Source organism: Quercus robur, chromosome 12 (genome assembly GCF_932294415.1).
Source record: "Quercus robur chromosome 12, dhQueRobu3.1, whole genome shotgun sequence".
NCBI lineage: Eukaryota > Viridiplantae > Streptophyta > Magnoliopsida > Fagales > Fagaceae > Quercus > Quercus robur.
In genome coordinates, this window is record NC_065545.1 from 38,257,439 (window position 1) to 38,401,617 (window position 144,179).

The 144,179-nt window shown below is 35.9% G+C and overlaps 4 protein-coding genes across 5 annotated transcripts; 3 read left to right on the plus strand and 1 right to left on the minus strand.

Annotated features, from left to right (window-relative positions):
* The first annotated feature begins 18,599 nt into the window (after window positions 1–18,599).
* On the plus strand, window positions 18,600–98,934 carry LOC126710620 (AP-2 complex subunit mu). Of its 2 annotated transcripts, none has more exons than XM_050411182.1 (13): window positions 18,600–18,922; window positions 20,923–21,100; window positions 22,831–22,921; window positions 23,748–23,842; window positions 24,083–24,172; window positions 24,253–24,301; window positions 24,378–24,516; window positions 25,559–25,675; window positions 26,817–26,907; window positions 26,996–27,138; window positions 28,900–29,014; window positions 32,056–32,100; window positions 98,681–98,934. In XM_050411182.1, the coding sequence occupies exons 1-13, from the start codon at window positions 18,840–18,842 to the stop codon at window positions 98,759–98,761; spliced, it is 1,317 nt and encodes a 438-aa protein (XP_050267139.1). In that variant the 5' UTR covers window positions 18,600–18,839; the 3' UTR covers window positions 98,762–98,934. The 2 variants fall into 2 exon arrangements, with proteins under 2 accessions (XP_050267139.1, XP_050267138.1); XM_050411181.1 differs by lacking the exon at window positions 98,681–98,934 and adding an exon at window positions 32,183–32,535 and having other exon boundaries at window positions 18,602–18,922.
* LOC126710110 (F-box protein At5g49610-like) lies at window positions 62,441–63,106 on the minus strand. The gene has a single exon (XM_050410487.1). It carries the CDS (start codon window positions 63,104–63,106, stop codon window positions 62,441–62,443), a length of 666 nt encoding a protein of 221 aa, XP_050266444.1.
* Window positions 98,935–106,258: 7,324 nt separating the features above from the next.
* On the plus strand, window positions 106,259–109,236 carry LOC126708481 (uncharacterized). Its single transcript, XM_050408274.1, has 4 exons — window positions 106,259–107,010; window positions 107,124–107,658; window positions 109,017–109,082; window positions 109,222–109,236. The coding sequence occupies exons 1-4, from the start codon at window positions 106,259–106,261 to the stop codon at window positions 109,234–109,236; spliced, it is 1,368 nt and encodes a 455-aa protein (XP_050264231.1).
* Window positions 109,237–131,025: 21,789 nt separating this feature from the next.
* On the plus strand, window positions 131,026–141,235 carry LOC126708010 (AT-hook motif nuclear-localized protein 13). The gene is made up of 5 exons (XM_050407807.1): window positions 131,026–131,933; window positions 132,008–132,060; window positions 136,685–136,816; window positions 140,218–140,379; window positions 140,588–141,235. Exons 1-5 carry the CDS (start codon window positions 131,321–131,323, stop codon window positions 140,858–140,860), a joined length of 1,233 nt encoding a protein of 410 aa, XP_050263764.1. The 5' UTR covers window positions 131,026–131,320; the 3' UTR covers window positions 140,861–141,235.
* Window positions 141,236–144,179: the final 2,944 nt, after the last annotated feature.

Here is a 144,179-nt window from a genome sequence, read left to right on the forward strand (position 1 = left end):
TAGAGTTTATTTTTTCGCCATGTGTCCTAAATTATTTATTTTTAAAGAGAGTTTTATTTTAGAATCAAATGTGAGACTACATCATAAATATTCATTAAAGTGAGTTATTGATTATAAAAACCAAGGAGTTTAAAATAAATGAATCATAAAATAAAAAAAATTGCTTGACAATAACAAAAATTAAGAAGTAATAGAAAAATTGAAAAACTAAACATGGATAGTTTGCATTTTATAACTAATAATATTCTTACAAGACTTTTTAAAGAGTTAACAAAATATAAGAATGACTATCAATAGTATTTGTAAGGACACGACTTGGAACGACCCGTAACAGTGTTGGGTTCGCACGTAAAAAGGCCCAAACAATATCATTTGTAGAGCGTGGGTTTGAAAGGCTAGGCCTTGGTCACAAGACAGTGGGTTTTCCATGGTGTTCATACATAGTTAAATCGTGTCCGCCCTAGGAGTCTTTCTCCTGGAGGCGGGCTAGGAGGCTCTGGTTTTTTGCCATTTTTCTCAGCCAGCCCCTTGGTGCACTAACTTTTACATTATATAGTCCTTCTTGGTTGATCTTAGCCCTCCACTTGTTGGTCAGGCAGGTGCTTACTTCTGTACCCGTCCCATCAGCTGTCCCCTCTTACTTTCTATTAGTTGTGATGATCGAAGTTACACCGTCCAAGCGTCTTTTCTCATTAACACGATCAGGATGCTGGCGAGTGCATTTAATGCGAAGGGGACGTATTTTCCTTGATCCAATTTTGCACCGTACCTCCACGTGGGCCCCACTCCACTCACATCCCCTTTAGGGGGGCTGTTCGGGGATAGCCTTCATCGAGACGTTGCTCTTCCCATTAAAGTCCTGGGGTGCCGAGGATAGGGTCGTCCTCAACTGTTCCCCCTGACACCTCGGCCTTTGATCTTTCGTCCTCGGCACACGACCTCCTCGGCATGGGCCCTGAGCCCGGATAGAGCGTGGGCCGGATCATAAGCTCCCTGGCCCCACAATAACCCCTCAAAATCCTGCTATCCGACTTCTCGGACGAATAGGAGGGTTTTGATGACATCAGATATCTGCCAATGCCGGTCAATCCTTGTCACCTATCGGTTCCCGAGACTTTTCATCTGCCCGAGACACGTTCCTAGAGCCCTTGGAAGGCGAAACATGGCCTCATTAAATACGGGCGGCTTTGTGTTTCCCACGTTCTACGGCATGATGAAGATCGAACGGTGGTGATCCCTTGGTCTTTATGGGCGGGAAAATTGGTGCAGTTACCCTAGAAAGTATAAAAGATTTTTTGGAACGGATCTGTCTCTTCAGTTTTGCACTTAAGAGTTCTAGCACGTATATTCTGAGTTCATCTGAACTTTCACCCAAACTCAAGTCTATCTCCAGCACAAAAAGCCTATTCGAAGCGTCTTTCTTCTTTTATGTAAGTTCCCTACCTCCATTAACTCGTGCTTTTTCTTTTCTAGGTTTATTTTTCTTTGGTTCCCTTTCTTCTCCCGTCGCGGGTTGGGTTTGTTTAGTAAATCATAGAGATGGCTAAATTGAGATTGAGGAAATTAGTCGATACTGAAGAGGCGATGAATAAGTTCATCGTTGATTACAGGATTCCTACCAACGTAAGTCTGAGGCATTGTAAGATGGGGGAGTGGCACTATAAGAGGGAAACGGGCGCGGTAGTAATTCCCGTCCTCGCCTTTGTAGAGGGGGGTATGAGAATCCCGATGGGGCCGGTAACGAGGGGTTACCTCAGGCACTTCCGATTAGCCCCCACCCAGTGTGCCGGCAACGTGTTTAGGATTTTGGGTTGCGTGGACGCTTTAAACGAAAAGATGGGGTTAAGACTAACCCACCATGACGTGAACTGGTGCTATAATCTCCAAAATTTGAAGGGGAAATCCTACTACATGAAGACGAGGGACGAGAGGTTCAATTAATCCAATGCCTCCCTGATTCCAACAAGGGATTAAATAAGGATTTCCTTATCGTCTCCGGCGAATGGCATGATGGCAATCTGTGCCCCATAGTAGAAGGAAAACCAGGTGGGGTATAGGGAATGGAAAGGTGCTGACCCTTTGCGCCATTTCTAATCTGATGTGGTTCGGTAACTAATCATGCATATGTGTTTTTCTTTTGCAGATCCACACGCTTATCAACGGCATTTTTACTTAGTTAACCGGGTGGACCTGGAGACTATTCTACAAGCGGCAGTTTTCGTAAATGACGGAGATGGTCAAGTCCGAGCCGCTCACAAAATATTAGGGTACCCTCCCGTTCAAAAGTCATTTGCCGACGTTAGGCACGTGATCAGCAAGAGCCACCCTCGGCTTCCAAAAATTACCGTGGTCGAGACAGGATTTCTAATCTCCGAAGTACCATCTGTCTCGAAGAGCATCCCACTGGTGGGCCCCTCCTCGTCTCATCAAATAGCGGAGGACGAAGGCGAGTTAGATCAGCCCGAGGAAGGGTTTGGGGTTTTTGACCTAGCCGACCAATCCGAGGATCCCCCTGGTGATATAGGTGACCCAGCCTTGTCCGAGGCGGAATTGTTATCAGTAGGCACATCTTCTCAAGCCGAGATGGGACTCAAGAGAAAGCCCCCGACCACCCTGCTCGAACTCCTCGAGGGTCAACCAGGGAAGGATACGCAGGTAATGCCACCACCCAATGCTCCTTCTCCACCGCCTCCGTCCTAGGTTATCTAGACTAGATCATCCTCCTCTAAGTCACAGTCACAATCCCCTCGCCCCAAACTCCCTTCTTCTCCCCCACCAGCTCTGCCTCCTCGGCCGGAGAGCACTGATTCAAAGAGGAAGAGGAGTCCTAAGGGTAAGGAAACCGTAGATGGGGGAAAGTCCCAACCTTCTAAGGAGAGGGATGAAGCCCCGCGCGTGAAGCAATTAAAGATTGGGCACCAGAGCAAAGGTAAGGAGACCGAGGTCCAACCTTCCCAAGGCAAGGGAAAGGGGATTGAGGCCCAATCCTCGCCAAGCGCCTGGCTTCCCGCCCCAATGCTCCACGGGGGCCTACTGTTGGAAACTGCGTCCATGAGGGACCTTGGAGATGGCGAGGGTGGTTACGTGGCAGACGCACTAAGGAGAACCCTGCTACTTCCCACCGATATGGATGGGTTGAAGAAAATGAGGATGCAGGAGGTCTTCCTTAGTACGAAGAGGTACCTGAGCATGGTAAGGCTCTTGAAACCTAAAACTTTATTAACTCTCACTCCTGGTTTGTTATTCACGATGTATTTATCTCCCTTGACAGGCTCTCCAGGCCACCTATAGGATGGAGGAAGAGGTGAACAATAAGAGTACGGCGGCCGAGAATGAACGCTTCAAGCACTTACTGGCCGCACGGACTCTCCAAACTTCTGAGGAGGACCTTGCCAAGACTAAGACTGCCCTAACAGACGCTATCCGAGAAAGGGATAATACCTTGGCGGGTTTAGCTAGCGCTCAAAAACAGGCCGAGGACCAAACAAAACGCCTACTAGAAGCCGAGAATCAGTTGCGTATAGCCAAGGAGCTGATCGATGACTTAAATAGAAGAGTGGCCAAGGCAGAGCATGACAAAGGTGTGGCAGAATATACCCGTGACGAAGCCATAAGGGCCAAGCAGGAGGCCAAGTTTGCCCGAAACGAGGCTGAGGCTGCCAAGGAAACGGCCGAGGATGATGGTTATAATGCAGGGGTAGCTGAAACCCAAGCCATCCTTAAAGCCCAGATTCCTGGAGTATGCAGGCTTTACTGCTCCCAGGTTTGGGAAGAGGCCTTGAAGCGAGCTGGGGTGAATGCTTCATTCGATTTGTGGAAAGCGGAGAACATATTCTACCCTACAGCCATTCGGGAGGCCACCTCCACCAGCTCCGCGGCTATGAGCGACCAACCCGAGGAAGAGGTCACTCAGTCGGAAACCGTACAGGTCGGCGCCTCTCCTGGCGAGCCTCTTAAATAGGGAAAGCTTTAGGATGTGATTGAAGCATCTCAGCGTACGGATCCCGAGGTACCCAAAGAGGTTGCTGAGTCCGTGGTTGGCACTCAGATGCCTAATGTCGAAGAGCCAGCCATACCGGCCCAGCCCCTACAGGCAATTCCCTTTGTTGTGGTCCCACAGAGCACCGACGCTGATCCTGCTCAGCCCTCCCCAGAAGGAACTGCCCTCCAAGGCACTGAAGCCGATCCCGTTCCTCCTTCCCAGGACGTGGCCGATGCAAAATTAAAGAAGTAGAAACCCCGGCCAAGCTTCGTACTTGTTTTTAGTTTAACGATTAACTTGTTTCTTTGTTGTTTTGAAAACTTTGTAATTTGCTAGTAGATTGAACTTGTTGAACACGTATATGAAATTCTTTTCTTCCTTTTTCATTTTGGTTACTTATTAGTTGCCCTTGCCGATGCTTACTATTGTTTATGAGTTTTGAACTAATTATCTTAACACGTATGGATAATTGGGCATGCGATATACTTAGAATCATGTTTCAGAACGTTTAGCTTACCTGTACCTGTAGAGCCTTGAACTCATGTCTGACCCTCATTCAATGAAGATATAGGCATCATCTGAGATGTCACGTGTAGTGTAAGGTCCTGCTTAGTACCCAGGTTTCTTTAAAGTAGTTGGATTCCCATAGGTTTGAGTCCGAGGACCATGCAATACCTTGGTTCTGTCCAAAACTTGATAGATATTTAAGTAGTTGGTTTCCCCATAGGTTTGAGTCCGAGAACCATGCAATACCTTGATTTTGTCCAAAACTTGATATATATTTCTAAGTAGTTGGTTTCCCCATAGGTTTGAGTCCGAGGACCATGCAATACCTTGGTTCTGTCCAAAACTTGATATATATTTCTAAGTAGTTGGTTTCCCCATAGGTTTGAGTCCGAGGACCATGCAATACCTTGGTTCTGTCTAAAACTTGATAGATACTTAAGTAGTTGGTTTCCCCATAGGTTTGAGTCCGAGGACCATGCAATACCTTGGTTCTGTCCAAAACTTGATAGATACTTAAGTAGTTGGTTTCCCCATAGGTTTGAGTCCGAGGACCATGCAATACCTTGGTTCTGTCCAAAACTTGATAGATACTTAAGTAGTTGGTTTCTCCATAGGTTTGAGTCCGAGGACCATGCAATACCTTGGTTCTGTCCAAAACTTGATAGATATTTAAGTAGTTGGTTTCCCCATAGGTTTGAGTCCGAGAACCATGCAATACCTTGGTTCTATCCAAAACTTGATAGATATTTAAGTAGTTGGTTTCCCCATAGATTTGAGTCCGAGGACCATGCAATACCTTGGTTTTGTCCAAAACTTGATAGATATTTAAGTAGTTGGTTTCCCCATAGGTTTGAGTCCGAGGACCATGCAATACCTTGGTTCTGTCCAAAACTTGATAGATACTTAAGTAGTTGGTTTCCCCATAGGTTTGAGTCCGAGGACCATGCAATACCTTGGTTCTGTCCAAAACTTGATAGATACTTAAGTAGTTGGTTTCCCCATAGGTTTGAGTCCGAGGACCATGCAATACCTTGGTTCTGTCCAAAACTTGATAGATATTTAAGTAGTTGGGGGAATTAACCCCTCGGCTATGGCATGAGACCTTGGTTTTTAGGGGAATTAGCTCCTCGGCCAAGCCCCTAGAACCATCTGTGCGGCTGACGTTACGAAGCGCAGCCCCTAGTAAAGAAGCATAGCCCCTAGTGGAACTTTACACTAGAATACTACAACCGGCTGTTAGAAATGACAAGGGAACTGTCTCGTCCTACCGCCTATGCCAAGACACAAGCCTTTCCCATAGACGGCGCCAATTGTAAGGACACGATTTGGAACGACCCGTAACAATGTTGGGTTCGCACGTAAAAAGGCCCAAACAATATCATTTGTAGAGCGTGGGTTTGAAAGGCTAGGCCTTGGTCACAAGACAGTGGGTTTTCCATGGTGTTCATACATAGTTAAATCATGTTCGCCCTAGGAGTCTTTCTCTTGGAAGCGGGCTGGGAGGCTCTGGTTTTTGGCCATTTTTCCCAGCCAGCCCCTTGGTGCACTAACTTTTACATTATATAGTCCTTGGTTGATCTTAGTCCTCCACTTGTTGGTCAGGCAGGTGCTTACTTCTGTACCCGTCCCATCAGCTGTCCCCTCTTACTTTCTGTTAGTTGTGATGATCGAAGTTACACCGTCCAAGTGTCTTTTCTCATTAACACGATCAGGATGCTAGCGAGTGCATTTAATGCGAAGGGGACGTATTTTCCTTGATCCAATTTTGCACCGTACCTCTACGTGGGCCCCACTCCACTCACATCCCCTTTAGGGGGGCTGTTCGGGGATAGCCTTCATCGAGACGTTGCTCTTCCCATTGAAGTCCTGGGGTGCCGAGGATAGGGTTGTCCTCAGCTGTTCCCCTTGACACCTCGGCCTTTGATCTTTCGTCCTCGGCACACAACCTCCTCGGCACGGGCCCTGAGCCCGGATAGAGCGTGGGCCGGATCATAAGCTCCCTGGCCCCACAGTATTTAAATTATATACAGGAATTATACTATACATCTTATTGTATATCTTTAAGTGTATTCATGCATATAGTAGTAGCTCCAGAAATTCTTTTCAAGGTGGTCAATAAAAAATATTATAATAAAACTTGAATATATTAACATTACAAAATACGCAAATGCATAAAATTTTAAAATTTCATTTCACAAGTTTTCATTAGTTTCACTATCAATGTTATGAGCTACATCTTTTTCAATATATACAACCAAGCAATTATTAAGCTACTGATCTCTCATTCCATTACTAACATATTGCTTAAATAAGTATTAATATAAACAAAATGCATTATCTTTTTAAAATATATATCACATAAATCCAACAAATTCGACTAAAGATTAAAGTAAGCACTAACAGACTAGCTATTTAAATAGTGTGCATTTTTTATATAAAAAAATGATTATGCTAACGGGTGCCTTTAGGGCAATGATTAATAATCCATTTTAAGAAAATTTTGACACCACTTTTATGAGAAATTGAAAAAGTTGTCAAAATATTAATTGTTTTTTTTTTTCTCATAAAATTTTTCTTTAAATGGATTGTTAATCATTGCCCTAAGGGTATCTATTAGCATTTCCCATAAAAAAAAAATAACAATTTTAAAATATGTCATTTGAAAACACAATTTTAAAAATCACAATTAAACGTTTGATTTGAATTTTTAGGCTGATTTGTTTGTTTGGGCAATTTTTGAGAAATGTTATGTTCACAACATTTTTACAACACTTTCACAACAAATTCTAGATGGTAAGATTTTATTGGTTCTAATTTAAACTTATCACTGAAATTATTTTATTGTTTACCAGTAACAACTTGCTATTTAGAATTTGTTACAAAAATATTACGAAAATATTGTGAATATTGCATTTCTTGCAATATTTTTGTTCAACATTCAACGAACCAAAATTTTAGAGAGGTTGAATTTTATTTTTAATGGGCTCAATTTTTATTAAGGGTGTTTAAGTGTTTTTTTTAGGGTGGTCAAAATTTTTTTTTCTAAGGTGGTCAAAAGACCCATATTAATTTAAAACTCAAAATTTTTTAAGGTGTATTAAAAAATCAAAAAAATTTCAAGGTGGTCCCGTGACCACCCTCAGTAGTACTCGACGCCACCCTTGCATGCATATGTATAGGGTTACAAGCTAGTTATACATAATATTAGCTTACATTTTTTTTAAACCATACATTTCTAAAATATGTAATGGTTTCTCATATTATATATATATATAATTTAGAATTTAATTGATTTTAGACTCTTCAATTTTTGTACCCAATAATTCACTTGCCACAAAAATTAAAAAATTAGAAGGACACATAACAAAAAATTGAACTTCAATTGAAATCCAATTTTGAATTTAATTGAATTTGGACTTTTCGATTTTTATATTCAATAATTCACTTAGCACAAAATTAAAAATTAAATGAGACACATGACGCAAAATTGAGAATCCAATTAAAATCTAATTGGATTTTCTCTAAACTTTTACTATTAATATATATATATGTAGGGGCACAATTTTAATGGCCCAATCCTTGTTGGTCAAGTCTTGGTCCAAAAAGTCCCACACAATGAATTTTGTAGAGTATGGGCTAAAGAACTTGGTTTCAGTTAGCTTAAACGGTTTGTTGCATGGGTTAAGAAAATACAGAAAGAAGAACGAAAAAGATGGACGTGAAGAAAGATCCCTCTTAAGTGATCAGGCTCGAAACTTCATTCATAGGCATATATTAATACAGTAAAATTTCTCCTGTGTTCCTCCTCTCCACTTTCTTCCGTTTTCCTCTCTTGGGGGACTTTTACATATTATATAGGCCCTCTCCTATCATCTGGGTTTTACACTTGTTGATCATCCAAACCCCTACTTGAATACCTATCCCATCAGACACTCTTATTAATTTTTGTGAGTTGCAGTGGCCAAGGTAGCACTGTTCAGGGGTCTCCTCTTCATTAATGCGGCCAGGAGAGTAGTTATGATGCATTTAATGTGGTGGTGGCAGCTTTTGCTGAGATATTTCAGGTTTCCTCCCTTTTTACGTATTTGGGGAATGGACTATAGTGGCTGTGACGCACCTTTGATCCGGATTTTGCAATGTCCGAGGAGGAATTACTCCTCGGACATGTTCTCTTTACCCCAGTGGGCCTAAATAAGGATTGCCTGGGCCATGATGTCTCCTCGGATAGACTGGTCCTCGGACGGGCCCAGGACCCAGCCAACCTATTATTCTGGGCCGGTCCCCACAATATATATATATATATATATATATATATATATATATATATTTATATAAGTTTTTACTTAATAAGAAACAAAATAGTAATGGTATTATTATGTTATTAGTTAATAAATTTGAATTATTTTTACCTAGACAAACAAATGGCATTGGAAAGCAAAATCTTTCAAATTCTCTTTTCTTCTAATTTTAGATATAGAATTAGATATATGATTGATTTTTTTATGGTTCATTTATATTGGATTCCACATATTTTGCATTAGATTAACTCATTTGGCATGAAAATTAAAAACTTAGATGGAACATGTGGCGTAAAATTAAACTTCAATTGAAATCTAATCTGAGAAGAGATTAAATTATATATGGTATTAATTTACACCTTTTTTAAACCATACATTTCTAAAACTAGTTCATAGCCTCGTGCATATACATCAATATAATTAAAAATAATTACAATTATACAATTCAAATTATACATTTTTGTGAGAAGATGTTCAAATTATCCATAGTATTAGACTATTAGCTTACAATTTTTTTAAACCATACATTTCTAAAATATGTAATGATTTCTCATTATATATATATTAATAGTCAAAGTTTAAAGAAAACCTAATTATTGAGTGTAAAAACTGAAGAGTTTAAATCCAATTAAACCATATATATATATGATTTAGAATTTAATTAGATCTAGACTTCTCGATTTTTGCACCCAAAAATTCACTTGCCACAAAAATTAAAAAATTAGATGGACACATGATGCAAAATTAGACTCCAATTGAAATCCAATTTAGAATATAATTGGATTTAGACTCTTTAATTTTTACACTCAATAATTCACTTGGTACAAAATTGAAAAATTAAAGGGGAAATGTGGCACAAAATTGAGAATCTAATTAGATTTTCTTTGAGTTATATATATATATATATATATACGTGAGAGAGAGAGAGAGAGAGAGAGAGAGAGAGAGATTAAGTACAAAATTGTGTAATAAGTCTTCTAGGATAATCAAGATTTAAATTTTGTTATCGCACTTGAGCAAAGTCTCCTTAATGATCTATTGAACAAGGCCAATAGTCACTTAAGCGAATCTCGTGCACTTGCTCCCTTCAAACATCAACTTGACTCATGACTTGACATAACTAATTTATAGTGAATGCAACCTTCATTAACACTTGTTTCGGTATAGTAAGCAAAAAATAAAAAAAGTATAGTAATTTGCTGGCCAAAATGGTCAAATATCACTGTTTTCAAAATATATAGAGATCTACCACTAATTGTAAACTCGAGTTTGGAGAATTTGAGTTTTTCATAGTACTCGAGTTCCATGGAAAAATTAAAAATTTTTTTTTTATGGTACTCGAGTTTCATGGAAAAATTTTAAATTTTTTTTTATGGAACTCAAGTTCCATAAAAAATAGCACGGCAAATTTGAAGGATATTTTTTCAAAGACCTCCAATTTCTGGAATTCGAGTTTAAAAAATGTGGTAAATTGCTAAATATTTCGCAAATATTGATAAATTCATACATATTTTTCCAAACAATGGTATAAGGCTATTGTAGCCGTAATTTGCCAGTTTGAACCTAAATCCTACTAAGGTGAGTACGTCCAAACACCCAAAGAATCTACAATACACCAAATTTTATCACTTTGTCTCCTACAAAGGGTGGATAGGTGAAAATTATAGTATTCCAATTGCTTAACAAGGTTAATTCAGTTCTAAATTTGAGAGTACAAATTCCTCCCCAAGCCTTAAAAGTTTTTTTTTTTTTAATTTTTTTAGAAAGAGCCTTAAAAGATGTTGAAATTGATTAGATAGCTTATTTTACAGTCTAATAAGAAACTCGTACAACCAAGTATAAAAGGTTTTTTTGGATACCAAACAGGTAGGCAAATTTTTTTTTTTTTTTAATAAAGATATTACCAAAAAATATAGCAATTTCAAGTTTTAACACTTTGGGTGAAGTCATTGTATACGCCCTAGGTCATTGTAATCCTCAAATGCTGCTAGGCTTGCCATGTAACTAATATGCTTGGGATATGCCCAATGTAAATCTATCATACACATGGATGTACACCACTAACTTAGGAGTTGTGCAGAGAAGGATATCGCAACCTATTATATGTCCAAGAATTAATTTTGACCCTTATGCAGATGTCTAATGAACCAAACTTGAAGTTTCGAACAAATTTAGGAATGTGTTAGGAACCAAGTTAGGTTGAGTTTAAGGAGTTCACGTGCACAAAAGCTTGGATAGCTTGCTTTAATCACTAAAAGGATGTCAAGATTAGTCTCAAGAGAGTTTCAAAGCACCTAAACATCTCATCTAAAATTGTTAACCTTAAGAGTGAAGCATGCTTTTAAAACCTAATGAGGAGATAATGTGCTCGGCATGTTGACCTTTGCCCTAATTTTGTTTAATACTACAATTGATAGATGAGGGGTCCTAATCAAATATACAAAACTCATGTAGAAATTAGCATTCTTTGCACTTCTATAGTTCCACATGAGAATCTTCTTTTTGTGTGTGGGGGGGGGGGGGGGTTCATGTAGAATGGTCAATAGGCATGATCTAGCCCTGAACATGTGAATCCCAAATTGATTGGATATTGATTAAGTGGGTATTATATAGGTGTATGCTGAGTCCGACATCAAGCATATACTAGGTTGATTTGAGCTTTATTAAACTACAAGGAGTCTTTTTTTTTTTTTTTTTGAATGGAAGATATAGATAAACTACAAGGAGTCTTAATTGTGACTAGACTAGTCCTTTTGAGGTATAATGTAAATATGGCTAGTGATTTTCCATAGATTGTTATAAATCATATCAGAGTAAACCTGGTAATGGAATGTGGCTCGGGGGCACTACAACACAATTTGGGTAGATAAATATTGGATTTATGAGTGATTGTGGGGATTTATATTGTAATTTGACTAGTCTTTTTGGGGTATAAGCAGTAAACACAAATGTGGCTAGCGCTTTACTCAAGTCATTACAAATGGTGCCAACACCAAAAATAGACAAATTGAATATTGATTGTATGTTGTATGAGTGTATGTTGAGCCCTACATCAGGCATATATTGGGATGATCAAAGCTTTATTAACAACTACATGTAGACAGCACATCATGTAACCTACATTTAACCTAATCATGAGGGCAAAATGGTAACTTCACACTTGAATGTAGCATCTTAATTCTAGCCATTGGATCCTTAATTTCTCCTTATTAAAATGATTTCGACTTCATAATAATCAATATGATAAGTCATAAGTCTTAACTAAACCATTAGGTTGAAAGTAATCATCAAATCATGTTAATGGTTAAAATGCATTTGCATGAGTTGAATCAAATCACATGTGATTATGAACAATTAATTTTGATTGGTCTAATTTGAGTCCAATTTAAAATAAATGAAGTGTCATGATCCTATTGGTTAAGACCAAAAATGACCATGTGATTGCATGCACACAATTCAATTAAGTTAATCAACATTTTTAATAAATTCCTAAATCTTAGTTGATATTTAATTGTAATTGGAAGATTTAAATGTTGTCCAAGCCAAGGTCCAAAGGCGGAAATTAAATAAAAAATTAGAACATTAATTGCAAATTATAATTGAAAAAGAAAGGAAATCAAGCTAACTTAGACCAAAGTACTAGTTGGCCAAGCATTCATTTGCCTATCAACAGACTAAATAACACATGCCAAGTGCCGATTAGATTGGCACTTGGCCCTAGTTGACTTTAATTTTTAAATTTAGACTCTTGGTTTTGCCTCAGATTGCATTAATTTTGAGATTAATTGCCTTCCTTCTAAGATCCTCCATCCTCTACTATATAAGGGGCTGTTTGGATTTGTTGTTTCCATCGCTCATAACTCTGTTTCCATCACCCATAACTCAGTTTCCATCACCCATAACTCAAAAATGGTGGGACCCACGGCTGAGAAGTTTGTTTGGTTTTTGTTTCCAATTTTTGTTTCTATCACTCAATTCTATGATTTTTAAGTGATGAGTTATGGAAACTGAAAACACATTTTAGGTGTTTTCAGTTTTCAAAACTCAGTTTCTAATGGCAATTTCGTAATTCTTCAACATAAACGGGTCTCACTGCCAGTGTCCTGTCCCATCCCTGCGTAGCTCCAACAGGTCTTTTTGCCTTTACTCTCTGTTTCTCTCTTCTCCGTTTCCTTACTATTCTCTTTATTCTCATTGTTTTTCTCTAATCTATCTCTTGTTGTTTGTAGTGGCGTTTCAATGGTGGAGTTGGGTATTGATGTGTGGCGTTTCGGTGGTGGAGTTGAATCAATGGCCGATGTTTTGGTGGTGGGTCTCATCTATAGGTCTATTTCAACGGGGGTAGGTCTCATCTATGGGTTTGGGTCGTGGCTGTGGGTTTCAGATCAGGTTTCAAGTTGTGGGTTTCCGGTGGGTGTGGGCCGTGGGTTTGATTGTGGTGGTATCTGGTTTGAGATTTAAGAAATAGGTATGATTGTGGTGGTCACTGGTGTGGGTTTGGTATTTGGTTTGAGATTTTAGAAGTGGGTGTGATTATGGTGGTGTCTGTAAGTTTTGGTCTGGCCGTGGGTTTGGGGTTTGGTGTGTTGTGTTGATTCGGTGGTTGTTTAGGGGTTTGTACTGGTTGTAGGCTTCCGATGGGTTTGTGGTGGGTAGGTTAACAGCTTTGCTCTGACCAAGTTACAGCTATGGGGCCCACAAAAAGTTGAAAATTTTGAGTGATGACAAGTTCAGTGATGTGTGCTAAACGGGTGGGTATAAGAAATTGGGGTTTTTTGAGTGATGAGTGATAAGTGACGAAAATTGAGTAAGGAGTGATGAGTGATGAAAAAAAAAAAAAAAAACCAAACAGCCCCTAAGCCTCCCTACTCCCTCATTCCAAAGCATACCAAAGTAACCAAACCTCCTCCTCTCTTCCTAGAGTTCAAGTGAAGTAGACAAGAGTTTGTCATATTATGGTCCTCAAGAGACTCAGGTATTGAGTGAGTACTCTTCTACCCTTCCCTTAGAAACTGCCAAAAAGCCTCTACCACCACCATGTTGGATCTTGCATGTATGTATAATTTTTTCCCCTAACTTGTTTATATATTATTGTAATTTTATGGGATCAAAGCATGCTAGTTGTTGAGTGTTCTTCACATGTTCGTCCATACACTAGGATTTTAACCTTTTTTTTTTTCTTTTTTCTGCTGAGAAAGTGAAAGAACATGTTTGTTCTTAAATGCTCACATGTTTGGGATATCACAATTCACACATATTCACTATGATTTATCTTTCAATTCATATGCAATCTTGAATAAAGTAAAATTAAGGTGTTTCACATTTACACACATTTAATTTTAAACAAACAACATGACATGTTTACAATTTACTTTAAAGCAATAACATGCAACTAATTGATAGCATTGTAATTGTATGAATAATGTGATATGTCAATGTCATTGACCATCATAGTCTAAAGGACTATTTTCACTGGGTAAGGTGGGTATTTAACACATTCTCACCTTGTAACTTAGCCTCCTAACTTAGATAAAGGTTTTGTAGATCAATAATTCTTCATGTAATTTTATCTTTGTAAAGTGTAACTAGGACCAAAGCAATGTTCTTTTCTCTTAAATTGTATCTAAGACCAAACCTATGTAATATTTTAGTTACTTCAACAAAGATGTAAAATTGTCAATAATTCAATAAAGATATAAAAAAATTCAATTATTCAATAAGACGTTTATTTTCGATTATGGTATTTTAATTTTTTTATGTTTAATAAAATAAGTAAAGGTCCATGTAAAACCCTCGATCTAGAATAAAAATTTAATAAGTTGAACGACCATTATGAGAGGCACTAACATGACTCCATCCGTTCGTATGGGTTTGACCCAACCAAGGAATGTTGTGGGTTGGAGATAAGGTCTTTCACAATATAAGAACTCTTAACTGTGACTAAACTAGTCCTGTTAAGGCATAGTACAGATATGACTAGCACTTTTCCTTAGGTCATTACACGTCACTTCTTAAGGCTTCTCTGCAGCAATTTTGCTCTAAGCTATGTTCCATCATTTCTCATGCTTGAGGTTTAGAGTAGCCAATAGGAGAAATAGTCGTTCATCAAGTTTGAGAGTGTCTAATAGCATTTTGAAGATCAAAATGCACACAGGTGTACCCAAATGAAGATTGTGGTCTCCTTTCTATCAAGAACATGATAGGGAGATGCACTAGGTTCTTTTAAGGGACAAAGTTGTCGATGGCAATTGGGCTTCAACAATGCTTTTCCCTATAATCATCCTTGGCCAAACCTAGTTCCTCACATTTTTTTTTTTTTTTGATGAACTCTCGGACTAATTTTGGGCACATAGAGACAATATAAGTTTCAGGTGCACATGACTTATTATAATCGCAAAAGTAAAGCGAGATAGAAGAGTAGTGTTATCATTTTTTTTTTTTTTTGGTGTGTCTATGTGTGTGCGTGGATAAACAGCAATAAAAGTAGTGTTATCATTTTACTTTTGAAGGTCACTAGCAAAGTATTTAAGCATTGAAGTCCATTCGAATTGTGAAAGTATAAGGGCCCGTTTGGTAAGAGATTTCTAATAATGTTTTTTAAGTGTTATGGAAATAGGTGTGGGTTAAAAAATATTATAGAAATACGTATTGTGATGTTTAAACACTAAAAACTGTTGTTTAAACAACAATACCAAAAAATACTTAAACAATGTGTGTGTGTGTATGTTAGACCCTTTTGAATATACACCACTGTCAATTTCTTTAAGACCTTCTTTCCTTCTCCCCGTCTGTTTGTTAAAATACTTAATATTTAAAAAAAAAAAAAAAAAAGTACCAAACGGGCCCTAAATCACTAAATTTGTTATTAGTGGAGTTTTGGTTACAATTTTCTTATATTTGCCTATGTTATTGAAAAATGCTCTGGAATTTTATTTTATTTTATTTTTTTTTTTTTCGGGTGATGGCTCGTACAAATTTTTTGACATAGTTAATATCACAAAATCTAACACAATAAAGAGATAATCCACTATGATAGCTTCTAACCAAGTCTAACCTTCCAAAGTCTAACAAAATGTACACAAAATTCTAAACACCAACGTCTAAATTCACAACAATCCAACCAATAAAATATTTAATGGAACAAAATAGAAAAAAAAAATCAAATAATCTTAATCCCACAAATTCTAAGCCAATCTAAAATTTTGATAACCAATATTAATGGAAAGAGGGGGTAGAAGCAAATCTCATAAGATAGAGAAAACATACTTGATTAGAGGTGATTGTCTTGGAATTAAGTGGGTGTGGGTGTGGGTGGGGGTGGGGTGGGTCAATGGGGAAGGGTAGGACTGTCCAACCTAACCCGGAACCCGACTAACCTAAGCAACCCACCCAAACCCGAACCGAAAACCGCCCGAATCGACCACTCCGAAGGTCGGTGGTGGGTCGCCGCCCATAGAACCCGACGTTTGCGGGTCGGTTGGCGGGTTTCCTCTCCCAAAACTCGAGCAACCCGACCTGAGCATATAACCAAAAACTTCCAGTGATATTTGGAGTTCTCCGACGAAAACATACAAAAACCGATGTTCTTCGGCGAAAATTTACTTGAAACCCATTAGATCGGACGAGATACGGCGAGATCTTGTCGAGATCTAGTCTAGATTCGACGAGATCTGGCGAGATCTCGTTGAGATCCGACGAGTTCTCGTCGTGATCTGGCCAGATCTCGATGGATCCGGCCAAAATGACTGCACCGGCGATGAAACCCGAAACCGACCGGTATAACCCGAAGCCTAACGCGACCCGAATCGACCGATCCGACTAGCATTCCGAGTCGGTTGCAGGTTTCGTTTTCGCCTACACGACAGATTCGGGTCGAGTCTGGATCGGGCACAAACCCGACCCGTGGACACCCCTAGGGAAGGGGATGATTTGGGTTGGGGGCGGGTGGCAATGGTGAGTATCTTTTATTTAGAGCATTTAACATTCAAGATTGTAAAAAATTTTCTATTTTATTATCTAAAAAGACATTTTATCTATTATATCATACTATTTTACAATACACCAGCATCCCATATTTTATTTTTCGAATACAACCCATTAAAATAACATAAAATAAATTCAACCAAAAAAACAAAAAAAGTCCCAAAACCAATCTCTGTCGTAACAACCAGAAAAACACCGCCATCACCACCCTTGCAAACCCAAAAAAATTTAGCCCATCTTAGCCATATCAAACCCAAAAAACCCATGAGAAATCAAGCCAATCACCACTAATATCAATGCCGAAAACACCACCCACAACTGCTGATCTCAGCCATAGAAAAAAAAAACCAACTGATCTCAATGTCGATAACCACCATACCATCGTTCACCAACCATATTAGAACCTACCAACCACCATACCATCGTTCACCAACCACCACCAAAAAACCTAAAAACCACCCACATCGAAACTCAGTCATCACCACTTGAACTTATATCAAACCAAATCGCAACCCACCAACCCAAAGCCCACTGCCACACAAATCACAACCTAACTGCCGAAACTCAGCCCTACGGTCGATCCATAGTCACCCAAATAGCCACCCAAAATCAATCCATAGCAACAACAACCCAAACCGATCTATGGTATATAAATGTAAACAGTGAGAGGCAGTTGCATCACCGAGAGGACCTAAACAAAAACCCCAACATCGATGGAGCTTCGGTTTGAGATGACCCAAACGAAACCTTAACCCAAACCCAAAAACCCTTGAATCTTTGGTCTGAAGAGAGAGCGATAGAGTGAAGAGAAAATGGGTAGAGAGACAGTGTGCTAGAGTGATGGGTTGAGCGGCATAAGGAGAGAGAGTGATCAACAGCAACATAGGAGAGAAAGAGTGAGCGACTTGGCTTGTGGGAGTACTATCGAGGGAGAGAAAGGAGATGAGAGATTGAAGAGAGAGAATGATGGAAAATATTTTAGGAAAATAAAGAATAAAAAATATTATTTTATTTATCCAGCCTTGCTACAGTAGATTCTATATTTAGGACATTACTATAGTTGAGTTGTAAATTTTTTTACAACTAGCACGTATTTTGGTGTTTGATACTTTTAGCTTTTTATTGAAAGTGTGATATAGTATACTTGTATCTTGAAAAAATAAAGTTTTAAAAAGTTATACATAAAAGTTAAAGAAGCAAAAAATTAGTTTATAAAGCTAATTCCAAACACATTTTGAGTTAATGGCTCTATGGGTACACAATTGACATCCCACGAGCCTTTTTTTTTTTTTTTTCTTGCTCAAATTGAAAACATTTTTAATTTAACAAGCATTTTCAATTAGATTAGGCATCAAAATATTTATAAATTTTTATAAAATACGAAACAAATATATCCTACAATAAATTGGTTTCTATTTTCTACCATTAATTAACTCAATAGAAACTAGTTTTTATGCATTTGATAGGAACCCAATGGAGTTTTTGTTTTGTTTTGTTTTTTTTTTTTCATCAAATGGAACCCAATGGAGTTGATCTCTGTCTCAACAATTGCCTTGAGCTTTCCCTTTGGGGTTAGGTATTCAGAGTGTTTGGTACACTATTTTAAATAGCAACTTTTAATTTTTAAACAATATTATATATATTTTTATATATTTTTTTACTTACACGTATTCCTTTATATACTTTCAAATAACAAAACTCATATTGTTAAGTGTATATATATCAAAGGCCCCTAATTTTTTTTTTTGATATTAAGGGTCAGGTATAATAAAGTTCAATTCAAACTATAATAAGACCCATCGCAAATTTTGACCTGAGTCGCTGACTAGTAACCCTGCGACTTCATTTAAAAAACAACCAAAAAAAAAATAAAAAAACCATTTTTCATTTTCCTTGTCTTCCTCACTTACCAAAATTGAAAATTCAACAATTCTCTCTCTCTCACCAAAAGCACAAGCATTTCTCGATGCTGTAGGCTCAAATCGGCGTGGGTCTTCCAGATCTGACATCTCATCACCGTTCATCTGATCGAGTCTTCATCGTATCTTGATTGATCCACCGGATCAGAGATGCCGGTGGCCGCTTCGGCTATCTACTTTCTCAACCTCCGTGGCGATGTTCTCATCAATCGCCTCTATCGCGACGATGTCGGGTATTTACTCTCTCTTACGCATGATGTTGAATTTGATGGGAATTATTATGTACAAAAATATTCCTCAATTTTGAGAATGTGACACATCGATGTGACAAGCTTTTGTTGCTAATTAATGGTTTTATGTGTAAAAAGTGGGATTTTCAATAATGGGTCAGCTGTATTATTGGGTAAACGTATCTGGGTATGGCCTGATAGTTGTGACACATCGATTTGACAAGATTTTGTTGCTGATTAACGGTTTTATGTATACAAAGTAGGTTTTTGAATAATGGGTTAGCTGTATTTTTGAATAAATGTATTTGGGTATGGCCTAATATTTAGATTTGTTTGTGCTTTCTATGTATGTTGTGATATTAAGGTCATAAATGAGCAATCAAAGTGTACCGAATTTTGGATCAAACATTGACATGGTACATATAATTTGTTCTGTAAATTAGTGTCTTTGTAGGTACATGTGATCTTACCGGACATGAAGCTAGAATTGGTATATAGGTTCATAGTTTGTTCCTCAATCTACTCCATGTTGGGGGATTAAACATTTGTAGGATTATGAAGAGGATAGTATTTTGGAATTTGGATAAGGTCTTATTGGTGTTGGCACTAAAAATGTTGTTAGCACATGATTTGCTGCCTTGGATTAGGTGGCCTGATTACAAATGCTTTTTAGAAAACGTTACAGATGTTAATTTCGGTAATTTCGGTTAGAAGTTTATTTGTTTTAGATGCCAGTTACTTTTATTTTTTTGATAAATAAGATGCCAGTTACATATTGTTGCTGTGTGCTCAAACTATCTTACAGAGAGTTTATGTGGAGTTGGAATGTGAGATTACTGAGGTTTTAATGATTGGGAATTGAAGTTAGTGAACTCTTTCCTAAATCTCTTATGCTTAAATATCTCCAGGGGAGAGGGGTGTTATAAGCTGTCCAGCTGAGCTGGAGATTGAGTGGTTGTAGTAGTTTTGATGTTTTTTTTTAAAAAAAAATTTTATTTTATTATGAGGCCGTTCAAGGTACCAATGCGACTTCTTTCCCATAGAAGATGATTTGGTTTGTTAAGGCCCTAAACAGGGTTTCATTATTTGTTTGGTTAACAGCTGGGGCAAGATTCTTACCTGTGAGAATCTTATCAGGAGAGGCTTCTCTTTAGTTGGTTGGTGCTGTATGTGTTGGTGCTGTATGTGTTGGTGCAGTGGGAAGACAGTGGATCATCTGTTAATACAATCTGATTTTGCATATGTTTTTGGAACTTTTCCTTTAGAGCTTTTGGGATTCAATGGGTGTTAGCAAAGACGGTAGCTGATCTCTTTTTTAGGCGGAGGAATTAGTTTGGGAAGCACTCATTAGATATATAGATTATAGAACCTTGTCCGTTATTTTTGATGTAGGCATTGTGGAAGGAACAAAATAGCCACACTTTTGAAGTTATTAAAAAATCAATGGCTCAGTTGGAATCATTATTGATTCGAACTTTGTTTAATTGGTCTCGTGCATGGGGTCTTACAAATAGCAATTCGCATTTAGACTTCAATGAATTACTTTACTTTTGTGCATTTAAAAAAAAAAAAATATTTTAGGTTGCTTTGTGTTCATGAAGTAATCATTCTCTTAATAAAATACCTTTACTTATGAAAAAAATGCATGCCCTGCTGATCAAAGTGCCAAGAAATTAAGTATTTTTACCGGTAATCTGTGCCATAACTAGCTTCATTTTCTTTATTTGTGACAAGAATGCATCCCTTGTGTATTGATGTCAAATTCATTGCTCTCTTGCTGCATGGTCATGCTGTTGAAGGTTCATGTGGCAACTTTATGTAGTTTCTGCTAGGATTTTTTATTGGTTTATTGATGTGAAATTACTATTTTTCTTGTCATTTTCTTTTTAATTCTACGCTTTATTGATTGGTTTCTTGCCCCCAATGCAATAAAGATGTTTTACATGGCTTTTTTTTGTTGTTGTTGTGGTTTTCTACGTACCAACGTCTATACTTCATTTCAGGGGAAACATGGTTGATGCTTTCCGAGTCCATATAATGCAAACCAAAGAACTTGGTACATGTCCTGTGCGACAGATTGGTGGTTGCTCTTTCTTTTATATGAGAATCAGCAATGTCTACATTGTGATCGTTGTCAGCAGCAATGCAAATGTAGCTTGTGCTTTCAAGTTTGTTGTTGAGGTAGTTAGCTTTTTCTTGTTGTTTACATTCTTCCGTGGTTGTGCCTTTCTCCTTTTTAATATTTTTTTGAGAAGTAGGTTTTCGTCTGTATTTATTTTCAGTTAGGTTATAGTTAGAAGCAGCTTCTAAAATACCTTAACTTTTTGATAAGTAAATAATTGCATTAAAAACCAAAAAAAGTGCTACCCAAGTACCCTAGGTGTATACAGAAGGAACTAGGACAAGAAAAAAAGAAGGAAAACAACAAAAAAGGAACAGCATCTAGGAAAAGCTCAAGAATGCCAAATAATCTAAGAACCCGCCAACTGAAAATTGTGTAGGCAATGATGTCCATTCATGCAAGGAATTTAAGAAAATATATTTCAGCTTAACCATGCTAATCTCTTTATCCTCAAAGCACTGAGCATTGCGTTCATACCAAATGCACCACATAAGACACAAGGGAACTACCCGCTGCCACACAGTCCCATTACCTCACATACCAAAACACCCTTTCCAACCCTCGATCCTCTCTCTTACTGAAAGGGGCATTACCCAAAAAACACCAAAAAGGGTGTAAACCATAGCCCACAAATCTGATGCCATTGCACAGTGACAAAATAAATGATTCACATCATCCCTATAATTTTTACACATGAAACACCATTCTGTCACCATGATACCCCTCTTTCTTAAGTTATCTTTTGTAAGAACTCTCCCCAATGTGACACACCAAGAGAAAAATGCCACCCCTGGTGGGTCTGTAACTTTTCAATACTTTTCTAAGGCAATGCCACCCCCGATCAAGGTTCTGTAGTAACTCTTCACCTGGAAGACCCCTTTTTATTATTATTATTATTTTTTATATTATTGACGGAATTTACACTCAAGAAACCAAATCTTGGTTTTGTAAAGTTCATACTGCAATTGTGTCACAACTTTTTCCCAAACTTGCACTGTCCGGATGAACACAGGATGCCAATACATCTGCTCATGTCTGACCTCTACATAATCTGCCACTGTAGCGTCACTATCTCAGGCTAAAAGATACAAATCTGGGAATCTCTCCTTCAGATTAGACCGGCCACAAGTCATGCCAAAACTGGACTTTTGAGCCATCCTCAACATCACATCTAACAAATCTCACAAAACTATCCCATCCTCTTCTAATGAACTTCCATAAACCCACCCTGAACCTCCCCGGAATACCAAAACTTACTAGAGGAATCATGCTTTAACTCTAAACCTGCATCCATATTGCCTCTTCACGCTCATAACGGCACAACCAGTTCCTTAACAAAGCCTGATTAAAGAGTACTACCTTCTTGATTCCCAAACCCCCAAGGTGAGCAGGAGTACAGCAAGTATTTCATTTTACTAAATGAAATTTGAATTCATCACCCATATTACCCCAAAAAAAGTCTCTTTGAAGTGTTTCCAATATATTTTCTACACCCACTGGAATTGGAAAAAGAGAGAAAATGAGTAGGAAGGCTCAAGAACGTACTCTTGATGAGTGTGAGGTGAACCCCTTTTGATAGATAGATTCTTTTCCATCTAGCCAGTCTCCTTTGCATCCTCTCAATAATTGGATCCCAAATAAATTTTGCCTTAAAGGGTGCTCCTAAAGGTAATCCTAAATACTTTATAGGAAGAGATGTAATTCAACACCCAAGATCATTTGCCAACTCCAATTTATTGAAAGGATTTTGATAGCTGATACTAATGTTTCTGTCTGTTATGTTTTGCAGGCAGTGGCACTTTTCAAATCTTATTTTGGCGGGGCTTTTGATGAAGATGCAATCCGTAATAATTTTGTTCTCATTTATGAGTTATTGGATGGTACGTAACTCGAGAAGCAAATACGTCCCCACTATTTCTATATGCATAAATTTACTCATGGTTATTAGACTTGGATTTACTTGGCTGGGTTTTAGCAACCAGTCCATTTCTTCTACTGCATCAAATGAAGCCAAAACTTGGTTAAACCCATTTTAACTGGCTAGGGTTTAGTGACCCATGTGACCTACCTGGTTTGTAGCAAACCTGGTTTGTTCTATTTGCACTATACAACCCTTTTTCGTTTGAAAAACATAGTTGTCAGGAATTGAATGCAAGGCCACTTAGAAGAAGATTGTTAAGCTAAACAACCAATTTGGCTGCATTGATGCTTGTGCTTATAACTTTTCTTTTGCATACAATCTCAGTAGTGTATACACACTTTTTTTGAAAATGTAAATGCATAAAACAGCTCAATGATTAATTGACGAATATTGTATAAAATCCAGTGGTAAAAACCAATGATGTTAAATATGAATGATACTCAGTAGTATATCATTGTGCTGCTTGTTAGTTGGTGTATGCATGTGTTTCCCTTGCATGCTTGTGTGTGTGTGTGTGTGTGTATGCGTGTACAAGTGCATTTCTCTGCAGTGTAGCTTTTCCCTATGATTTTTGCCTTTATTTATCATGCTTACATGCACATATTTGTATTTTTGCTTGCAAATTATGGTTTGTGTGCGTGCCAAGGGCACTACAGCGCACCTATCCTGTTGCTTTTTAATTTACCTTTTTTGCCAATATTGAAAAGTCATGTAGTTTGATTTTACTCAAAATTAATGACCATTATGTAAGTGCGTTGAGGATTGATTTTCAACTCTAATTGCAGAAATTATGGATTTTGGTTACCCACAAAATCTTTCTCCTGAGATTTTGAAGCTTTACATCACTCAGGAAGGAGTGCGCTCACCATTCTCATCCAAGGTTAGTAAGTGTGTAGTTAGGATTTGGTAATTTGATCAATCAATGACTGTTGACAGTCTTCTAGGACCTTTTATTTATTTATTTTTTTTATATATACATATATTTAATTTTTTTCAGAAGTATACTACATTGTTATGCCAGATATGCTTGTGAAAGATGATGTTTGATTTATTCTTCTATTTACATATAATTGTAAATAGGCTTTAATAATTTGTTTCTGCCATATGAAAAAAAAAATAGCCTACAGATAAACCTGTTCCTAATGCAACCTTACAAGTTACTGGAGCTGTTGGTTGGCGGAGAGAAGGCCTTGTTTATAAAAAGAATGAGGTGATTTTAATTTTTTCCATTTCTTTTCTGTATTGGATGTAGCCATTCTGCTGGATTTTTAAAATTTTTACCCTGTACAGGTCTTTCTGGATATTGTGGAAAGTGTAAATCTTCTTATGTCTTCCAAAGGTGGGCAGTTGTTTTGGAGGTATGTTGCATGATTTTTCTTAGTTCTGTCGCTTATAAAACATTTTTGTAAATATAGGTAGTGTTCTGCGTTGTGATGTAACCGGGAAGATTCTTATGAAGTGCTTCCTGTCTGGAATGCCTGATTTGAAGTTGGGTTTAAATGATAAAATTGGCCTTGAGAAAGAGTCACAACTTAAATCCCGTCCTACTAAAAGGTAATTTTTAATGACACATTTTTCTACTTCTTTATTTATCTGCCTTTTATTTCTTTTATTTTTCTGTCACCCACTTTATTTGCTTAATGTAGTATTCCCTTGATGAAATTTGAATTTTATTTATTTATTTATTTTTTACAATATTTCCACTTGTTTCTCTCTTAGTTTCCTCTTTGAATTTATTTTTTAATAAAACTAAATTTGCGCTTGCGATGTCTGTGTAGCACATAAACAATAGGCCATAACAAGCCAGAGGAATACTTGATTCCACCTCTGCTTGTTGCTTTATTCTTTTACTTTGTTGAAAGTTACAATGAGTAATTACTTATCAAAAAAAAGTTACAATGAGTAATAGTCAATTAGAAATCAGATTAATTATCGCAATATACATTACATTCTTAATTTTGCATCTCTTTCCGTTTTTCCAGGTAGATCCTAAGTTTTTTATCCTGAACTGCATCAGTAATTTAACATGTTTAAAATTCAATGGTTAGTAACAAATAATATATGTATGTATATGGGCTGGGTTCAAATTATATATGGTGTAATTTTAAACAATGTTAAACCACTCAATAATTTTTAGTTGGATGCAATTTTTGACAAATCCACGGTTGGATTACATTTTCTTCTTATACATTCTATGCTTGCAAAATTTCAAGACAATCAAAGATCAATAATTATGTCATCTATCAAATATTTAAATTTCAAGTTTTTGTTTTAAAATTATGTTTAAAAGATGAGTTTATGGATTGAATAGTAAATAACATTCGACTGGCATGACGTAAGCCAAAAGTGGATTTTCAAAATATGCATGCAATAAAATGTTATTAGGGGGTGTAACATTACTTAAAGTTACACTAGGTGTAATTTAATCATTTATCTATTTATCTATCTATAAATTACTCAATAACTTATGCAATGCTGTATTGTGTAAGGCTGTTTTTTATTTTTATTTTTTATTATTTTATAAATTTTATTATTATTATTTTTATTATAGATTTTTGTCTAATTACATTATCTTTGACAATGCTATGTTTTGTAGTGGTAAAACAATTGAGCTCGATGATGTTACTTTCCATCAATGTGTGAATTTGACGAGGTTTAACTCAGAGAAGACTGTGAGTTTTGTGCCACCAGACGGTGAATTTGAATTGATGAAGTAAGCTCACTCGTTTTCTCTCATAATGTTGTATTATATAATCTGTTTGTGGTCTATGTTGTTCATTCGCAGTAACGTATGTAATGACATCCCCCCAACCCTCTCCCTGAAATTTTTAATTTTATAAACTTAATTCTGTCTGCTTGTCTCATTTTTGAAGTTATCTGCTTTACACACACACACATGCACATTTAAAAAATTTGGATCAGGAAAAAAATTACAATTTTGAACTTGTTATTGTTGTGTTTTTTCAACAAGTAATGTTGTGATTTTAAATTTTATTCAAGAGTGTTGGTTAATACACCATTTTCTCCACTTCACATATTGGATTTTCTGGACGTTATGAATCGTAGGCACTAATTTTTACTTTTATTATTTCTTATATTTTCTTTTTCTAGGAATTTCCTTTGTATACTCCCTGTGTATTATAGTGGTGCCCCTTTTTGCGCCTTGTTAATAAAGTATAGTTACTTATCAAAAGGAAAAAAGAAAAAAGAAAAAGAAAAAAGAAAGAGAGAGATGCAAACATGTTGCTGTAAATCTGATGCATCCTTGAAGGGATATAATATTTGATGTATGTATCTGATACATGATATCTGCCGTTGTGGGTGTATACCCTCCTTGGATCTTCTGTTTAAAAGTTCCACTTTTGCTTTATTTTATGATTTCATCATGTTCTGTTCGAAGCAATGCTGGTTTTGCTGCTTTTACATTGCAATGTCCTTTTCTATAAATCATAGATACAAGATACTTATCAACAGGAGTTAGGCTGGAGGCTCATATATATAAAATTTTTAACTTTTATTTTACACCACTTCTATCACTTGGTGTTTCACAATTTTTGTGTTCAGCTTCCTAGAAGCTAACCTTTTGTTATTATCTTCTTACATATATGTAATTTTTCAATAACATCTGACAGAAAGTCCCATGTTTTTGCCAATTAGCTCTAGCTCAAATGACACTTCCTTCTTTTGTAAGAGCAAGGCAAAGTGTGAGTTTGTGGGTTCCAAGATCCACTAGATGTGCACGTGTACCAATCAAACAAATAAACTTCCATGCTTAGTGTTTTTTGGAAATTCTGTGTTTTTTTTTTTTGGGGGGGGTTTTAATTGGTGACAATTTGTCATTATATTTACCATAGGTATCGTATCACTGAGGGTGTTAATCTTCCGTTCCGTGTATTGCCAACAATTAAGGAACTTGGTCGAACACGCATGGAAGTAAATGTTAAGGTTTGTAATTTTAAATGTTAAAAGTTTCCAATCTTTGAAATGTTGGACTGTTGCATTAGCTTATTTACATATTCATATTCATATTCAGGTAAAGAGTGTCTTTGGTGCAAAAATGTTTGCTCTTGGTGTGGTCATCAAGATTCCTGTACCTAAACAAACAGCAAAAACAAGTTTCCAAGTGACATCAGGTCGAGCAAAGTACAATGCCTCTATTGATTGCTTGGTTTGGAAGTGAGTGTCTTAGTTTTCTAACTTCTGAAAGTTTAATTTTGGTTCCTTTTTAAATATATGTTAGTGTTGCAATGTTGTGTGGTTTTATTTTTAAATGTTGTTTGTAGAAAGTCTGATGCAGGCAGGGATTTTTAAAAAATGGATTTAGGGTAAAATACAGACGCTTTTTAGCTGCTTCTGTTTGTTCCTATTCCACTTCATTTCTTGATTTATTATTATTATTTTTTTTTGGATAAGTAATAAGTTTTATTGATATAAAAAATGGAACACCCTAGTACACAGGGAGTGTACAAGGGGTCAACAATTCAAGTACAAAAATTACAAGAATTAAGGAAATCAAGAAAAGAATAGAATGATTGGTTTTGCATAGCAACCGACCAATCCAATAAAGTTCTAAAGAAAAAAACTTAACTTTAGATCTGGTATGAATCTCTCATTATCTTCAAAACACCTATTTCTCTCCCTCCAAAGACACCACATTAGGCAATGGGGAGCAATTAACCATATATGACCATTTTGATGACGACCAAACCTGCCTTGCCAACAAGCTAGAAGCCCCACAACGGATTGCAGCATAACCCAGCTGACTCCAAATAAAACCAAAACCGTAGACCATAGATCCATAGCAACTGGACAATGAAGAAAGAAAAATGGTCAACCGATTCACCTTTACAATTGCACATGTAACATCAATCCAATATCCAAACTTTCCTTTTTTGTAAATTGTCAATCGTCAAGAATTTCCTGAATTGAAAGACTTTTAGCTTTCTAGGGTGTTGTCATTGGCATATACATTTAGAAAATGTGGGTGGCACTCGGTGCATTTTAATGCACTTCTATAAGGTGAAAAGTGGAACAGAAAAGGGGATGGCGAGAGGAAGATGTAGGTTTGTGGACGGTAGCTTTCGCTGACTCTTACTGCACCCAAAAGGAAAAATGGAAAATGGAAAAAAAGGGGAAAAAAAAAAATCCAAAAATCTGTCTGAAACTGGATCTGGGGCAGAGCTTGGTGAGACAGATGAATATCAACTTGCTTCCAAAAAAATTATCGATATCCGTAATTTTTTCTTTTGATAAGTGATATCTGTTAATATATTTAGGACATAATGTATTAATTCCAATTATTATTATATAATGCTCTTGTGAAAACCTCACTAAATGTAGACAGAATATAATATCATAAGAAAAGATAATTGTTGGTTTGAAATCTGTATAAACAACATCAGACATCTCTGTGAAATGCTTGAAAAAAAAAAATCATGTTTCATTATTGTAATTAAAGAAGTCAGCAGGTTTTAACTGTTGGTAAAAGCAAGCTTAAATGCAAAGTGCCAGAAGCTTGGTGCTTTTTGCCTCTAAAGCGAGGTGTATTATATTTTATTTAAAAAAAGAACCAAATGTAAAATGTCATTACAATCTTAATGTTGTTGATTTACACCATGGATTTGTCATGCCAAATTCAATTTTATGGTATGTTTTTATTATTATTATTTAATAATAATAACAAACACTGTCATGTTTGTTAATGTATTCCATGGATGATGCAGCTGTGATCATGAGATAGCGCTCCCCCCACTCCCCATCAAAACACACACACACAGGAAGAAAATTGCAAATAAAAGATATAGATTTTTTTCTAATACATTGCACTATTTTTTATTTTTATAAGTTGAGTTTATTATTTTCATTTATTACTTATGCTCTATATTATGTTTAGTTTGATTTGATGTTGCTCAATTCAATGTTTTTGAAACTTTGTAGGATAAGAAAATTTCCTGGGCAAACTGAGCCAACTATGAGTGCAGAAGTTGAGCTGATATCCACAATGGCAGAAAAGAAGTCTTGGACAAGGCCACCAATTCAGATGGAGTTCCAGGTGCTTAATTAATTACTGTGCCACTTCCACATTCCCATTAAAAATGGACAGGATGCATTTTTTATTGTTTTGTATGCCATAATCTTAACCACTTGCTAAATAAGCATAAGAATGGAGAGAATAGACCTTCTAATTTTTTAACAAGTAAAAATCATTACATCCCAAGGGGTAGTGCAATCTGCTATGAACCACCTCTCATAAACTGGAGGTAAGTAGTTCGAATCTACCTTTCCCCCTCCCCTTGGGGCCAAAAACTTGTTGAAAATAGAAGTAAATGTCATTTTATTTAATAGAGGAGAATGCTTCAATACACAGGGTACAGGGAGTACTCCTAAGAATTACATTCTAAAATTTAAAAGATAAACAAATTCTACAAAAGAAGTGGAATGAACACTGCCTAAGGCAGGCATCCAATCATATGAAGTTGTTAGGAATCAAGATTTGATCAAGATCAATGTAAGTTAACCCTTCAGAAGCTTGAACATTCCTCTCTCTCCTAATTATCGTCGTAAGACAATGTAAGACTCTTGAGATTTGACTAGCAACAGCATACTCTTTATAGTTGTAAAAGAATAGAATGTTTCTTAAGCCTGTACGAATGAGGTATGAGTCATTAATCAATTGGTTTGTAACTGCCAAAATAACTTTAAATTGTTTTGAGTTCCTTTAGCTACCTTGTTTAAATCCAGCAGTGATACATTGAACTTATGTGAGTCCTTTTCCCACTACATATTCTCCTGAAAATTTTAATAAGGATAATCATAAAAAAATACAATAATGAGGATACATAAAAAATATTAAAAAAAAATGAGGATACATTTATTTATTTATTTTTAAATAAATAAATAAAAACTGAGAAGTTATAATGCGTTAAAAAAACACAGCTGCACCAAGGGGGCACCACTCAAGTAGATAAGGAGTATACCAGAAACCTTGACGGAAGAAAATAAAAAAGTTAAATGAATCTAATCCATCTATTTGAAAAAGGGGGGGGGGGGGGGGGTGTCATTGACTGTTTTTTTGGATGAATAAGATAATATTATTGAGCCAAAACGAACTATACATGCAAGCTCAAGACATATCATCAGCAGCATGTCTGCATACCAGACCAGCCTACAGAATAAGCAGCCTAGCCTACAGAATAAGCAGCCTAGGATCCAATACATACAACCAAGCCTGAGTTTCAATCAGGAACCAAGCCAACCACCTAAACACCTAATTAACTACTCACAAGGTTTGGTCAAAACAAGCTAAGCTGCCCCAGAACTCAGCTAAACATGGAATCTTAGCAATTCACATAGCCCATCACTAGTAGAGCGCTTGGTTGGGACATGAGCACACACTCTTCACCTAACATAATTCAAAATTGGCTTTAACCACTTTGCCACAAACTGACCAATATGCACACTGCTGTTTCTCTGTCTCCAAATGTGATACACAGTGGCAGCAAGGGCTATCCTTTCCACTTTAACAAACAAGCTTTTTTCCAGTCAGAAGCACTCTCCCCCATTTGACAACCTCATCAGTCATCCCCACTCACATGCTATATGCTGCCTCAGCCACAGCCACCAGTCCTGCTTCCATACCCTCTGAGAGAATGAGTTTATGAGCAATCAAAAAACAAGTGATCCCTAGCCACCAAAAAAAAAGTGATCCTTGCATTCCATTTTTTGCTTCTGCAGAAACCATAAAGCACATCATCTGGCCAACCCCAAACAGCCAATATATCGCAAGTAGTAAGCCTATCCTTTATGGCTAACCATAATATGAAAGCAATGAAAGCATGCTTTGGCACAATAGCATTATCCCACGCTATATTCCACCACCCAACTTCAGCTTTCCTAATTCGAACTGCCTCCCAAGCAGATTTCCTAGAGAAAATCCCAGTTTTTGTGAGGAACCATTTGCAGATTGTAAATTAATTTTGTAATTTTAATTCTCCGTATATCATTTATTGTCCTTGAGCTGCTTGAACTTACCTCTGTTTTCCTTGCTTTCTGTGAACAAGATTTGGTTGCTTTTGAATTGCGACATGCCTTTTCCTTCTTTTAGTTGAAGTAAAAATGGGAAGGAAAATGGTGAGGTGGAAGATTTTCCATGCAAACCTCCATTTTTCTGCCATCAAAATTTGGTGGAAAAGGGTAAAGAAAATGAGGATGTTATATATATATATATATATATATATTGTACTTTATGCAGATTAGAATTTCTTTCCTTACAACCAACAAAAGAAAATTTTATTCATTTTCCATCCTTCCACTTCTCTATCCTTTTTGCCAAACACAAATGAGAGAAAAAAACAAAACAAAACCTTTTCTGTCCTCTGTATATTTTTCATCTCCACTTTTTCATCTTCTCAATCAAACATAACGAAGTTGGATAAAAGAAGAAATGTAAAATTTTTTTGGGTAATTTTGGAATTAATGTTCTATGCCATTCTCAAAATCCTGTCCGCGTACTATGAGATAATGAATTTACGTGTTTGTAGACCTTTGCAGATTGAGATTAATGATACAGTATTGGATTTCTAGTGAAGTGGAATCTTCTTAATTTTCTACAATATTAATTATTGGTCCCATGATGTGGCCAAAAAATAATGGCACAAGGAGAGAATGACTGAATGAGGGAGCTCACAAGAAATGTAACAAACTTAAAGACCTTCAGCTTTATAGCATTCTGTATGGCCATTGGATTATAGGATTTTGGAAAGTGGTTCCTCATTGCCTAATGTGGTGCATATAGAGAAACAGAATGCTTGAAATTTTGAGGGATGTGAATGGATCATTCCCAATCTGAAACGGTTATCTTTAGGTTTATTTTCTTTAGTTCTCTTTTAGAGAGCTAATTGATCATTGTAATTTGAGGTTGATTGTGATGGTCTTAGATACTTCCTGTGTACTTGGACTTTTTTTTTTTTTTTTTTTTTTTCTTTACCCTATTTCTTTTTTATTAAAAAAAATCATCATCTCCATATACATGTAGACATGTCATTGCACTCTAAACAATGTTGGATAACTGACCTTTTGAAACATCTTTTGCAGGTTCCCATGTTCACAGCTTCTGGTTTGCGTGTCCGTTTTCTCAAGGTAATTTTTCTAGATTATTAGTATGCCATACACTAGTAATAAAATGCATCATTTTCCTCATTGGGTTACAAATTTTCTGCAGGTCTGGGAGAAGAGTGGCTACAATACTGTTGAGTGGGTCCGTTATATTACCAAAGCTGGCTCTTATGAGATTAGGTGCTAGAGACTGGAAATGTTTCTGAGACTTTAGATGCCTTAAAATGGGTGGCGATTGAAATATTTGAACGTCTATTTTTTTTAAGGATTTGAATGGTGGCTCTTACCTATAATTTTTCCTTTCATTCATCCTATCATTTTTTCCTGTAACATATACTATATAGTAAAAAAAGGGGGGCTTTTCTAGTTGTGTGTATTAAATGGTACTGACACAATATGATTTTGTATTAGATAAATTTGTTTTGATTAATGGATTATGGTAATTAGTTGTGGATGCAATATTTATATTGTCAACAGTTTGGAGAGCTGAAATTCTGATACTTGTGCAGTTAAAGATTTAAAAGGGATACTGGAAGAGAACTTATGATATAATAGTCTCGATATTCTTGATGAAGGCCTTCGCTTGCAAGTTGTGGAGAATGTTGAATAAGTTGAGTTTATTTGATCAATGGACCTAAAGCCGTTGGGCGTCCTTTTTGAGTTGCAATTTTCTTGGGACTTAATAACATGGTTATTTGTATCGCGAGATCTTAAGAGCCCATATTCCAAAATCGATCTGGATTGCCTCAAGATCTTTCATATAGTGGGATTGAAGCATAGTAACATCTTGAATCCTAGAATTGTATATGATTGTGATTATGTGTCGTCTGTGGATGATTCTACCACGTGATTCATATTTGGTCAGTTTCTATTCCTTGGGTTTATGAAATAAACAGGAAAAGCCCTTTGATACTTCTTATAGCAAAGGATGTTCAAATAATCCAATGCTATGTATAGTTTGGATTTGCTCCCTTCTGTCAATGAATGGTTAGCTTTCGGCAATGCATTGTGCAATGACACCCATGTTTGTATTTGTTTGGATTTTACACCTTTTATCTTGATTTTGCACCCTTCTATATTTTCACTCATAGAAACACCTTTTGGATCCTTCTATATTTTCACTCACATAGAAAAACCGTTAGGGTCCATTTGGTTGGAGAAGGGGAAAAGTGGAAGGATAAAAAATTGGGAGGGGATAGAAAAATGGGAGGATATAAGAGATTTAGTTTTTTCTTATTTTTGTTTGGTTGGGAGGATGGAAAAGTGGAGAGAATGAAAATTTATTTATTTGGTTGAGAAGAAAAATGAGAGGATAGAAAAGTGAAGTTGGTATAAATTTACAATTATGTCCTTATTAAATAAAACAAAAAAGCAACACATTTTTTTAGCAAAAATATTGTTTATGTGCAAACAAAAATATAACACAAATTTTTAGTAAAAATAATTGTGTGTGCAAGTGGACAAAAAAGAAAAAAGAAAAAGAAAAAGAAGAGAGCAACTAGACGAAACAAAACAAAAATAAAAAAGCAAGAACAATGTGATGTGCAGTGTGTACATGGGCATTTTGGTCAACTCATAAGTATAGTTTTCTCTCTATTTTAGGGAGAAATTTTTTTAATGAGCTTAGGGAGAAAACACCCTGAACCCCACCACACATTTTTTGTCTCCTCTTCTCGACCAAACACCCTCTAAAAAGTTTTTCCTCCTCATTCTTTTTTTGTTTTTTGTTTTTTTTTTTTCATCCTCCCTAAAATTCACTTTACCAGACACATCCTTAGAGAATCTACTAGTGCATTCTTATAGTAAGAAGTTTATTGTTCATGCAAAAGGTATAGATGTTGTTGCTAGGGTTAGTGAAGATTGATTAATTAAAGGATTAGTGACAAGGTTTTATAAGGTTCAGGGCATGCGTAATGTCCATCCTTGAATAAGGATTGAAACCTTTGGTTTCTGGATATTTAGAAGAATGGTAACCTTGAGTTTTGTTATTGTTGGGGAATTGAACAATCTAATTTTGTGTTTCTCAAAAAAAAAAAAAAAAAAAAAAATCTAGTTTTGTAACAATTTTGGGTTATATGCTGACTAAACCAGCTTTGCTCTGTCCTATTAGGGCAAAATAACCTATAAAGAACTTGCTAAATTTAAGGAATTTGGTTAGTCAACCTAAGATGAGCCAAATTGCTTTTTCAAGTTGGAGGCAATTAGGCCAAAAATTTGAGCAAATTAACAAATTAGCCCGGTGTTGTTTTTTTTTGTGTTTGTGGTCAACATATGGGCTTGCTCATGGGCTCATAAAAATCTAGGCCAAATTTACCATATAACACTCATTTTCAAATATATTCGTTAGTTAGCATCGTTTTCAAACTTATTAGCAAACTAATATTTCGAGTTTCTTAGACTCGAGTTCACTGTCGCAACTCGAGTCTTGAAAACTTGAGTTCCATGTGCTAGCAAGTGAAACTCGAGTATTAAAGACTCGAGTTTCTCAAAACAAAACCAAAAGAACAAAATTCACAAACACCTTCAGCTCCTCATGCTCATAGCTTTAAGTCTATCTCTCACCTTCAATTTCTCACAGGTTTGTATAGCATCCTTCTAGGTCTCACCTTCAAATCCTTCACAGATCTTCACCAGCAAGACCAAACCCAAACCCAACAAACGCGTCGATTAGAACCTGCAAAACCAAACACAACAAACACACCAATTGGAACTTGGAAAACCAAACCCAATAAACGCACCACCACCTCATCCTAAACCGGATCGCAGCCCGGGTTTAGTTCAAGCTGCTTCCTAAAGCCTAGGTTTGTTGCTTCGTGTTACTATTTTGATCTCATTAGGTTTGTTGCTTCTTGATTCTATTTTGCACCCTTTATGCTTGAGCTTATTTTGATTGTACATGCTCTATCTTTGGGGCTACCACTCACATAGGAAACCTTTAGAGAATTTATTGAATTCTTATAGTCAGAAGTTTTAGCTCATGCAAAAGGTATGGATGTGGTTGGTGAGGTAAGTGAAGCTTGATTAATGTATGCATTAGTGACAAGGTTTTATAATGGGTTTAGTTATTACAACAATCTAGTTTTGTATTGGTTTTGGGTTATATGTGGACTAAAAACCTGCTAAATTTAACTGATTTGACCAATCAACATTAGATGATGTCAAATTGTTTTTTCTATGGTGGAGGCAATTAGGCCAAAATTTTGGCCAAATACAACAAATAGACCCACTCTTTACTCTTTATACCACCATCCTCCAAATTTTCCATTAATTTTACATGGGCTTGGGCAGTTCCAAAAATTGAAATAAAGTACAATAAAAGTAGTAGGCCCAAGAGAATTGGGCTTGCTTTGTGTGGGACTCTAGAAAATATAGGTATCAACAAGTGATAGGTGTTTTCAAGCCTTCGATCTTCTAAACAAGTGTCTTCAATGTGATGGACAAGTGTCTTCAAATCTTCTATGTAATGGACATTAAATATGGTATATTCTGCTAAGACACATACGACGTTTTTTTTGGTAAACCACATACGACGTTATTAGTTTACCATACTAACATATGGCATATAATTTCCAACTTTGTGTCATCATTTTTAAAATGACAAGCGGCTTTATGTCAAATATATGTTTTAATTAATATAATTATATTTATAGTACAAATACTTGGTATAATGATAAAAAATAATCATTATAAAGTGGATAACAGAGGTTAAAAATTCAAATCTACCATGCGCACACACAAACACACACACACACACACACACACACACACATATATATATATGCGGCCAAAATGGGCATTTGCCCCTTTCGCCAAAACTTTCTAGCAAAATGACTCTATTTTAAACTCGATTTTTAGAAAATTGAGTTATGTGAAATCAAACTTAGAAAAAAAGAAAAAAAGAAAAAAACATGGAACTCAAGTTCCATGTAAAATTTCTCACATTACTTGATTTTCATCAAATAGAGTTTTTCATTGAAACTTGATTTTCTAAAAATTGAGTTTTAAAATAGGGGCATTTTACTAGATAATTTCAGAATAGGGACATTTTGCTACATCTTTTGGGCAAAAGGGGCAAATGGCCATTTTAGCCTATCTATAAATGTGTGTATATATATATATATATATATATATATATATATATATATATATATATATATATATATGCTATTATTCATTCCACAATTACGCACCAACCTAATGATCATATCAATCAGCCCAAATGGGGAGTGGCTTAAATTACCTTTGATAGGGAGTGGTTTAAATTACATACTTTTATATGTTAATTGTAATATTCAAGAAGGACATTATTTGCTTTTTTTAGCAATTATAATAGAAACAAAATCTTAAAAAATTTCGTAGTTACCATACTTAATGTTTTTTGGGTAAGTGTACCATGTGCATCCTTTTATGTCATTACTTTGAGGTTAGATGGTGAGCTTCGAATAAAAAGTAGGGGTTTAGGTGAAAGTAAAAAAATAGTAGGTCATAATTTGTCATATAAAATAGTTATGGTGAAAGGTCTAGTTTTAGAATTACTCGAAAAGAAAATCAATAATTTAATTGTTGAAAGCTCTTTTGACCCATTTAATTCGTGAGTTTGAAAGTTATGTGTTCAAGTAATGACAAGTATCGAGCTGCATTACATAACCTTTTTCACAAATTTTTATATTTCTCTTGTGATATTAAAAATTTTTAAAAATAATTTATTAACAAACACTATGAGAGCATTAATTAAATTGACTATTTTCTAACTTAAAAAGTGTGTCCTTAAGGAAAATATTTTTTTTCCTGAGATATAATTTTATTATAGTCTAATTTAAGTAAATGCGTGTGAAACTCTCTTTTAGAGACTTGAACTCGGCATTTACTCCCACGTTCTATAAGTACTTGTATTTACTGAGTGATTATCATGTCAAGGGTGCGGGTGAGCAGATAATTATTAATAAACCATTTAAAAATAATTTTAATACCATTTTTATAAAAATATAAAAAAATCATCATTTTTTTTCCTTATAAAAAGTTTCTACAAATGTATCTTAAGCTAATCCCAAAAAATATAGAATAATACTTTTGTATTCCTGGATCACAGAGAATGGTACTCTCTCTTTTCATATTTATATTAAGGATTATTCGCTAAATTCATGGTAAAATCTATCATAAATATGAGAAGAAGGAGTAGCATTTATCCATACTCTGATTGTAAATAAGAGTTTCCCAAAAATATAACTTATTTGAAAGGAACCCCACCAACAACAAAGAACCGAGCCCATCCCAAATTCTTTCTTTAAATATCCTTATATCTCGTCTGCGCTCTACAATCACCGTACCATATAAAAATCCCCCTCTGACAAAGATAACATCCCCCACACTCCTCACGCGGCCACACCACACCGCGTGTGAAAAGAATACCACGTGCTCACCCACCCAAGATGGAAAAAAAAAAAAAAACACCATCGTCAAACCCTATCTCTTTGTGTTTCACGTTTCTCTGTCTCATGCTAGCTCCAAATCACTCTCTCTCTAAAAATTCTCAGACCCTAACCCTAGAATTTCTCTCATGACTATCGAACCCTTCGAGAGTCTCACTCTCCGTTCTTCCATGGTTTCTTCGGTCTCATCCAAACCCTAGAAATCCACGCTTGCTTTCTCTTTCTCTCTCTTCCAAAATTTTTTTTTTGAATTTTTTTTCCGAAAAAAAAAAAATTTAGAAGGTGGTGCTATGGAGGGCTCTGTGGAGGACATCGGAGCGCCGGAGTCATGGGAGATCGTCGATTTGGACGAGTCCATGAGCCGCCTCTTGCTCAAGAAAGACTCCTCCAAACTGCCGCCTCAAGAGCTTTGCGATGGCTCAGCTTCAGCTTCAGCTTCTTGCAATTCCTCTTTGTTGTCGTCGTCCAATTCGTCGGCTTCAAATTCGGTCGGCGGTGGGTTTCCTTTTATCGTATTGGACCCTCTCCATTTCAAAGGGAAATGGAGAGGATCCGGATCCACAGATCTGGGTTCATTTCAAGATCCGGATCAATGTATGTATAATAATAATAAGAGAATGCATTCGGTCCGAAATGAATCAATTTATTTTAAACTCATCATCATCTTTAATTTGTTTAATGTGTTTCATATTTTTCAACATTTTATCCAAAAAAATGAATATAATGGTATTAGATATAATATCACATCTAAAAATTAAAAGTCGTTGCAATAGTAACTTAAAAATAGTAAATTATTACATTAATAATAATTAGTTGTAATAATTTATAATTTTCAGTTGCAATAGTGATTTTAATACTAAATTGAATTTAGAAATTTTTTTTTGCAATAACTTAAATTGAAGAAATCAATTTTTTTTTTTTAATAACTTAAATTGAAGAAACCATTGTAATAACTTGATACCAATTATATATTTTGCGATATATTATAATAAAAATTTCAAAGAGATGGATTATTGCAACAAATTTAACATTGCAATAACTAAAATATCAATTATTTTACAATTGATTGTGTGGGGCCAGAGAACTCGTGGCCCAGGCCCACTCTAAATTAGGGCCTAGGGCCCAAGCCGAGGAGAGCCATTACCGAGGACGACCTCTTGCTTGGCACCTCACGAAATGCCTGAAGAAAGGGGCAAACTGAGTGTAGGGGCAGGGCAGGGGAAAAGCTGCCAACATCATAATACAAAACCCTGTATCTGACAAGTCCATACTCTAAACCATACCCCTTAACTTTCCCAACGACCCCAAACCATTCTAGGCATGGGTTGACAGGACAGGTCTGCACCCCAGAAAAGTGAAACTTACACGTGGACTCTAAAGGGGGAAACAAACACTAGTATAAAAGGAAAAACCCCCCAGAAGAATGGAGGACTCCCTCCCCTGGAAAAAGGGAGAACGGGAAGGATATAAGACTCCTTGGACAGTGTCCAAGGACTTAAGTCATACAACCTGTACTAATGGAGGGCTTAGCTAGTCAAGCCAAGCCCGCCCATATAAGAACTTCCATAGACGCCACGATTAAACCGTCGACCTGTGCCCAAGGTCATGCCTTTCAAGCCCACTCTCTACAAATCATATTGCTGGGGCCCTTTGCATACGAGCCTAGCGTCATTCTTGGGCCGTTAAATAAGTCGTGTCCCTACAATTGGCGCTGTCTGTGGGAAGGCTTGCGCGTTGGCTCAGGCGGCGGCGGAGTTGAGCCTTTGTCAAGTAAGGGTCTGCGAGGGTGCCTTCATTTTCAGCGACACGTTGTTGTTATTCTAACATAAGTTCCCACTAGAAGCTAAGCCTGGCGATGCCAAGGGCACAGGCAATTCTAGGGGCTTCCAACATCAAGTTGACCCCTCCCCACCTGGGTCAAGGGGCTAACCTTTGGAAATTAAATCAATAAATAAGTAAAAACTACAAGTTTTGGACAGAACCAAGGCCTTGTATGGTCCTCGGACTCAAGCCTCTGGGGAAACCAACTACTTAGAAGAAAAACTACAAGTTTTGGACAGAACCAAGGCCTTGTATGGTCCTCGGACCCAAGCTTCTGGGGAAACCAACTACTTAGAAGAAAAACTACAAGTTTTGGACAGAACCAAGACCTTGTATGGTCCTCGGACTCAAGCCTCTGGGGAAACCAACTACTTAGAAGAGAACTACAAGTTTTGGACAGAACCAAGGCCTTGTATGGTTCTCGGACTCAAGCATCTGGGGAAACCAACTACTTAGAAGACAAACTACAAGTTTTGGACAGAACCAAGGCCTTGTATGGTCCTCGGACTCAAGCCTCTAGGGAAACCAACTACTTAGAAGAAAAACTACAAGTTTTGGACAGAACCAAGACCTTGTATGGTCCTCGGACTCAAGCCTCTGGGGAAACCAACTACTTAGAAGAGAACTACAAGTTTTGGACAGAACCAAGGCCTTGTATGGTTCTCGGACTCAAGCCTCTGGGGAAACCAACTACTTAGAAGACAAACTACAAGTTTTGGACAGAACCAAGGCCTTGTATGGTCCTCGGACTCAAGCCTCTGGGGAAACCAACTACTTAGAAGAGAACTACAAGTTTTGGACAGAACCAAGGCCTTGTATGGTCTTCGGACTCAAGCTTCTGGGGAAACCAACTACTTAGAATAAAAACTACAAGTTTTGAACAGAACCAAGGCCTTGTATGGTCCTCGGACTTAAGCCTCTGGGGAAACCAACTACTTAGAAGAAAAACTACAAGTTTTGGACAGAATTAAGGCCTTGTATGGTCCTCGGACTCAAGCCTCTGGGGAAACCAACTACTTAGAAGAGAACTACAAGTTTTGGACAGAACCAAGGCCTTGTATGGTCCTCGGACTCAAGCCTCTGGGGAAACCAACTACTTAGAGGAAAAACTACAAGTTTTGGACAGAACCAAGGCCTTGTATGGTCCTCGGACTCAAGCCTCTGGGGAAACCAACTACTTAGAAGAAAACTACAAGTTTTGGACAGAACCAACTCTGGGGAAACCAACTATTTAGAAGAGAAAATACGGGGTTTGGACACAACCTGGACGTTAGATGGCCTTTAGAATCTATCCCGAGAAAGAATTCCCCATTTGATAGTTGGGCTAATCCCAGGAATGCATGGATTCCCCAGCCTACCCTCGGATTCTCAGTACCAATGGAATTGGTGCAACTGCAATATAGGGCCATACGTTGTCAAAACACAGTTAAAGTCCCTCGCTGCTCGGCTACCCTCTCGGATAAAATATTTAGTATTTATCTTTCTCGGACGGTCGCCGCGCATGCGTTACAGGGCACTAAGCCGTTATCTCAATTGGTAAGGTTCTGTTTCAAGGTTTCCTGCTTTAAGCATCACTAAAGGAAGGTACATACATAGCGCACCCGTTTACAAAGTAGTTGCTGCCGAAAGGAAAAGTATTTACAAAGAAATAAATTCATTTTTTATTAAGACAAAGAAATAGTACAGCGTACAATGAAAAGCTGGAATAAGCTTATACTAAAGCTAACTACATAAGCGAAAAGAAAGATACAAGAGAATAAAGAGAAAGCTGAGGAAGAAGTACAGAGGAGAGGTTGGTTGCTGTTTCGAGACGTTGTTCAAGGAAAACCATTCCTCAACACTTTTACATGCCTATAACTCAGGCAGCCAAAGAGCCTAACTCGGGGCTTGCACCGTTGAAGAAAAGGCACAGAGAGCCCGACTTCGGGCTAGCGCAGCTGAAAAAAAGGTGCAGGGAACCCAACTTGAGACCAGCATCGTTGAAGAAAAGGTGCAGGCAGCCGGAAGTTGATGGGCCTCCACGTAACCACGCCTGCGATATAGCAGACGGCGCTGATGGCGGAAAACTTTACTGCTGATGCACCAAGAATTTGGTGCGACCAGTACCTACTTCGGATTTTGACTAAAAGAAGGAGAAATACCATTTCCCCCTTTGTCAAGACGGAAGATTTTCTTGAATCTGTGCCTCCTTTGCCCAGACCATGCTACCTTGAGTCTCGGAAGGACCCGGCGCCTCTGTGGCGGATGGGGTTCCTTTACCCCTATCCGTGTCTCAAACATATTGCACAAAGGACGGATAGCACTGAATACGAAACTGTGATTATGGCTGAAGGATTGTGATTTAGAAGAGAATCGGAAGGTTTGTATGTAAGGAAAACAACCTCCTATCCTACTTATATAAAAGATAAGGTGGTGGCATTCAATTCGTGTAACTTTCCAAGGAATGTTACGGACAAGGCAGAGTTGGCTCAATTTCCAACGCCATTCACGACCGTAGGATCTGAAGATCCTCGTGAAGACGCGCCTCAAGTATCGAAGTGTCAAAGGACTTCACGTGATTGGGTAAAGGAACGCCTCTCAATTTGGCACGTCCTCCATGTAAATGGAAAAACACAAATATTATTAGGGTACGGAATCTGAACAAGTTATGATATAAGCCCAACATTACCAAAACCCTCCTCCCCAACTAAAAGTCGGGCAGCAGGATTTTGAGGGGCTATTGTGGGGCCAGAGAACTCGTGACCCAGACCCACTCTACATTAGGGCCTAGGGCCCAAGCCGAGGAGAGCCATTACCGAGGACGACCTCTTGCTCGGCACCTCACGAAATGCCTGAAGAAAGGGGCAAACTGAGTGTAGGGGCAGGGCAGGGGAAAAGCTGCCAACATCATAATACAAAACCCTGTATCTGACAAGTCCATACTCTAAACCATACCCCTTAACTTTCCCAACGACTCCAAACCACTCTAGGCATGGGTTGACAGGATAGGTCTGCACCCCAGAAAAGTGAAACTTACACGTGGACTCTAAAGGGGGAAACAAACACTAGTATAAAAGGAAAAACCCCCCAGAAGAATGGAGGACTCCCTCCCCTGGAAAAAGGGAGAACGGGAAGGATATAAGGCTCCTCAGACAGCGTCCAAGGACTTAAGTCATACAACCCGTACTAATGGAGGGCTTAGCTAGTCAAGCCAAGCCCGCCCATATAAGAACTTCCATAGACTCCACGATTAAACCGTCCACCTGTGCCCAAGGTCATGCCTTTCAAGCCCACTCTCTACAAATCATATTGCTGGGGCCCTTTGCATACGAGCCCAACGTCATTCTTGGGCCGTTAAATAAGTCGTGTCCCTACAGATTGCAATGACAAACATGAAGCTACAATGAATATATTATTACAATGATCTAATTCCAATTATTTTACAATATATTGTAAAAAAAAGAAGAAAAAAATTAACTATTACAATAAATATACCGTTGCAATAATTTGAACCCAAATTATTTTTTTCAATTCTTTACAATCTATTGTAATAAAATTCATGAAATAATAGCCTATTACTAATAAATTTTTTATTGCAATAGCAAATATATTATTACATTAAAATTTTCATTAAAATATTTAAGGTTTATTGCAATAAAATTTTTTTGTAGCACAAACTTATTACCTCAAATTTTATTACAACACTTCGCATAAACTATTGTAATGACTTCGATGTTATTGCAACGATTTTTTTTTTTGTTGTAATAAACTTTTTTTGTTGTAGTGTTGTTTGAATTAATGTGGAGAGTGGTAGAGCCATGGAGATTAGATTGGTGGTGGGTTTTCTTCCTGGGCTCTCGAATTTCGGACACCCATTTGCCCCATGTTCTCATTCGGACTCCAATTCGCACCATTGACATCGGCAACCTCAACTCCTCTAGCGATGACGCAATGAACTAGAACATCATTGAAGAAACCAACTGCATCCTTGTCGAGATCCAGTTTGACTCCGACCCATCAAACCTAGTCAACGAACAAGATCTCTGTCTCTGTCTCTAAAAGAAGAAGAAGAAGAAGAAGAAGAAGAAGAAGAAGAAGTAATGGTTCTATCAAGGAGGCGATTGAAACTGTACTCTTCTTCTTCTACAACTTCATAACCCAAGCTCTTTTAAAACCCCATAACTTCTCTTTGAAAAAATTCAAACCCTAACTTTTTGATTCGTGTTATGTTATGTTTTGGTGGTAGAAGTTGTTTTTTAACGGAAAAGCCAATAGGTGGGTAACAGAGCCCTAACAGAAGTAACCTCAGGTGGGCAGAGTGTAAAGTTTTAAACCATGGGTAGGCAAAGTGAAAACGGGTCATACTCCAGATGAGTTTACTGTAATTATCCCTAAATTTAATTGTGTTGTATATTCTGTTTTGGGTACATCCACTTTTAAATTCTTCTTTCAATCTCTTTTTATCTTTTATCTTGTGGTTGGCTGAGAAAATTCCTTTGATTTAATTCATATCAACAGGCAGATGGCTACCAGAAAACTGGTTGTTTCAATGTAGATTGTTCGGCTTTTGTACAAGTGGATGAACACAATTTCCTTGGTATGGCTATTAATCCAATTTCGGTCTATAAGGTAACCAATATGTTTCAGAGTTTACGATTGTTCAGGTAATACATCATTATTTTTTTTTATTTTTTTATTTTTAAATTAGTAACAAATTTAATTGCTCCTGTTGCTACCAATATCTAGAAAAGTTACCAATATCTAAAAAAGAAAAGTATATAATATCAAGAGCTTATAAACATATGATTAAATTTATACCTAATCCATGTAGGACACTAAGATTATAATAGATCTATTATTATTATTTATTAAGAGCTAAGAGTATGATAGTATGGTACTTCTGAAATATTATAAAATATTTCATATCAATTACTCAATGTTAATTAAGTCTACAATAATGAAGTTCTATATATATATATAATTCAATAATGCATTCAAAATAGAGATATTGCGAAAGGTGGTAATCAAATATGCATTTGTGTGGGGGATCTAGCTGGGCCGGTATTTGCAAGTGAAAATTATTTTAAATTTGAATATTAGGGATAGAAAAATGGTATTGAGCTATAGTTTGATTGTTATTGAGAAAATTCAATGATTTTGGTCAGCAATGCACAATACCAAGAAAATTTTCAATTATTTTATTAGTTAGATAGTCCATAGTTTTCCAATTTTTGATTTTCTGTACCAAGTGGAAACCTCAAAAATTATGTTTATTTAACAAAAATGATATCTTTGTTTCGGCAGGAGCAATCAATTGGTAATTGGTTCTCATCAAAAAAAAAAAAAAAAAAAAAAAAATGGTAATTGGTGGTTATTGCTTCTTAATCATACGAAAGTGGGATATTGGCCAAAGGAGATATTCACTCATTTAGCTACTGGTGCATCTTTAGTTCGATATGGTACGTGGAGCCGTATATTCTCCTCCTATCATTAGGAGTCCGGTACCAATGGGGTATGGTGTTATGCCTGATGGTTCCTTCAACCAAGCATGTGTTTTTGAACATATTCAAATTGTGAATGCAGATTACCAAATGGTTGATATTGATCCCTCAAAAGTGCATGACTTTTATCATGATGAAAAGCAATGTTACAAATTGAGGTATTTTGGTGATCTAGGCCCAGAGACGCTGGGCAAGCCTTCGTCATAGGAGGACCTGGTGGACATGCATGTCATGATTCAATTTAGATTGAGTTCAATAGTTAAATAAAGATTTTATTCCCTCAAATTTCAATTTAATTTGATGATATCAATCATTTGCTTTTCACCATTTTGTCTTTTAAAAAAAAAAAAAAAATCTTATTTTTAGAATTAATTTCTTTTGTTCATTATGCATTATCCAAACTAGTGTATAACCCGTGCATATGTACAATACAAATAAAAAAAATTACAATTACGCACATATGTGAATTCAAGTTATAATCTCTCTCTCTCTCTCCCTCTTTTATTTTTTTATTTTAATTTCTTTTGGACGTAAACATGAGTTTACTCTTTCTTTTTTTCTTTATTGAGTTTTTGATAATTTATTTATATTAGACAATTCGTCTTTTTCCCCTTATTAACTCACCTAGAACAAAAATTAAAAAAACTTAAATAGGACATATGGCGCAAAATTAGAAAACAATTGGAATCCAATTTCTTTTGGATATACACGAGTTTAGTCTTTCTTTTTTTCTTTTTTTTGTTTATTGAGTTTTTGATGATTAATTTGTATTAGACCCTTCGACTTTTACACCTCATTAACTCACCTAGAACAAAAATTAAAAAACCTTAAATAGGACATGTGGCTCAAAATTAGAAAACAATTGGAATCCAATTTAAAACCTAATTGGATTTTCTCTCAACTTTACCTATTAATATATATATATATATATATATATATATATGAATGATTAGATTTAAAATAGCAACTAGTAAATTAAATCTCCATCCATACAAAATTAGTAAATTGCCCTAAATTTTGCAATAATTTTGATATAAGCCTTTAAGTTTCAAAATTTTGATCCACTCCTTGAACGTCAAGTATTGTTTGGATTTACTCCCTTCCATCAATGCGTCGTGCCTTGCTTTCTATTAATAGCTAAATTGGCACCCTAATGATGTTGGGTGCACGTGACACCCTTTCTTCCAGCCCACTTGCCCTTGTCAAAGCTCATTTATGAGCTTGTCTTCTCAAGCCCCACAAAATCAGCTTTTGGTTTAATGCAAAGCTGATGCAAGGAAGCCATGTCTCTTAATGAGACTTGACTTAGGCGTGTGGGACACGCTGAAACTGCAAAAGAAGAAAAGAAAGAAAACAGAGGCCATTTGGCCTTGAGTGGAGAGCTGAAGCACAGAGAGTTTCGGCCATTTTGTGTGAGTTCTAGAGTGAGCAAAAACACAAAGAGATATCTAGCCACTTGAGAGGTGCAGTCCGTGTGAAGAGATAGAGAGAAACACGGTGAGAGTGAGAGAGTGAAAAAGAAAAAGGAGACATTTTTCTTTGCTCAAGTTACACACAAGGAAGATAAATTGGTGGAGTTCTCATGGAGTTTTTGAGTGCTACAACCATGGAAAGTTGGAGTATTCAGAGGAAGATTTTGCTACTGGCTTTGTGGTGAGATTGTATTTACTCCTTGAGATTTATTTGTTGTATATCCGATTTATTGTGGACTCCAGCTTAGTATAAACTTGATAGTTGTAATCTCTATTTCATAGTGGATATTTTTCGGAGTTGCCTCGTGGTTTTTCCCTTTACATCGGAGGGTTTTCCACGTAAGATTTGGTGTTTTTGTGTGGTTGTGTTTATGTGGTGCTTGCTGGAATTTTTTTTTTTTTTTGTTTCCATAATATTGCTATTGCTTGGTAGTTATATATTTTAATTCACACATAAACATAGAGGGGATTAGGATTTTTTCCCAACAAGTGGTATCAGAGCTATTGGTTACTTGGGTTTGACTGTCTTGTGTTGGATTAAATGGAGAATATGACTATGAATACTATGGTTAAACTCTCGGCATCAAATTATTCGATATGGAAGCCGATGATGGAGGATGTCCTTTATTGCAAGGATTTGCATGACCCTATTGAGGGTAATAGTGTTAAGCCTAGTGATATGACAGATAGAGACTGGGAGAAATTAAATAGAAAAACTATCGGGTGTATTAGACAATGTATCGATGTCAATGTTTTTCACCACGTGTCTCAGGAAACAAATGCAGAGGCTCTTTGGGAAAAATTAAGGAGTCTTTATGAAAGAAAGATAGCTCAAAATAAAGCTTTTATTGCTAGAAAGCTTGTGAATTTGAAGCTTAAAGAGGGTAAGTCCATTGCTGAGCACCTTAGTGAGTTCCAAGACTTGGTTAATCAGATGGTTACAATGAAGCTAGCAATAGATGATGAGTTGCAAGTTTTATTGCTTCTGAGTTCCTTACCTGATAGTTGGGAGACTTTGGTAGTGTCACTTAATAATTTTGCTTCGTATGGTGTGTTACAACTTGCCATGGTTAAAGATAGTTTGCTTAATGAAGAAACTAGAAGAAAGGATATGGGCAAGGATATTGCACATGCTCTTGTCACAGAGAACAGGGGGAGAAGTAAGAGTAAAAGTTCTAAAGGGTGAGGTAAATCCATAAGTCGGTCAGAGTCAAAAGGAAAATTCAAGTGCTTTTATTGTGATAAAGAAGGTCACATAAAAAGGAACTGTAAGGCTTGGAAAAACAAACAGAAAGAGGATAAAAATAAAAAAAGGGTGGATGATGAGAACACTGCTGCTATTATAGTGTTGGAAGATGAGGTCCTAGACATAGGACAAGATGATTGTTGTACAGTTTCAGATCCTTATGTTGAATGGGTGATTGATTCAGCTGCTTCCTACCATGTCACTCCTAGAAAGGAGTTATTCACTTCATACAAAGCGAGAAACTTTGGGAGAGTGAAGATGGGCAATGATAGTTATGCCGACATTGTGGGAATTGGTGATATATGTGTTAGGGCCAACACTGGACACACCCTAATTTTGAAGGATGTGAGACATGTTCTGGATATTCACCTAAATTTGATTTCCACTCATGTTCTTGATAAAGAAGGTTATGGCAATTATTTCTGTGATGGAAAATGGAGGCTTAGCAAAGGATAATTGGTGTTTGCTAGAGGGAAGATTTGTTGTACACTTTACAAGACACAAGTAAAGTTGTGCAAGGATGTTGTTAGTGCAGCTCAGGAGGATTCTTCACCTAACTTGTGGCATAGGCGGCTAGCTCACATGAGTGAAAAATGGTTGCAGATTTTGGCAAAGAAATCTCTCATTCCCTTTGCCAAAGGTACGTCACTAAATCCTTGAGTTTTGTTTATTCGGTAAACAACATAGAGTTTCATAATATACCCTTTACTAGAAAACTCAAGGTGTTAGATTTTGTTTATTCTGATGTATGTGGTCTCATTGATGTTGAGACTTTAGGTGGCAATAAATATTTTATTACATTTATTGATGATGCTTCATGAAAGGTCTGGGTTTATGTTTTGAAAACAAAAGACCAGGTATTTGAGCACTTCAAGAAATTTCATGCCATGATGGAAAGAGAGAAAGGGAAGCCTTTGAAGTGTCTCTGTAGTGATAACAGAGGTGAATACACATCTAATGAATTCAAGAGTTACTGCTCTGAGAAAGGCATTGGACATGAGAAGACAGTTCCTAGTACCCCATAGCAAAATGGTGTGGCAGAAAGGAGAAGATCAGATGTATGTTAAGAATGGCTAATCTGCTTAAGTCATTCTGGGGTGAAGTTGCTGTGACTGCATGCTACCTAATTAATAGATCTCCATTAGTTCCTTTGGGTTTTGATATTCCAGAAAGAGTATGGACATGAAAAGATGTTTCTTACTCTCACTTGAAGGTATTTGGATGCAAGGCATTTGTACATGTGCCTATGGAACAAAGATCAAAGCTTGATAGCAAATCCACTCCTTGTATATTTGTTGGATATGGAGATGCAGAATTTGGCTATAAGCTATGGGATCCAAAAAAAAAGAAGATGATCAGAAGTCGAGATGTAGTTTTTCATGAGAATGAAAACTTGGCAAACTTTGAGAAAACTGAGAAGCTTAAAGCTATAGTTGAAGGTGTTCTTGATCTTACACCTACCTCTTCTTCCTTAGATAATGCCACAAATAGGGAAGAGGTACAAGATGAGATTATGGTGATGAACCAACTGATTTTGATGCTGATGAGCCAATAAGTGTTGATGGTGATGATGTGACAGATACAGATGGTGTTGAGCAGGGGGAGCAGCCTCCTCCACTAGAGATGGTAGAACCTCAAGTGAGAAGGTCTACTAGAGAGCATTGCCCATCGACTAGATATCCTACTTCTGAGTATACTATGATTACTGAAGAGCCAGAAAGTTTTCAGGAAGTACAGTCTCATAAGGATAAGCAAAGCTGGTTGAAGGCTATGCATGAAGAGATGAATTCTTTGAACAAAAATAAGACTTATGACTTGGTGGAACTTCCTAAAGGCAAAAGGGTATTGAGAAACAAATGGGTGTTTAAGCTAAAGAAAGATGGTGACAAGTTAGTGAAGTATAAAGCTCGATTGGTGGTCAAGGGTTCTAGTCAGAAACAAGGGATTGACTTTGATGAGATATTCTTTCTAGTAGTCAAGATGAGTTCCATCTGGGTAGTTTTGGGATTAGTAGTTAGCTTGGATCTTGAGCTTGAGTAACTTGATGTGAAGACAGCTTTTCTTCATGGTGATTTGAAAGAAGAAATCTACATCAATCAGCTAGAGGGATTCAAAGTGAAAGGGAAAGAACACATGGTTTGCAAGTTAAAGAAGAGTTTGTATGGCTTGAAGCAAGCTCCAAGACAGTGGTACAAGAAGTTTGACTCATTCATGGTGGGTCACGGGTACATGAGAACAAATGCAGATCATTGTGTGTATGTTAGAAAATTTCCCAATGGTAAATTTGTTATTCTTCTACTATATGTAGATGATATGTTGATAGTAGGACAAGATGCAGGTGTGATTGGAAATTTGAAGAAGGACTTATTCAAGTCATTTGATATGAAAGACTTGGGTCCAGCAAGACAAATTTTGGGTATGCAGATTCTACATGACAGGAAAGCCAAGAAGCTATGGTTATCACAAGAGAAGTATATTGAGCGGGTTCTTGAAAGGTTCAATATGAAGCATGCCAAGCCAGTCAGCACACCTCTTGGTTCTTATTTCAAGTTAAGAAAGAGATCTTGTTCTTCATCAAAGAAAGAGAAGGGAGACATAGCATCAACCATTTATTCCTCAACAATTGAGAGTTTGATGTATGCTATGGTTTACACACGACCAAATATTGCTTATGTAGTTGGTGTTGTCAGCAGGTTTATTGTTAATCCTAGTAAAGATCATTGGGAAGCAGTGAAGTGGATCTTCAGGTACTTGAGAGGTAGCTCTAAATTGTGTTTGAATTTTGGTGATTCTAAACCAGTTTTGGAGGGTTATGTAGATGCAGATTGGGTAGGTGACCTTGATGGTAGGAAATCTACATTGGGGTATTTATTTACTTTGTAGGGGGAGCTGTATCATGGCAGTCAAGATTGCAGAAGTGTGTTGCCTTATCTACAACTGAAGCTAAGTATATTGCAACTAATGAAGCAGGTAAAGAGATGCTTTGGTTGAAACGGTTTCTCCAAGAATTGGGTTTGAAGCAAGATGGGTATGTAGTTAATTGTAATAGTCAGAGTGCTATAGACTTAAGCAAGAATTCTATGTACCATTCATGCTCGAAGCACATTGAGGTGAGATACAATTGGTTGAGACTAGTTGTTGAACAACAATCATTTGAATTAGAGAAGATTCACACAAATGAAAACCCAGCTGACATGTTAACTAAGGTTGTGTCAAGAGTGAAGCTAAAGCTTTGTGTTGAGTTGGATGGCATGAATTCTAACTGAAGACTTGGGTTGAAGATCTCCTCCGTAGTGTGTTGGAGGGGGAGATTGTTGGGTGCACGTGACACCCTTTCTTCCAGCCCACTTGCTCTTGTCAAAGCTCATTTATTAGCTTGTCTTCTCAAGCCCCACAAAATCAGCTTTTGGTTTAATGCAAAGCTGATGCAAGGAAGCCATGTCTCTTAATGAGACTTGACTTAGGCGTGTGGGACACGTTGAAATTGCAAAAGAAGAAAAGAAAGAAAACAGAGGCCATTCGGCCTTGAGTGGAGAGCTGAAGCACAAAGAATTTCGGCCATTTTGTGTGAGTTCTAGAGTGAGCAAAAACACAAAGAGATATTCAGCCACTTGAGAGGTGCAGTCCGTGTGAAGAGATAGAGAGAAACACAGTGAGAGTGTGAGAGTGTGAGAGAGTGAAAAAGAAAAAGGAGACATTTTTCTTTGCTCAAGTTACACACAAGGAAGATAAATTGGTGGAGTTCTCATGGAGTTTTTGAGTGCTACAACCATAGAAAGTTGGAGTATTCAGAGGAAGATTTTGCTACTGGCTTTGTGGTGAGATTGTATTTACTCCTTGAGATTTATTTATTGTATATCCAATTTATTGTGGACTTAAGTTTAGCATAAACTTGATAGTTGTAATCTCTATTTCATAGTGGATATTTTTCGGAGTTGCCCTCGTGGTTTTTCTCTCTACACTTGAGGGTTTTCCACGTAAGATTTGGTGTTCTTGTGTGGTTGTGTTTATGTGGTGCTTGCTGGAATTTTTTTTTGTTTCCATAATATTGCTATTACTTGGTAGTTATATATTTTAATTCACACATAGACATAGAGGGGATTCGGATTTTTTCCCAACAAATGACACTTACTGTGTTTGTATTTGTTTTGAGTTTACATCCTTTATCTTTGTATTTGTTTTGATTTTGCACCCTTTATTTTTTAGCTTATTTTGATTTTGTATATATGGTTGGTGAGGTAAGTGAAGCTTGATTAATGTATGGATTAGTGACAAGGTTTTATAATGGGTTTAGGGCATGCCCAATATCCATCCTTGAATAAGGATCGAAACTTTTAGTTTTTGGATATTTAGAAGAATTTTAACATTGAGTTTTGTTCTTGTTTGGATATTACAACAATCTGGTTTTGTATTGATTTTGGGTAATATGTTGACTAAACTAGATTTTTTGTGCCATATTAGGGCAAAATGACCCTTAAAGAATCTACTAAATTTAACTGATTGAGCCAATCAACGTTAAATGATGTCAAATTTTTTTCTATGGTGGTGGCAATTAGGCCAAAATTTTTGCCAAGTCATATGTTTTTTTGGTGTTTGAGGCTAGCACATAGGCCTACTCATGGACTCATAAAAATCTATCTCTTGAGTCCATGAGTAAACTCAAAATAGACCCGTTCTTTACTCTTCATACTACACTTCTCCAAATTTCCTTTTAATGTTACATGGGCTTGGGCCGTGCCTAAAAATTGAAATAAAGTACAATAAAAATAGTAGGCCCAAGAGAATTGGGCTTGCTTTGTGTGGGTCTCTAGAAAATATAGGTATCGACAAGTGATTGGGGGGTTTTCAATCCTTCGATCTTCTAAATGAGTGTCTTCAAATCTTATATGTGATGGGCATTTACATGGTATATTTTACTAAGACACACATGACGTTACTACCATACTAACACATGGCATAATTTCCAACTTTGTGTCATCATTTTTACAATTACAAGTGGCTTTATGTCAAGTATATGATTTAATCAATATAATTATATTTGTAGTATAAGAACAAAGTTTCTCTCCAAACTAGTTTAGAGAGAAATCCTACAAACTCCTTATATATCTTTATATTGAATGTAAAATTTAAAATTCTAACCGTTGGATTGCATGTTCTTATTATATCCTTCATGCTTGAAAAATTTCAAGAAGATCAAAGATTAATTGCTATGTCATCAAACAAATGTTAAGATTTCAAGTTTTTGTAATTTAAAATTATATATAAAAAATAAGTTTATTGATCGAATAGTAAATAACATCCGATATGAACGAAATTTGATATGCATGTTAAGAACATAAGGAAAATGAAATTCAATGGTTAGATTTTTCAAAATTCACAAAAAAAAAAAAAAGATATATAAAAAGTTTGAAGAGTTTATCTCCAAATTAGTTTAGAGAAAAACTTTGTTTAATATGATACGTGATAATTGTGATTTGGTAAGGCACTAGATTTCTATCCCAATATCTCTACATACCAACTGAACTTGGTTCTTGAGAGAGAGAAAATAATGTGCTAGAAAATGAAAATGCAATGCAAAATATTCATAGGTTTTTTTAGTGTGTAAATTAATCCTCACTCGTGTATAACCATATATCCATGCATCCACGCGGGTCAAATTAACTAGCCAAATTAATAAACCACAGCCCACTGGGGCATTGCATCTTATAATTTGAATAGCTATGAAACCTCCTTCCAAAGTTTTGATTTGTCATCAGAGGAAATCGATGTCCATAGTACAGATTTCAGAGTTGTTTTGCTTAATTTGATTGCGGCATCTCATGGAATGAAGGGCGTGTTATTATCGCTGACAAGCAACTAACTTTGACACTTTAAACCAGACAAATCGTAAGAAATTGTAAATATTTGCTTCAATTTCATTGTACCAAGCTCCAACCTTTGGTATATGACTTTTTTTTCCCCCTGAAATGAAGCAATTCATTAACCGTGTGTTTTGGGTAAAGAACTTTAAGGCGGGATTTTGGTCACATTATGGGATTTTAAATTACAGTATTAAAAAAATTCTTGTTTAGGTTTCCAAATCCTAGCTAAAACTAAAATACCTCACCAGAGATAATCCCGTAAACCACACACAGTGGCCTAAAAGCTTTACATCCAAAACCAAACCACCTTGGTTCACGGCTGGAGATCACCTAAATTGCCATGATCAATGGCCAATTGCATTCCCAATGGCATTAATAAAGAAAAAAAAAAACAACCACCCAGAGCCGCATTGTTTATGGTGACTAGCTACATTCAACCCAATAGTCAAGATATTCAAGAGATCATTGTAAAGCACGTGCATATATATACACGATAAAGAAAAACTAATGGGATGAATATAATTCTTCAACACTGAGATTTCCAAGTGTAATCAATCCAATTTCAGTACGTAAGAACTCAACAGCATCAAAACAAGCTTCCAGAAACAGTTGAATCAGAAACAATTTCTCATAAAGAAGTGGAAAAAGAATCCGATGCTCTTATGGATTTAAATGTGTTTTTTTTTTTCCAAGTAGTTACAAGAAATCAAGCCATTAATTTGATTGCACGTAGCTAGCTATCTATCCTACAAAATCATGATATACAAACAGATTCACATACTGAAAAACGAAATGATGATAATCAAGATCAAGAGTGAACGATGGAACAAATTAAAGATTGAATCTTGGACCTCTGGAAGGGCGATAGGCTGACGGCAAAAAGGTATGTGAATGAAATCATGATCAGCTGGTATGTTGTCAATTGTCACGTACATTTCCAGCATTTGGGTGTACTTGCCGTAGTTTATGACAGTGTTTCCCAACCCAGCAGAGGAAAAGGCCGACACCGACAACGATAAAGACTAGCAAAATCACTATTCTGACAATTAGTTCAGTTGGGAATGAGGGCGAGGGTATTGGGGAGAGATTATTCATGGTGTAAGCGCAGGAGCAAGAAACAGAAACAGAAACAAAGGGTTTGGATTTCTTTCACTTTTTGTTTTTCTTCTCAGGGGTTTGGATCTCAATGCCTTTTTATATTTGGTTTTGTCAACTTGTACGTAGCCTTTCAAGCTATATGGGTCCAAACTCGAAACTCAATTCTTTCAACCGCCCTAACTGCTTTTTCTTTTATATTTCAGAAATAATTACACAGTTGTATTGTTATTCACTTTTTCTTGATAGGAAGTCTACGTCATAGCACAAGTATAGAATTAGAAAATATTTCCCATTAGTCCTCGAATTGCTACGCTAAGAAACAACAAAATACTTTTTTATTTTTATTTTTTTTTAAACAAAAGAAATCAATTATTTGCCAGCTATTATTACAAAACACCAAAGTGCAGTGCCTTACAAAAAACCATTTGATCTTGTATAATAATATCTTTGTTGCTTTCGAAATTTTATATAGAACGAATAACTACAAGTTGGATAAATCAGGATTTATGACTCTTAAACTTTATACGAGTAAAGCCTATGATAGAGTAGAGTGAACTTTTTTGGAAGTGATAATGCAAAAGTTAGTTTAGTGAGAGGTGGATCAATCTTATGATGCTAGTGTAAAATTTGTATCATACTCCATTCTTGTTAATGGGAATGTAAGGGCTTTGGTTTATTCATCTGGGGTATTCACCAAGGTGACTCACTCTCACCATTTTTTATTTTTATTGTGTAATGAAGGTCTCCTTAGTCTTTATCTCACAGGCTGATAGACATGGTTCTATAAGAGGGTTTTTCTTTGAGAAAGAGAAATCCCATTTTAATTACACATCTGCTTTTTGCAAATGACACTTTTCTCTTTTGCATGATTGATAGAAATGATTACCAAAAGGTTTTGAATATTTTGGAAACTTATGATAGAATTTTAAGTCAACAAGTTAATGGAATAGAAGAAAAATTTCCCTCCTTTTCAATAAATCTACTTCTAAGGATATGGAGGAGGAAATTCAGAAGGCGTTGGGAACTTGGGAGTCATAGATATATATATATATATATATATATATATATATATATTTTTTTTTTTTTTAAATTAAGAGTTTTTTGAGATGTGTATTTAAAACGATAGGTAGATAAAATTGACAAATAACCTTCTAGAAATTTTTTGCTAAATTCATTGTGAATGCTCTTACTAGTATAATGAATTATTGTAACTATTAGGCAATTTAGCTAGCTCAAAGCTAGCTTGCTTGTTGGAGAAATATTTAAGAGGTGAACTAGATAGAATTAAGAGTGTGCATTCACCCACAATCTTAACTTGATTTTTTGGCGGGTTGGTTTTATGGTGGGTACGTAGATGGATTAATCTTTTTTTTTTTTTTTTTGAGAAAATTTTTTCATTCAACTAATCCAACCTTACCCACGCTATTAATAATTTTACACAATATAGATTTATTATAAGTTTGTTTATTTGATATATTATAGATTTGTAGTCTTATTTTAAATTTGTTATTTGAATTTTTTTGAAACTTTTTTTTTATAGGATTTGAGATTTAATTTAAAAAAACAAAACTATAATGTTACATCCAACTGTGTAATATGTAATCATTTATTGAACAGTATAAGCTCAATTTTCTTACTAGACTTGACGAAAATGGCCACAAATCAATAAGTTAAACAAAACCAACTCAATCCACATGGATTGGGTTTTGCTTGAAGATTTCTCAACCAAAATGGGTTGGACAGGGTTGTGAAATACCTCAAATCCAATCCAACCAACGAATGCACACCTTTATGCCTCTACGTAAAATTTGGCGATAAAACCTGATTAATGAAAATTGTTGAAAAATGCTTTGTAGTCTATAGACTTCATTTTCGCCTTTAAAGAGATCTCACCATATTTATATATCATATTTATTTTATTTTTTGATAATTTAGAGAATGAATTATTTGAAATCTGTTTCTTCTAATTAATAAAGGAATACGAACTGTCTCTCTAAACTACAAAACTATTGACTTTCCTATATGATATTTCAAGCCAAAAGGCCACACCACAATATTAAAATTTAAAGTTTCATTATATAATTTTCCTCTTGATTTGTTTTGAGAGAAGAGATAATGGATTTAGAAAACTATTGAAGAGGAAAATCTCTTTGGTGTTTGGCGATTTCAGCCCTCCATTAACTAAAGTCTAAACAGTTAAGAAATATGCAGTGCTGGCAGGCTGCCACAAATTCATGTCCCTCCTTGGTTGGAAAAGTCCTACTTAATAAGGTCTATTTTTCTTTGTATTTTATTCTAGATTTACATGAATTTTTCTTTATTATTATTTTTATTATCAAACACTATCGATCAGTGTGGTTGGTCACTTTTTTGGGAGGAGTTTTTTCATTGCATGTAGAGCTAGCCTTTGTGCTGCTCATAGCATTTCCTATAGAAATCCTTCATATACTTTACGATGGCTGACAGCGACGCCACCTAAAATCACCATTGGTCCATTGCTGGTGTGCATGGCTTGGTTTGAGCCAGTTTGATCGGTGTCTATGAGTAGAGATGGTAACAAGAAAAACCTTTTTTACATTATATATAATTCAGGTTAGATTAACATTAAAAGGAAAACCGTGTTCAGTTACCAAGGAAACATCCAACAGTTCACCATTTCATTCACTCCCTTTCATGACAAATTATACATCAAGGAAACATCAAATAGTTCACCATTTCATTTCCATTAATCAATTTTATACTACTCCAAAAAGCCAAAAAAATAAAAAAAACGAACAATAAGCACATTCTGTTTCTCTCTGTTTGACAAGTTGCTCTTTCGGGAGATATTTTAATGTATATGATTTTGCTTCTTCTTTTTATTTTTATTTTTTAGAATGTCATAAAGAACGTCACCGATCAAAGCACCAAGCCTCACAAGTAAGAGGATAGACCACACACAGTAGCCGAAAAGCCTTGCATCAAATAATTCTTCAACATTGAGATTTCCAAATGAAAACCTCATTCATTGAGATTTCCAAGTGTAATCAATCCTGATAGGTCAAAAATGAATTGACCCCATGTTATAAATTAACTAATTAATTAGCCAAGTTTATTAATTAATCAAATTAACATGTAAACGTGTGGTAGTACAAACAAATCACCAATAAACTAAGTATGCAGCGGAAAATAAATTGACACAGTGATTTGTTTATGAATGGGCAAAACCAACACGACAGAAAGCCCATCGGGTGATTTTAAGGTTTCCACTCTCGAGAATCCATTATTATGAAAACAAGATGTTATAAGTAAAGGAATCCCAGTACCTTATACCAACCTACAATTGAACCCTTACCCTAATACCCAATTTGACTTGTTCTGTAGTGACAATCTCTCCTTTTAATGTACGGCTCCTACTACGTGACTAACCAATTGTGCAAATCCCAGTACGCGACTTTAATCACCAACTAGAGAAGGTTGTTGGCTGCAAAATTTTTCAGTTCATCACACGATAAAGATCGAGAAGCTCATTGGCTACAAAACCCTACGGTGCACAAACACAGCAGCTTCTTTACAAGAAAGATGAACTAGGACAAATTCTGTCTCCAGACACACTTTGCTTGAACAAACTTTACTTAACACTTGTGTAACTTGTTCCACCTTTGATGGCCCTTAAAATAATCATTTTATATGTTTAGGGTAGTGAGAAAAGAAAGTCCAAACACATAATCCCGAATTGGATGAAAAACAGTCTTGAAAAACTGAACTTCATAAACCTCGACAGATACCTATCTGTCGAGTTGCTGTCGAGCCACAAGCTGGAACAATTCTACAGGTCTCGATTGATGCTAGTTGTTGAGTTTTAATGAATAGCACTTTTCACATTTGAATCTTGGACAAACTTGTATAACTTTAACACTTAAACTTGAAACAAGGTTTCTTGAAGTATTAAATACATCTTAGATCTACCCAAATACAAGCAAAATGCGTTTTGTCAAAGGATTAACTAATTACATAAAATAGTGACATATGTTCCTAATAAGTGAATCACACATGTCTTAACAAATCCAATTTCAGCAAGAACTCAATAGCATCAAACAAGCTTCCAGAAACAGTTGAATCAAAACAATTTCTCATAAAGAAGTTGATTCAAATGTTTTTTTTCCATGTAGTTACAGGAAATCAAGCCATTAATTTCTTGTACCTAGCTAGCTAGCTACCCTACAAATCATGATGTACAAACAGTTTTACATATTGAAAAACGAAATAATGACGGTCAAGATCAAGAATTAATGATGGAACAAAGATTCAATCTTGGACCTCTGGAAGGTATGAATGAAATCATCCTGGTATGTTTACAGTTGTCACGTACATGAGGATCAACTTCACCTCCAATTTGTAGCATTTCCAGTTCCGGCACTTGTTGCTGTACTCTATGATAGACATAAGCTAGTAGATCAACATAATCGGGGTTAAGTTCCCAAAACCAACAATTTGGCTTTCTATTAACAGCCAAATTGGCACCCTCAAATACACTTTCTATGTTTGTTTTTGTTTTGAGTTTACACCCTTTATCTTTGTATTTATTTTTATTTTGCACCCTTTATGCTTGAGCTTATTTTGATTGTACATGCTCTATCTTTGGGGCTACCACTCACATAGGAAACCTTTAGAGAATTTATTGAATTCTTATAGTCAGAAGTTTTAGCTCATGCAAAAGGTATGGATGTGGTTGGTGAGGTAAGTGAAGCTTGATTAATGTATGTATTAGTGACAAGGTTTTATAATGGGTTTAGTTATTACAACAATCTAGTTTTGTATTGATTTTGGGTTATATGTTGACTAAAAACCTGCTAAATTTAACTGATTTGACCAATCAACATTAGATGATGTCAAATTGTTTTTTCTATGGTGGAGGCAATTAGGCCAAAATTTTGGCCAAATACAACAAATAGACCCACTCTTTACTCTTTATACCACCATCCTCCAAATTTTCCATTAATTTTACACGGGCTTGGGCAGTTCCAAAAATTGAAATAAAGTACAATAAAAGTAGTAGGCCCAAGAGAATTGGGCTTGCTTTGTGTGGGACTCTAGAAAATATAGGTATCAACAAGTGATAGGTGTTTTCAAGCCTTCGATCTTCTAAACAAGTGTCTTCAATGTGATGGACAAGTGTCTTCAAATCTTCTATGTAATGGACATTAAATATGGTATATTCTGCTAAGACACATACGACGTTATTACCATACTAACATATGGCATATAATTTCCAACTTTGTGTCATCATTTTTAAAATGACAAGTGGCTTTATGTCAAATATATGTTTTAATTAATATAATTATATTTATAGTATAAATACTTGGTATAATGATAAAAAATAATCATTATAAAGTGGATGACAAATGTTAAAAATTCAAATCTACCATGCGCACACACAAACACACACACACACACATATATATATATGTGCGGCCAAAATGGGCATTTGCCCCTTTCGCCAAAACTTTTTAGCAAAATGACTCTGTTTTAAACTCGATTTTTAGAAAATCGAGTTATGTGAAATCAAACTAAAAAAAAAAAAAAAAAAAAAACATGGAACTCAAGGTCCATGTAAAATTTCTCACATTACTTGATTTTCTAAAAATTGAGTTTCAAAATAGGGACATTTTACTAGATAATTTCAGAACAGGGACATTTTGCTACATCTTTTGGGCGAAAGGGGCAAATGGCCATTTTAGCCTATATATATATATATATATATATATATATATATATGTGCTATTATTCATTCCACAATTATACACCAACCTAATGATCATATCAATCAGCCCAAATGGAGAGTGGCTTAAATTACCTTTGATAGGGAGTGGTTTAAATTACATTCTTTTATATGTTAATTGTAATATTCAAGAAGGACATTATTTGCTTTTTTTAGCAATTATAATAGAAACAAAATCTTAAAAAATTTCGTAGTTACCATACTTAATGTTTTTTGGGTAAGTGTACCATGTACATGGACAAGTGATACAATAACTGCAAATTTATTAAAAAATAAGCCTTAAAAACTTATGTGTGAATTAAATATTGTATGTTATAATTTAATGTGATTTGGTAAGGCACTGCTAGATTTCTATCACAACATCTCTACACGCCAACTGAACTTGGTACTTAATAATGAGAAAATAATGTTGTAGAAAATGAAATGCAATGGAAAATATACATAGGTTTTTTTTAATATGTAAACCCTTTATGCTTGGAGAGGAAGAAAACAACAGGTTCAAACTAGTCGAACATTCTACTATCTTTTTTAAATGATTAAAATGGACAAAGAGAGAGGTGAAAAAATGGAGAAAAGAGAGAAGGTGGGAGAGGCTTCCATCATAGCAAGGGAGAGATGGCTTCTAATTGTACCTCTTCCTTGTGTCATTTTTCTTATTGGGTAATTAAGGTGATGCCTTCCCATTGAAAAATGACAAGGTAGTGTTTTGGCAAAATAGGAAAATATGTATGTGGAACTTCTATGCACATGCGTGCTTGTACTTATATTGCATGTAGTGCAGCTGCTTTGAAAGATGGTACTCTGTTTTGATATGGTCAAAACCTATTGCATGCATGTATGTTATATCTATCTAAAATTTACTGTTGCAACTGTAGTGGCCTCCATATTATTTTGTCATATCTTGGATAAGTGGTGACGACAGATTGGGCCATCTTTTTTTTCCAATATGACACCATCTTGCACAAATACAAAATATAAATATAAATCAAAATTTAATTTATTATACTATTGATGTGGCACCAATTACATTCATTATGATATTAATTAATTTGTAAGTATCTTGTAATTAGAACTGGTAGTGTAAATTTATTTATTATATTGTTGATGTAGCACCAATTAAATTCATTTGACATTAATTTGTAGCACCAATTACGCTCAAGGGTTCTCAAGTCCTGATAAACAATAGTAGTGCTATAGATACAAATTATTTTACAATATTTTTACAAAATATTGATGTGGACAACTTCTTATTAGTTTTCATTTAAGCCTACCATTAATATTACTTTTTCATTTACCAATAATCACTCATCACATCAACAGTTTGTAAATTTTTTTATAAAATAGTTTGTATCTCTAACATTATTCGATAAACAAACTTAGGATTCTTCTTGTTGTACATAGTGCTGGTCTGCAATCTCTGCTGTTAAGGAAAAAGACTTATTGTGCTCCTTGTTATTAACCCAATATTCCTTATCTCAACTCATTTTTCCTTTACATTGAGTTCCTCCACCTCCTCACTCCATTCCTGCTACAAGGAACGCTTCCCAACGTGTTCATATGTTGTGTCGTCTTAACATCCATTATTTCTTGGTCATCGTTGCCGTCGTAGCCACCAGACCTTCATTGTTGTCCGTATGTATGCCAACGTCACCTTTTCCTTGCTCACAACCGCACACCATAATTAAATTATTCATTCCCCTAAGGTACCTATTGCTATTGGGTAGGGTAATTAAGTTCTACATCACCGGTCATCATGCATAAGTGCATAACCAACTATCTCACATCTATTACAAAACTCAGGTAGCTTCTCAAATTAAGTCTGAAGACCGATAAAAGTTAGAGAAGTTAGGCAAGGTCACGCAGCAGAAATGCAAACACACATTAATTTAGCAGCCCATGCATGCAAAGGCCCCTTTTGGATCTGGATCCTCTCTATTTCCCTTTGAAATGGAGAGTATCCATTTTACAGACAAGATCAATTTGAAATGAATCTAAGGGCGAAGGCTATGCCACCTCATTTAAAAGCCAATAACTCAACCCAACAACTTAACCCTAGCTAACTTTAACGGTGGTAATAAGCTAACCTTTAAAAAAACAAAAAAAATTATAGACTGTGTTAACTCTGCTGCAACCAAATTTGATCTCCGTCTTTTTAGGCTCTTTGCTCCTTTCAAATGTGTAGTCTGTAAGGGGTAGCTAATCGGCTGAGGCTAATGGTCGCAATGGTAGGTTGTTGATGATGGTCGCGGTGGTATGCGTAAAATGATAATCTTGAAAAGACATAAACTTTCTCCATTTATTCGACTCCGAATCAAACACAAAACATATAAAAGTTCCATCCGACCTATGACCAAAAGATCGATGATAACCCTTTAACACAACATTAAACTTCTGAGTCCACAAATTGCATGCCAAACCAACCAGTGAAGCCTCACCATCAAGGTAAAACCTGGTCAGAGGCCTCTCTCTACTCTTTGGAAGCAACCTAAACTCCCTAGTCATAGGATTGCATACATAGTACACACCCTTATCAGGGATGCTAGAGCAACACAACAATCCATTACAAGAGGCTCTAATCTTAACCCTATCATTCAAGAAATCTAAGGAAATTTCAGACACACCCCTCAAATTATCAACGTAGATCAAACTAGATTTCGATTCTGATACCTCAGAAACCTCAACCAATACCATTGGGTTCTTAACAGACACTTCATTATAGAGCTGAATAAAGTACTTGTCAGAGGACAATCTGTACCAAAGTTTACACACAGTTTTGGTTCTGAATAGAGACTTCACAAGCAGTCTTGCAAGGATTTGAAAAATAACTTTGTCCGGGAAAAACCCATCTTTTACCGAATTCATCACAATTCATCAATTTTTAAACAAAAAACAAAGTACAATTTGAGACACCCAGATGGGAAAATCAAAAGAAAAAGTCTGAGATTCGCTTACCAGATGAAAATTTCGAGATGGGTATTCCGTGAAATCTCATTTTGAAGCAAGTAAATCTAAAAGTGGGGCATTCACGTATTCCGTGAAATCACATATTCCTTCTGTAGCTGCTCCTGATCCTCCTGTAGTTGCTCCTGATTCTCTTGTAGACTTCTCTATCCAACCACCAGATATCACTGATCCCTTTCCTAGTTCACCCTTTAATGAATAGGTGGAAGATGAACAGGTTGAAGACGAGCTACCCAACCCCAACCCTGAGCTTGGGTCCCCTGCTCCTGCTCCACCTGAAGATCTTGCACAAGACATTCCACCTCGTCACTCAACTCGAGTAAGATTTATTCTTACACATTTACTTGACTATCATTGTTACACTGCTCTTGCTACATTACATGAGCCTCACACCTATCGTGAGGCTTCCACTGACCCTTTATGGCAGATTGTAATGAAAGAGGAACTTGATGCATTATCTAAAAACCATACTTGGGATTTGGTGACACTCCCTCCCGGGAAATCTATGGTTGGTTGTAAGTGGATCTACAAGATTAAGACTCGCTCTGATGGGTCCATTGAGCGCTACAAAGCTCGTCTTGTTGCAAAAGGTTTTACACAGGAGTATGGGATTGATTATGAAGAGACCTTTACTCCGGTTGCTTGTATCTCATCTGTCCGTGCCCTCTTAGCTGTTGCTGCTGCCCGTAAATGGGATCTTTTTCAGATGGATGTCAAAAATGCATTCCTTAATGGGGATTTACATGAAGAAGTTTATATGCAACCTCCTCCTGGTCTCTCTGTTAACTCAAATAAGGTTTGTTACCTTCGACGTGCACTTTATGGCCTTAAACAAGCTCCACGAGCTTGGTTTGCCAAATTCAGCTCTACCATCTCTCATTTGGGTTACATGGCCAGTCATTATGATTCTGCCTTATTTCTTCGTCGCACTGACAAAGGCACTATTTTACTTCTCTTGTATGTGGATGATATGATCATAACTGGTGATGACCTCAGTGGCATTCAAGAACTCAAGAGTTTTCTCAGTCAGCAATTTGAGATGAAAGATCTTGGACATCTCAGCTACTTCTTGGGTCTTGAAATCACTCATTCTACTGATGGACTTTATCTTACTCAAGCTAAATATGCTTCTGAACTCTTGTCTCGAGCTGGACTCACTGATAGCAAGACTGTTGACACTCCAGTTGAGCTTAATGCGCATCTGACTCCCTCAGGGGGGAAACCATTGTCTAATCCCTCTCTTTATAGACGATTGGTTGGCATCCTAGTTTATCTCACAGTTACTCGTCCAGACATCTCCTATGCTAATGGGCTAATATATCTCTAACATGCTTTATTTATATAGTATTTTTTTTTCCTCAATCAATGAGTTCTGAGAGAGACTAAGAGGCTCGGTGTTGTTTAAGAAAATTGGATTTGGATTGGCAAAATTTTTTTCCCCTAAAACTTTAAGATGAACCCATTTCCAAGGAAACAAACACATACGCTAAGCTTCAAACTATGGCCACTGCCCGACCATCATCAACAGCCTACCACCGCGACCATTAGCCTCAGCTGGTTAGCCTACCCCTTACATACTACACATTTGAAAGGAGCAAAGAGCCCAAAGTGACGGAGATCAAATTTGGTTGCGGCAGAGTTAACACAGTCTATGTTTTTTTTTTTTTTTTTTTTTTTTTTTTTTTTTAAGGTTAGCTTATTACCACTGTTAAAGTTAGCTAGGGTTAAGTTGTTGGGTTGAGTTATTGGCTTTTAAATGAGGTGGCATAGCCTTTGCCCTTAGATTCATTTCAAATTGATCTTGTCCGTAAAATGGATACTCTCCATTTCAAAAGGGAAATGGAGAGGATCTGGATCTTCTTCAACCTAGCTAGCTAGTAGGGAGATACGCTTTGGTAGGAATGGGAGGAGATATCTCAAGAAGTCCTCAATTAATAAACGACTTGTAGCATAAGGAAGTTTCATCAGTATATGACCTATAGTTTATGCAGATCAATCTCAATTGGACTTGACCTTTATGCGTCATCTTTGACAAATACTTAATTATCTAGCTGTTTCACAGGTTGCTTTTTCTTTTTTGAGATGTTTTAACGTTTGTCTCTCACTCCTGTATAAATATATAACTCCATGCATCCTGGTCAAATTAACTAGCCAAATTAATAAACCACAGTCCACTGGGGCATTGCATCTTATAATTTGAATAGTTGCCTATATATGAAACCTCATTCCAAAGTTTAAGGGTATGTTTGGTACACTGAATATGGATTACAACAGGAATGATAATCTTTATTACTGATAATAAATTGTGTTATAATGAAATAACTAAACTTATTTATTAGTTTGATTGTGAGTTATAACATTAGAATAAAACTTATGATCTATTTTAGGAAATATCTCATTCATACAATTATATTTCCTAAAAAATAATATATTTTAAATTTAGAGATATGAGTTATTTTTTTATAAATTTTTATTTCCATAATTGTTAGGTAGATATGGAAAGTTTATTTATTTGAAAATATATTAATGTTATAAATTATTACATTTACTAAGGAATAGCTATTACAACCCTTTTAGAGAGGAATAGTTATTCCTCATTTTAAAGAATATCTATTTATAAAGAATGACTATTCTTTGTAATAAAATATAACCAAACTATTGAATAGCTAAACCATAAGAATAACTGTTATATTACAGTGCCTATTACAGTCTATCAAACGTGCCCTAAGAGTTGTTTTGCTTAATTTGGATGCGGCATCTCATGGATTGAAGGGCATGTTATATATTATTGCTGACAAGCAACTAATTTTGACACTTCAAAGCGTATAAACCGAAAGAAGTTGTAAATGTTTTTCTTCAATTTCATTGTAAAGACCAAGTAAAACCTTTGGTATATGATTTTTTTTTTTTGTTGCTGAAATGAAGTAATTCAATAACAGTGTGTTTGCATAAAGAATTTTAAGGCGGGATTTGGTCACATTATGGGATTTCAAATTACGGTATAAAAAAATTCTTGTTTGGGTTTCCAAATCCCACCTAAAACTAAAATACCTCACCAGAGATAATCCCGTAGACCACACACAGTGGCCGAAAAGCCTTACATCCAAAACCAAACCACCCTGGCTCACGGCTGGAGCTCACCTAAATTGCCATGATCAATAACATTAACAAAGAATAAAAAACGACCCGGAATCGCATTATCTATGGTGACTAGCTAGATTCATCCCAATAATCAAGATGTTCAAGAAATCATTGTAAAACACATGCATATATACACGATAAAGAAAAACTTCATTCATTGAGATTTCCAAGTGTAATCAATCCAATTTCAGTAAGAACTCAACAGCATCAAAACAAGGCTTACAGAAACAGTTGAATCAGAAACAATTTCTCATAAAGAAGTGGAAAAAGAATCCGATGCTCTTATGGATTTAAATGTAGTTACAAGAAATCAAGCCATTAATATGTTGTAGCTAGCTAGCTAGCTAGCTATCTATCCTACAAATCATGATATACAAACAGAATTCACATACTGAAAATCGAAATGTTGATAAGCAAGATGCATGAGGAATGATGGAACAAAGATTGAATCTTGGACCTCTGGAAGGGCAACATATAGGCTGACGGCAAAGAGGGTATGAATGAAATCATCAGCTGGTATGTTGTCAATTGTCATGTACATTTGGTAGCATTTCCAGTTCCGGCGCTACTCGTGGTTTCTTAGGATAGCAATTAAAAATCCAACAGAAGAAAACGACGGCAGCAACGACAGCAACGACACCGAAACAGACTAGCATAACCACTACTAGGACCCTTACTACAAATGGGGTTGAGTGCGAGGGCGAGGGTATTGGGGAGGGAATCATGGTGAAAGCGCAGGAGCAAGAAAGAGAAACAGAAACAGAAACAGAGACAGAGGGGGTTTAGATTTCTTCCTCTTTTTGTTTTTCTTCTCTGGGGTTTGGATCTCAATGCCCTTTATATTTGGTTTTGTCAACTTGTACGTAGCCTTTCAAGCTATGGGTCCAGACTCGAAACTCAGTTCTTTCAACCGCCAAACTGTTTTTTCTTATATATTTCCGAAATAATCACAGTTGTATTGTTTTTCACTTTTTCTTGATAGGAATTCCATGTCATAGCACAAGTATAGAATTAGAAAATATTCACATTAGTCCTCGAATTGCTATGCTAAGAAACAACAAAATACTCTTTCTTTTAAATTAAAAAAAAAAAAAAACCCAATTAGTTTGCCAGCCATTATTACAAAACACCAAAGTGCCTTTAAAAAAAATGTCATTTGATCTTGTATAATAATATCCTTACTGCTTTTGAAATTCTACATAGCATGAATAACCACAAATTAGGTAAGTCAAGGTTTATGGCTCTCAAACTTTACATGAGTAAAACTTAAGATAGAATTGAGTGGACTTTTTTGGAAGTGATAATCTAGAGATTAGTTTTAATTAGGGGTGTCAATTCGTGTTCGCGGGTCGGGTTCGTGTCGTGTCGAGCCATAAGTACTCTGCTATATGGGTTGACCCGAACCCGACCTGTTTAGTAAACGTGTTAAGAATCCTCAACCCTAACCCGACCCGTTTATTAAATAGGTTGACCCAACCCGACATGTTTAACCTGTTTAATTAATAAGTAATGTAGAAGTTAATACAAATAACCTGTTTAATTAATAGGTCATACATGACCTAAATTAATCTATTATCAATTTCTATATATCTAAAATTAAAATACAATTACAACAAAAAATATAGTAATAAACATATAATTACAACAAAAAATTAAGCAATAATAACAAAATTTAATACCTTTATTATTTAAACGGGTCAAACAGGTCAGACGGGTTCACATATTGAACACGAACACGACCCGTTTATTAAACGGGTTAGCCGTGTCAACCCAAATATGACCCGAACCCATTTAGCCTCAACCCATGATTTGTTTATAAACGGGTTAGTCATGTTGGGTTCGCGGGTCATGTCAGATTTTGCCACCCCTAGTTTTAATGAGAGATGGATCAATCTTATGATGTTATGTGTGAAATTTGTATCATACTTCATTCTTGTTAATGGGGAACTTAAGGGTTTTGATTTATTCGTTTAGGGGTATTCACCGAGGTGAACCACTCTCACCCTTTCTTTTTTTTTTTTTTTTGTGTAATGAAAGACTCCTTAGACTTATCTCACGGGCTGATAGAGGTGGTTCTATAAGGGGGGTTTTTCTTTGAGCAAGAGAAGTCTCATATTAACACATCTACTTTTTTACAAATGACAGTATTTTCTTTTGCATGGCTAATAGAAATGACTGCCAAAGGGTGTTGAATATTTTGGAAACTTATGAAAGAATTTTAGGTCAACGAGTTAATAGAATAGAAGCAAAACTTCCCTCTTTTTCAATAAATCAACTGTTGAGGATATGAAAGAGGAAATTCAGGAGGTGTTAGGAGTCATAGAGTTTTTTGTGATATATATTTAAAAATATAGGAAGCTAAAATTGACAAATGACGTTCTAGATTTTTTTTTTTTTTTTGCTAAGTTCATTGTGAATGCTCTTAGTATAATGAGTTACTGTAAGTACTATTAGACAATTTAGCTAGCTTAAAGCTAGCTAGCCTATTGGAGAAATACTTAAGAGGCGAACTAGATAGAATTAAGGGTGTGCATTCACCCACAATTCCAACTTGATTTTTTTGGTTGGTTTTATCTTGGGTACATAGATGGATAGAGTATTTTTTTTTTTCCAAGCTTAGTTTATTAGGTCGGGTTTGGATTGGCAAAATTTTCATTCAATCTTTTTATTTTTTATTTTTTATAGATTTCATTCAACTAACCCAATCTAACCCATGCTATTAATAATTTTACGAAATATATATTTATTATAAGTTTGTTTATTTGATATGTTATGGATTTGTAGTCTTATTTTAAATTTTTTATTTGGTTTTTTTGAGATTTTTTATTTTTTATTTTTTTATAGTAGGATTTGAGATTTAATTTAAAAAAAACTATATTATTACATCCAATTGTGTAATTTGAAATCATTTATTGAATAATATAAGCTCCATTTTCTTACTAGCCTTGACAAAATGGCCACTACCCAATAAGTTAAACAAGATGGATAGGGTTGTGAAATACCTCAAACCCAATCCAACCAACCAATGCACACCTCTATGCCTCTATGTAGAATTTGGCTATAAAACCTGATTAAAGAAAATTGTTGAAATTGCTTTGTAGTCTATATATAGACTTCATTTTGACCTTTAAAGAGATCTCACCACATATATATATATATATATATATATATATATATATATTTATTTATTTATTGATAATTTATAGTTACCATAATAGAGAATGAATGATTTGAAATCTGTTTATTGTAATTAATAAAAGATTACAAACAGTGTCTCTAAGCTACAACACTATTGACCATCCTATATGATATTTCAAGAAAAAAGACCACACCACAATATTAAAATTCAAAGTTTCATTATATATTTTTCCTTTCGATTTGCTTTGAGAGAAGAGATAATGGAATTAAAAAACTACCGAAGAGGAAAGTCTTAGGCGTTTGGCAGTTTCAGCCCTCCATTAATTAAATTCTAAACAAGAAATTTGCAGTGTTGGCAAGCTGCCACAAATTCGTGTCCTTCCTTGGGCGGAAAAGTCCTAAGGTCTACATATTTGCAAATCTCAATCAATCAGTGTCCTAATTAAGGATTTGCCATGCTTATCCCTCATTTCTCAACAAACTCTTTAAACACAAATAGGGCTTTCTGATAAAAATCTTCGTATTTTATTCTAGATTTACATCTATTTCTCTTTATCATTATTTTTATTATCAAACACTATCGATCAGTGTGGTTGGTCACTTTTTTGGGAGAAGTTTTTTCATTGCATATAGAGCAAGCCTTTGTGCTGTTCACAGCTACGTACGACATCTAAGTCACCATCGCTGGTTTGCATGGCTTGGTTTGAGCCAGTTTGATCGGTGTCTATGAGTAGATGGTAACAAGAAAAAGCTTTTTTTACATTATAATTCAGGTTAGATTAACATTAAAAGGAAACCCGTGTTCAGTACATAAACCAACACTAAGCATAGTATCCTTTCGTTTACCGTTATACATCAAGGAAACATCTAATAGTTCACCATTTCATTTCCAAAAAGCCAAAAAATAAAAAAAGAACGATAAGAACTTTTTTCTCTGTGTTTGACAAGTTGTTCTTTCGGGAGATATTTTAATGTATATGATTTTGCTTTTTTTCTTTTTTGCCTTTTTTTTTTTTTTGGGGGGGAGGGGGGGGGGGGTGGGGACTACATTAGGGGGCTTGGGATTGGAAACCATCCAACAAAATTTATTCAAGAAATCATCGTAAATATACCCAATAATATTTAAAGAAAGTCATAAAGGGGAAAAAAAAAATACTAATGGGAAAACTTCATTGCAATTTCCAAAGGAAAACTTCATTCATTATGTTGAAATCAAAATGCAAGCTCGAAGGTTCTGCAATGGAGGAAGTGAAGACATGTAGAGAGAGAGAGAATGAACATAATAGAGCTTGAAAGAATGATTTCATATATTATAAATATCAGACTTTGCTTCTTTATATACCAGAAACAGAGCGACCACCAATACAATCAACCAATACAAACATGACAAGTGGACTAACTAACTAAGTATGCTCTGTAAACTACACCCATGTAATATACTGCCATTCTATGCTACTGTAGCTTAGCACTGCTATATACAAACTACAATACAAAACTACTAAACTAATATCTACAAGATATTCTATGTTGTGACAAATATCTACAAGACTCAAATATCTACAAGATATTTAACACTCCCCCTCAAGATGAACTATATATGTTGACTAGGTTCATCTTGGATAACAGGTAATGAAATTGCTTATACCCGAATGCCTTAGTAAAGAAATCTGCAATCTGGTGTCTAGTAGGTACATGGAAGGTCTTGATCACACTAGCTTGAATCTTTTCTCTAATGAAGTGGCAGTCTAGTTTTATATGCTTTGTTCTGTCGTGGAAAACTAGATTTGCAGCAATATAGATAGCTGCCTTGTTATCACAGTAAAGAGAAGATGCATAATTGTGCTCTAGTCCAAAAGTCTTGAGTAAAGCTATCAACCAAACAACTTCACTTGTGATTGTAGCCATTGATCTGTACTCAGACTCTGCTGAAGATCTTGATACAACCTGTTGCTTTTTACACTTCCAGGATATCAAAGACTCACCAAGAAAGACACAAAAGCCTAATATAGATCTTCTAGTATCTGGACATGCTGCCTAGTCAGCATCACAGTAGGCCTTAAGCTTCAATTCTGAGTTTGCAGAGAGAAACAAACCCTGACCTGGTGTCTTCTTTAGATATTTAAGAATTCTATAAGCTGCTTGCAAGTGAGGCATTTTGGGAGAACTCATGAATTGACTAAGTTTGTGTACTGAATAGCATATGTCTGGTCTGGTGAGTATCAAATAGAGCAATTTACCTATCAACCTTCTGTACAAGGAAGAATCAGGAACATCCTCACCCATTGAACTACTGAATTTGGCAGACTGCTTCATTGGCACATTAGCAGGCTTGCTAACTAGCAAACCTGTATCAGACAACAGCTCCAAGGTAAATTCCTTTGACATAAACTAATACCCTACTCGGTTCTAACAACTTCAAGGCCTAAGAAATACTTCAAAGTGCTAAGATCTTTTAGCTTGAATTTGTTGTCTAGGAAAATCTTGAAGGTGTTGACAGCATCCACATTATTGCTAGCTATAAGAATGTCATCAACATACACTAGCAAAATGATGATTGAACCTTTGTGGACCTTGGTGAAGACAGAATAGTCAGATTTGGATTGGATGAAACCATCAACAATGATAGTAGTAGACAACTTAGCAAACCACTGTCTGCTAGCTTGCTTGAGTCCATAAAGAGACTTTGTGAGCTTATAGACCTCCCCCTTGTTGCCAAATCTAGGTGGAGGAACTATGTGCACCTCCTCATCTAAATCCCCATGAATAAATGCATTGTTGACATCCAATTGAGAGAGATGCCAACCATAAATAGTAACAAGAGCCAACAATGTTCTAACAGTGACAAACTTCACCATAGGAGAGAAAGTCTCATAATAATCAATGCCCTCAGCTTGAGTGAATCCCTTTGCAGCTAGTCTTGCTTTGTATCTCTCAATAGACCCATCTGCCTTGAGTTTAATCTTGTATACCCACTTGCAGCTAATGGGAACCTTGCCAGGAGGAAGTTTGGTTATAACCCAAGTGTAGTTAGCTTGAAGAGCATCAATCTCAGCCTTCATAGTAGCTTGCCACAAAGGATCAGTTAAGGCTTAAGTATAAGAGGTAGGTTCCTTGGCAACAGTCAAAGCAATGGCAAAAGCCTTATGTGAAGTAGACAATCTATTATATGAAAGAGTAGAAGAAAGAGGGTAAAGAATATCTGGACTGTCAGAAATAGAAGAATCATGAGATTGAGGTAGAGAAGCAATGGCCAACACATGATCAGATGCAAGATTACAATGATAGTCATGAAGATATGAAGGTGGCTTATGAGGCCGAAAAGACCTTCTAACAAGTGGCAACTCAGGTACAGGAGAAGAAATAGGATCAATAAGTTCATTATGATCAGAATGAACAAAAACAGATGGAGAAGGAGCTGAATCAGAATGCACAAGGTCAGGAAATTCATTTGGGGGAATAGCAAGATCAACAGAAGAGAAAGGAAGGGAAAATTCTGCAGAAACAATGGAAAAATTTGCAGAAACAGTAGGAGTAATATCCAGAACTAAATTTTGAGGTGGAAAAATAAGAGAAGAATTGGAAGTAGAAGATATGACAGTTTTAGAATTCCAATGTTTGAAAGGCAAAATGAACTCTTTAAAAATGACATCCCTAGACAAGAAAACAGTTTTAGAAGCTAAATCATACAATTTATAACCTTTGTTACCAAAAGGATAGCCAATGAAAATGCATGCTTTAGCTCTAGGATAAAATTTTGTTTAATGTCTAGTTAAAGTTGAAGCATAACACAGACAACCAAAAGACTTAAGATGATCATAGGTAGGAGGATGACCTAAGAGTTTCTCATAAGGAGTAAGATTTTGTAACAATGGACTGGAAGCCTATTAATGAGATATATTGCTGTCAAAACACAATCTCCCCAAAATTTCAAAGGCAAATTAGCCTGAAATCTTGAGGCTCTAGCAACATTTAAAAGATGCCGATGTTTTCTTTCAATCACAGCATTTTGCTGTGGAGTTTCAACACAAGACAGTTGATGAATGATACCCTTAGAAGCATAAAAGGAAGAAAGGGCAAATTCAGGTCCATTGTCTGACCTAAACACTTTGATAGGAACATTAAATTGTGTTAAAATCATGTGAAAGAAGGATGGAATCAAGGTTGAAGCATCAGACTTGTGCTTTAACAAATATACCCAAGCACACTTACTGTGATCATCAACCAAGGTAAGAAAATACTTTGATCCATTCAGGGAAGGAGTGGAATATGGTCCCTAAATGTCAACATGAACCAAATCAAAGCAAGATAAAGAAATGCTAGAAGAATGAGTAAAAGGAAATCTGTGCTGTTTAGCTAAAGGACAAATGTGACAATCAAAAGGCTTAGTATTATTACAAGATTTGATCTCAGGTACATTATTATTCAACAAAGTCAATCTTTGTGAAGATGGATGACCTAATCTATAGTGCCATAGCCTAAAAGCACTATCAGAAGAATCAAGATTACAAGAATTAACACTTTTGCCATGAAAACATGATGACAACATTGACAAAGCCTCAAAAATAGAATCTGGTAGAGTGACCTGTGGAGTGCACTACAATGTGTAAAGGCCTCCTTGCTTTTTACCCAACCCAATCATCTTCCAATGCTGTAAGTCCTGGAGAAAAAAATAATTGAAGAGAAATATACAGCAGCAAGAAGAATTTTGGGTTAGTTTGCTAATTGAAATAAGGTTGAAAGAGAAACTAGGAATACAAAGAACATTCTCTAAGAGTAAAGAAGCAGAAACTTGAACAGTGCCTATATGAGTCACCTTGACCATATCACCATTAGGTAATCTAACAGAAATTTGAACTGAAGAAGTAATGGACTTGAAAAAATGAAGAGAATGAACCATGTGGTTAGTAGCTCCATTGTCAAGAATCCAATCAGTGAAGCCTATATGTGAAGTATTGACACTGGAAGAAAAAACTTGTTGAGGGTCATTTGTGAGAATCCAAGTAGAGAGAATAAAAGCCCAACAACAAGGGCAGCAAAGAATTGGTAAGCAAATGGCAAAACCATTAGGCCCAAGCTGCAGGAATAATGGATCATAGACCCATGAAATAAACAAATGGACCTTGAAGAGGCAAGTGGGCATAAAGAAGCCCGAAAAGAGAGAAATAGCATACCCATGGGCAATATATGATGTAGAAAAGTAAGAAAGGGCCGTCGCAGGCCCAAAGTAATGCAAACAAAGAAAGTAAGGGGTTTATGGCAGACCCATGAACCCCAAGGGTGAGAATAAGGTAATTGGGCCAGAGAAGTCCAATGAAGTTAGTAAAAGCCCATGAGAATGCAGAGTTAGTAAAAGGGCCAAGGAAGCCCAAAGAAAGCAAGTGGGCCAAGGATGCCCAAGAGAAAGACAAAAGGGACACAGGAGCCCATAAGTAGGAAAACCAATGGCCATACCAAGCCACTGGGGGAAAGAGTAAATAGCTGGCCTAAAGAGGCCTAGCAGGATTGAGTCATTACAGTAGGAATAACAGAACAATATGGCAGGAAATAAGGGAAATCAAGAAGTGGGCCAAAGAAATATAAGGCTCATCATCAAATAAGGTCCAGCTCCTAAGAGGAGCGGGAAATCGAAAAGCAGCCTACATAAAAGGCCAAAGAAAACGGACGACAGGCTATGCAGGCAAGCCTCCAGACCACGACAGACGAATGGGCAGCAGGTAGATTTTGGACACATATGGAAGGAAGGCACACGCAAGGCCTAGGCACCACCAGCCTGTATCCAGCCAATACAGGGCATGGTGAGGTCGGGGGTCAGAGATTTAGAGGGCATGGTTTGGTGGTGGGGAGAGGGGAAAAATCTATTTTTGAGGTTCCGACTCAGGCTTTTTCGGGGAAGTGTCCTGTTGGGATGACTTACTACCCAAAAGAAGCAAGCTAAGTTGGAACCACTAGGTGCATGCCATGAGGGATAGGAAGAGAGAAAGAACCCAGACCGTAGCAGGAAAGGGTGCCACGACAGACAAATAAACAAAATACCCTTCTTTGTCTGGTGATGAGGGGGTGGCACACAGACAGATTAGTGGTGGTTGGCTAGTACACTCAGACCAGATAAAGGAGGTTAAGGGTTAAAATAGTAAAATTCGGTCATGGCAGGCACTATAAAAAGAGGATCTTGTCGTGAATAGAAAAAAAGAGCAACAACAGGAACTTTAACTAAGAAATAGGAATTTGAAAAGAGAAACCAAGAAATAGAAAAGAAACGAGTGGGAAGGAAAGAAAGAAAACAACCAAAAAGAAAATAAAGTGAGAATTAGAATGACAGGCATGCACCGGTAGATTGATTCCCTCTCTCCCTCACGAAATCCTGCTCTCTGTGAAAACCACAAGGAGCCTCTGTGCATAAACTATTTAGGTCCGTTTCTTTCAGGGCAGTTAATCTCCACGGCAGGACTTTTCCTGAGTGATTAATTGCGTTGAGAAGGAACGTTCTTTTCTCTCTGGTTTTGCTCTTACGAACCAGATTTTAGTTGATTTCTTCATCTTCTGATTAACCCATACATATTAATATTTGTTCTCTTTTGTTCTGTTCTTTTCCTTCTAAAAAAGTGATTATTATTATTGTAATTGTGTTTGAGGATTGTTTGGTCAATTCCCACTGAGTAGCCAGATATTTTATTTATTTTATTATTATTATGTCTGTCTGCCACAACTTGTTTGAAACAGCTCTGCCTGCCGCAAGCACGTTCTTGACAAACTTGGCTTAGTTTGCGCACAAGCCGGACCAACTTGAGTTGCAGCTGGACCGGTTCTAACTCCCTTATCTAGAAAACTTGGGCCTAGTGTAGCAGGAAGCAGCCCAACACCACTAGCATAGCCCACCACTTTACAAAACTGAATACTCAAAAGATGGAGAAAACCAGATACCTGACAGCTTTTGACCTTGAGAACCAAATGGAGGTTGAGAAACAAGAGGAGGCTGAGTTATGATGCTAGCAACCCGATGGGTAGTGGCCAAACTTGCTTCTGGTGGGGCTTGAGTACCAAAATGACATTGTGAATTTAGTAAACCAACCAATTGTTGATACTTAGCTCTAGTGAGGGAGATAGTTTCATTAGAACTATCCTCAGTTGTAACCAGATTGATTGCAAAGGTTTGAGACTTGTTCTTGAACTTGTACCAAGGAGGGTAACCATGTAGTTTGTAACATTTATCAACTACATGTCCCATGGCACCACAGCGAGTGCATTGAGGTCTGCTAGTCCTTGACTTATTGAAATTCTTGACGTTACCACCAGACTTGGGTCCCAATGCTGCCAATGCAGCTGTTGTTTCAGTCAAAGCCTTCTTCCCAGCACTAACCTTTCTTTGCTTCTCATCTTGAAGCAAAAGAGAGAATACCTTACTCAAAGGAGGTATGGGATCCACAAGAAGAATTTGACCTCTAATTGCAGTATAAGTCTCATTCAGTCCCATCAAGAATGACATGGTACAATCCTCCACATGGTGTCCACAGATACAAGTTCTATAGGTGGAAATTCATCCTAAAGACCCTTAAACTTTGTGTAGTATGCATTTATACTTAAATCCTCTTGAGTCAAAGAGCTAACTTCCTTCCTAAATTTGAAGATCTTAGGACCATTGCCTTGTCTAAACCTGTATTGTAGATCAAACCAGACCTCTCTTGCTGTCTTGAAATACACTATGCTTGATTGTAAATCCTTAGAAACATAATTGAACAACCAAGCTAATACTGTGCTGTTACATTTACACCAAGCTGTGTACAGAGGATGGTCAATGGATTGTGGCTTAGAAATTGAGCCATCAATGAACCCTAGTTTGGTCTTGGCATCCAAAGAGATTAGAATAGCCCTACTCCAAGTGTTATAATTCTCCTCAGTAAGAGGTTGAACCACCAATGAAACACCGGGATTATCACAACTGGATAGGAAATTTGGACTAGAGGAATTTTCCCAAAGTTGGGCAATACGAGCAGTTGTACTAGATGTACTTTCAGTCATACTTAGTACAATGATGAAGATACAGAGTCCCAAACAAGAATTAGCAAAAGAAAAAACCAAAATTGACTTTCCAGAGAATTCTTCAAAGAACAAGCAATGAATGCAGTGATATGATGTACAACCAAATCAAATCAAGATTCAAATTGGGAATTGAAACCCTAAGGCTGGAAAGAAATCAAATCAAGATTCAATTTACAATCTTGATGAACTCACTACAAATTGGGAATTGAAACCCTAAGATTGGAAAGAATTCACTTTCCAATTATGAAGAAGAGAATCTAGATTTCAATATGCTAAAGAAATCAAGATCTAGAAGGTGATGAACTTAGTGCAAGAATCAATCAGAAATGCAATGAAGAAAATTTCTAATTGATCTGAATGAAGCACCAAGAAATCAAAAAACGAAATTGAACTAGGAAGAATCAGAGAATACCAGACTTGAACGATTCTTTGAGCTAGTTCAGCTCTGATACCATGTTGAAATCAAAATGCAAGCTCGAAGGTTCTGCAATGGAGGAAGTGAAGACATGCAGAGAGAGAGAGAGAGAGAATGAAAATAATAGAGCTTGAAAGAATGATTTCATATATTATAAATATCTGACTCTGCTTCTTTATATACCAGAAACAGAGCAACCACTTGACAAAGTCAACCAATACAAACATGACAAGTGGCCTAACTAACTAAGTATGCTTTGTAAACTACACCTGTGTAATATACTGCCACTCTTTGCTACTATAGCTTAGCACTGCTATATAGTAACTACAATACAAAATTACTAAACTAATATCTACAAGATATTCTATACTGTGACAAATATTTACAAGACTCAAATATCTACAAGATATTTAACACATTATATTTAACTTGCCTGCATAGACTTCAGTGTAAGCAATCCAATTTCAGTAAGAACTCAACATGCAGCATTAAAAAAGAAAAAAGAAAAAAAAGAAAAAGACGTGGAAAAAGAATCCGATGCTCTTATAGATTTAAATGTGTTTTTTTCCAAGTAGTTACAAGAAATCAAGCCATTAATTTGATTGCACGTAGCTAGCTATCCCACAACAGATTCACATACTGAAAAACGAAATGATGAAAATCAAGATCAAGAATGAATGACGGAACAAATTAAAGATTGAATCTTAGACCTCTAGAAGGGCGATAGGCTGACGACAAAAAGGTCTATGAATGAAATCATGATCAGCTAGTATGTTGTCAATTGTCACGTACATTTCCAGCATTTGGGTGTACTCGCCGTAGTTTATGACAATGTTTCCAAACCAAACAGAGGAGAAGGACGACAACGACAACGGTAAAGACTAGTAAAGGCACTAGTCTGACAATTAGTTCAGTTGGGAATGAGGGCGAGGGTATTGGGGAGAGATTATTCATGGTGTAAGCGCAGGAGCAAGAAACAGAAACAGAGACATAGGGGGTTTAGATTTCTTTCGCTTTTTGTTTTTCTTCTCAGGGGTTTGGATCTCAATGCCTTTTTATATTTGGATTTGTCAACTTGTACGTAGCCTTTCAAGCTATATGGGTCCAAACTTGAAACTCTATTCTTTCAACCGCCCTAACTGCTTTTTCTTTTATATTTCAGAAATAATCACAGTTGTATTGTTATTCACTTTTTCTTGATAGGAAGTCTATGTCATAGCACAAGTATAGAATTAGAAAATATTTCTCATTAGTCCTCGAATTGCTATGCTAAGAAACAACAAAATAATCTCTCTCTCTCTCTCTCTTTTAATTTTTTTTTTAATAAAAGAAATCAATTATTTGCCAGCCATTATTACAAAACACCAAAGTGCAGTGCCTTACAAAAAACCATTTGATCTCATATAATAATATCTTTGTTGCTTTCGAAACTCTATATAGAATGAATAACCACAAGTAGGGTAAGTTAGGATTTATGGCTCTCAAACTTTACACGAGTAAAACCTATGATAGAATAGAGTGAACTTTTTTGGAAGTGATAATGCGGAAGTTAGTTTTAGTGAGAGATGGATCAAGTTTATGATGCTATGTGTGAAATTTGTATCATACTCCATTCTTGTTAATAGGGAATCTAAGGGCTTTGGTTTATTCATCTGGGGTATTCACCAAGGTGACTTACTCTCACCATTTTATTTATTTATTGTGTAATGAAGGTCTCCTTAGTCTTTATCTCAAAGGCTGATAGAGATGGTTCTATAAGAGGGTTTTTCTTTGAGCAAGAGAAATCTCATATTAATTACACATCTGCTTTTTGCAAATGACAGTTTTCTCTTTTGCATGATTAATAGAAATGTGATGCAGCGTAGGCATGTAGAAGCAGAATCAATAACATACAAATACTACAACTCTTCCACTAAACCTAAGTTCTACAAGACCACTAGGCTAATAGGCAAAATAATAGAGAAAACCTCTCTAGCAAACTTTTATTCAAAAACACACATAACATAAATAACCTCTCTATAAAGAGTATTTATAGGAATAGAATTTCTCCTACTCCTTTTAGGAAAAGAAATAATGAACTTACTTCTACTTGAGAAAGGAAAAACAATTTAACTAGGAAAAGTAAAACAATTAAAATCCCAATTCAACTAGGAAAAAGATTTTAATTCAAAGTACTAGAGTAAATAAATCCTAATTCAAATAGGAAAAGGAAAGCAATAAAAACTCTTTGTTCTTCATAACGTGATTTGCATCATCCTCCCTGGGTTGGAAGAAACTCGTCCTCGAGTTTGGAGTCTGGATTGGAATTTTCTCCTCGATATGGAACAAGATGCTTAACATTGAAGACATCAGATGTACGCATATGACTTGGAAGTTTCAACCGATAGGCATTAGGATTAATTTTCTCAAGAATCTCCAAAGGACCAATCTTTCTAGCAACTAGTTTGTTGTACTCTCCCACAAGAAAGCGATCTTTGGTCAAAATTGCCCAAATTGCATGTCGAGATGAGAGCTTGTCTTGGCTATTGATATGCTTCAAAGCATCATGATCAAAATAGAGGACAAACTCATGATAGGCCAAATAAGAACTCCAATGCTTCAAAGCGCAAATTATTGCATAAAATTCCAAATCATAAGTGCTGTAATTCAATTTTGACCCACTCAACTTCTCACTAAAGTAGGCCACTGGTTTGCCATTTTGACTAAGAACAGCTCCAATTCCAATCTTAGATGCATCACAATGTAACTCAAATGGTTGAGAGAAATCAGGAAGAGCTAGAATAAGTGTTGTAGTAAGCTTTTCCTTGATTTGATAAAACGCCTTTGTGGCTTCAGTTGTCCACAAAAACTTACTAGCCTTCATGCAATTTGTAATCAGTGCCATGATGGTGCTAAAATCAGGGATAAATCGCCGGTAGAATGACACCAACCCATGGAAATTGCGGACCTTGTGGACTGTGGTTGGTATTGGCCATTGTTTAACAGTAGTAACCTTTGATTCATCAATTGATAGTCCATCCTTGGACACCACATAACCAAGAAATAAAACACTATCTGTCATAAAAGAACATTTGGTTATGGTAGCATAAAATTTCTCCCTACTTAGAACTATGAGTACCTCTCGAAGATGTTGGAGATGTAAATCAATATTGGCACTATATAACAAGATATCATCAAAATAAACTACAACAAACTTGCAGATGAAGGGGTGAAAAATCTGGTTCATAACACGCATGAAGGTGCTAGGAGCATTAGAAAGTCTGAATGGCATTACTAGCCACTCATACAACCCTTCACATGTCTTGAATGCTGTCTTCCATTCATCACTAGGACGTACTCGAATTTGATGGTACCCACTTTTTAGATCCAACTTCGAAAACACTGTAGCACCACTCAACTGATCAAGTAAATCATCCAATCGAGGAATAGGGAATCTATGTCGGACTGTAATTTTGTTGATGGCACGACTGTCGACACACATTCGCCATGATCCATCCTTTTTGGGTGTTTGTAAGGCTGGCACGGCACAGGGACTAAGACTTTCTCTAATGTGCCCTTTTAACAACAAACCCTCTAATTGTCTTCTAAGTTCTTCATGCTCTTTTGGGCTCATGCGGTAGTGTGGGCGATTAGGTAGATTAGAACCTGGTACAAGATCAATTGGGTGTTGTATATCTCGGAGTGGCGGTAACCCCTCAGGTAGATCATTAGGAAATACATTTGCAAATTCATCTAATAAAGATTTCACAGCCTCTGGTACTACACTACCCTTTGAGCTCTCATTTCCTAACAATACAAACACCAACCCCGAATCAAACATCTCTTCAACAAATGCCCTTTTAGTTAAGAGGTTCTTACCCCCTCCTGAAGTTGGCTTAGGTTCGATCTCCTTACAAGGCAACAACACAATTTTTGTGCTACCAAACATGAAACTGTATGTATTCTTCCTACCATCATGTTGAACCTCTCTATCATATTGCCATGGTCTACCAAGGAGAAGATGACATGCATCCATAACTACCACATCACACCTTGCATTATCCTTATATTTCAACCCAATAGAAAAAGAAACCAAGCAATGTTTAGATACAGTTACCTCATTGCCATTTTTAAGCCAAGATAGTTTGTAAGGGTTAGGGTGCTTCTCTGTTGCCAATCCCAATTTTTGAACAGCCTCTTCTGATACCACATTCTCACAGCTTTTAGAATCAATAACAAGTCTACATACCTTGCCCCCTATAGTATATGTAGTTTGAAAGATATTGCTTCGGAGCCAATCCTCACCTTCAGATTTACGAGGTGTAAAACATGCCCTTCTTGTAACTAACAAAGGGCCATCATCCCCTTGCACATACTCCTCTTCCTCTTCAGCATCATAAACAGCTTCTTGCTTAAAGGTAATTAAATGATCATTAGTACATTCTTCACTCTTAATAAATAAACCCTTACCATACCGGCCACCCTTCTTGCAATCAGCCATTTTATGCCCTGCCACACCACACTTGAAACATCAAGGGCCAGAACTACTAGCTGCAGTGCGGTTGGGTTGTGGATTAGCTTGATTAACTTGGCATTTTCCTTGTGTAGATTGTGTAGTTGCACCATAAGGAGGAGCTACTGGTGGTAGTCGGTTGCCACTACTATTTGAAACCATGTTAGTCCTCCTATTCATGGTCTTCTTTAAATGCAAAGCTCTCTGATGGGTTTTGGGTACATAAATTGGGTCAAATAAATTCAAAGTATCTTGAAATTGTTGCCTCATGCCCCTAATATAACGTGAAACTAATTGATCTTTCGAATATGCAAGGTCAACTCTAGCTACAAGTTGATAAAACTCTCGAGTATACTCATCTATAGATTGTGTACCTTGCCTAAGATTGTGTAGTTGTTGATATAATGTATGCATATAATTATGGGGTAAGAATGCAACACGCATATGTTTCAAAAATTTTTCCCAAGTATTGATTTTAGATTTACCTTGGCGAATATGGCTTTGCTTTAATTGTTGCCACCATGCAGCAACACGTCCTCTGAATTTGGTCGCCACTAAAGAAAATCTTTTGTCTTGCAGCACCTCCTTAAACTCCAAGATTTCTTCAACCGCAGCAACCCAATCTAGGAATTCTTCAGGTTGTAAACAACCTTTGAACTCTGGAATATCTAATTTGAACCCAGATTCCCATCTGTTTGAATTGTATGAAACCAAGGGTTTCTCCCTCCTCCTTCTATGTCCAACAAACGGATTTTCCATCTCATCCTCAACATTATAGTCTACCTCATCTTCCTCCACAAAACGTAGAGTTGGACTACAGTTTCGAGACTGGTTAACAATGGCTAAGGCAGCAAGCTGCTTTGTCAGCACTTCAAACAGCTCTTCCATCCGCTGAAAGCGTGCCTCTTGTTGTGTATTGCGTGGAATCTCATCGCGTTCATACTCACCATCTACAGCAGCGTGCCTTCCCCCACGTGATCCTCGTGCCATGGTAGGAACCTAACCGTGCTCTGATACCAATTGATGCAGCGTAGGCGTGTAGAAACAGAATCAATAACACACAAATACTACAACTCTTCCACTAAACCTAAGTTCTACAAGAACACTAGGCTAACAGGCAAAATAATAGAGAAAACCTCTCTAGCAAACTTTTATTCAAAAACACACATGACATAAATAACTTCTCCTACTCCTTTTAGGAAAAGAAATAATATACCTACTTCTACTTGAGAAAGGAAAAACAATTTAACTAGGAAAAGAAAAACAACTAAAATCCCAATTCAACTAGGAAAAGGATTTTAATTCAAAGTACTAGAGTAAATAAGTCCTAATTCAAATAGGAAAAGGAAAATAATAAAAACTCTTTGTTCTTCATAACGTGATTTGCATCAAAATGATTGCCAAAAGGTTCTGAATATTTTAGAAACTTATGAAAGAATTTTAAGTCAACAAGTTAAGGGAATAGAAGCAAAATTTCCCTCTTTTTCAATAAATCTACTTCTAAGGATATGAAGGAGGAAATTCAAAAGGCGTTGGGAACTTGGAAGTCAGAGAATTTTTTTTAAAAAAAATTAAGAGTTTTTTGAGATGTGTATTTAAAACGATAGGTAGTTAAAATTGAAAAATGACCTTCTAGAAATTTTTTGCTAAATTCATTGTGAATGCTCTTAGTATAATGAATTATTGTAACTATTAGACAATTTAGCTATCTCAAAGCTAGCTAGCTTGTTGGAGAAATATTTAAGAGGTGAACTAGATAGAATTAAGAGTGTGCATTCACCCACAATCCTAACTTTATTTTTTGGGTTGGTTTTATCGTGGGTACGTAGATGGATTAATCTTTTTTTTTTTTCAAGCTTAGGTTATTAGGTTGACTTTGCATTGGCAAAATTTTCATTCAGCTTTTTTTTTTTTTGAGAAAATTTTTCGTTCAACTAATCCAACCTAACCCATGCTATTAATAATTTTACAAAATATAGATTTATTATAAGTTTGTTTATTTGATATATTATAGATTTGTAGTCTTATTTTAAATTTGTTTTTTGAATTTTTTTGAAACTTTTTTTTTATAGGATTTGAGATTTAATTTAAAAAAAAAACAAAACTATAATGTTACATCCAACTGTGTAATATGTTTTTTTTTTTTGGTAAAAGGGAAGTATTATTAAAGAAAACTAGCAAGGACCCAATACAGCAGGACAGAGCCTATTACAAGCCACACCCAGACAGTCATCTGTTACAAAAGAAACCAAATCCACAGGCGGGGTAGAATGGACAACAAAGTCCGGTAGTTGAGAGAGGCCAAAAAAGGCTAATCTATCTGCACTTTTGTTCGCCTCGCGATAGATATGCCTAAAACGAATATGGGGAATTTGACTAGCCAAGAGCTTACAATCATCAAAGAGAGGAGATATCACTGAATTGCTATAGGAGGGGTTGCTAAGGGCATCAACCAAGGCCTTAGCATCCAGCTCAACAATGACAGCTGGGAGCTTCAATTGATAGCAAAGGAGCAAACCATCACGGAGCGCCCAGGTTTCAGCAGTAAAGCTATTAATCCTGCCTAATTTCCTAGTGAAACCAACCACCCAGTTGCCCCTATCATCTCTTATCAAACCTCCCCTTGCTGCCGAACCTAGTGTAGCGTTGGAGGAAGCATCAGTGTTGAGTTTCACCCAGCCTACTTCCGGCTTCTCCTAACGGATTTGTCTCAACACCTTAAAATTGTTACGAGCAGGTTGCACAGCACAAAGAAAGAACTTTGAAGCTTGCGAATAAATAGTTTTGAAAAGGTAAGGATTAACTCTCTTGTTGGCAAAGACAATGTGGTTCCTCTGTTTCCAAATCAACTAGAGAGCAAAGGAGAATAAAATGTTCTAGGGAATACCTGTTGCATTTTGAGAGGATTTAAGATTAGCATTTGCTATTAGCCAATCTCTGATACCCTGAGAGAAGAAGTTGGCTTGTAAGCATTGAGAACCTAACTTGAGCCAAAGAGGTTTAATCATCCTGCAATCCCGGAGAGCGTGAGTGATAGATTCAGAATCTAAGTGGCAAACTGGGCAAGTGGTATCAAGAGGGATCCCCCTACTAGCTAGGCAATCCTTAACACTTATACTGTGATGCATACATTTCCAAATGAACAATTGGATTTTGGGTAAAACAGGTAATTTCCAAATCCAAGAACCTGAAAAAGATTCATCAGCCATTAAGCCCGTGGCAAGTAAGTAGGCACTCTTCATATCAAAGCCCCCTTTAGGAGAGAATTTCCAAGCCACCTTGTCACTGCATCTAGCTACAAGGGGAGTGGGGACAGCCAGGATATCAGAAATCACTTCCTAGGGGAGATCAAAAGGAATAGCAGCCCAATTCCAATCATTCGAAGACAAGACATTTTTAATCTTCAGATCAGCAAAGTCTTGAGGGAGAGGACCTTGGATGCGGGATCTAATGGGTCCAAGGTTCAACCAGCAATCCGTCCAGAAGTTAAAGTTGCTTTCATGGCCCGAAACCCACTTGACTCCTTTTTTGAAAGTATCCTCACCTTTCTTGATACCTTTCCATATAGGGGAACACGGGAGATTTGCAGCATTCCTTGAACTAACTCTCTGCCTGTTGCAGTATTTGAACTTGAGCACCTTAGCCTAAAGGGCATTATTTTCTGAGTATAGCCTCCAATTAAGCTTGGCCAGCAACGCCGCATTTTTTCCCCTAGCAGATTGCAACCCCAAACCACCTGCCTCCTTAGGTTTGGTTACTTCCTTCCAATTAACCCAATGCATCTTCCTAACTTGCTCTGAGGAACCCCAAAGGAAGTTTCTATTAACTCTATCAATACCGATAAGGATTTTACTAGGGAGATTCACATACTGCATATCATAGTTAGGAACGGTAGAGGAGGAGGCGTGGATGAGAACCAACTGGCCAGCCATAGAGAGAAGGTTAGCCTTCCAGCCAGCAAGTTTTTTCTTGACTCTATCTAGAATGAAGCCAAAATCATGACTACGATCCCCTGGGTGCTTTAAAGGAAACCCCAAGTATTTGCCAAGATTAGGAGTTGATCTGAACCCAAGAATACCAGAAAAAAGATCTCTTTGGTCAGGGTCCAGATTTGGGGAGAAGAAAACACGCAACTTAGCTTCACTCACACTCTGCCCAGAACTTGAACAAAATTCTTGAAGAACATCATTGATGGCATGACAATTTTCCAGATCAGCACTAGCAAATAGAACCAGGTCAACTGCAAAAAAAAGATGCGAAAAGGAGGGTCCATTCCTAGAAGCTTTCACCGGAGACCAAAGCTTAGCAGCACATTTCTCCTCAATAAGATGGCCCAAAAATTCCATGACAGAATAAAGAGATACGGGGATAGGGGGTCACCTTGCCTAATACCTCTTGAGGGGTGGAAAGACTCAAGACAGCCACCATTAAAGAGCATCGATGTTGACATCGTGGAAACACAGCTCATGATAAGCTCAATGAGGTTGTCAGGAAAATTGAAATAGATGAGCATATCTCGGATAAAACTCCATTCAATCTTATCATAGGCCTTTTCTAGGTCAATCTTGATGGCCATATAACATTTCCTTCCCTTAGCTTTCCCTATAGTATGGATTAGCTCTTGGACAATAACGACATTATCTGCTCCTCTTCTGCCCGGAACAAAAGCCGCTTGGCAGGGAGAGACAAGATTTTCCAAATGAGGTCTAAGACGGGCAACAATTATTTTAGATATAATCTTGTAGACCGAGTTCCAAAGACTTATGGGTCTATAATTTCCAATCACTTCAGGACCTTGGATTTTTGGAATCAGGACAATAAGAGTTTTATTAAGGTAGGCAGGTACCTTTCTAGAAGTGAAGACTCTTATGACCTCTTCCCTTATAGAATCCCCAACCAAGAGCCAAAAACGTTGAAAAAATCCCGTATGGAGTCCATCCGGACCCGAACCCTTATACGGCTTCATGGACCAAAGAGCATTCTTAATTTCCTCTGGGGTGACCAAGGCGCCAATGGAATTCTTATCCTCATCAGAGAGTTGCACTCTCCAGTCAACATTATGATTAGGGGACCGAGAGGCTTCCACAAGAGACGTGGTATACAGGGAAATGAAGCCTCTTCTAAAATGCTCCATGACATCTCTCTCCTCTGTAATCCAACTCCCTCCCTCATCCTTGATTGAAGCAATATGATTCCTTTTCCTCCTTGCAAGAGCAGACACATGATAGAAGGAAGTGTTGCGGTCTCCTTGAACCATCCAGTTAATCCTGGACTTCAACATCCACAAATCCCTCTCTTGATCCAGGACTGCCTTAAGCTCTTGTTGCAGCTGGTTTTCAAGAGTAATAAGAAAGGTGCATGGATTGTTGGACAAGGCTTTTTGGGTGCCATAGATTCTAGCCATAATTTGCCTCTTTTTCTGATGAATATTCCCAAAGTGGTCTCTGTTCCAAATAGTTTCCTCCCTGGAGAAAATATCAATAGACTCCGCCAGGTTCCTATTACTGCCCCACACATTTGAAACAATATTGGGAAAAGACAAATCCGACAACTAGAAATCTTGAAATCTAAAAGGCATATTGAGGTGCATTGCTCTGTGAGGAAGGATTTCCATAAGAACCGGACAGTGGTCAGAATGACAGCGGGGGAGATGAGTAACCTTAGCATCCGGGTAGAGAACACACCAAGCCGAGTTCATAAAAAATCTATCAATCCTCTCTAAAATGAGATTATTGATATCTCTCTTATTTGTCTAGGTGAACCTTGGACCGAAAAACCCCATATCCACCATACTACAAATTTCCAAACAATCTTTGACGGCCAAAGACCGATTAATACTAACCCCCCTGCCTCCAAATTTATCTTCTTCAATCAGCGGTTCATTAAAATCACCCGCCATAATCCACGGCTTATTGTGCAAATATGCAACCTTAGTTAAATTACTCCATAAAATATTTCTTTCCTTAGTCCTAGGACTAGCATAAACAGCATACAAAATCCAGGATAAATTAGAGGTACGTACCTTTACTTCAACATGGATCTCTTGCTCTGTTTTGGCAAGTGCTTCAACTTCCACTCTATCATCATTCCACAGAAGCCAGAAAGCCCAATCGTATCAGTGTGGATGGCCCCATCAAACGGTAGCCTATCTGTGATCTCTTTGGCTCTACTACCCCCCAATTTGGTCTCCATGACTACAAGGATGGCTGGATCATGCCTCCAAGATAACTCGTGAATGTAGCTCTGAAAAGACGGTTTTAACGCACCTCTACTGTTCCAGATTAAGATATTCATAATGTGAGGAAGGGAGGGAGGAGAAAAGAAATCAAGCAGTGAAAGGGGCTCCATCTCCTTCATCCGAAGCCATACACTCATCTCCCACATCTTCATATTCTAAGCTTTCACTAAAGCCAAGATTAGAAAGAGAACCGGTAGCTTCCGCTCCATTACCCACGTGATTGAAAAGTTGCTGCCCATCATAGCGAGTGAGATCAGCTTGCTGATCTCCAAAAAACTGGATTGCATTGCTTTCCTTAAGCTGGACCGATCCATTCTTCTCCAAGGTCGCAAACTCAAAATTTCCTTCAGGGGGGCGGATAAGCTCAGAGTTGGGAGGGGAGACATTGGCAGCCGAGAGGGTAGTAAGAACGGCAGAAGAAAGCTTCCATTGATGAGTGGCGGAAGTGTTCAGGTCTGGCTTAGGACGAATGCCCCTGGCAAGGGATTTTTTTACCCCTAATGGATACAGGGGTTTGCTTAAGAGGCTGGGCTGATGGACCAGGTTCAGAATAAGAGCTTTGGCCCACACCTACAGCAAAAGGATCGCATTGTAATGGGTTACTCTTCAAAGGGCCCAACTTGGAAGTATTCTCATGGTTCAGAGGAGACGTCTCCCTAAGCCTAGAGGCCTTAGACGACCAGCCAGCTGCCCCCTTTCTCACGTGGTCCCCATAGCCTTGCTTCACACCTACACGTGGTGTGCTTTGAGAGAAAAATGGACCACTAGGTGACGTGCCCATGCGTTCCGGGTTTTTTGGAGATAAGTGTGGCGAATGGTTACGGACTGGTATGGCAGTACCTTCCGTACTGAGGCTGGGTTTTGTCCTTTTGCACCCACTAAGCCTCCTCTTCACTATCATCCACGGTCCGTACACGCCCTCCTCCTCTGCTGCTTCACACACATTAGGTGTGTCACTACTGGCTGAAGCACGCTGAGCTGCATGCTCTTCGCGTGGAGCATCCGCCAAACCAACCTGCATTTCCTCCAAAGAGACCGTTTGCTCTACTCCCTTGCGAATGGTGAAAGGACAGGCTTCAGCTCTATGTCCTAGTCTACCACAGGAAAACAAAGGTTCTGGATACCTTCATAGCTCACCGGTTGTTCGAAACGACCGATAAGGATTGTGTTCACCAAAGGTTTATTAATATCAATCTGAATGCATAACCTTGCGTATTGGCCTCGAGCCTCCAAAGCCGTGTGAGAATCAATCCTAAGGACCTTACCAACTGATTCACCAATCTGTTTAAGCACCTCGGTCTCATAGAGCTTAAAGGGAAGCTCGCATAGCCTGACCCAGACAGCTATAAGAGAGACATTCGCCGTCGACGGTTTAAAGAAAGGTTCCCATGGTCTAATGGAGAGGAAGTGGTCTCCTATAAACCATGGTCCCCTCATTAGTACGACTTCCAGGTCTTCCTTGGAGAAGAACCTTACCAGAAAAAACCCATAACCAAGGTCTACACAATCCATCCTACCTGTCGGCCTCCATAGGTAGGTTAGTTTGGAGCGCATATAAGAGAGACCAATGGTTCTTCCAACAAGCTTAACAATAATGGCCTTCGACCAGGTACCCCTAAGGCGCTGCTTAGTTTCCTTCGTCAGCTGGATAGAGACCCAACCTTCTCGAAGTTTCTCTTTCCCTGCTTCACTATCGCTGTCCGACTCCTCATCCTCTTCCATAAGGTTATCAAACTCAAAAGCTTTAACGTACGTGCCTAGTATAACACCCACTAACTTGTCCTTGAAAGAAACTCCAGTATTGGAGTCTTGCCGGTGGTACTCCGACGAAGGAAAGTCCTCTCTAGGACCCTCACTGAACTCGGCATGCTGACTATCCTTAACCTTCTTATTGCTCCTGGCCAACTCTGCTTCTTCCTCTCTCGAGAGCGTTCGTGGCTTCATAGGAGACCACTTCGAGTACAAAACAAATGGGCCGTACTGCTAGTGTGTAATATGTAATCATTTATTGAACAGTATAAGCTCAATTTTCGTACTAGTCTTGACAAAAATGGCCACAAACCAATAAGTTAAACAAAACCAGCTCAATCCACGTGGATTGGGTTTTGGTTGAAGATTTCTCAACTGAAAAAAGTTGGACAAGGTTGTGAAATACCTCAAACCCAATCCAACCAACAAATGCACACCTCTATGCCTCTACGTAAAATTTGGCGATAAAACCTGATTAATGAAAATTGTTGAAAAATGCTTTGTAGTCTATGGACTTCATTTCGCCTTTAAAGAGATCTCACCATATTTATTTTTTTGATAATTTATAGTTACCATAATAGAGAATGAATGATTTGAAATCTGTTTCTTCTAATTAATAAAGGAATATGAACTGTCTCTCTATACTACAAAACTATTGACCTTCCTATATGATATTTCAAGTAAAAAGGCCACACCACAATATTAAAATTTAAAGTTTCATTATATTTTTTTCCTTTTGATTTGTTTTGAGAGAAGAGATAATGGAATTAGAAAACTACTAAAGAGGAAAATCTCTTTGGCGTTTGGCGATTTCAGCCCTCCATTTACTAAAGTCTAAACAGTTAAGAAATTTGCAGTGCTAGCAGGCTGCCACAAATTCATGTCCCTCCTTGGTTGGAAAAGTCCTACTTAGGCTGCGTTTGTTTTGGCTTCAAACCATTTCCGGAAATGCTTTTACACCAGCGTATGTGTTTGGTAGGTACAGAAAATTGGGTCAAACGGAATTGGTTTTCTGCGTTGACTGTAAAATAAGGCTTGAAGGGTGTAAAATCATTTCAGGTTTTATTTTACCTTCAAATGAATTACACCCCAGGAAAATAGAAGAGAGAGAGAGAAACAGTAAGGGGATCACACCAGAAGCACCTGTCTCGTTGCACCTAGCACTGGCAAGATCGCACCCATAGTCGCCGCTAGAAGCTCATCGGCGCCGCCGTCTAGATCGTCACCACCCAAGACCGATCCACCCAAAACCGATCTTGTCCTCGACCCACCCAAGACCGAGCTCGTTCGTCGAGCAATGCCCAAACCACAAGGCGTCATCTGAAGTCCCTTCCAGCTTCGTCGTCTCCTCCATTTTTTCTTGTTCAAACTTAACTCGATTTGGTTGCATCCCACCACACCCATCCCTGAAACCCAGAAAACCCATTCCTCAAACCCACTCCAACGAACCCACCACTCCGATGAACCCATTCATCAAACCCACCACTTCGACGAACCCATTCCGCAAACCCATTTCTCAAACCCCCACTGGCTGTCGCTGCCTCCATCCACTCAAATCCTCTCTTTCCCTCAATCTCTCACTCTTTCTTCCTCCTCTCACCGAGTTTGTGAATAAAAGATCCGGCAAAGGGGGGATTATTCAGAGCGGGCTCAATGGACAACGGGGATGGAATAGCTGTTGGGTGGTTAGGACACCCTATCTTTAGAGATAAGGAAGGGCGTGAACTTTTTGTACGTCGTATTTTGGTTGTGTTAAGTGTAGATTTTGAATTTTTCTCTTATAAAATTTGTTTGGGAGCTGAGAAAATGGTTGAGAAAATGTGAAAAAATTGTAGGAAAATAGCATTTTCATAATGTTACCAAACACCGGAAATCGTTTTCTAGACTATTTTCCATTGCAGAACCAAACACCTGGATTTCATTTTCCTTATGGGAATTCACTTTCCCTTGCATTCATTTTACACTCGGAATTTGATTTACATCGCAGCCTTAATAAGGTCTATTTTTCTTCATATTTTATTCTAGATTTACATCTATTTTTCTTTATTATTATTTTTATTATCAAACACTATCGATCAGTGTGGTTGGTCACTTTTTTGGGAGGAGTTTTTTTTTTCATTGCATGTAGAGCAAACCTTTGTGCTGCTCATAGCATTTCCTATAGAAATACTTCATATACTTTATGATGGCTGACAGCGACGCCACCTAAAATCACCGTTGGTACTTGGTCTTGGTCCATTGCTGGTTTGAGCCAGTTTGATCGGTGTCTATATATGGTAAACTTTTTTACATTATAATTCAGGTTAGATTAACATTAAAAGGAATCCCGTGTTCAGTACATAAACCAAAAAAACATCCAACAATTCACCATTTCATTCACTTCCTTTCATGACAAATTATACATCAAGGAAACATCAAATAGTTCACCATTTCATTTCCATTAATCAATTTTATACTACTCCAAATAGCCAAAAAAAGAAAAAAAGAAAAAAAAGAACAATCAGCACATTCTGTCTCTCTATTTGACAAATTGCTCTTTCGGAAGAGATATTTTAGGTCTGTTTGGATCCGCTTATTTTGTTGAAACTGAAATTTTTTTATTGAAAGTACTGTAGATAAAGGTAAAAATGAACTGAAATAGTATAGTGAAATTCATGAATAGTACTAAAAAGTGCAATAGGGCTTATGAATAGTAGCAAAAATAAGCTGAATAGTAAAATAAGTTGGTTTTTTAAGTTGGAGCCAAACGCACACTTAGGGTGTGTTTGAATACCGCTTATTTTGTTGAAAATTGAAAACTAAAAATTGAAAACAATGTAACAAAATAATTTTTAAATGTGTGAATAGTGTCGTGGAACCCATTTTTAATGAAAGTTTTATTGAAATAAGAGGTTTGTAGGTCCTATGAACAGTGTACATGACCCACTGTATCCAAACGGATACATAATGTATATGATTTTGCTTTTTTCTTTTTTCTTTTTTTATTGGGGGGGGGGGGGGGGGGGGGGACTGCATTAGGGGGCTTGCGGTTGGAGATCATCAAAGAAAATTTATTCAAGAAATCATGGTAAATATACCCATTGTTTGTGGTGACTAGCTGCATTAATCAACCCAATAATACGAGCAGAAATCAAGATTACTTAAAGAATGTCACCGACCAAAGCACCAAGCCTCACAAGTAAGAGGATAGACCACACACAGTAGTGGCCGAAAAGCCTTACATCCAAAACCAAACCACCCTGGTTCACGGATGGAGCTCATCTAAATTAACAATGAAAAAAATAACGACCCAGAGCCGCATTATTTATGGTGACTAGCTACATTCAACCCAATAATCAAGATATTAAAGAAATCATTGTAAAGGTCATGCATATATACACGATAAAGAAAAACTAATGGGGTGAATATAATTCTTCAACATTGAGATTTCTAAATGAAAACTTCATTCATTGAGATTTCCAAGTGTAATCAAAACAATTTCTCATAAAGAAGTTGATTCAAATGTTTTTTTCCAAAAAAGTTACAAGAAATCAAGCCATTAATTTGTTGTACCTAGCTAGCTAGCTATCCTACAAATCATGATATACAAACAGAATTCACATACTGAAAAACGAAATGATGATAAACAAGATCAAGAACGATGGAACAAAGATTCAATCTTGGACCTCTAGAAGGTATAAATGAAATCATCCTGGTATGTTGTCAGTTGTCACGTACATGAGGATCAACTTCACCACCAATTTGTAGCATTTCCAGTTCCAGCACTTGTTGCTGTACTCTATGATAGACATAAGCTAGTAGATCAACATAATCAGGGTTAAGTTCCCAAAACCAACAGATGACAAGGGCTACGCCATGGACAGCAAGGACAAGGATACTGACTAGCACAACCACTGCTAGGACCTTTAGAAGAATTGGGAATGAGGGCGAGGGTATTGGGGAGAGATTCATGGTGTAAGCGCAGGAGCAAGAAATAGAAACAGAGAAACAGAGGGTTTCGATTTCTTTCACTTTTTGTTTTTCTTTTCAGGGGTTTGGATCTCATTGCCTTTTATATTTTGTCTTGTCAACTTGAAGCCTTTCATACTATGGGTCCAAACTGAAACTCAGTTCTTTCAACCGCCTAAATGCTATGTGTCCAAATATATATATATATATATATATTTTTTTTTTTTTTGAAATCCAAAATTTAGATTATTGGTCTTGAAGTTTTTATTCCAATATTGATGGAGATCTCCATCAATATTTTCTATTAAGTTCCACATAAACTTGTCACCTATGTTTAGTTTTTCTAATAAAATGATAACGCCACATCATTTTTATAGTAAAATAAAAAAAAAAAAAAAATGATATGTTATAATAAAAATTACATGACATTATTTTAAAGGATGAACTAAACAAGCATGACAAACTTATATGGTATTTAATGGAAAATATGGATGAAGGAGTTGCTAATGCAAAATGAATGAAACTTCATTAATAAAATCTAAATTCTGAAATTTCATGATGTAAAGTTTAATTACCAACAAATTTTAGAATTGTAGTTTACAATTTAGCCATTCATAAATATTCACGTTTGTATTGTATTGTTATTCACTTATTCTTGATATGAAGTCCTCGTCATTGCACTAGTATACCAAATATTCACATTACTCCTCGAATTGCTATGCAAAGAAAGTACAAAATACTTTTCCTTTAAATCAATTACTAAAAGGGTATAAAATTAAGAATACCAAACTCATGGGAAAATGACTTTCATTTTCTTCAACCTCCCACTTATGAAACTGTCTTATGAAAACCGTATTTGAATTATCTGATCTTCTTCACATATTTTCATTCCTTATTGCTCTATCCTTCCTATTTTTTGAACTTACATGCAATTTTCTTTATCTTTTTTAGCCATGTATGTAAGAATTCCTTCTGCTGCCTATCACTAAATTATATTTTTATGAAGCATTTAAATGTATACTTTTTGAATTTGGGGATAATTTTCTCTAAACCTTGCCATTATATGTGAGTTCAATTTTGTAAATTGCATCATGCACCATTGTCGAAGTAGGGAAATAAGCTCAAAATCAAATTTCAAACACAAGAAAAGAAAAGTGTATAGGAAGGGCCTCTTGGGTACATTCAAGATTAGAAAGAGCATATGTATCAGTTTGTGCAAATATTTATGTCTATTTTAAGTTTTAACCAAAAAAAAAAAAATTTACATAACTAATTTTCAAAAACACTTACATCAGATTATTTATTTTACACTATAATTCATTCAAATATTATTTCTATATCAATTTTTTATTTTACACAATTATTGTAGCTCATTTTATATTTTACCCAAAAATTGTTTCACTAATAACTTAAGAATGAAAAGGGTCTAAATTAGTTTTATATGGTTAAAGATATATGAACCTAATCCTATATTGTGTGTTAAGTATCTCTTGTTTTTTTTTTTTTTAATCATTTTGAGTGTTAGTTAGCTTAGTTAATTTTCTAACCATCGTGGGTGTCTATTTGGTTTGTGTCAAGTGTTGTTTGCTAATAGCTAGTTTGGAAGGAAGGAAAGGAATAGAATGAAAAGGGAAAAAAAATATATATGTATATATATATATACATATATATTCTACTCCTTCTTTATTTAATAGTTTTAATGGAGGAAATTAAAGATTTATTCTCTTATTTTAGAGTTTAAGCAGAGAGAAATGGAATGGGTGACAGGGATTATACATTTCTCTTTATTCCCTCAAACTTTCAAATTTTCATATCCCAAAATTTGGGAAGAACTAGAAAAAATAAAATTATAGATTAAATGAAATTTTTTACTGAATCCCTCAAAATACTCTTTTATATTCATCAGCAGAATGTCTGCATAAGCAGCCTAGGTTCCAAAACAAGCAACCAAGCCTGAGTTTCAACCAGGAACCAAGCCAACCAACTAAACACCTAATTAACTACTCACAAGGTTTGGCCAAAACAAGCTAAGAAGGCCCAGAACCCGCTAAACATGGAATCTTAGCAATTCAAATAGCCCCATCACTAGTAGAGCGCTTGGTTGGGACATGAGCACGCACTCTTCACCTAACATAATTCAAAATTGGCTTTAACCACTCTGCCACAAACTGACCAGTATGCACTCTGCTGTTTTTGTGTCTCCAGATGTGATACACAGTGGCAGCAAGAGGGCTATCCTTTCGACTTTAACAAACAACCTTTTTTCCAGTCGAAGCACCCTCCCCCATTTGAAACATCTTTTTTGCAGGTTCCCATGTTCACAGCTTCTGGAAAAGGGAAAATTTTCTAGATTTTTAGTATGCCATACATTATAAATAAAAGGAAAATGTTAACGAGTACCATGTAGTGCTTGATAAGATTTCCCTAATGTAGGTCTTATATAATAAAAAAATGAGATAAATGAAAGAAAAAAACATAAAAGTACTTATAAAGCTGAAAAAATAACATAAAACTACAGAAAATGACAAAAAAATTGTAAGAAAAATAGTGGCGACGCCATGTTATGGTCAGGGTGTTCCCAGGAACACCCTGACCTGAAAAAAAAAAAATTATATATAATAATTAATTTTTTTATTTGTTCATCCTTGAAAAAAAAAATTAGGAACACCCTGATAAAAATTAGGAACACTCTCCAATTAAAAAAAAATTTATTTGTTCCCCTTTCAAGGAAAAAAAAAAACCCAAAAAAAAATTTGAACTAAAATCTGAAAAAAAAAAAAAAAAAAAATTGTAACAGATCAAATGGCAAGCCCACGGATTCTAAAAAAAAAAAAAACAGATGGCAAGCCCAACCAACATCAAGCCCAACAATAGCAAACCCACGGATTCTCAAAAAAAAAAAAAAAAAAAAAAAAAAAAAAAAAAAAAACAACCAAACCCCAATAAAGGCTAAAGCAAACCCTAAGCTCCAGAATCTCCTTCAGTCCACTAAGATCCTTCGCCATACTTATCAAAAAAAAAAAAAAAAAAAAAAATCCTTTGCTATAGACCTAGGCTTCATCACCTTAGCGATCTCGAGCGAGATGTTACCATTGTGCTTGATGTTCTTCATCTTCTTCCGGTTGCGCTCCGGCTCCTTCACCGCCTTGATGACTAGTGCTGCGGCAGCGGAGGGCACCACGGACACCTCACACCTTGGCCTGACGGTTCTGGACCGTTAGCTTGATCATTATGCGGAGATCGGCGATGGTATTTCAGTTCTCTTTCCTTTTCCGGTTTTCCCTATCTCATCTCTGCTCTGACTCTCACTCTCACTCTCTCTCACTCTCTCTCATGCTCGATTCTCAGTCTGAGTGTCTGACTTGTGTGTTTGGTCCGTTTGGAGTTTAGACTTATCTTTTCACAATATAATTATATAAATTGCTTAACTTTTCTGCTTTTTTCTTTGTTTGACCATATAAATTGCTTAGTTTTTTACTGTTTGTCTTCTTTTTGACAATATAAATTGATTAGTTTTTTACTGTTTGGGTAAGTGTATATAAATATAAAAATATGTAATTTTGTTGACATTGCTGTTCGGCTCTTGTCTTTTAGTGTAGAGGTGGATGGGGGCCATGGGGCCGTGGCATTGAATTGGAGTTGTGGTATATGGTCCCTTAAAAAGTAAGTGAATACACATTATAAAAGACAAAAAAAAATAAAATAAAAAAATAAAAAACAATGTTAAGTTGATACTTGATATATATATATATATATACACTTTTATTGTACTATTTTTAGTTGTTGTTTTTCATTATTTAATTACATATTTATGTTTTAATATTCTAAAATAGTAATTGTTATGTAATAACTAAATGATTTGAGTGTCAAAGAAGAAAAACTAAATGATTTGTTTTATTTAAGGATTACTTATTTGGATCAATAATTTTATGTTGTATAAGAAAATATAAATATATATTATTTTAAATTTTTTTTAGAAACCCCGAAACACTCTGAAACTGTACATCAAAATAGATCGATAACAAAATATTCCATTCCACAAAACAAACTGAAACAAGGTCTAAAACGGTATTCATAACATTGTTTTCAAGCAAAAAAGAAAAAACTAAAAAAAAAAAAAAATTCAACTAAAATCTAAAAAAGAAAAAATTGTAACTGGGCAAACCCACCTAGGAACACCCTGAGAAAAACTCTTGGAGTCGCCATTGAAGAAAAAAATCAAAAAAGTTGTTGTTAATGGACACCTTACGGTGTCCGTTAACACAATCCTAAATAAAAATATATGATTTTCCTCATTGGGTTACAAATTTTCTGCAGGTCTGGGAGAAGAGTGGCTACAATACTGTTGAGTGGGTCCGTTATATTACCAAAGCTGGCTCTTTTGAGATTAGGTGCTAGAGACTGGAAATGTTGCTGAGACTTTAGATTGCCTTAAAATGGGTGTGGAGATTGAAATATTTGTACGTCTATTTTCCTATGATCCCATATTCCAAAATCGATCTGGATTGCCTCAAGATCTTTCGTATAGTGGGATTGAAGCATAATAACATCTTGAATCCTAGAATTGTACAGTATTGTGATTATGTGTCGACTGTAGATGGTTCTACCACGTGCTTCATATTTGGTCAGTTTCTATTCTTTGGGTTTAAGAAATAATCAGGATAAGCCCTTTGATTCTTCCTTGTAGCAAAGGATGCTCAAATAATCCAATGTTAGGTATCGTTTGGATTTGCTCCCTTCTGTCAATGCATCTTGCCTAGCTATCCATTAATTTTCAGATTGGCACCCCAATGACAACCACGTTTGTATTTGTTTTGATTTTACACCCTTTATCTTTGTATTTGTCTTGATTTTGCACCCTTTTATATTTGGGGCTTCCACTCACATAGAAACACCTTTAGAGAGTCTACTAGTGTATTCTTATAGTAAGAAGTTTATTGCTCATGCAAAAGGTATGGATGTGGTTGCTGGGGTTAGTGAAGACTGATTAATTAATTGATTAGTGACAAGGTTTTATAAGGTTCAGGGCATGCCTAATTTCCATCCTTGAATAAGGATTGAAACCTTTGGTTGCTGGATATTTAGAAAAATGGTAATCTTGAGTTTTGTTATTGTTTGGGCATTGAACAATCTAGTTTTGTGTTTCTCAAAAAAGAATAAAGTTTTGTAACAGTTTTGGGTTATATGCTGACTAAGGGTGAGTTTGGTTCAGCTTTTTGAAAAAGTGCATGATGAAAAAGTTGAGTTTTCAAAAAGTGCATAATGAAAAAGTGTTTTTTCAAAAAGTTGAGTGTTTGGTAAAAGCTGTTAAAAAGTGCTTTTTGAAAAAGCTGAGTGTTTGGCTAACACTTATAAAAGTGGCAGTTTGAAAGGTAAATTACCAAAAAGGACAATGTATATATAAGGAAGTTTATTTCATACTTAAATCAATATTGTGAAATTATTTTTTTCTCACCAATATTAGCTAATAATAACCTACCACTTAAGATTTATTGTGAAAGTATTGTGATAATTTATACTGATTTTAATTTGAACGTACTATTATAATTATTTTTTTCAATTTGTAAACAAATTATTTTTTTTTCTCACCAATATTAACTAATAATAACCTACCATTTAAGATTTATTGTGAAAATATTGTAACAATATTTCTCAATTTTAATTTCTTATTCTTTATTTTATGTTTCCCTTATTTTATTTTATTTTTTTATCCATATTTCCTTCTTCTGTTTTCCTTCTTTTTTTTTCCATCTTTTTTTCTCATTCACACACATACCCTTAATTTTTTTTCTTTATTTTCTTCTTTCCTCTTTTTACCTGCCACTTCCTCCACACACGTGCCCTTACTTTTTTTTTTTCTTTATTTCCTTATTTTTCCCTTCCAATTCACACTCCACTCTAGAATGTTCCACACACTTCAAACCCCTCTCTCATCCCTCAAAGTCTCTGCATCTCTTCTTTTTTTTTTTTTTTTTTTTTTTTTTGACAGTTCGAAAGCTAATGATGATGATGAAGAAGATGAAGATGATGATGAAGAAGTCTTTGCATCTTTGCATCTCTTTTTTCGTCTTTTTTTCTTTATTTCCTTATTTCGTCTTTCCTTCTTTATTCTTTTTTTTTTTCCACACTCCAGAGAAGATGATGATGATGATGATGAAGATGAAGATGATTGAAACATAAGGATTTTGGGATTTTGGGTTTTTTTTTTTTTTTTTTTTTTGTGGATTTTGGGTTGATTTTGAGTTGGGTTTAGGATGGGTTTTCCAATGGGGTTTAAGTTGATTTTAAGTTGTTTTTGTGTTGATTTTGAGTTATTTTTGGTTTGGTTTTGTTGATTCTGTGTTTGGAATATCAAATGTTGAAATGGGTTTTGTTGATTGTGGTGGTAGACCGGTGAGTGTGGTGCTGTGTTTGTAGCATCATGATGAGAGGAATGAGCTTCAGGTGTGAGAACTGAGCTTCGTGCAAAGGGAGAGCAGAGAGATGAGATGAGAGGCGTGAGAGATATCAGGGTATTTTCGTAATTCATCATCAGCCCAACGGTAATAGTATGCGCATTTTGATTTATGGACCTCAGGAGGTCCATAAATTTTGCGTGTTTTGGACGCGATTTTTGCTTGATAAAAGTTGTGTTTTGGGCTGAGCCAAACGCAATTTTTCTTCAGCTTTTTGTAATATGGGCGTTTTCAGCTCCTAAAAGTGCAAACAAACGCACACTAAACCAACTTTGCTCTGTCCTATTTGGGAAAAAGGACCTATAAAGAACTTGTTAAATTTAAGGAATTTGGTTAGTCAACATAAGATAAGTCAAATTGCCTTTTCTTTTTCTTTTTTTGATAAGAATCAAATTTTTGGCCTAATTGCCTTTTCAAGCTAGAGGCAATTAGGCCGAAAATTTGAGCAAATACAACAAATTAGTCTGGTGTTGTTTTTCTGTGTTTGTGGTCAACATATGGGCTTGCTCATGGGCTCATAGAAATCTATCCCTTGGGTTTATATGTAAACTCAAAATAGGCATACTCTTTAATCTTCACACCACACTCCTCTGTTACATGGGTTTGGGTAGTGCCCAAAAATTGAACTTGTTAAATTTAAGGAATTTGGTTAGTCAACATAAGATGAGTCAAATTGCCTTTTCTTTTTTCTTTTTTTTTGATAAGAATCAAATTTTCGGCCTAATTGCCTCTAGCTTAAAAAGGCAATTAGGCCGAAAATTTAAGCAAATACAACAAATTAGTCCGGTGTTGTTTTTCTGTGTTTGTGGTCAACATATGGGCTTGCTCATGGGCTCATAGAAATCTATCCCTTGGGTTTATACGTAAACTCAAAATAGGCATAATCTTTAATCTTCACACCACACTCCTTTGTTACATGGGTTTGGGTAGTGCCCAAAAATTGAAATAAAGTACAATAGAAATAGGAGGCCCAAGAGAATTGGGCTTGCTTTTTGTGGGTCTTTAGAGAAAATAAGTATCAACAAGTGCCAAGTGTCAAGAAGCATTCAATCTTCTTGATAATTGTCTTCAATTCTCCCACATAATATATTTTGCCAAAACACACATGGCCTGACTACCAAACTAACACATGGCTATCTGACAACTTACATGTGTCATCATTTTTAAAATCACAAGTGGCTTTATGCCAATTAAATGCTTATAAACCTGGTCTAATGATAAAGAATAATCATTATAGAATAACCAATGGATGTCATGAATATATCTTTTTTAATAAAAAAATCTCTATTATCCATTGCAGACACCAACCTAATCTTATCCATTATCCAAAACAGGGAATGGCTTAAATTACATTTAATAGTAAGTGGTTTAAATTAAATTTATATGTAAATTATAATATTTATGGATGACATTATTTTACTTTTTAGCAGTTATAACAAAGAAAAGCCGTTAAAAGTTTTATTAGTTATCTATTCTTAATTTTTTGGGTAAGTATACCATGAACTTCGACAAGTGATATAGTCACTATATACAAATTCACTAAAGGATAAAGTGCAAAATACCCCCTAAAATTTGGGTTCTTTTGGTTTTGCCCTCTAAGGTTTCAAAATTTTGATCCATGCCCCTAACATTTGGGGTTGTTTTGATTGGAAGCCTCTCCATTAGAAAAATGCCAATGTGACCGTTAAGTGACATATAAGCTTGTTACACGTGTTTACATTTTATTGGCATCCCGGCCATTAGAAAAATGTTAATGCATTTGTTAAGTGACATATAAGCTTATCATACATGTTTAGTTGTTTCTCCAAAAAAAAAAAAAAAAGTTTCTCAAAAAAAAAAAAGCATGTTTAGTTGGCCCAATGACACATAAGTTTGCCACATGTGTTTAGTTTGTCCAATAACCCTTACAAACTAATGCATCAAATTTTTAAATACAAAATAAAAATATAATTTAGAGATTTTTATTATATTGTTAATGTCACATTGATTACATTTATTATGACATTTATTTGTAATTATTTTGTAATAAAATTGGTAGTGCATTTATTGTATTGTTTATGTAGCATTAATTTCATTTATTATGACATTAATTCGTAGGAAAATTCCAAATTTTCAACAAGTTTTAGAGAAATGCTACGTTCACAACATTTTTACAATAACTTCTCAACCGTTTCATCCTGCATCGGTCTGAAGGTTCTTCTGGTCCAACATCCTTTTTTCTGCTCACTAATTGAATTAGGCCCCTCAGTAGCTACTTCAACCCCCTTCTCACACTTAGTTATTTTTCTTCTCCCCGCCTTCCCCTCCTTATTACTTAACTTGGGCTTTAACCAGCCCACAGCAAAACCTCCAGCCAGTCCATCCTTTATTTTAGCTTGTCCCTTTTCATGGATATCCTCCTTGCCCAAACTTAACACTACATCCCCGCGTTTTTCCAAAATTGAATTTTCAATATCATCCACTTTCTCTGCAGGATTTGACTTTGTTATCCCCATATTAATTGCCTTATCAATATCTTCAATGATCGCCTCAAAATCCGAAATAGGATTTGATACTTTTGAAATCCCTCCAATCTCAGAAGTTTCTAAATTTGATACTAATTGCTTCGTTGACCCTCCGATGTCTTCCCCTGCCGACACCGTATTATTTTCCGACGATGACGCCTGCTTACTACCTGTCCTCGGTCTCCATGGTGCTAAGGCCTTATCCTTCCCCACATCTCGTTCTGATCTGTGCATTGATGGTTCTGAATCAAAACCCTTAACCTCAATAGTCTAACCCCTAGCCGGACTGAACTGAGGGGCTAGAGAGACAGGTTCAAACCCTCGCAGCAGTAGTGGAACGCCTTACTAAGCAGAATCATGACCTAGAGGAGTAGCTGTGCCAAAAGAACATAGCGCTTAACACCCAGGAGGAGGACCAGGAAAGAACTAGTGCTGAAAGAAGGAACCAAGAGGGGCCAGAAGGCAGTAACACCTCAAGTAGACAAGAGCAACAGGATACCAGTCGTCCATCCGCCACAAATACGGCTCCCCCTCACATAGTCGCGGAGATGCAGATGATGAAGGAACGAATGGACTCCATGATGATCGCCTTTAGAGGACGGGTGTTTAGCAACCTCGATGACTTGGTCCATCGAACTGATTCACCATTCGCCACATCCGTCACGTTGTTCCCCCTACCACCAAAGTTTTGTATGCCTCGGGTGGAAACTTACGACGGATCTAAAGACCCCCTAGATCACCTGGAATCTTTCAAGACCCTGATGCACCTGCAAGGAGTGGTAAACAAGATTATGTGCAAGGCTTTCCCCATTACTTTGAAGGGCCCTGCAAAGATTTGGTTCAGCAGGTTGACGCCTAACTCCATTGGTACATGTAAGGAGTTGAGCGCCCAGTTTGCCTTACATTTTGTCGGGAGGCACAAGTATAAGAAGTCCACTGCATGCCTTGATGTCGCGGAAGCCTGAAGAGAAGCACACACAATGCTCTATTTGATGGACATAAACTAAATTGTTAGTTCCTGGTAGTAAACCTTGAATCCACGAGGGATTCCTTGAATCCACAAGGTGATAGGTCTGGAATTCACCAGAGAACACAATAGACACAAGTCTAAATTTTTATTGATAATAAACTATGAAAAACGGTTACAGACTTAAGGGCCTATTTAAGGGCTCCTTAAAACTTGACAAACAAGAAAATATAATCTAAAATAACTCCTAATTGATACTTAACCATAACAGGAATCAAATTTGACCTAAAAAGCATTAAATGCACCTAAAAACAAGGAAATAAATCACCTAAACCTAAAATAACGTTTTTTTAACATAAAAATACCAAAAATAATAAATTACAATAATTAAATAGTAAATTGTGTCCTACATCAGACCCCTCCACTTGAAACAAACTCGTCCTCGGTTCATCTTTGAAATCTGAATTCTCCCATGCCAAGAGAACAAATACTTTGAATACTTCATCTTCTTTGTCTTCTTGCCAAACTTGAAAGTCATTAATTGGGCAACCTAAACTTGTTCTCCCTTGATCTTCATGTAATTGACAATATTCACCAAATAAGAGTCAATGATCAAATCAAATCTTTCCACCCCAATAAAATCAATAAACTTTATTTCGGTGTCTTCCAATAAAATAATAGGAGTTTGAATGTTGCAATCATCTAACTTGATTTCATTGAGATTGTTATCAACTTCCTCTATAATTTCTTCTTTAATGGTTTCTACTATCTCAACCTCAAGATCTTTCTCTATAATGGGGTCCTCATTAATCTCCTCCACAATCTTGATTTCAGGTTCTTCTTCTATAACAAGGCCTTCATTAATTTCTTCAGAAATCTTTATATTTTCTTCAAGAACGATATTTTCCTTAACATGTAAGTCTTCCTTTAACAATGGAATATTTGGCTCTTCAAAATAATTCAAGTATGAACTTCTTGGCCAATAATAATCTTGTATTGTATATGACAAGATTTCTTCACAATCCAAAGGATAAAATTTGATAGCAAGCATCTTTTTCATCCTTGGCCATGATTGAATTTTGTCTTTACCTTGCCGGATTCTATTAGATTGTACTCATTCCCACCAACATAAGGCATACTTACTAAGTTTATACAAAGCAAGTCCAACTTTTCTCTCATAACAAATATTCTCATAGTCAAATAAATCCTCTAGATCAAGTAATCAATCAAGAAAATCTTCTTTTAAAAATAACCATTAAAACTTGCAATTCTCTTATAAGGTCTATATGAAATTTGCTTACCAATAGGTTGCCCGTGAGTTATGTTTCCATTGCAGTTATCCCTATTGTTTCCATTCTTCAACGACGCCATCCTAGCATAGATATTTGTGAGTGCTTGTTGTACGTCACGTAATACTCGCTAAGTTATTCGTCGTTGTTGTGGTGGTGGTTACTGTCTCGCCGGTTAGCAATCAGACTAGGGTAAGTCAACGCTTTGATACCAACTGATGTCGCGGAAGCCTGAAGAGAAGCACACACGATGCTCTCTTTGATCGAAAGAAACTAAACTATTAGTTCCTGGTAGTAAACCTCAAATCCACGAGGGGTTCCTTGAATCCACAAGGTGATAGGTCTAGAATCCACAAGGTGATAGGTCTGGAATCCACCAGAAAACACAATAGACACAAGTCTAAATTTTTATTGATAATAAACTATGAAAAACGTTTACAAACTTAAGGGCCTATTTAAGGGCTCCTTAAAACTTGACAAACAAGAAAATATAATCTAAAATAACTCCTAATTGATACCTAACCATAACAGGAATCAAATTTGACCTAAAAAGCATTAAATGCACCTAAAAACAAGGAAATAAATCACCTAAACCTAAAATAACGTTTTCTTTACATAAAAATACCAAAAATAATAAATTACAATAATTAAATAGTAAATTGTGTCCTACATCATGCCTAATGAACATTAAGCAAAGGGAGGATGAGACCTTGAGGTCGTACATAGCCCGCTTTAACAAGGAGGCACTCTTAATTGATGAAGTTGACAATGAGATTCTTGTGGCCGCATTTACGAATGGGCTACGGAAGGGTAAGTTTTTGTTTTCCTTATACAAAAATGACCTAAAGACTATGCCGGATGTACTCTACAGGGCTACTAAGTACATGAATGCGGAAGATGCATTACTGGCTCGCAAAAAAAAGCCCAAGAAGAGAGAAAGACAGGAAGAACCTCGACTAGATAGGGGGCGAAAGGTAGCGAGGACACGAGATATAAGGGAGGACAGATGCTCGAAACCTGCCACTGGAAGATTCGCAAGCTTCACCCCGCTAAACACCCCAATTGACCAAGTCCTGATGCAGATCAAGGACGAAGGAGCCTTGACATTCCCTAGCAAGTTGAAGGAAGACCCTAGCAAAAGGTCCAGAGACAAGTACTGTCGTTTCCATCGTGACCACGATCATGACACATCTGACTGCTATGACTTAAAGCAGCAGATAGAGGCTCTTATTAAGCAAGGGAAGTTGCAAAGATTCATCAGTAAAGAGAGAACAGACCAGCCCCAAGAACCACCTGCCCGGAGAGAAAATAAGCGCCATAGGCCACCTTTGGGAGATATAAGGATGATTATAGTGGGCATTGCAACTTCCAGTTCTTCCAAGAAGGTATGCAAGACCTACCTACGAATGGTTCAGAACGTCCAGTTGGCGGGGTACGTTCCAAAGATGGCATGAATCGACAACCCCGTAATTAGATTCATGGAGGAAGATGCCTGACGTCTCCATCACCCACACGACAATGAATTTGTAATCAGCATATGTGTAGGGGATTACAACACGCACTAAGTCCTTGTGGACAATGGGAGCTCTGCCGATATCTTATACTATCTAGCATCCAGCAGATGAGGATAGGGAGAGAACGGTTAATTCCAACCAACGCACCACTCGTAGGATTCAAAGGAACAAAGGTGCATCCCCTAGGAGCAGTCACCTTGCCAGTAACGGTCGGTGATTACCCTCAGCAAATCACCAAGGATGTCACATTCCTGGTTGTTGATTGTTCATCTGCATACAATGCCATATTGGGTCGCCCTACTTTGAATTCATGGAAGGCCGTAACATCAACCTACCATTTGATGATCAAGTTTCCCACCGAGTACAGAATGGGAGAGGTAATAAGGGATCAAGTGGTGGCACACGAATGCTACATTTCCATGCTAGAGATGGAGGATCATTTGCAAACAATGTGTATAGAAGAACAACGGATAATAGCAGAACTGGTGGAAGGGTTGGAAGAAGTACTCCTTGATGATTCTAGGTCGGAACGAACAACGAGGATAGACACTTTGGCCAGCCCACTAGTATGTCAAGCACTCATGACGTTCCTAAGGGAAAACCAGGACGTGTTTGCCTGGAGCCATAAGGACATGCCAGGGATTGATCCGTCAATCATAATCCACAAGTTGAACATATCACCCTCATTCTTTCCCGTCCAGTAGAAAAAGCGGGTGTTCGCATAGGAGCGGGACAAAGCTATAGTTGAGGAGGTTCACAAATTACTAAAAACAAACTTCATACGAGAAGTGTACTATCTCGATTGGCTGACGAATGTGGTGATGGTCAAGAAAGTCAATGGAAAGTGGAGAATGTGCGTAGATTTCACAAACCTAAATATTTTTTTATAATTGCCCATTCCTTACTTAGAGATTGATAATATGACAGGATTTATGGATGATGTTATGCTCAGTTGACAAAATTCCTCTCTCATTGATGATACTTCGATAACATCAATTTTTTTTTTTTTTAATTTTGCGGTGTCCTAGGGAGAATGATAAGAACAAAGTTCTTCTCGGGATAGGTGGTGGACATTATGCACCTTGGCATATGGACATAGTTCTGTAAGTTATAGTCATCCAACAACTTTTATCTTCATTGGCTCTTGTTTTGATGGTACAGTATATATTTGCATCAATTTGTTTGATCATTTTGCACCATAATATGATTTTTATTACTGAGAACTCTTCCCCTCCCCCCCCCCCCCCCCCCCCACCCCCTTTTTTTTTGGCTTAGTTTTTTGAGAACTCATTTAGTCTAACTGTTATTATGCCTTTTGGATGAATGTGTTGACAATTGGCATAGAGAAATAGGTTTTGTCTACTCTAGCAATAAGCCGTCTCACTGTTTCTAATTATAGGAAATATGGTGTGTGGGTGGGCCACCTACTATCTGGATATTCCTTGCCAATGAAAGACCCAAACCTGTAAAAAGTAGAAACAGATTCAAAAGAAATTGGTGGGATTTGGAAAGAATCAATTAAAGCTTCATTTGAGTGTACATATCAACTAATTTTTTGCAATTAAAAAAAAAATAGTAGTATTGGGTAATCTCAATTTGAAAAGGGGAAGATTTTTTTTCATTTGCATTTTAAACAGTTGCTTTTTCAGACTTTTTCTTTGCTTTTGGAAAGAGCAAAAAAAAAAGAAAAAAAAAATTGGTATCTAGGATGGATAAGCCAAGCACTGGTGAAAAGAAAAATAGTGTAGCTGGCTCAAAAAAATAAATAAATAAAATGGTTTTAAACTATTGTGCTAAAATCTGATACCTATGAAAAGTTTCTACTTTATATGATATGCAGTGGACTATTTTTTTGACAATAGCTTTTGTTTGTTTGTGATCCATTTCATTATGGTTTTAAACAAAAGATTATGGAATTTTCCAGGAATTGGTGGTGGAGATAAGAGAACTTGAGAAGCAAAAAGGTGAACTTGAAGCTGAATTGAAAAAGGTTTTTTTTTTTCCTCCTCCTTCCTGTCATATTGTTACTTCTAAAATGCAAAAGAATACTTTAAGGTATAAGTTCATCTTCCATATTGTCCAATTTGAATTTGATTCTGGATGTTCTTTAATTTTTCTTTTGTAGATAGGCATTTGCCATCTAGCCAGGGAAAAAAAAACTATAGTCGCGTTTTTAAAACGCAACTATAACCAAATTCAAATTCAAATTAAAAAAAAAAAAAGTGTTATAAAAACACGGCTATAGCCAAAAAAAAAAAAAAAAGCTATAGACCGAAATATCCTATAGCCACATTTTTCAAGAGCTATAGCCGCGTTTTTAAAACGCGGCTATAGAACTTTTTTTTTTTGTACTGTTCGGTCAGTAAGTATCCCACGTACATGGACAAGTGATACAATTACTACAAATTTATTAAAAAATAAACCTTAAAAACTTATGTGTCAGTTAAATATTGTATATTATAATTTAATTTGATTTGGTAAGGCACTAGATTTCTATCACAACATCTCTACACACCAACTGAACTTGGTACTTAATAATGAAAAAATAAAGTTGTAGAAAATGAAAATGCAATGGAAAATATACATAGGTTTTTTTTTAATATGTAAACCCTCTATGCTTGGAGAGGAAGAAAACAACAGGTTCAAGCTAGTCGAATATTCTACTATTTTTTTTAAAATGATTAAAATGGACAAAGAGAGAGGTGAAAAAATGGAGAAAAGAGAGAAGGTGGGAAGGCTTCCATCATAGCAAGAGAGAGATGGCTTCTAATTGTAAATTCCTCTTACTTGTGTCATTTTTCTTATAGTGGTGGTGTTAAGCATGTGTCATTTTTCTATTGGGTAATTAAGGTGATGCCTCCCCATTGAAAAATGACAAGGTAGTGTTTTGGCAAAATAGGAAAATATGTATATGGAGCTTCTATGCATAGGCGCGCTTGTACTTGTATTGCATGTAGTGCCGCTGCTTTGAAAGATGGTACTCTGTTTTGATATGGTCAAAACCTATTGCATGCATGTATGATAAATCTATCTAAAATTTATTGTTGCAAATGTAGTGGCCTCCTTATTATTTTTTCATATCTTGGATAAGTGGTGACGACGGATTGGCCCATCTTTTTTTCCATTCTGACACCTCTTGCACAAATACAAAATATAAATATAAATCAAAATTTAATTTATTATATTATAGATGTGGCAGCAATTACATTCATTATGACATTAATTAATTTGTAAGTATCTTGTAATTAGAATTGGTAGTGCAAATTTATTTATTATATTGTTAATGTAGCACCATTTAAATTCATTTGACATTAATTTGTAGCACCAATTATGCTCAAGGGTTCTCAAGTCCTGATCAACAAACTTGGGATACTTCTTGTTGTCCATAGTGCTAGCCTGCAATCTCCGCTGTTAAGGAAAAAGACTTATTGTGCTCCTTGTTATTAACCCAATTTTCCTTATCTCAACTCATTTTTCCTTGACATTGAGTTCCTCCACCTCCTCACTCCATTCTTGCTACAAGGAATGCTTCTCAGAATATAAATCATCTGTACCATGTTTTGTGTTCAACTTTATGTTTCGCCAATCACAACTTGTCATCTGTTTGTTTTTTTCCATTTTAAACTTTGGCTATTATATAAAAAAGGAAAATGCTAACGGATGCCCTAGGGCAATGGTTAACAATCCATATAAAGAAAGTTTTTATAGGAAAAGAAAAAAAAACAATTAATGTTTTGACAGCTTTTTTCATTTTTCATAAAAGTAGTGTCAAAACTTTCTTAAAATTGATTGTTAGCCATTACTTTAAGGGCAATTGTTAGCATGACCGTATAAAAAAAATTAAACAAATACATGATACAGAGGATTTGTATTCTACTTCACAACGTGTTCATATGTTATGTCGTCTTGACATCCATTATTTCTTGGCCATCGTTGCTGTCGTAGACACCAGACCTTCATTGTTGTCCATATGTATGCCAACGTCACCTTTTCCTTGCTCACAACCGCACACCTATTGCTATTGGGTAGGGTAATTAAGTTCTACATCACCGGTCACCTTGCATAACCAACTATCTCACATCTATTACAAAACTCAGGTAGCTTCTTAAATTAAGTCTGAAGACCAATAAAAGTTAGAGAAGTTAGGCAAGGTGACAAGCTTACGCCGCAGAAATGCAAACACGCATCAGGAGAGGAGACCCATTTAGCAGCCCATGCATGCATGCAAAGGCCTCTTCAACCTAGCTAGCTAGTAGGGAGATACGCTTTGGTAGGAATGGGAGGAGATATCTCAAGACCGATAAAACTTAGAGAAGTAAGAGAAAGAAATGGTTTGGCTTTAAGCAAACATAAAAGGAAACATAAACAGGCAGTCAATCTTTGTCTCCATCCCAAAATCACTTATGGCCTGTTTGGGAGTTTAGAGAGGGAGGAGAGTAGAGTAGTGGGAAGGAGAGTAGAGGGGAATGGTTCTCCTCCACTTTGTTTGGATGTTTTTAAAATTAGTAAGGGTGAAAAAAGTAATTAGCCCTTCCCCTTATTTGGATGTTTTAAAAATTAGGATGGAGAGGAGAGGAAATGATTAAAATAGACAAATTTATTCTTATTTGAAAATGGACTTGCAACATTGGTCTATTATTAATTTAGAAAGGGTAAATTGAGAAATTTATCTAGTCAATAATTTATCTACTCTACTCTCCCTCCAAATCTCTCCAATTTGGGAGAATTAAAAATGAGGGGTTAGAGATGGTTGAAACCCCTCCAAACTCCTCCCCCTCATTCCTTAAAAAACTTCCAAATAAGGTAATTGAATTACTTTCCCTTCCTCTACTCTACTCCCCCTCCTTTTTTAAACTTCCAAACCCCCACATTTTTTAAACTTCCAAACAGGCCATTAGACCCCTGTTTGGTTCAGCTTATTTTCATCCTAAAACATAATGTACAATTTCTTTTTAAAGCCTTGCTTTTTTTTAGGTAGATTTTTTGGGCAAAATATGCCATAAAAAATAAGCTATACGAAACGAACATTTATCCTTCTTTTCTTTTTTTTTCTTTTTTGTTTAAATTATAAGTTACACACGCACCACTACTAGTAGGTATTGAACCATCAATACTGGCTTATTAGCAAAATCAAATTTCCCAAAATGAATACACAAATAGATTACCATTCTCAAACAAAACTACCAAACTATATATAGTAATGAAACATTGCAATCACAATTCACAAGCAAAACTCTAGACTTTTACGTGTAACCTCTATTTATAAGTGAAAAAAATCTTTTTAAAAAAATTTATAATTTAAACAATTGAAGCTAGGAAAAAAAAAAACAAAAAACATATTAAAAAGAACAAGTTTTGATACAAACAGAAAGCCATAAATCTTTAGCATCCAATTCCTCCAAACCAAACCAATTAAACTAATTTCAAATCCCTAGCAGAATTCCTAACAACCTGTCCATGTGGCTGTACACTACTTAGCGCAACTAATTACATAGTTACAAGATAAAAAACTATTAGTAGGAGCGAACGCAATAGGTTGAAAATCTCTCAAAAAATAAAAACAAGAAGTCCTCAATAAATAAACGACTTGTAGCTTAAGAAACTTTCATCTGTATACGACCTATAGTTTATGCAAATCAATCTCAATTGGACTTGACCTATATACGTCATCTTTGACAAATACTGAATTATCTAGCTGTTTGACAAGTTGCTTTTTCTTTCTCGAGATGTTTCAACGTTTATCTCTCGCTATTGTATATATATATAAATCCATGCATCCTGGTCAAATTAACTAGCCAAATTAATAAACCACAGTCCACTGGGGCGTTGCATCTTATAATTTGAATAGCTGCTTATATATGAAACCTCCTTCCAAAGTTTTGGTCTGTCATCAGAGGAAATTGATGTCCATAGTACAGACTTCAGCCCAAATCATTGGCATCTCACGGCTTGAAGGGCGTGTTATATATTATTGCTGACAAGCAACTAATTTTGACACTTGAAAGCATATAAATCGAAAGAAGTTGTAAATGTTTTTCTTCAATTTCATTGTAAAGACCAAGTAAAACCTTTGGTATTTGATTTTTTTTTTTTGCTGAAATGAAGTAATTCATTAACAGTGTATTTGTATAAAGAATTTTAAGGCGGGATTTGGTCGCATTATGGGATTTCAAATTACGGTATAAAAAAATTCTTGTTTGGGTTTCCAAATCCCACCTAAAACTAAAATACCTCACCAGAGATAATCAAAACCTTACACAGTGGCCGAAAAGCCTTACATCCAAAACAAAACCACCCTGGCTCACGGCTGGAGCACACCTAAATTGCCATGATCAATAACATTAACAAAGAATAAAAAACAACTCGGAATCGCATTATCTATGGTGACTAGCTAGATTCATCCCAATAATCAAGATATTCAAGAAATCATTGTAAAGCACATGCATATATACACGATAAAGAAAAACTTCATTCATTGAGATTTCCAAGTGTAATCAATCCAATTTCAGTAAGAACTCAACAGCATCAAAACAAGGCTTACAGAAACAGATGAATCAGAAACAATTTCTCATAAAGAAGTGGAAAAAGAATCCGATGCTCTTATGGATTTAAATGTAGTTACAAGAAATCAAGCCATTAATATGTTGTACCTAGCTAGCTAGCTAGCTATCTATCCTACAAATCATGATATACAAACAGAATTCACATACTGAAAAACGAAATGTTGATAAGCAAGATGCATGAGGAATGATGGAACAAAGATTGAATCTTGGACCTCTGGAAGGGCGACATATAAGCTGACGGCAAAGAGGGTATGAATGAAATCATCAGCTGGTATGTTGTCAATTGTCATGTACATTTGGTAGCATTTCCAGTTCCGGCGCTACTCGCGGTTTCTTAGGATAGCAATTAAAAATCCAACAGAAGAAAACGACGGCAGCAACGACAGCAACGACACCGAAACAGACTAGCATAACCACTACTAGGACCCTTACTACAAATGGGGTTGAGTGCGAGGGCGAGGGTATTGGGGAGGGAATCATGGTGAAAGCGCAGGAGCAAGAAAGAGAAACAGAAACAGAAACAGAGACAGAGGGGGTTTAGATTTCTTTCTCTTTTTGTTTTTCTTCTCTGGGGTTTGAATCTCAATGCCTTTTATATTTGGTTTTGTCAACTTGTACGTAGCCTTTCAAGCTATGGGTCCAGACTCGAAACTCAGTTCTTTCAACCGCCAAACTGTTTTTTCTTTTATATTTCAGAAATAATCACAGTCGTATTGTTTTTCACTTATTCTTGATAGGAATTCCATGTCATAGCACAAGTATAGAATTAGAAAATATTCACATTAGTCCTCGAATTGCTATGCTAAGAAACAACAAAATACTCTTTCTTTTAAATTTAAAAAAAAAAAAAAAAAAATGCACACACATGTACACGATGTACACGATGATTATGTATATATATATATATACAATGAGACCGGATCTAATAACTGTATAATTACAGTTCCTTAAATCACAGAACTAATCCCTCAAATCAGGGAATCTGTTAAGCATTACAACAGACTTTCCCGCCTAAACATAACTACCTCTAAGGCTCTAGAACTGACAGCATGGCATAGGATCATTAAACCAAACGGTGTCATCTGAAGGTCTCTGTTTTAAGCTTTGAATTAAAGTAGCTGTTAACTAGCCGTTGGTGTAGAATTGGGAAGTAGCTTTAGCTTGACTGTAGGCTGTCATTTAGACTGTGATTGAGCCTTAGTCTCAACATCCCCCCTCAATCACGAGGCTGAATCAGCCGAGAGTTTGCCACGAAAAAAGATAAATGGAGGCCCAGGTAAAGGCTTAGTGAGAATATCAGCATAATTATCCTTACTAGAAATGAATTTAACCCCCAAATCACGCCTTACAACCTTTTCTCAGACAAAATGATAATCAACCTCAATGTGCTTGGTCCTGGAATGAAAAACTGGATTTGAAGCCAAGGCACTAACTAAGATATTATCACACTAAAGGATTGGAATGTGATGAAGGAACAAATTAAGCTCCTTGAACAAGGTACGAAGCTAGGACAACTCAACAGCTGTTGAGGCCAAAGCACAATATTCCGCCTCTGTGGAAGAACGAGAAAAGGTGGACTGTTTCTTGGAGGACCATGAGATGGGATTGGAACCAAGGAAGACCAACAAACCAGTTGTGGATTTCCTATTAGAAGGGTCTCTAGCCCAGTTCGCATCTGAGAAGGCTGATAGAGTAAGGGGACCTAGAGAGAGATGGATGCCAAAGTGTAAAGTACCTCTAACATAGCGTAGGACACGCTTTGCAACCTCCAAATGAGCAATGGTATGATGTTGCATAAACTGACACAACTGACTGACACTAAAGGCTAAATCAGGACAAGTGAAAGTCAGGTATTGCAATGCCCCAACCATGCTTCTGTACTTAGATAGATTAGGTAAGCAAGTGCCACTGTAAAGGGTAAGCCTGGTGGAAGAACAAGGAGTCTTAGAAGTCTTTGCATTCTCCATGTGAAATCTATAGAGAATATCAGAGGCATACTTAGACTAACATAAAGTGAGACCAAACTTTGAAGGCACAATCTGGATCCCAAGAAAATAGGAAAGAGCACCAAGATCTTTCAATTCAAAGGAATGTCTCAGAGCTGCAACCAGATGTGAAATCTGAGGAGGATCATTCCCAGTAATAATAATATCATCCACATAGACAAGGAGATAGATGAGGATGTGAGAATTGTGATAAATGAAAAGGGATGAATCTGCCAAAGAGGCAATGAAGCCCAGATGAAGAAGCTGAGAAGTAAAACATTCAAACCAAGCTCTAGGGGCCTGTTTGAGGCCATAAAGAGACTTGTGCAATCTGCAAACATGCTGGGGAAATCAAGAATCAACATAACCCTGTGGCTGTTGCATATACACTTCCTCTTGAAGAATACCATGAAGAAAAGCATTTGAAATATCCAACTATCTAAGAGGCCATCTGAAGCTCACTACAATAGACAAAATCAATCTGACAGTTGCTGGTTTCACTATTGGACTAAAAGTCTCAGTATAATCAATCCCAACCTGTTGATGAAACCCTTTGGCAACCAATCTTGCTTTATATCGAGCAATGGTGCCATCACTATTCAACTTCAACTTGTAGACCCATTTGCTTCCAACCAAATTCACACCAGGTTTAGCAGGAACCAAGGACCTAGTTTGTTGTCTTTGTAAGGCAGTAAATTCATCATCCATGGCTTTAATCCATTGAGGATATTGGGAGGCTATTTTATAGGATGGAGGTTCAGTGTATGTGTAGTCAAGCATGGCCTTGTAACAAAGCTTAGGTTTGGTAATACCATTCTTGGATCTTGTTGTCATAGGATGTGTATTGGTAGCAGGAGGTAGGGTAGTGATAACATTGTCTGTGGATATAGGGCTATGAGGTGTTAGAAAGGTTTGTGAGAAGGTAGTGGATGGAGGTTGTATGGGAGAGGTATCTAGGTTGGATAAGTGAACAGGAGTTGTATCAGTATGGGTATAGGACTAGGAGGAGCAATAACGGTGTCAGATTGGAGTGAGCTAACTGGATGACTAGAAGCAGGAGGCCTATAAGGACCCATCACAGAAAGTAGATTGGTAGAGTGAAGATAGAGGAGATTAGAGAACCAATTATCATGTGAAGGCTTTGAAATGTTAGCAGCAGATTTTGAGGCAATAAAAGACACAAAGGGAAATTTAGATTCGTTGAATAAAACATGTCTAGAAGTATACAAGTGATTAGTGGTGAAGTCTAGACACAAATAACCTTTGGAAACAGTAGAATAACCAAGGAAAAGACATTCTTTAGTCTTGTTTTCTAGCTTGTGATGTGTATAAGGTCTAAGCAAGGGATAGCAAGCACAACCAAAGATTTTGAGATGTGTCAAATCTGGATGGTGACCATACAATTTGTACCAAGGTGAGACAAGACCAAGAGTAGTTGTGGGAAGAAGATTAATAAGACTCACAGCAGTTTGAACAACAAAGGACAATACTGAGAGGGTAAAGAAGCTTGGAAAAGGAGTGTAATGGTGGTTTCTATCAAATGTCTGTGTTTCCTCTCTACTAGGCCATTCTATTGAGGAGTGTATGGACATGAAAGTTGACGAGCAATCCCATGAGATGCAAGATAAGAAGTGAATTCTTTTGAAACATATTCACCCTCACCATTAGATCTTAGAGTCTTAATGGTGGTTGAGAATTGATTTTCAACCATAGCTATAAAAACGAGGAACTTAGAATAAACCTTAGATTTGTTCTTTAGCAAAAACAACCAAGTAAAACGAGTGAAATGATCAACAAAGAGTACATAATACTTGAAGCCATTAACAGAATTTTAAGGTGCAGGACCCTATAGATTTGTGTGAACAAGCTCAAAAGGTGAAGTTGCAATAAATTTAGAAACGGGAAAAGGAAGCTTATGCATCTTGCCATGAAGACAATGTGTACAAGTATTTACAAGAGGCATACACTTATTAACAAACAAAGATTTATTGGGAAAAAGTAAACTAAGAACATGGTTATTAGGATGCCCAAGTCTGCTGTGCCATAGAAGCCAGCTAGGATCGTGTGTGAAAACTAAGTTGTAGAGTTTAGGAGAAAGAAGCAACTGAGATGCTTTGTGAGGGTAAATTGGATACACCCCACCTTCACTCTTGCCCTTGTAGAGCACTTTCCCCATGGCTAAAGCCTGGATAGATAAGATGCTTTCATCAAAATAACACCAGCAATTGTTATCTTGACATAGTTTATGGATAGATGCAAGATTAGAAGCAATGGAAGGAACTCTTAGGACATTGTGAAGATGAATGACAGAATTTTGTGAGGGAATAAGTGAATTACCTATATGTGAGATAGGTAGGTTTTGCCCATTCCCCACTATGAGATGCTCCTGTCCATTGTAAGGTTTTGGAAAAGAGAGATGATTAAGGCTGGAAGTGACATGATCAGTGGCTGCACTGTCTGCAAGCCAAGGTTGATTTTGTGCAATCATTGAATTGGATGAAGTAGCCATTGCTGCCAATTTTGTTGGTGGATGTTTACCTTGATAGGCATAATCAATCCTATGATAGCAGTCTATAGCTATGTGACCAACTTTACTGCAAATCTAACAAATAGGTCTCTCTGACCTTGAACCTGATGCTTGATTTGGTGAAAAATGATGTGGGGAAAACTGATTTGGAGTAGGACCTCTACCTCTACCTCAATTAGAATTCCCTTTGCCTCTACCTCTATTGGAAGATTGATTGTAGGAATTATAGACATTGTTATTTACTGCCTTTTCTTTTATATATATATATATATATATATATATATATATATATATATTTATATTAATTATTTCAAGAAGCCTAAATTACAAACTACACTCCTAAAGTTTAAAGGTATGTGAATTTTACATTTTGAAATTTCAAATTTTGAATTATAGCTCATGAAGTTCTATTCTATTTGTATCAACAGCTCATTTATCCATTTTTTACGATGTAAAATTTAATCACCTCCAAACTTTAGGAGTGTAGTTTGCAATTTAGTAATTTATAAATATTCGCAATTTGTATTGTATGGTGATTCACTTATTCTTGAAATGGGGTCCATGTCATTGCACAAGTATACAAAATATTCACATTACTCCTCGAAATGCATATGCAAAGAAAGAACAAAATACTTTTTCTTTTAAATCAATTACTTTAAAAGATATTTCCTATTTATGCAAAAAAAAAAAAAAAAAACTTTAAAAGGGTATAAAAGTAAGAATACCAAACTCATGGGAAAATGACTTTCATTTTCTTCAACCTCCCATTTATGAAACTTTCTTACGAAAATCGTATTTGAATTATCTTATTGATGCGGGAGACACAAGAAGATTATTATTTAGTATTATTTATGTTTGCAAGTCAATTGTATTTTTATATTTTAGGTCCTATTAGTTTATTGGGCTATTAGTATTTTAATTTAGAAGCAAGGTTATTTTTGTAATAAGGCAATTAGGGTTTCCTAGCCAATTAGAACTAGGGTTTAGCCATCCTTTATAAGCAACCTATTGTACTCCTTGAGAGATAGTTGATATTTTGATGAATAAAAACAATGGCCGTTTGGTTTCTTTGGTCTGGTGCTGACTCCAGGTCTACCCTAAGTGCTGACTCCTAGTTGTTTTCCCGCTTGGTGCTGACTCCAAGCCAGGCCTAGGTGCTGACTCCTAGGTCATAACCCTTTATTTTTTTGTTGTTTCAATTTTGTTTTGGTTGTCCTGCGTCACTTATCTTCCTCACAAATTTTCATTCCTTGTTGCTCTAACCTTCCTATTCAAAAGAAAAAAATAAAAATAAAAAAACCTTCCTATTTTATGGAACTTACATGCAATTTTCTATATCTTTTTTAGTCATGTACGTAAGAATTCTTTCTGATGCCTATCACTAAATTATATTGCTATGGAGCATTTAAATGTAGAATTTTTGCATTTGGGGGTAATTTTCTCTAAATCTTGCCATATGTAGTTCAATTTTGTAAATTGCATCGTCCACCATTGTTGAAGCAGGGTAATAAGTTCAAAATCAAATTTCAAACATGAGAAAAGAAAAGTGTATAGGAGGGCCTTTTGGTATATTCAAGATTAGAAAGAGCATTCGCATCAGTTTGTGCAAATATTTATGTCTATTTTAACATAAAAACAATTTTTTTTTTTTTTTTTTTTTTGTATTTTACATAACTACTTTTCAAAAACATCCACATAAGATGATCTATTTTATACCATAATTCATTTAAATATTATTTCTTTATCAATTTTTATTACTCTATGTGTGTATGAGTAAATAAGTATTTAAAAATAGATTTGCATGAAAATAGCAACCATGTATATTTACACAATTATTGTAGCTCATTTTATATTTTACATAAACATTGATTGATGTGAGTGATTTTTGGAGTTTAATGTACAAAATTTACCTCTTATGCTATTATATGTTGACTGATGTGAGACTAATAGCCTATATATATATATATATATATATATATATATATATTCTTTTCTTTTCTTTTCTTGTCTAAGGTATATATTTTGTTTCACTAATAACTTAAGAAAGAAAAAATGTCTAAATTAGTTTTATATATATGATTAAAGATATATGATCCTAATCCTATATTGTGTATCAAGTATCTCTTGTTTTTCTTATCATTTAATTTGAGTGTCAGTTAGCTTAGTTTTCTTACCATTGTGGGTGACTAGTTGGTTTTTGTGTGTGTGTGTGTGTGTGCGCGTGTGTGTTGTGTCAAGTGTTGGTCGCTAACAGCTCGTTTGGGAGGAGGGAAAAGAATAGAATGAAAAGGAATAGAAAAAAAAATTAGAATATTCTTCTCTTTCCTTTTTTTGGGAGTTTTAATGAAGGGAATGAAAATTTCATTCTCTTATTTGAGAGTTTAAGTGGGAGGGAATGAAATGGGTAGGAGGGATCACTCATTCCTCTTTATTCCCTCAAACCCTCAAACTTTCATACCCCCAAATTTGGAAGGAATTGGAGGAAATGAATTAGATTTAATGAATTTTTTTTATTGAAACTCCCAAAATGTTCTTATATATTCATCATTTTATTTTAAAATAGGGTCTAATAATAATACTATTATAAAATTATTCTATTAATTTCCTTCTATGTTATTCCCAAATAAGGTTACTTACCTTTTATCATTTTCCATTCCTTTATTTTAAAACATCCAAGCAAGATTACTAATTCCATTCCATTAAAAAAAAAAATTCATTCATTTTCCTTGCTTATATACATTCAATTCAATTCCATTCTTTTATGATCATTCAATTCAATTCCATTTCATTCTTTTATGAACTTTCAAACGAATGCCAAGACTCCGTTTGGTTAGGAGGATGGAAGCGTGAGATGAAAGAAATTATATATATATATATATATATATATATATATATATAAAGTAATTTTTAATTTGGTATTTTGCACATTTTTGTGTGAATATATTTTGCACATAATAAAAGAGATACTAAAGGAGGCAACTTACTAATAGTGAAATTAATTAAGCATTTGTGGTTAAAAGGGGACTATTTATAAAAATATGAATCCAAAACCTAAAGATCAATGATTATTATTAGTTATTATTATTATTGTTATTTTGACAAAAGTGAATTCTTATGTTGAATATCCAAATTCAAACTTTTTAATTATTTACATGAATTCGCCACTTATTTTATTAAACTAGACAAATAAGGAAACTACAATTTAAAAAATGCATCATTTCATTGATAGATAAGTATTTAATTTACATCTTATTGAATATAAAAAATAAAAAATTACTTGGCCTAGGTCCTAAATACAATTTAGGAAATGTAAATGGTTTTTGCTCAGTTACTCTTAATTAAGAGGAGGTGATTATTAAGTTGTTATTATTATTAAATGTTTATTTTGAGAGATTTTTATCTGTTCTTTTTTAGATTATGATTCAGGTTAGATTAACATTAAAAAGAAACACATGTTCAGTACATAAACCAACACTAATCATTTCATGACAAATTATACATCAAGGGAACATCCAATAATTCACCATTTCATTTCCATTGATCAACTTTATGCTACTCCAAAAAATAAAATAAAAAACGAACAATAACTACAGTTCTTTAAATACTTAATATCTTTTGTTTCTCTAGCTGTTTGACAAGTTGCTCTTTCTAGAGATGTTTTAATCTATATATGATTTTGCTGTTTTATTTTTATTTTTATTTTTTGTTGCCGAAATGAAGTAATTCATTGAGGCAAAAGAGAAACAAATATGAGAGTTCGTTTAGACCCTTTAAACCAGATTGTTTTACCTATTATATTAACCAAGTGATTTCTTAGATTAATTATTCAAATCTAGGTTAAACACAAATAAATCATATCATGCAAAGCAGCGGAAAAGTAAATAACACCACGATATGATGACCTAAGAAAACCGATTAAACGAACCGTTTCAAGGTAAAAACCTGGAGAGGATTTAACCCAGCTATCCTCAAAGTAAAACAAATTCACTATAAGAGAATTGAAATTTTTACAATCAGATTTAACCCTAAATCTATTACTACGTCATGTAGTAACTTACTGACACGACCACGTGCAAGCTCCGAATTCACGGACTGCTTCTCTTATTGGATTTACTACAACACAAGCACCCACACTTGTAACTTTGAGATCACACTCAAAGGTTTAGCAACACAAACTCTCTAGTTTGTGACTCCAAGACCACCTTTGAAGGTTTAAATCATTGGCTATTGTTGATCTTGTTGCAGCAACTTCAGATCTACCGGATCTAATGATATGAGAATGATTTCCTGTAGTGACTTTGAAAGAGGAAGGTACAATACCTTTTAGATCTCACAAGAGCACCTCCAAAGTCTCTCAAAAGCTCTCAAAACGTAGTTAGGGTTTTCCTTTATATACTAGAAGTGTTTCACCTGAAACCCAAAACGTTTAAGCAAAGTTTGGGCTGAAATAAAATTCTATAAAAATTTCATGTCTGCAATTTTCGATTGGTCGGATCTAATTTTCAATCGGTCGGATTTCACTGAATTTGAATTCTTTGATTTTCAATCAGTCGGATTTAATTGTTGATTGGTCGGATTTCATTGAATTTGAACTCTTCTTTTTGCAGCTTGTATTTTCTTGTGTTCTGACTTGTAACACCTTGAATATTGTCTAATAAACTCTATAGACTCTAAGATCTATACCTAGACAAGTTTGTGCTCACGATTTGCTAATTGTTCTAAACTTTAGAACCTAACAAAATACAATAGGACCATATTGCTCGGATTAATGCCCTAAAATCCTATTGTATGCCATGTACGACATCATGTATGACATTATGTATGACATTATGTTCTATCTAATAAACTTGTTTTATTATTATCTAAAATAATGGTAGCATGAATGTTTGGACATTATCTTATAGTCCTTGAAATGCATAGTATGTGATTTATGTGATTTAGTCACAGAAGATATAAATCACAAGTTCTTTGTAAACTCAAGATCTTAGTTTGTAGTTGGTGATGAAATTAGGTGTTTCATCTACGAAGACTATAACATATCAATTAAGATGATTTATCTTGATCATGGAAGTGGAGATTTCTAGTTGATATGTTAATATGTTTTAAGTGTATAAAACATATTGAATTGGACCGCTATGAAATTTATTATTCTATCAACAACTGTTAAACGAATAAGAAATCTCACAACTTCTTATTCACATAAACTCTCAATCCTAAGGGAATAGTGAACCTGATCATGAAATGTGAGTTGCTTTAATATATCGGGAGTGAGATCTAGACAAACGGTCAAAACCTCAATATGTTGGGCAACCACACGTAATGTTGAAGGAATACATATTCTCAAGATTGAATTCATAGTCTCTTTATAGAGATATAAAGTATTCCCTATGATAGGTTTAATGGGTTTGGTTGTTCAGAATATTAGGCCTAACCACTTTAGTAAAGAGTTACTAAAGTTTATATTTTATGAAATCTAGATTTCATAAAATATATATGAATAATTTAAAGGATTAAACCGGTTACTCAAGGATCAAGAGGTAGTAATTTACAAAGTGACAGTTATACATTATGACTTTGTATTACTATGAATATTTTCATGAAATGGTTAAATGTTTAATAAAGTCTTGGGATATAATTTATTAATAAGGCCTAAAGTGCAATTATATTTATATAGTGGTATTAAATATAATTAATGGTAACTTTGGCTTGTCAAGAGTTGACAGATAAGTCCAAACCCCATTGGAGCTAGAGTTTTATTTGTCCATTTTGGTCCCACTTCAAGCCACACACTAAAACCCAATTAGGCTGGTCCAAAAGGCTAACCCAATTAGATAATCAGTTATTTATTTAATAAGAGTTATTAAATAAATGTAACTGAAAAAGTGCAGATATATGTGTGATTAAAAAGGAGAAAGAATAAGAGTTCTTCAATAAGAAAGACACTTGGTTATTCTCTTGAAAAATCACATACAGAACTGATTGAAAGACCACAAATCTTGGGCACATTGTGGAATTGGAGTGAAGATTGAAAGGCATCTCAAGTCCAATCTTCATTTGTTTTAAATTTCACTGTATCAAGGTACGTTCTCTTATTCTTTGTTTCCAAAACACAAATGTTACATGCTATCTCACCTGAATGAAGTAGATCCGTTCATATTGCGCTGCGTGTTTTAGTATGAGATACTAAACTATATTTTCCATGTGTTTCTCCTACAAATATTAATTAGGAGGCATCCAACAAAATTTATTCAAGAAATTATTGTAAATATATTTTATATATTTTATTACCAAGGGTACTGACCATCCAATATCTATAAGCAACAATGTTCTACACACAAGAATATGGACTGAAATCAAGATATTCAAGAAATCATTGAAAAGAACATAAAGGAAAAAGAAAAACTAATGGGATGAATAATTCTTCAACATTAATTGCAATATCCAAATGAAAACTTCATTCATTATATTTGACTTGCCTGCATAAACTTCAGTCCAACAGCTTCAAACAAGCTTCCCAAAAAAGTATAGAATCAGAAACAATTTCTTATTCTTATGGATTTAGATGTTCTTTCCAAGAAGTTAAAAGAAATCAAGACATTCATTTGTGGTACCTAGCTAGCTATCCTACAAATCATGATGTGCAAACAGAATTCACATACTGAAAATCCCAAATGATGATAATCAAGATCAAGAATGATGGAACAAAGATTCAATCTAGAAGGGCGATAGGCTAACGGCAAAAAGGACAGGTATTCCTGCGGAGCATGTACTCAGCTTTCCAATCCAAGTGGAACACATGCATGAGAGTTGGTCTCTATAAGTGAACTCTTCCTGGCACTATGCACACTTTCTTTCTTTGAAGTTGGGTATGTTGTCGCGTAAATGAGGATCAACCCCACTAACAATTTCTTGCATTTCCAGTTCTGACGGCTCTTCTTGCTGCACTGGTTGATAGACATAAGCTAGTAGATCAACATAATCAGGGCTCAGTTCCTAGACCCAATTGAGCACAAGGACAACGCCATGGACAGCAAGGATAGCGATAGTGACTAGCACACCCACTGCTAAGACCTTTAGTAGAATTGGGATTGGGGGCGAGGGTATTGGGGAGATATTCATGGTGTAAGCGCAGGAGTAAGAGACAGAAACAGAAATAGAGGCTTTGGATTTCTCTCTTTGTTAAACTTGATGAGATCAATCTCAAAGCTGGTGATGCTAGGACTAATGTTAGTGATGTGGAAGATAAGTCCAAAATTGATACTAGTGTAGTGAAAGGCAAGACCACGATCCCAAAGGCAGAGCACGAGGTAATGGACATGAGCTACTTAATGGAGACAATAGAAGCCTTACCTTAACATGACTTGTTTATACACAGTTATGAGGGATTGCTGCCATGTGGCTTAGGGAGATATGGCTGTGATATAAATTCTTGTAATCATAGGTAGTTGTAGTATAAGCTTGTAACTAGTTTCCCTTCAAAAGTGGAAATTAGTTTTTTTTCTTCAATTTTATCAAATAGCTCTTGTATATAAATAGCTAGGCGATTGTATTTTATTCATTCTAGAAAGTTGTATTGCTCAGTCTTCTTCAATAAAACACAGAGTTTTATTTAGAGAGAGCCTTCATCTCTTTTTACATGGTATCAAAGCTTTGGCTAGTATAGATTCACTGATTTCCTAGCCAATCTCTCTTCAATTTTCTTTCTTTGATAAGATATTTTCCCGAGAAAATCCTTTCTTTTAACTTTTGAAGAATTTTCTTGAGAAATAATCTCGTTGTCTCTGATCTTTGTCTCCCTCAATTGAGTTTTTGAGTACCATCCATGGTGTCTCCTGAATCGAGTGATCAAACCAGTCATACCTCTCAACCAAACATTGAAATCAATTCTTCAAATCTTCCAAATCCATATTTTCTCAATTCTAATGAAAATCCATGCAACATCTTGGTTACACAACCACTGCTTGGAATGAAGAATTATCACTCTTAGTTAAGGGCTATGATCTTAGCTCTCACTGTCAAGAAGAAGATAGGTTTCATTAATGGCAAAATTGCTAAACCAGATCCAGAATCTCCTCTCTATGAAGATTGGTTAAGCTACAACACAATGGTGATTTCATGGATGATCAACTCCATGCACGTTGATGTATCTAGTAGCATAATGTATTGTCAAACTGCTAGAGAGATGTGGCTTGAATTGTAAAAACTCTTTTCACAGGGTAGTGGTTCCAAAATCTACAATCTTCAGAAGGAGATTTCTAATATCTCTCAGAACTAGATGACAGTTACAAAGTACTTCACAAGATTCAAGAAACTATGGGATCAATTGCTCAATTTGGAGCCATTACCAGAGTGTACTTGTGGAGAAATCAAAACCCTAAGTGTTCTCATAACAAGACTTATGCTATTAGGTTTTTGATAGGTTTGAATGAGAATTTTGAGACTATAAGGACTCAAATTCTGATGCAGGAGCCTTTTCCTTCAATTAGCAAGATTTATGCCTTGGTTCTTCAAGAAGAGTCTCACAAGAGTGTAGGACATGGAGGATCTTACACTACAAAGCCTAATTCAGTAGTAATGTATGCTAATTCGAAGGGAAGTAACTCTGGTAATCCTACTTGGAACAAAGGAAACAACAAAAAGGAGAGACCTTTATGCACTCACTGCAATATGCTTGGACATACAATTGATAAATGCTACAAGTTACACGGTTATCCATTTGGATATAAACCAAAAGCAAGATCAAGTGCTAATCAGGTCACTTGCAATCCAAGAACAGCAACTGAGAGTGATTTAGTTCAATGTCCTATTTGATAAGCTAAGAATGTATTGACCCCTTGTGATAAATTAACCAATTGATTTAGCTAAGTTAATTAATTAATTCAATTAACATGCAAAATGCGTGGTAGCACAAACAAATCACCAATTAACTAAAGTGCGGCAGAAATTAAATTGACATGATGATTTGTTTACGAATGGGGAAAACCTACACGGCAAAAACCCCATCGGATGATTTTAAGGTCACCACTCTCGAGAATCCACTATTATCAAAATTAGCGGTTACAAGTAAAGGAATCTCAGTACCTTATACCAACCTACAGTTGAACATTTATCCCAATACCCAATTGGACTTGTTTTGTAGTGACAATCTCTCATCTTCAATGCACGACTCTTAGTACGTGACTAACCAATTGCACAGATCTCAGTACGCGACTTAATCACCAACTTGAGAAGAATGTCGGCTGCAAAGTTCTTTAGTTCATCACACGATGAAGATCACGAAACTCCTTGGTCACAAAACCCTACGGTGTACAAACATAGCAACTTCTTCAAGAGAAAGATGAACTAGGACAAATTCTGTCTCCGGTCACAATTTGCATGAACAAGACCTTACTCTACACTTGCGCAACTTGTGTAACCTTTGATGGCCCTTAAAATAATTCTTATACATGTTTAGGGTTGTGAGAAAAGAAGACCTAAACACATACTCATGGATTGGATGAAAAACAGCTCTGAAAAACTGAATTTCATAAACCTCGACAGATAGGGTATCTATTGAGCTAGCTGTCGAGTTTCGAGCTTCACAGCTTTTTAAACCTCGATAGATGCTAGTTGTCAAGCTTTAAAAACCTACACTTTCTCACTTGATTCTTGGATAGACTTGCATGGCTTTAACACTTGAACTTGAAACCTTGTTTCTTGAAGTATTAAACACATCCTAGATCTACCCAATTACAAGTAAAGTGTGTTTTGTCAAAGGATTAGCCAATTACATAAAATATTGACATATGTTCCTAACATTGAATCACATATGTCCTAACACTATTTCTAAAGCTCAGTGTGAGCAATTGTTGGCCTTCCTTAATGCTGGTTGTAACTCTGGCATCATGTAGCCAATGTGAGTACTGGTAATGGATTGGCTAATTTGGTTTTTGGAGCTGTTGATGTGTGTTCATCTACTGGTGTTCCTGCTACTGCTGGTGTGGCAACCACTAATCCACATTCTTAAGCTCATAACAATTACCTTGAAACTATGTCAGGTCTTGTTTCTAATCTTGCTTTCAATCCAAATTTGACACATTCCACCTTTTCAGCCAAACTGGTTAATAGAACCTGTTTTGGAACTACTGATTGGGTCATAGACACAAGTGCTACTGACCACATGGTTCATTCTGTCTTGTTTCACCACAATAATTGCCACATTGAACACTCATGTAAATTTGCCCAATGGTGAGGTAGCCTTAGTCACACATATTGGGATTGTCAAAAACCTCAGGGCATCTGTTATATTATATTTTCCTGCAACACCTAGATCAATTAGCAACAACTCACATATATAGACTTACTATGCTTCTATCCTAGCTACCCAAAGAAAACCAAGTAAATTAAATGGATTAGTTATAATTATTGATGTTAACAAAACCTGAATAAAAAAACTTAATTGTTAACTTTGCATTACAAAGAGTAAGAAGGATAATATATAAATTTAACTAAATATTGTTTAAATAATATTTAGGGTTAAATTAAATTTATGATAGGATCCACCAATAATAATGTGAGGGAAGGAAAAAAAAAAAAAAAATATATATATATATATATATATATATATATATATATAATATATGTGGGGGCCCGAGGACCGAGAAAGGATAAAACCATTGTGACCATCATTCGTTCCTCGGGTGAAAGCACTTTAATCCCAAAGAGGGGGGGGGGGTCGTTCGTGGAGAGGAGGGGAAGAGACAAAATACCTCCTGGAAATTTGGGTGGAGAGAATGTCGTTTAGAGAGAGATTCAAGGTTGTTGAAAGAAGTTCCCTATGAAAGCTCACCTACTACCTTCGCATTAATGATTGGCAACAGCTTTATCAGCTGCATTGATGAGGAAATGACTCCTGAACAGTGGGATCACAGCTAAGAATCTCCTTCTACCACCTTCAATAGGAATCTAATAGGACAAATGTCCTAAGAAGGACCTAGAGAATTGCAGATAGAGGGCTGGGATGCAAGAAGTGTGGGAGTATATAAAGGAAGAGAACTTCTAGATGAAGGCCTGGAAAAAAAGACCAAGAAAAAGAGATTAGAACAAGAATAGTAAGGAGAAAGAGAGAGAGAGAGAACAGTGTGTATCCTTGCATAAAAACATCATCCTCGAGCGAGCTTGTAATGAACCATCATTATACTTGTTTTTAACTGCTGTTCATTCCCTTCCTATTTGAATCTTCAGACTTGAGCCCGACTTATTTTTTCCACTCTCTAAACAAATTTTTATCTATTTGGTCCTAGTTAGGCAATACAGGCTTCATTATTCTAAGTGGATTTGGGCCTGTAATTTTCATGTCCTTACAATATATATATATATATATATATATGGCAAAATTTAGATACAGTACTTTATATAGTGTTCCTTAGGTTCCTTTTTTAATTTTTAGCCAGTTGTCCAATTAAAATACTTTAACAAATGGCGTTAAAAAAGACAAATTAAGCTTTTTGTTTTCTTTTCTTTTTTTCCCGAGCCCATGATAAAACATCTGCTTCATGTCTCTATAACTTTTTCAACCTTAGAAGTCAAAACTCAAAACAACCAATTTGGCTTCAACAAAAGGTAAGAAGGGCCAATTGGTGGAGAGTAAGAAGAATAAGAAGGAGGCAAGGGATGAGGATTGCCTCCATAGAAACCTCCCACCACTGACCTAGTCATCACCACCCACAACCACCACTTAAAAGAGGAACCCCACAAGCCACCAGTACCTAACGATTAAGACCAAAACCCCACAAGCCACAAGCTACTAAAACAAAAACAAAAAGGACCAATTTGAACCAAACTTGATTTGGGTAATGTTGTTGTAGACTAGTGCTCAATGGAGTCTTGAGGCTTGATAGGTAGATTTGGATTTGCAAAGGAAACCATGAGAGAGAGAAAAGGAGAGCTTTTTTATGACTTAAGTTGATGATAATGATATAGATTTACCATATGGTATTGATAAAAATTTGAAAAAAAAAAAAAAAAAACTTGTTGGGAACATTGATCCAGATCTCTCAAGTTATTCTTAGCATAAAGAAAAGTTCCAACCTGAAGTTTGAGATTTGAAGATGTATCTAATGTTTTATCATGGGATAGGGAAGATGAAAAAGAAAAAGACAAAATAGAGAAAAAGAATCTTTTATTAACACAGTTTGTTGAAGTATTTAATTAGACAGATGACTAAAAATTATAAGGGAAATCTAAGGAACAGTACATAAAGTATTGTACTTAAGTTTTGCCTATATATGTGTGTGTTGTGACACTAACAACTTGAACTCACACCCCCCATCACTTGGACTTAGTGATGTGGTAAAAACTCATTTAGACTTATAAATAATTGAGCCCAAATTTGATTTTTTTTTTTTTTTTTGGGTCAAATTTAATCTTGGGTTAACTTATTTGATAGATGAAATAAGAACAATACTATAGATTAAAAAAAAAAAAAATCATGTTTATACCTACTACTAATACTACTGCTAATAATCTGTCATGTCATCCGTTGTAAAATTTGTTATATTCCCTAGAATTTCTCTTTGCTAATAAACAAACCTGAACAACCTTTTTCTCCACCTGGCTTGAGAGTTGTTCACATTATAGGCTCTCAATTACCGCAGTACTTGCAAAAGCCCATTACTTCTTAATTCAATGGTTACCTACCACGTATGTAATAAACACCTACTTTTTTTTTCTCTTTTTTAACTTTTCACCCCCCCTAAACCTACTCTGTAGCAGAAAAGAGTGAAATTACAAATTAGTAGTGGGCGGAAATCCTTATAAAGTAACAAAGAAAACAAAAAGGCGCAAATTTACAAAACCCTAAAAATCTAAACCCTACCTTTTAAAACAAAACAAACAAACCAAACCCACTTTTCGGCTCCACGGTTTTTCAATTTCCCCAGTAAATTTAATTCCCTTCCATCTCTACTCTTCTCTCTCTCTCTCTCTCTCTCTATATTCTCTCACTCTCTCATCAAAGTAGGTTTCTTTTGTGACGAATGATGAGTAGTAGATAAACTCAAACTCTTTTAACTCTCACCCAAATAAATTCCTCCCCCCTCTCTGCATTCTTTTCCCAGAAATCCAAATCCCTAAACAAAATCTCTCTCTCTCTCTCTCTCTCTCTCTCTGAGATATGGATTCACGAGAAGGTCCTCCTTCTTCTGCTACACCTCCACATCATAACATCATGGTTAGCCACCTCCACTCTTCATACCCATTGCCAAACACCACCAACAATTCTAACAACAACAACAACAACAACAACAACAGCACTCCCAATTCTTCTCACATGATCCCTCCTCCTTCCTCCGCCGCACGATTCCCTTTCAACTCTTCATCCAAGCCGTTTGATTCGCCCCATCATCAGCATCAGCACCAGCACCAACACCAGCACCAGCATCACAACAATAACAACACCACCGCCACCACCAACGCTTCCGCTAGTCCGTACGATCATGGATCGTCGCCTGTCGCCGGAGGAGGAGGAGGAGGAGGAGGGTTTAACATTGACGGCTCTTCCGCCTCCGCCGGCAAGAAGAAGCGAGGGAGACCCAGAAAGTACTCTCCCGATGGCAACATTGCTCTCGGCTTGAGCCCTACCCCTCCCCCTATCTCCTCTTCTGCCGCCGCCGCCAATCACGGCGCCGGTGCCGACTCAAGCGGGACGGCCCCCTCGTCTGAGCCCTCGCATAAGAAGCACCGCGGCCGCCCACCCGGTTCCGGGAAAAAGCAGTTGGACGCTTTGGGTGTGTTTAAATTTGCTTACTTTGATTGTAATATGAATGAATTTTTTAGTTTGACAGTTAATTTCGGTGTGCAGGAACCGGCGGTGTCGGGTTTACTCCTCATGTTATTATGGTGAAAGCGGGAGAGGTATGCTATTGAATGTTAGTTAGTTTATATAGTTATGAATTGGAAAATGCAGTTTCTTGGTGAGTTAAAAGAATGATCTTTAGTTAATTATTGTGGTTGTTTGGAAGGAAAAGTGTAGTTATTATGCTAATAAGAGAAAAAAGGATGAAGATTGCTTATAATTGAGAATATGTAGTTACCGGGTGAGTTAAAAGAATGATCTTTAGTTAATTCTTGTGATTGTTTGGAAGTGTAATTATTATGCTAATGAAAGAAAACGTATCAAAGATTGCACTTATTTAGTTATAATTTGGAAAATGTGGCTACTTCATAAGTTAAAAGAATGATCTTTAGTTAATTCTTGGAATTGTTTGGAAGGAAAAGTGTAATTATTATGCTAATGATAGAAAAAGGTTTAAAGATTGCCATAGTTTTTTTTTGTTTTTGGGAAAATCTGGTGATTTAAAAAAAAAAATGATCTTTTAGTTCATTCTTGTTATTGTTTGGAAGGAAAATGTAATTATTATACTAATAGAAGAAAGAGGATCAAAGAATGCCCTGATTCATCAATTAAATAAAGTGGCGAGCTTAAATTCAAAATATAGAAGTCTAATAATCTTTTCAAGACAATTTTTTTTTTTTTTTTGGGAGTCTTTTTGATATGTATATGGACTCATCATAAGAGTTGATATTCAAAAATTGAGTCACCAAAACAAAGGCGACTCATTTTAAATTGTATGTAGCAAAATGGTTTTACTGCTCATGTTATTATGGTGAAAGCTGGCCAGGTATGTTATTTAATGTTAGTTATTAAATTTAGTTGATGAGAATGTAGTTGAATATGTGGTAGTTTTGTTCGTTATAATTTGGAAAATGTAGCCACTTGGTGAGCTAAAGAATGATCTTTTAGTTAATTCTTGTAATTGTTTGGAAGGAAAGTGTAATTATTATGCTAATGAAAGAAAAAACGATCAAAGATTGCCCTAATTCATCAAGTAAAGAAAGTGGTGAGCGTTATTTATTAAATTTAGTTGATGAGAATGTAGTTGAATATGCGGTAGTTTTGTTCGTTATAATTTGGAAAATGTTGCCACTTGGTGAGCTAAAAGAATGATCTTTTAGTTAATTCTTGTAATTGTTTGGAAGGAAAGTGTAATTATTATGCTAATGAAAGAAAAAACGATCAAAGATTGCCCTAATTCATCAAATAAAGAAAGTGGTGAGCGTTATTTATTAAATTTAGTTGATGAGAATGTAGTTGAATATGCGGTAGTTTTGTTCGTTATAATTTGGAAAATGTTGCCACTTGGTGAGCTAAAAGAATGATCTTTTAGTTAATTCTTGTAATTGTTTGGAAGGAAAGTGTAATTATTATGCTAATGAAAGAAAAAACGATCAAAGATTTCCCTAATTCATCAAATAAAGAAAGTGGTGAGCGTTATTTATTAAATTTAGTTGATGAGAATGTAGTTAAATATGCGGTAGTTTTGTTCGTTATAATTTGGAAAATGTTGCCACTTGGTGAGCTAAAAGAATGATCTTTTAGTTAATTCTTGTAATTGTTTGGAAGGAAAGTGTAATTATTATGCTAATGAAAGAAAAAAGGATCAAAGATTGCCCTAATTCATCAAATAAAGAAAGTGGTGAGCGTTAAACTTAAAATACTGAAGTTTGATAATCTTTCTTAGCTTTTCAAGATACAATTTTTTTCTTCTGAGTCTTCCTAACTTGATATGGACTCATCATAAAAGATGATATACAAAAATTGAGTTACCAAAAGAAAGGTGACTCATTTCAAATCCTAGTTAAAATGCACATCAGAGTCAGTTTGTTTGTATGCGATTTTAATGTGCAAAACGGTTTATTTATTGCATTCAATTTCTTTCTTTCCTTTTTGTTTTTGTTTTTTGATTTTTTCTTCCTTTAAAAAAAAAAGTTAAAGTAGTATTATATGAATGTCATTAAACTTTTGTTTTTATGCAAAAGGTGCATCAAATTCTACTCTAACATTCATGGCAGCTTGATTCATTTTGGTTTAAAAAGGATGAGGGACTACATTGGAAGTATTTTGTTTGACTGTTCTTATGGCAGTAGCTGTATCATTCTCCCAGAATATTAATTTCATGACTTCTTTGTCCTTTACAATGCTAGAACAGTGTATTGGTGCATAACTTATTGATGATAATCACAGCATAATACATTTGAGATAAAACCTGAGGTGGTGATTTGCTGACTTACTCATAACTTAAGTCATTAACAATTTATCAGCTGATGTATGACCCTGCATCTAGGGTTTAAACAGCCATTGCCTAAATTGATGCATGTAATCTATAACATATATTTCACCTGATAATGTGGCAAGTGCCAGTGGTTGGAGAGATGCTGGTAGCTTCCAAACGCCTTGGCTGTAGAGAGAGAGAGAGAGAGAGAGAGAGAGAGAGAGAGAGAGAGGGAGAGAGCTTGTTCTCATTTTAAATTTTAGAGGGGATGGTTCATAATAACAAAGACAAATGACCAAAGGACATTGGTTATGTTAAGCCAATGTGTAGAGATTGTGGCTTATTTCCTTGAGCCAATTTTTGCATGTGCACACACAAATTCATAGAAAGATAGAGTAATATAAGCACAAAAGTTTACCCGCTTATATGCGATAGAATGTGGTTTAGTTCTTATGCCTCAGAGAAGGTAAGTAGCAAGTTGCATACTCTATAAGGAAATAATTTATCATGTCTGAATAAAGAAATAACTTAACAGTGTCAAACAATGGGACTACCCAGTTTAGATGTGTTCATGTAATGTAACTTTTTGAACATTTAATTGTTCAACTAAGCTAATTGATGACTTTGAAGTGATCAAATTTATCTCTGTATCAACTTCTATTTACAGGGGAGCAACTGCATATTTCTAAGATGCCTATGGTAGACACCTGTGTATTGCCTTCCCTGCACAAATGTTTGAATCAAATTAATTTTTAATTTGTTTTAAGTCCAATGATTGGTACTTAAGATTTATTGTGTATATTTGGATTTCCCTCCAACAAGATTTTGAATCGGTCTTTGCTTTTGGTCTTTTGCATTTTCACTTGAATGACACTTTAACAATGAACCACATTTAGTTTCAGGTGAGTCAAAAAGTTAATATGTTGGTTTTGTTGAGTGTGCATTATATTTGTTTGGGCCAGTTGTTGTAAGGCATGAAGACATAGATTGAGGCGCAGAGAGATAACTTTGGTGTTGTCTAACCTGTATCAGAAGGTTGAAAATTCAATTGATTATTAGATGCAGTTAAATGATTTAAATAGTTGCTGTGACTTTTATTTAAGAATTAATACCTTATTTTATTGATCATGTATGTGTGATTTTTAATATGAAGGGCAATGAGCTCTAGTTTAACTTGTACCTCCTCTTATACCTCCTAAATGGAGAGTGAGGTCATGTCTTCAAGTGATAGGAACCCAAGCTGATTTGAGGGTGGCCAAGCAGCAGTTAGCTTGGCACATCAAGTTCCGATTTTCCTCCCCTGGCTCCCATTTTCTTAGAGCAACTTCTTGAGGATTAAAGACAAGTATTGGCAGCTAATGGTTCGAGTGGGAGGCTTAGCTTAGGGTGAACCCATGTAATAAAAGTAAAATAGTCAAAATTAGTTAGTAGTTACTGTTAGATAAGCTAGAGTTAGTTAGTTAGAAGTCTAACTTGGTTATAACATTTATCAGTTATCGTGTGTAATTCATATAATCTTATGTTGAAAATAATAGTTGCACATGGTAGATTAGTACCAATGAGATGGATCCATGTGGACCATGTAGATTAGGGAAGTATTAGTATAAATACATGGTTGTGCTCTCATTTCTACTCACTGAATAATGTTGACAATAATGTTGCAATAGGTTTCTTAAACTATTGTAGTCTTGCTTGGAGGTAGAGATTCCCATCAAGCAACCCCAATTGGATAAGGTGATTCTCTTGTAGAAATCACAAGCATTCATCCATCTATCTTCCACCAACATCATTCAATCTCATTATCCATCCATTTGTCCTATCCATTCCAAACCCTAATTGCATCCCATCATCCCTACACTATTTTCCCCTTCAAGAATTAATCTCAAACCACCTCAAACCATCGCCATAGTTGCTTCCCTGGCCATGGTTGAGCCTACCCGTGCCTAAACATCTCATCCAAGCCCTCACATCAACAAGAATCTGCTTCTGCTCTTGCACCTCCTTACATGCCTGAACCCTAAACCGTCATAAATTCTACTTTTCTCATCTTCTCTATTCAAGAATAAGAACAACCAAACCAGTATTGTGTTCTTATCAACAAGACCCATTGGGTGCATGTGTAACTTACCAATAAAAAAAAAAATTAAGATGGTGAAGTCATGCAATTATTATGCCATAGCAAAGCAATGGGTTGAAAACATATTCTTGATATGATTTGTGGTTAGTGTTTAGAGAGGTTTTTGTAAATCATTAAAGCTTGTGAGTGAAGTCTTGGTGATATTAGGGTAGTTGTAGCTTTCTTTAACTCCTAACGTCTTGTATATTATGATGTTGTATTATTGGTTGAAATTCTTAGTTGGATTTTAGAAGGGAGCTGTCTGTTCAAATATAGTATCTTTCTAATTAGCTAACTATTGTGTTTGCAGGATATAGCGTCAAAGATTATGGCCTTTTCACAGCAGGGACCTCGCACAGTTTGTATTCTCTCTGCTAATGGTGCCATCTGCAATGTTACCCTTCGCCAACCAGCAATGTCGGGTGGTACTGTGTCATATGAGGTAACTTATTTGGTCTTAGATCCATCAAATACGAATTAAGTATTATTCATGTTATTTTACATGTACAGCAATATGGGGACTTGTTTGTGATAGAATATGTTAAACTGATATGGAAAGTGCCAAAGAATGATATGCAATCTGATGACAAAATTAAAATACATACATAAATACCATACATACAGCCATAACTATCTGTGTACATATCACATCCTTGCATTCACCTGAAAACTTATTATACTCACATTCTTCATACTTTTTCAATATCAAAACAAAACAGTCATGTTCAATACTAAAATATAATATTTCTGTTGAAACATTATTGGTAACAACTAAAGGCAATCAAAATTGACGGTGGTGGTACCTTTTGTCACTTAAAACGATCTCTTTGAATTTTAAATACCATGGTTTGAATGAAATAGTTATAATCTGTGGCTTAGCTTATCTATGAATGGCCTCGTAATTCAAAGCCAGTGGAAATGTGGGTCTTTTGGAGGATACCTTAATGGTTTAAAAAATTAAGGGTAAACAATATTAAAACTATTACTGACTCTTATTTCCAGAAATATTTCTAAGATTTCTTGTTAATTCAAACTTTCAAGGGTGCTTTTCATTTTAATGACGTACTTATCAAAAATAAAGCCTTTAAGGTGTATGAAAGACTGCACCCTGCAATTTCAATACACATATTCGGTTTCCTAAGTGAATTAACAATGATTACAGATGAAATTTTCATGATACCTTTCTCTGTTTATTAAAATAGACATGCTAATATCAGAAACAGAAATAGAGAAATATGCTTGAAATCTTTTTATTTATTTATTTTATAAAGTAATAAAAGCTTTATTAGAAAAATGCTACTTCATGCAAGAAGAAGGAAGTTGCAAAAAGATATATACAAAAAATTGAGTTTTGAGTTATTTTTGACACGAGATGCAGGAGTTATAAGAGGAAAACAAAAAATTGGTGAGGCATGTCAAAGTTCTAATGTTTTTTCTAGTATATGAATTTATTTCCGAATCTAAGAAAGGAAATTTTTTAGAATAGAGTGACTAAATTTTAGGTTGGCTGTCAACCTATTGCAACCCTCCTTTATTGGGCTTGGCATCTGCTGTGAACAAAAATATTTGACAACTAAGCACAGACACAATTAAATGAACTATATCAGGTTTAAAAATTGTAATCTGAATTCTCCAAGTAAAAGTTCATGGAGGCACCATGACAGCTTATTTATTTTTAATATATGGAGGACAGGTGTTGCTGTGCAGTTTTACTAGCATGATTGTGTTAAAGACTGGTGTTGTTTCTTGGCTATGTAGGACCCTGTTTATAGAGGTTGATTTTTGACCAAAGAAGCAATGTTTGTGGTGCAATGGTAATTGAGGATGACTGTTATATGACAAGGTCCTTGATTGATTTGAAACTGGGAATTTGCAGTGATCTTTTGTGGTGTGTTGATATATATATATATATATATATATATATATAGAGAGAGAGAGAGAGAGAGAGAGAGAGAGAGAGAGAGAGAACACCCATATTGTGAGTGTCCCTAATAGTCCCTAATTGTGTCACGTCAAATTGTATATCTCTATTTACAAATTACTTTTTGTGGGATAGCCTTGCAACAGGTGATGGATCTTTCCACATTGACGGCTTTGAGACCATAAGTCCCAAGAATGAATTAATGGAGCTAACACTGTTCTTTTTTACTAATTGTCTTTTGTCTTTGTTTTCCTTTTATTGGAAAATTATGGAGTGAAGGTAAACAAAATGAATTACCTTTAGGAACCTATGTTTGTCATATTGGCTAGGGAGAGGAGATTGGAATGAAACTTGATGAGTGCTATGCACAATAAATAAGAGTGCCAGATCTGATAATTTGGGTTCATAAATAGAAACTATTGTTTATGTAATAAAGATTAATCCCATTAAATCTATGACTTCTTGCAAGTGATTTAACATTCAATACATCAAGATGGCAATCTATGCCAAGTTTTCTATATTAGGTGTGAGTAGTCCCGTTATTAAGAGTGTGGTTGTTTCTCCTTCTTTTCATTTATATGCACAAGAAATGCATTAAAGCTTTCTCTGGCATGCCTTCTGCGTAAGAAGATGCACTGTAGTTACCCGCCAAGTGCTGCCTAGTGGTTGGAGGCTTGGGACGTCTTCAAAAAAAAAAAAAAAAAAAAAAGATGCATTGCAGTTATTTTAGTTTCTTGTTTACCACAAAAGGAAATGAGATTCCAACCAAAAAAGGAAAAGTTATTAGTAGTTTTCCATTTAGTCCAAAAATGTATGGCATGATTTTCCAACCCGGGCCCTCTTCTTGCTTTGTAGCATGTTTTGCTTTTTACTTTTTTGATTCTGTGTTTGATAATAAAGTTAGGATGTGCATTACTTATCACAAACTAAAGTTAGGATGTGCTTTATATAGTAGAATGCTGGACAACAGGATTTATGATAAATATAATTTACTATAATGTTTCCTGGAAAATGTTGAGTCAGATTAGTTATTATAATGCAGATAATACTTGTAAGAAGAGAAGTAATGTAGATAATGGTTGCTTCTGCACATGAGCATAAACCGCTTAGCCCATCAAGAGTGAATGTCCCTAGATTGCCTGGCAGCTAATTTTGGCTGGGTGGGGTTAGTTGCCCGTAGGTTTTGCTGTCTAGAGGTGAGTCCAAGGGGCTCTTCTCTAGAAAGGTTTCCCACGTTATTGAAAAATAAAAGTGGGATTGCTCAATGAAAACCAATGATATTTTGCTGTAAGAAAATGCTAGTGCTAGTTGAAAGCACCAAATAAGGTCAGGATGGATATAATGGGACTTGGATATGATCCTTAACTGTTGAAGTTCATGGCTGGAGGGTGGTTATAATAGAAAATTTCTGTTACATGGTGTTGGTTATTTTAGATGAAGCTTATCTCTAAGTAGTTTCCTTGATTTATAAGTTATTTATAAAGTATCACAGATGACAAAGGGTTTGTTGTACACGTCAACAAATTTCAGTTATGTAAATTGTGAATAGGTTCATTACGGAATTGAAAGCTGTAAACATTATCAATGTTATGACTTTTGAGTTTTTTCTTCCTCGATTACTGACATTATCAATGTTTGTGCTCTATGCATCTTACCCTTTATACGGTAGAATAACTGTAGGTATATTGTGGTCATGGCTTGAATAACCATGAACTGTGATACCATATTGAAAGACGAGATGCTCATCTGACCTTATGTCTTTCAAGGTTCATTTCTAATTATTTTTATTGGTACTTACACATGCATTCGGTGGGTTTTGAACTGGTGACATGCTATTTGAGCTAGAGCTCATTGGTTTTAAGATTTAATTTTTCTTCCATATGCATAAATTTTCTATGTCATGGTGTTATTGTTCTCTGCAGGGTCGATTTGAGATTATTTCTCTATCAGGTTCCTTTTTGCTTTCTGAAAACAATGGTAGTCGCAGCAGAACAGGTGGTTTGAGTGTGTCCTTGGCAGGGTCAGATGGTCGAGTATTAGGTGGGGGAGTTGCTGGAATGCTAACTGCAGCGACGCCTGTTCAGGTATTGCTCTACTTTTTTTTTTCTTCTAATTTGTGCTTCATTTATGAATTTATGATGAAATATTCTCTTTCTGCACATTTAGTTAAGTGTATGAAGTGGATCCTATGTACTGATGTGGGCGCACCAATAAACGTCCAAACATCTGGGGAATTGACAAAGATACAAATACATTTTACTTTTTTATTTTAACTGTCTCAACGACTGCCAGGTCATCGTAGGTAGCTTTATTGCGGATGGGAAAAAATCGAACCCTAATAACCCGAAATCTGGGCCTTCTTCAGCACCGACATCGCAAATGTTAAACTTTGGTGCTCCTGTGGTCGCAGCCAGCCCTCCCTCTCAAGGGGGCTCAAGTGACTCATCGGATGAGAATGGTGGTGGTAGTCCAATTAATAGAGGCCCTGGACTCTTTGGTAATCCAGGTCAACCCCTCCATAACATGCAGATGTACCAACTCTGGGCTGGCCAAACTCAACAGTGAGGATGCTTCCCCCTTTAACAGTTCAGTGCGCTGGGTTATTGACTCAGATATTCTTCTGCGTAGTGGGTAGAGCTGAATTCCAAAAGCTAACAAAATGCATTATTTGAAGCAGATGGAGAGGTGTCTATTTCAAGTTCTCTAGATCGGGTTACTTGTTTTTATTTTTTCGAAGTTAGTCTTCGTTTTTTCCCCTACAACATAATTATAAAAAAAAAGATGGCTATTGTTCATAGCTGAGGGAATGCCACCTGATTTTTAGGATGTCATCACTTCAAATTGCTTTCTTAGTATTTTAGATCTATATATGTCTTTCCTGTTAGCAGTTTATGGACTTCTAATGAGATTTATAGCAGTTTTTTCAGTAGAGTTGGGTCATTTTCTTTCTTTCTTTTATTTATTCCATAAGTAAGAATAATTTTATTAAATGGAGACTACTTCATCTACAATGGTCACAAAGTTGGCTAAAAGTTATGACAAAAAAAAAAAAAGGGAATTATGTTCAAAAGAGGATGGATACTTTAAAAACCATGGAATCAAGCAAAGAGCTTGCGAAGGATCCTTAAACGTAATTATTATGTTCGCGTTAGACTCTATATCAAAACATAATAAAGGAACAATGTTCCAAATGTCTAGAGAATATATTTATCCACCCGTTTCCTTCATACAAATATAAGTAATCATTCACTCTTCGGAAGAACACGGTAGGATTCCAAAAGCTATGAATACCTAACTTTACAACTGATAGGCTTCCTTTCCTTGCAATGAAGTAAAATGTGGTCCGCCACGACTTTTCCTTGTGACACTGGCACAGGCTGTTCCTAAGGCTCCTTTTGGTTGGAGTGAAAATAGGAATGATGAAAAAAAAGAGTGGAAAATTGGGAAGAAAATAATGTTTTTCTTTGTTTGGTTTAGGAGAGAAAACACAAATGATGGAAAATATTGGAAAAAAAAATCCATCCGGGCCCACAAATAGTTATCCTCCTGATTTGGGAGGAAAAGTGGGAAGAAAAAAGAGAAAAGTGGGGCTTAGCACTTGAATTACATATTTACCTTCTTGATGTGTTATATGTAAGTTTTTTCTCTTTTTTATTTTATTTTATTTTATTATTTTTTTTTATTATGGGAGCTTGCATGCTTGGGATTTGTGAGTCAGGTCCTTGACTCCTTGTCTTTTCTTCCCTTTTTTTTTCATCTTTTTTAAAAATTTTTTTTTAATTCTTTTCTTTTGTGTTCATAAAACACCCTTTCTTTTTTCAATTGTTTTGGTTTTTTTTTTTTTTTTTTTTTTTTTTTTTTTTTTTTTTTTGGGTTCTTGAACTTCTTATCCTCCTTTTATTTTATTTTATTTAATGAAGAAATCATTCATATGTATTTTTTTTAATAAAAATATAATGTATTATTTTTGTTTTACCTAAATTGAATATAATGATAATTTTATACAAACTTTATTTTCTATCATTTCATTTTTCTTCTCAACCAAACAAAAGAGTTTTCCATCCCTTCGCTTTTCTACCCTCCCAACCAAACACATACAAGAGAAAACCAAATCTTTTCTATCCTCTCTCCATTTTCTATTCTCCCACTTTTTCACTTCCCCAATCAAATGGATCCTAAAATTTTCTCAAGTGAGAACTAAGAATCTTCCTCCAAACTGTCGTCCAAACAAAAAGGGAAACTCTCTGTGGGGCCTTCGCATTTCAAATTTCTTTCCAAGGGAAAAATAACAGAAGTTGACCCCTTCAAAGCATTAATTATAGAAAGAACGAATATCAAACTCTTCATTATTCTGATTACTGCCTTAGCCCGAGTCCAAATCTTCTGTCCCACACTTCCTGCTCCATTATATACTTCACAAATAAAAACATGTCACATGTCCATTTAATTTATTAAATGCTAAATTTATGCCTTCTATTATTTCAATTACCTAAATATGATGGGTTATTTATTTATTTATTTTAGGAAATTGAAATAATAGAAGACATAAATTTAGCATTTAATAAATTAAATGGATATATGACCTGTTTTTATTTGTGGAGTATATAGTGGAGCAAAAAGTGTGGGACATAAGATTTGGACTCCCTTAGCCCTGTCCTCCTATCATTTCTCTTCTTTAGTTCGTCATTTATTGATGGATTTTTCGGGATTTATTTTTCTTATAATTGGAAGAAAAAGATTGAATTCGATCTCCATGAACATGGGATTCTAGAAGATGGAGAAAAACAACTACTGAGTCCACCTGTTATTCATGAAAATCCCAATAGAATCTAAGCAACTACTAACTCCAGTTACTAAGTCCAATTTAGTTGTTGTTATCGATGTCATGTGAGTAGGCGTGGTTGTTTTATTTTGTTAAGTTTGTTTAACATTTTTATTTTTGCAATTGTCCTTGTTGTTTTTATAAAAAAGAATTTTAACTAAATAACAAAACTTAACTCACTTGCCCTATATTATTTATTGACTCACACAACCACACTAGTCCATACATAAATAAATTAATACATTAAATGTCTATTAACCAATCAAATGCTTGAACAATTACTAACTTTATTAAAAAAAAGTTATTATAACATGATAATAATAAACACACATGTAACTAACTCTTTGTATTTCTTAATTATTAAATTATATAAAGCTATATTATATTTATACTATATATGCACACATTCACACACATCACAATTCACACAAATAACATTATAACAAAAATAATAATAATAACGCATATATTTGACACTTACACACACACATATATAATATAAATTTGTAATAAACAGATAGACACTCAACTCACACACAAACACTCACTTTTTTTTTTTTTTTAGATTTGAAGATATTGAGATTTTCAGATAGAGAAGATAGATGGGGTGTGATTCATGAGAGAGAGAGAGAGAGAGAGAGAGAGAGAGAGAGAGAGAGAGAGAGAGAGAGAGAGAGAGAGATCTATGATTTGTATTATTTGATTTTGAGATTGGTTGATCTGCGTTGTTGTTTGATTTTGAGCTTGGCTAATGTGTGATTATGATGTACAAAAATATTTTTAATGGTGAATTAAACTAATAATGAAATATTATACACACACGTGTGCGCACTCATGTATTTATAATTTTTTTTTTCAAGTCAGGGGGTTCATTTGAACCCCTTTGGAAGACCTCTAGCACCGCCCTTGCTGCCAATTGATGTTTTCATCCCCAATATTTTTAATGGTGAATTAAACTGATAATGAAATATTACACACACACTCATGTATTTATAATATATATTTTTTTCAAGTCAAGGGGTTCATTTGAACCCCTTTGGAAGACCTCTAGCGCCGCCCTTG

Coding starts and splice junctions, on each gene's coding strand:
- LOC126710620 (XM_050411182.1), top strand. CDS start 18,840: ATGCCGGTGGCCGCTTCGGCTATCTACTTTCTCAACCTCCGTGGCGAT. Junction 25,676..26,816: donor GGTGAATTTGAATTGATGAA/GTAAGCTCACTC, acceptor TATTTACCATAG/GTATCGTATCACTGAGGGTG. Junction 26,908..26,995: donor GCATGGAAGTAAATGTTAAG/GTTTGTAATTTT, acceptor ATTCATATTCAG/GTAAAGAGTGTCTTTGGTGC.
- LOC126710110 (XM_050410487.1), bottom strand. CDS start 63,106: ATGAATTCGGTAAAAGATGGGTTTTTCCCGGACAAAGTTATTTTTCAA.
- LOC126708010 (XM_050407807.1), top strand. CDS start 131,321: ATGGATTCACGAGAAGGTCCTCCTTCTTCTGCTACACCTCCACATCAT. Junction 131,934..132,007: donor AAAGCAGTTGGACGCTTTGG/GTGTGTTTAAAT, acceptor TTCGGTGTGCAG/GAACCGGCGGTGTCGGGTTT. Junction 132,061..136,684: donor TTATGGTGAAAGCGGGAGAG/GTATGCTATTGA, acceptor TTGTGTTTGCAG/GATATAGCGTCAAAGATTAT.
- LOC126708481 (XM_050408274.1), top strand. CDS start 106,259: ATGAACATTAAGCAAAGGGAGGATGAGACCTTGAGGTCGTACATAGCC. Junction 107,011..107,123: donor CAGAACGTCCAGTTGGCGGG/GTACGTTCCAAA, acceptor GCATATGTGTAG/GGGATTACAACACGCACTAA. Junction 107,659..109,016: donor ACACTTTGGCCAGCCCACTA/GTATGTCAAGCA, acceptor GGAATTTTCCAG/GAATTGGTGGTGGAGATAAG.